This window comes from Microtus oregoni, unplaced genomic scaffold (genome assembly GCF_018167655.1).
Source record: "Microtus oregoni isolate MIOR12 unplaced genomic scaffold, Mior012 000008F_ref0000371, whole genome shotgun sequence".
NCBI lineage: Eukaryota > Metazoa > Chordata > Mammalia > Rodentia > Cricetidae > Microtus > Microtus oregoni.
Genome location: NW_024543067.1, coordinates 40894632 through 41038810, shown reverse-complemented (window position 1 = coordinate 41038810; position 144179 = coordinate 40894632). Strand labels below are relative to the sequence as shown.

Sequence of the window (144179 nt, the reverse complement as noted above, 5' to 3'; positions counted from 1 at the left end):
TGTTACCACGGAACAACAAACTGAACCAAGAACTACAGTGGACCCAGCCGTGCTCCCTGTTAGCCCTTTCTTAGAGCTGCTTGCTCATTCGCGTTTCCTACTGCTTTGTTTCTATGGCTTAGACACTGAACCCACCTAGAAGTAGCTCAACAAGGAAATTGTAGTCTGAATAACTGTGGAATCTTGTTCAGCTGTGCAGGAAGATGAATCACCTTTGCAGGGAAATGGATGATGGAACTGGAAATTTGTGTTGAGGTGAATTGAACCAGGCTCAGACAAGCAGACTGTTTCCCTACGATGAAGAGCCTAGATCCTATGTAGTGCATGTGTGTAGTGTGTGGGGGGACAGTGCAGGTCATGAAATTAGAAGAGGATCATAAGAGGGAAAAAGATCTACAGCAGGGAGGTGAGTGGTAGAGCACCTGAGACATACAGACAGAAGGGAGATGACTGCGGGCAGGGTTAGCAAGTGGGAGATGGGATAGGTAATCAAAGCAAGGAAGGAGAATCAATAAGGACAAATCAATATTATGAAAGCACGTAATAAAACCCACTACTTTGTATGGCTTTTTAAAAAAGCAAAACTAAACTTTTTTTTATAAAAAAGAAATAAAATTATTCATTTAATTTTACACGTGAATGTTTTGTATGCATGTATGTCTGTTTGTCATGTGTATTCAAGGTATCGGTGGAGGTGAGAAGGCTCTGAATGCCCCGGAACTGGTGGTATGGGTGGTTGTGAACCACCCTGTGGATGCTGGGAACAGAACCTGGGTCCTCTACAAGAGCAAGTGCTCCTGGTTGTAGAATTACCTCTTCAGAACTATGTATAGCTTGTCTTAATTAAGAAAGAAAAACCTATCTGGTTGCCTTTGACAGTCTCTTATTTATTAAGTTATGAATGACTCAGGTACATGATATGTGGCATTTATTTCTGTTTTCCTATCCAGGGAGTAATGTCACAGTAGTAAGAAATCAATAATGTCTGATAAACAAATAATGTGAAAGATAAGTAGTTACAATGCAGAATGTTTCACAGACCGCAAGCTTAATCACCTTTCAGGTTTTCCCCCTCTGTTTTCTATTCCTATAGTATGGTTGAATTATCCTCAAAATAGATAAAACTTTTCTCTATTCTGAAGTCCAGTGCTGGACTGGGGACTGCAGTCCAGGCCTTAATCATAGTATGTGGTTGAGAGTAGATCTGAATTCCTGCTCTAACCTGGCAATTTATTTAACATTGTAAAATGGCATCATTTACAAAATTGGAATGCTAAAGATAGCTTACTCAAAATGGTGTTTTGAAGAAAAATCTAGATAATATACACAAGGCAAGGAGGATGAGGTAAGCGCCCAGCAAGCTGTAAGCATTGGTTGGTGCTACTGAGCCCAAGAACTGTTCATTGCTGATGCCACTGAGTCCAGAGAACTCTTTGGTGGTGGTGGTGCTATTGAGTCCCCCGATCTGGGTGTGTGGAGAGCTCAGCGGAGCAGCTGCTGATGGCTGGGATCCCATCCTTTACCCAGGACCCTCTATTCCCAGAGGCTTTTTTATCAATGATCTTATGCCACCCGAAGGAGCATTACTACTCTGCCACTCCTCTAACAAGAAAGAGCTTATATATTTAATTTTTAAAAGCTACGCCCTAATCAAGAAATGGACACCACATAAGATTGTGTGGATAGCTGATGCTGCAGACACATTACTATAATGCTATCTCACCTGCAGCTGTTCATGCCTGCCATGGCCAGCGGAGCACTGGCAACTCTGGAGCTCTAAAGACCAGCAGCTCTAAAAATTCTGTGACTGCTATGTGACTTGTTGGCACTGACATTTTTTTATTTCAGGAAAGAGTTTAAAAATAAAATTAAGGACAAAAAAATCAACCAGTTAAAGCTATGCTGCACACATTAGGCACAGTAACACAGTAACTTTGTGGATGCTCTTTTATCACTAGGAGTAACCAGCAAAGACCTTGGCTCGTAGTAGGTTCTTAGGCTACGCTTTTGACCACTAGAGACCAGTTTCAGAGAGAGGATGATGATGGCTGCAGAGAGGTCACCATTGCAGAAAGTACTTTATACTTCATTGACGAGAACTACCATACCAAACATATGCTGGAGATTTCGGAAGGATGGAGGCGAGAGATCAGACAGTAGGTGGCTGTCGTCTCTGTGACTTCACATGCACTTTCCTTGGTCTGGATCCTAAGCAGCTTTTCATGGAAAGACACCAATCTTACTGAATTGCCCTACTCACAATGAACTCTTTTAATTTTTGTCACTTTAGAGACCTTAGTTCTAAACATTTAAGCTGGTGGGGGTTAGGGTTCAAATATGAGTATGACGGGAGAACATGACTTAGTCTATAACGCCTGCTTAACATGAACTAGAAGGGGAGGAAGAAGAGAAGGAGGAGTCCTTTGTCAACACACATGACAGAAATTCTTTTTAAAAAATCAGTTTGGTTATCCTGCAATAGCTAAACACATTTCTGACATTATGAGCGCCATGGAGTTCAGAGCTACAGAAGGGCATGAATGGTGTGCAGCATGCAGAAGAAAGAAGGATGAGCAATCCACATGTGAAACGGGCCCATCCTCTCTCCTGTGCTGGAAGAGGATGTCAGTAGCTCACTGTGAATACTCTTTTTTCAAGGCGATACTTCAATGACATTTATGCACACTTACTTTTCTACAATGTATGCCCAATGTTCATCTCTTTACTGCTTTTATAAAGGTGAAATAAAAGAGTTTTTGGTGACTGAGCACTGCATTGTACAGTCATAATTCTAGAGCCCAGGCAAAGTGTTCCTGTTGAGAAATGCTGTATCTAATTCCTACCAGATGCCTTATCTGGCAATATCATTGAAGATCTTTGCAGTGGATGGCCATAAAGGAGCTTGGAACCAGATCACATACAAAGGGAATGAGTGCACTATCATTAACTGCATACACAAAACCATCTCCTGCAGTTTACTATCATGACTATCTGTTCTTACACAGAATTCACTGATAGCATAGTTGAACACGGAACAGTCTATCCCTTGAGCGTTCCTACCATTTGCTCTTGATTTTTTTGTGGACAATCTGCATAGCCTTTTAAAATTCAGCCACTTATGAACTAGCCTTTGAGTACATTTGTTCTTTGGGAATCTGTGCAGCCCATCCTTGCTTTCTCATATGAACAACTAAGTGTTGATTCTTGCTGAGCTGTACAGATCTTGTCTACTGGACCGGGGATCTGAGGACCTAAAGAATGGGGTAGACTACAGTCTACTGCTGTAGACAATCTGACTTCAGTTTCAGGATTCTTTTATACACAAATGTAACAAAAAGCCAAGGATCTAAGGAAGGTTGTTTGAGCTCAGAAAAACATGTAAACAGACACACCAGTGAGTACATACTAAATATTAACAAAGCAGCCCCATTCCCAGAACTTTCTCAAGACAGACCAGTTTAAACACAATTGCCTGCCACATGCTGTATAGACTGTATCTGGCAAAGCATGAAAGCAAGGCAGAAGGCCATATCTAGATGCAGGGTACACTGACCAGATTGGGCTCTATAGCTATGTTCTGACATTCAACAAGAATAAACATGTCTTAGAAGTTGAATGTGAACGTTTAATACAGGAGGCACGAAATCACATCCAAGAGCAATCCAGGGAACAAAATGCACTTGGGGTAAAAGCCCCTCTGCCTTTTCTTCCTGGAGCCTCTCTGAGTTGCCCAAGGATTGTTCACCATGCATCATTCTTTTGACCGTGTTCTGACACTAAGGAACTCTGACAATAAAAGACTGAAGGAGACAGAGAAAACGAAGAGAAAGTCACTGAAAAGGCCCACCATCTAGCTGAAAGTGTAGTGTCTGGATGAGAGCTGGGTTAAGGGCTGGCTCAGTCATTACTAGAGGCTGTATGATCTGACACAGTCTGAAGACCACTGGGAACCAGCCAGCGTCATCAAGGACAAGAGGCAAATGAGCTGAAAAACTGTAGAGTCACCATTTATAGACCTGGTCTGTGCTAGGCTCATTATGTGACTTATATGACCACCCTAATAAAGCTGGCTTACAAATGAGAAAATTAAGTATCAGAGATGTTGCTGGACTTTTCTAGTGTCTCCCTAGGAAGGGGCCAAGGTTCGAAATTCTATTTTACTCCATCTGATCTACCAATGCAATCAAAACTCAAAGTGCTCTAAATGGAAGCTATTTACCTAAGGGGGCATCTAGAAAGCAAGGGACCCGTGACAGTTTATGTTTGTAGCCTGGCGGAGGGGGACATAGAGGGCAGACTACTAAGTAAAGCCCTGGTACCCCCCAAAAGAAACACGGGGCAGAAGAACCCTTGTAGGTAAAGTCTGAGGCTCCAAAACACATCTCAAGAATTGTTTCAAAGGTTGTTGTCCTAGCAGATCACTCTGATCATCTTACCCCAGTCTTCCTAGGCTGGGTGCAGGCCAGGTGCCCACAGTAGGAAGTCAAGGGCCAGGGCCCCCTGGGGTGGAGAAGGAAAGGGAAGCTAGTTAACATGATATAAACAAAGCTGAAAGGGAACAAGGGCAAGAAAATATTCCTTGACCTTACAAGCAACAAACCACTGGGAAGAGTGTGGGGGTGGAGGTGTCTGTACTCGTTTGGGGATCCTGGATCCAGGATCGGCTGATGCTCAGAAGTTCCATTTATGCCTTGGAAGGAAGTCCTGTACAAGTGGTTACATGTGTCCCCTGAGTGGATGTCAGATGTCACCCGAAGGGAGGATCCTTTCTATCTGATGCACTTTTGCCATTGTGTGAGATGCATGTGAGGCCCTGGGGCCATCGAGTGTTCTTGGGCTACTGTGCGCTTAGCATCAGTCCATGGGGAGGGTTGTTTCTCAGGAAACCTACAGGTGGATGACTAACGGGGTGTGTGTCTGGACTCCCAGTAAAGCCTTAGAATATAAGATGAAACCTCCTTGTCTGTGCTCACAGACCACCTGAACAGCAATGCCTTGGTGTTTGGAAACCAGAGCGTTCTAAGGCTATGGCTTCACAATGGGATGAAAATGACACAGCATGGAGAATGACATCAGTGAGACACAGCCCAGTCATGTGTATGATAGTTAAAGCAGTCAGAGAGCCAGAGAAAGTCAGCTCATTCTCAAGGGATGTCTTAATGCAAAGGGGAAACTGAGGCTGGAGTTAGCTACTGTTCAACTATGGGAACCAACAACACTATCACAGTAGGACCCTATTCTCCATTTTACCTTCATGCTGGGTTGGGACTTTACCCTGAATAGAAAAATGTCTCTAAACCTTTCTTCATCTGTCTGCAAAGAACAGTCTAGGAATTCTTGCCAGCTCTATGATGCCTAAGCTACTCAATGGTTAATTGGCCTCGCTCATGCAAGAGGGGTCTGTAACTGCAGGATAGTTCTTATGATTTTATCATATATATTTAATAAGACATGAAAAATGATGTATCTCAAGCCAAGAATCTTTCGTCAATTTGAAAAACAATGAAGACATTAAAAATCTGTATTATCACAGTCCTGCTATGTGCCAGAAGATTGGGTCAGCTGGAGCACAAGGTACTTGTGATAACTTAAAAGGAGGGAAGGTTTGTTTTGACTTTCCGGGGTCAGGCTATGTTGACTCCATTGTGTTTGGGTCATATTGGCATACGAAATTTCCTCACTTCATAGTATCAAGAAGCAAAAATAGAGCAAGGATCAGAAGGTGCTAGTGTCCGTTTCCTCAGCTGATTATCTCAGGCATTTGTTACAATAAATAATGATTCTATAAACATTTCTTAGAAATTAGAAAAGGAATTACTTCCTGTCCATTTTATGAGCCTGTAATTACACAGATACTGGCTTCCTGTCACTATAACAAAACATTCTTGCAAAGTAACAGGGGGAAAGATTTATTTGGACTAATAGTTTCAGAGATTGCAGCCCATGGTCATTTAGCTCTGTGGCTTGGAGCCTGTGGTAGCGTATATACCACACCATGGCATGAGCTTGTGATACTGGAGGCCTATGTGCCTCACAGCATCTCAAAAGCAGAGAGACACAGAGACAGGGAGAAACAAACAGAAATAGACATGTAAAGAGTGGCAGACAGAGACAAAGGGAGACAGAAAGACAGATTTCTAAATCCCATTCAAGATCATACCAGTATGAACTAATTTCATTCCCCTTGGCACTACTTCCCAATAGGAGCCCCTCTCTCCGAATAGGGCAGGCTATGGAGCAACCCTTTAACAAACAGGCCTTTGGAGGATGTATATTTGCAAACCAAACTACAGATCTTACCAATATTTCTATGAACATAGAAGAAAAGCACAGAAGCAAAAAAAAATTAAGAATTTTTTCTCTGGGAATAAATAGTCTATTTTAGGAAAGAATTCAGAACCCGTTCAACATTAATCAGATAAAGTATTTCATCATATTAGTAATGAAGTGGAGGAAAATAATGTTCTATTTATAATATCTGAAAATTTTAATATCTAGTTATGTTTTTAAATTCTTAGGCCACTGTTAATAGAGGAAAGTTTATTAGCTGATAGAGAAGTGGCGAATAGTTGATATTTAATGTAAAAAGACTAAACACTTTATTTTTTCCAGCATAATATTTTAAGTTTTTATTTAAGAATACCACATCATGCACCCCAATCACACTCATTCCCCAGTCCTCCCTGGTCTGCCCCTCACCCTTGTGACTCTTCCTGAACACTTGGTTTCTAAAATTGCAAACATGGCAAGGTTATCTCCTCCTCTCGTTCTTACACAAAGGTCTAACCAGTCTGATGTGGCAGGAAAAAGAAAAGAGAAGCAGATCAGAAAGATGAACCAAACCCTCTTTAAAACAAATTCTGTAAGCCTATGTGTTTCTGTGTGCCGTGTTCCAGGTGTGTGCACATGTCTGCAGAGGCTGGGAGAGAACATCGGATTCCCTAGAGTTGGAGTGATGGTCCATTTGGGTCACGTGATAAGAGTCCTGGCAATCAAGCTCAAGTCCTTGGCAAAACAGCAGGTGCTATTAAAGCTGGACCATTTCTCCAGTCCCTCAATCTCTTTTCTTGGTCAACATGACTAGATAGAAAATATCACAAAATCTTAAAAAACTGTTCTAGTGCTAAAAACTTGCAATTGACTGAAATGTCAATAAACAAGATTAGTTTTATTTCCATGTACTACCAAAAAGATACTGAATATTGAAATTTTACAAGTGTGTTAAATAGTCCCACCAAATGGCCTATTAAGAATAAATGTAGTCACAGCATCTGGATGCTAAAAACTGCAAGTTCAGATAATAAAAAACTCAACTGGGCTACAGTAATCTAAGTTTGTAGTTCCTGATAAGAGGATAGGGTGAAGGTAGAGGCAGTAGGATTAGCAAAGTTCAAGGCCATTCTTTACTGTATCATGAGTTTGAGGCCAGCTGGGACTTCATAAGACCCTGTCTTGGAATGATAATAATAATTAATAATAATAATGATAATTCTCAAAGAAAGTCTAAATCAAAAGAGAAGCATATCTCATTCACAGACTAGGTAGTGGTAAGATGTCTTTACTAGTCTGTATAGTTAGTGAAATTTAGTGGAGACAGGGAAATTTCAATACCTTGAGCCAAGGTGAATCATAGGGCTAAAATATAAAGCTACGAAGCTTCAGAAGCAAACATATGAGAAAAGTTATTATATTATACTTTTATCTAAAAAGATCCTAATATTTGACCCCCATGAAGTGTCTGGTCCAGCAAGGGTGGACAGTCAAAGCACAATAGACAAAGAAAAGCAGAGAGGCACAGAAGGTAAAGTCTATGAAGGCAAAATCAGGTGAAGCAAGGAGACAGATTAAGAGAAAGGCTTTGAGACACAAATCCCCTTCTGAGGTGGTGACTTGGGGCAGAGATCAGACTTAAGCAAAAAGTGGGGCTGGGGGAGCATTGGAAAGGTCTGCGAGATTTCCGGGTCTGTGAAAATGACAGGGATAAGTGTCAGAGTACTGGGTATTTTCCAATGGGGCACATGAGCCATGTGACTGGTTGAGCTGGCAGAGCTGAAAGTGTGTGTGTGTGTGTGTGTGTGTGTGTGTGTGTAGTGCACGTGTAGCTAGTTTCTAAGTTTCCTGTGTAAATGTATTCTCCCTGGGTAGATTCACATTTTTTATAGGGTCATCCCTTGTGCTTTCTTTATTCGGGCTCACGGTGTCTGTCCTGGGCACTGCACTGGGCACAGAGCATATTCTGAATACGGCCATGCTGTATGATGATGTCAGAGTAGCCCGAGAGAGGAAATAGCTGTGGGGTCAAGAAACACATTCTAAGAGAGTCAGGATTTCCCCAAACTGCTTCATATTTGTCTTAGTTTTCTTTCTTCTGTTGTCATATACATCAAAACCAAAAGCAACTTGAGGAAGAAATGGTTTGTTTTAGCTTACACTTCCAGGCCCATCATCCAGGGCAGGAGCTCAAGGCCGGAACCAAGGCATAGACCACAGAGAAACCTACTCACTGACTTTTTCTCCACAGCATGCTTAGCTTCCTTATCTCTAGCCATCCAGGGTAGCACTGCCCATGGTGCGTTGGACCCTCCCACATTCATCTTTAAAGAAAATGACCCCACAGATGTGTGCATGGGGCAATCTGATGTAGGTAATCCCTTAATTGAGGGTCCCTCTTCCCAGATGTTTTTAGTTTCTGTGAAGCTGACAAAAGCTAACTAGCATAATATAATAGCTCTTAGGACTAACAGAGAGTTCTTCTGAGGGCAAGGTTTTCACGTGATTATGATAGCATTCGGCATACACTAGCCATGGGTTGATCCAATACATATTCTGGGCTGATGCTCCATTGTGACACTCTAGGGATGGTCAGCCAGGCCACGAGGTATCAATGCTCTAGGGGTAGCCAGGACCCCTAGAGAAACAAGTAGTTCTTAAAGAAGGGTATCGAGAAGACTGCTTTCCTACCAGGTAGGACCATGGCTTTCCGCTTGGGCAAGAATGCTGTTAGTCCACTGTGGCCTCCTGTCGCGGCAGGAAGCCAGTGGAGTCTCACCAGGAAGCCAGGGGAGTCTCACCAGGAAGCCAGTGGAGCTCACCCAGCATCTCACCACTTCCTCCCTCAGAGGATTTCCCCACTCTGCTCCAGAAGCTCAGAGACTCTTATGTAATTAAAATCGGGGTGAGGAGCTCAGCAAAGCCAAACAAGCTCTGCGAAGCATCTGCTTCTGCCTCAAGCATGCTAAAACAAAAGTCTTGCCTTGTAAAATACTTACCAGTGTCTTAGTGAATTGGTGTCCTGTGAAAGATGATTTAGCAAAATGTTCTCTGTGCACATCTTTGCTAGCTTCATGACTGTATATTGCCTAATTAGCTGTAACAGAATTTGTTTTACTTTCCCTCCTTCCACACGTCCCTCCTCCTCCTCCTCTTCCTTCTCCTCCCCTCCCTCTCCTTATCGCCCTCCTCCTTCCCGTCCCCATTCTTTCTTTTTTTTCTTTTTTTTTTTTTTGGTTTTTCGAGGCAGGGTTTCTCTGTGGTTTTGGAGCCTGTCCTAGAACTAGCTCTTGTAGACCAGGCTGGTCTCGAACTCACAGAGATCCGCCTGCCTCTGCCTCCCAAGTGCTGGGATTAAAGGCGTGTACCACCACCGCCCGGCTCCCCATCCCCATTCTTTTCTCTCTACTCCTCTTTTCCTTCTCTATACTGTACAAGAATATCTTGGATAAAATAAACCTAGAAAACAAATGAACCTTGGCAGTGATCATCTTAACTGGTCCTAGAATTTGTGGAAGAAAAAAAACCATGAAAAATGACATTTTAAAGACGTAAATAATACATACTTACTGATTATCAGTTGTGGATGTTAAATGAAAATGTAGAGCATGGATCTGAATGAAAAAGAACTTTACTTACATTGGGCACAGAGCTCCTGCGCTGCGCGCTGCTGTACACTAGGGGGAGCCATTCAATGGGATTCTGTGAAAAGCCTCCCCTGAAACACAGACAGAAACGCGGCGGTAGAAAAAGCTCAGAAATTAGACGACTTAGAATCTTAACGGGGAATGGTTACCCCAGGAAAGACGCTAGACCAAACCATCACACACATTTCCACTGTCGATTAAGCCAAACGTGAGTCCAGAAACGGGATATAATTTATCAGAAGCAATCAACACTGTAGGCAGGTGGGATGAGGCCCAAGCAACTTTGCGGTATTTGTCTCTGCTCAATTCGGATCAGACAATCAAGTTGTGAATGAAGAGGTGATAAGGAAATGAAGGCTGGCGGTGGGATAAAAGCCACCTCTCAAAGAAGCCAAAGCCACCTGTACACAGTGAGGTCCCAGGAAAAGCCAGAGTCCTGGAGCCTGTTGCTAGAGACCAGCAGCCATAGGGTACATCCATAATGCATGACTCGGGTGGGAAGAAGCTGCTTCTGGACGCCATCAGGAGGAGGGGACACGGGATGGCAGAGGTTTTATTGGATACCTTAACCTCCTCTGCTTCCCAAGGTTCAGAACCATCTGCTTAATTCTGCAGTGGGTGGATGAATTGACTCTAGAGTGATCCTGGAAGTCGCTTTCTTGCAGCCTGAAGCACAGAGAATGACTTCCAGTTTCTGGGCTTAAAACAACACCAAGGATTTATTATTTTGGGGAGAGCTGGCCATACTCAGCCGGGAGGGTTTGGCCCTTTTCTCGATGACCGTCTGGAGCTAGGATTCTCTTGGGAACCTTTTTATTTGTAAGGTCCTGAGCCCGGGCTGGGAAGACCTACACATCTGGGGCTGGTACACTCAGGGTGCTCAGCACCTCTGGGCACCACAGCGGGGCCCCTCCCTGGGGACCTTCTAGCATATAGCGACCTGGGTCCCAAAGTGCTTGTTTCAAGTGGAACCGTCAATTCTGTTATGACTAGCCGCTCTTGGTGATCTGCTTCCTGGTCACCCTGCCAGTTCTAGCATGCATTTCTGGGGACAGGGAGGAACGCTGCCTGGGTTCTAGGAGAGGAACTAAAAACCTCAGAATCAAAGGCCATGTAGGCTGCTTAGAAATTTCAATGGACCTCAGTGTCTTCCTGTGTTCAATGCAAGGAATAACTTCTGGTAGGGCTCTGTGGAGGATTGGGAATAGCTGGGCTGAGGCAGATGGGCCCACCTGGTGAACGCTGGCACACTGTCCAAACAGAAGAGGGAGGAAGACTCTCAGATGGCATTATGCTTGACTGTTTTGAAGCTAAAAACCACTGTTGTTTCAAGCACAGTGCTCTAGTGAATAACCACCCAAGTCATAAAAATATTACTTCCCCCTTTAAACTAACAATAAAGTCATTTTGAATGAGACAGGAATATTACCAGTTAGTAGTTTTGCTTTTCCCTGGCCTTACCCTTGATCAAAATGAAGCGTGGAAACTCATTGTCACATCTCAGAGGCAGCCAGGCACCGATCATCAATTGAATCTTTATACGAGAAGCTGGTTAAGAGCTGTAGTCCTTTGTCTTTGGCGTAGTTATTGAAGACAGTTGTATTTGTAAGACAGGTCAAATTTTTCCATAGTCATTTTAATGGTCATGCAATTCATTTCATTAATTCTTGATTTAGAAACACTAAAATGACAACAATAATGTGAGCCCACTTAGAAAATGCAGGGTGCTCAAGTTCTTGAGTGATTGGGATGTGGCTGGACTTGGGGAAGGGCCTAGAACCAAAGATGAGCATTTTCTGATTCACACACTATATCCTCCCCCTGAAGTAATAAGGGCGGCAGCGGGGCTGCGTCCCCAACACCCCAGCCACCTACCCGGCTAGCTTATGCCCCGAAATAATTACACGGACACTGTATTCTTTTAATCACTGCTTGGCCCATTCTCTTCTAGGCTAATTCTCACATATTAATTTAGCCCATTTCTAATCATCTGTGTGTAGCACCCCAAGGTGTGCTTACCGGGAAGATTCTAGCCTATGTCCATCCTGGGTCGGATCTTCATCCTGGGAGCAGGGCATGGCGTCTCTCTCAGGTGTCTGCTCCTGAGAGCAGAGCTGTCGCAACTCTGAGCTCACTTCCTCTTCCTCCCAGCATTTTGTTCTGTTTACTCCTCCTACCTATCCTCTAACCAATAAAATGGGCCAACGCAGTTCCTTTATTAGCCAATGACCTTCCTCCATCCTCCCCCTGCTCCTTCCCTCCCTCCCCACTCTCCTCTCCCCTCACTGTGTGCTGCCCTTCCTTAGCTGATATGCCTGCCCCACCATGCTCCTCTCCATGCTCGCCCAGACTAAATGCTCACCCAGTGCCATGCATCACCATAGGATTTGTGGTGGGGGCTGTCTTACACAATTTGTTGCTATGCTAGACTTGAGGGTAGGACCAGGTTTTATTCATGTTTATGCCCAACATCAAGTCCACTGATCAGTCCCTAAAAAGCCCTGAAGTTACAAATCAGTTTCTTTTGTTGTTGTTTTCTTTTTCATCATCCCATCTCCCAACTAACAAGGCTTTGAGACCCTCAAGCTAATTTGTAGGTTAGGTGAGGTGGTATCTCTCAAGCCCACTGTGATCATTTGAATCTAAGCAAAGGATCCGCATTGCAAACAAACGTCTCTCACAAAATGTCTTCCTTTTAGTGACACACCCGCAAATGCACTCTCTGTAAGAATGGGCTGAGAGGAAAGGATGTAGAGGAATATGGAGAATATTGAAGCTTTAGCATTTACCCACAGCTGTTATACAGATCCACTAGTATTTTGGTTTTTTTTTTTAATCTAAATAAAGCTTGCATGGGTTGAACGTAAGAAGTGTATTGCTTAGTATCTCTGGACCATAGACACACAGGGGCTCCGCTAACCTACTCATTTGAAATGAAAAAGAAAGCAATTTGGGGATGGATTTCCGAAAGAAAATTGAAGACAAGAGGAAATAAGCCGTGAGAATGGAGCAGTCGGAGTTCACCCTTTCCAGCGGGAATTGAAATCCATCTTGGCTTCCTTTTTATCAAGGCTTTGCAGTTTCTCCAAGTTGGACAGGAATGCAAGAAGTACCCGCTTTCTCCCCTCAGGGTAGCACTGAGTGATTCTGCCAAAGTCACAAACTACCTTGGCACTCAGAGAACCAAATGCCCCAGGAAGCACCCACAGGGCCTTGGAGAAACCCGATTTCTTCCTTTATGGTGGATTCTGTGATCTTTCAGAAGACATTCTCCAACAGGGAGAGCTGAAATCCTTGGCAGCAATAAATCTAGGCCTTTTGTCCTCAAGCCGTCCCCCCACAGAGATCCAGAAGCTTATCTCTGCAGGCATCCCAGCAATACCCCCATCCCCAATCCCCACTTCTGCACCACAGGCTTTGACTTTACCCCCAGCTCCTTCTTTTTCTTTTGTCTGTTTCCAGGAAGGCTCTAAGCCAGGAGACTGACTTCAGTGCTGACGTCTTGTTCTGTGCACATTCCAACTACCTTTCCAACTTGGTTATATAAATATCTCCCACTCAGGTTTATTTTCCAAGCCAGTGGGTTCCTATCCGTGGTGGTGTCACAACACACTGGGGTGTTGCATTGGGCTGTCAGCAGTGGGAAAAGTCATTTGTTACTAACAATAGTTTGTCAGTCTGCAAAGGGCTTACTTATAAATATATAAATTAAAGGGGAGTCAAGTTAATCCCCGTAAAATGCTACACTCCATTGCTCTGAACATACTGTGAAAGCCTATGATTGTAGCGATTGCCACGTTTTCGAAGCAATTTTGAGTTTTTAAGGGGAACCGTGGAACATGGTGCCCGCCTTTTATGAATGCTACATCTCAACAGCAAGTGTAGTTAGTCTCAAGGGCACAGTCACAGAGACCTGTTTGAGTCTACCCTTGACTAGTTGTGTGACCTCAAATTAGTTACTCAGGGTCTCTGTGCTCCTTCTCAACAATACTGGGGATGGCAGTACGCCCCTTGGAGATTGCTGTGAGAATTGCAAAGGACTGGCTTTCAAGTGTTACCACTTGGAACAACAGTGAGACTTTCTTCTATTTGTCCTGCCATCTGATTAGTTTGTCCTAGGGTGTGAAGAACAAATACATGTTTACTGTGTTGAGTCACACTGCACGTGAACAGGTGGACTTCCAAAGCCTGCGGTACTTCTGTTTGGGGGATGCTGAAAACCCCCACATCTCCTGACTGCCTCCTGAAATGATCCGTGCTCCTGACTGTGAGAAAAATGGCATTTGACACAGAGCTTTCATCGAAAGCACCTAAAGATTCTCTCCACTGTTGTGTTTTGCTTCATTTCTCCCTCCTCACCCATCACTTCCAGCTCTTGTTGTTTCTGGCCTCTTGTGGGTGGGGGTGGAGAGTGAAGTGAGCTCAGGTGGACAGAGCTACAGCCCAGCTCGGGTGGACAGAGGACATTTTAATAAGCGTTAGAAGCACATGGCTCTGTGTACTGATGGCCTGCCCCGTGTGCTGGGGATACTCGAGAAGAGGCTCAGATGGAAAGGAGACAGTTGCCAAGACAGCCCCCCCCAAAATGTGTGAAAGAGAAGAGGGACCCAAAGGAGAACTAGTGCTGAGCTACGTGAAAGCCTCCTCCATGGCTCAACTCCATCTGAGAGGCAGCTCTTTGTTCTCACCCCAAAGCTGTAGGTATCAGTCTGCCCTTTTGGCAGAGTCACTTGAGGAACATCTCAAGGTCCTGGAGTGAGGCCTAGGTGTCCACTGTCTTAATGCATCTCAAGTAACTTTCACGGTCCAGAGCTTTTAGGATAGAATATGGGCACTGTCTTAGTTGTTTTGCCATTGCTGTGATAAAAATTTTGATCAAAGCAAATTAAGGAAGAATGGGCTTACTTTGGCTTATAGTTCTAGTGGGATACAATCTATCATGGTTGGGAAGAAATATAACAGCGAGGGTAGGCATGGTGGCGGGAAGCTGGCTGGTCACATGTAACCAAACTCTGGAAGCACAGGGTATATAGGAGGTGGGGCTGGATATAAAGTATCAAAGCCCACCCCCCAGTAACACACTTCCTCCAGCAAAGCTACTTCCCAAGGAATGCAGCCATCTGAGGATCAAGTGTTCAAATTGAGCCCATGGGGTATTTGACATTCAAACCACAAATGTCCATGGAGACGCATGGGTACCCTAGTTACCCGCTTCCCTGCCTGTTTCAAGAAGGGTCGGGCAACCTCCAGTATTCTTCCACCTCTGGAATATTATTGTTCACACATTCCTAAATATGAAAAAGAAATCAGTTTCATGAATAGTGTTTGTTCTAGTTTTCCCTGTTTTGTTTCCTTGGCGATATTGTCAAGATCTAATTTCAGGATCTATCTTGATGACTAGAGAACTCGTCTAGGAATATTCACTGGCCACTACTTTAAAACAGGGCTTCAAGAGAGATGATGAAAGAAACTACATGAAAACTTCTCTCTATTGCTTTCCCCATGGTTTCTAGAAAGACTGTGTGCATGGTTTTTGTCGCTGTTGTTGTTGTTGCTTTGTATTTTTCACAAGCATACGAACTGCTAAAAATTAGTTGAAGAATAATATTTGTACTCCAGAAATGAAAACAGAAGGGAAAAATACTTATTTGGAAGTTTGGCCTCCAACACTCGTCACTGATTTCTCTGCTTTAAATGAGACAGCTGCAAGCTGTGATCAGAAGCCACAGCATGTAGCACCCTGCATGGAGATTCTACCTCGAACTCCTAGGGACGGGGACTAATATGTGCATCATTATTTTAAGCACACTTCCTAAAGCTTTTCCTTGTTCTCATTAAGAAAGACAATATTAATAATAATTCATATTGTGAACTAATATAATTTATTATTACTGTTATTTTATAGCAGATGCATGGTCTTTAGCATGAAACAAATTTGAAAGACTGCTATCCAAATAGGTTATGGTGGATCTTCTGTAGTAGGAGGAACCAGGTGAGGAAGCAGCCTGGGCTCAACAGGAGGCATGGGACCCCAGAGGGTCTTCTTTGAGGCACTATACCCAGCTGTGAAAAAGATTCCAAAAAGCAGCTCCTCCACTAACTTGTTCCCTTCCTTCTCTCCATCCGTCTTGTCTCCTCGACCTGTGCCGTCCTTGTCAGGGTCCTCTGTCCTTCTTACACCTCACTATAATCTTCTTCCAGCCATCGTATACAGTCAGGGATTTTGAGAAGACACTCAGTTGGCAAACAGTCGCTGAAATAGCCTGATTCCTATGATGCTGTGATGAGGCTGACTTTTCAGATACTGCCCCACGCTTGTAGGACATTTAGCACCGCTGCCATTGCTTCCCTGCCAATCTCCTGCAGCTGGAGTGGGCTTCATAGGAGTGTGTGGCTCTGCTCTGATTGTCTGAGCATTGTGGAGTATTTGTTTAACCATGTGAAGATGTGTTGCATTTGTTTAATTACGTAAAGATGTGTTGCTATTTTATCTTGCCTGCCTAAGGCATTTGATGGATCTAATAAAAAGAGTAATGGCCAATAGTGAGGGAAGAGGTATAGGCAGAACTTCCAGGCAGGGAGAGTAAGGAGGAGGGGGAATTTAGGCTGGAGGGAGAATGAAAAAGAGACACCAGGGAGACAGCAGGGGCCAGTCAGACAGACATAGGGAAAGCAGGAAAGTAACCACATACAGAATGAAAAAAATGGCTAAAAGCCCCCAGGCAAATGCAGATGAATAGAAAAAGGTTAAATTAAGTTATAAGAGCTAGTGGCACAAGCCTAAGCTAAGGCTCAGTATTCATAATTAATAATAAGTCTCTTTGTCTTTATTTGGGAGCTGGTTGGTGGTCCAAAGAAAACTCCAACTACACCCGGGCTGCTCCCAAGGGCTGGTCTCTGCCATACTGGATACTCAAGTCAATCTTCCTTGTAGATCTAACTCCCAAGAAGGAAACAACACTGCAGATTAAACTTCAAAGCTAATATTTAAAGGACTGTGTGTGCCCTGTAAGTAACTTCTTAGAGTCCTAGTTGTGTTGATTTCATCATGGGAGCGAGGGGAGGCAGCAAACGCATGTCTGTGTGAGTTTTGTGGCTACAATAACCTGTTGAGGGAGCCACAGAGCAGTCTGTGTCCGCTCACCCACAAAACTACCTTAGATCAGGCTGTGCATAAACTCTGTTGCACCAAGCAAGGCACAGCACTGGCATATCACCAGGCAGGACCACTGTGCCATCTGATCAAGGGACTCCAGAGGCTCAACTGATTTTCTCTGACGTTCACACTTTAAGCAAGTGTTAACTGAGTGATGTTCGGAGTGAGAAGGGGCACTGGCCTGTATGTGCCATCCAGTCACTGTGTTCATCGCTAGTCATGGCACCCTCACCCCCGCTCAGTCCTCATGCCTGGGTGAGAGCCATAGCGTGCGCTGTTATAGGAACAAGGATGGAATCTGGGGCCATGTGCTCAGTGGAAGCTGCTTATTTTGTTGACTGTACTGTAAGAACAAACTGCTTTTCTCTGTGCCATGGCTCATTTTAACTCACAGCAGTGGTAACAGGGTCTCTAGACTGCTCGGAGCTATGTAAATATTCCTTCCCAAGGCTGCTGGCAGCCTGCTATGGTTTCCACTGCTCCACAAGCGAAGTCAAGTCTGGTGGCACACAATGCCACTGAACTTTGCACTTGGCTCTTCTAAAGTAATATTGATTCCTCAGTGCACAATGGTCACAGGCCAGAGGCAGAAATCAGTGGGCAGAACTGATGTTAGTGAGTTCTCTTCTGAAAAGATAGTTCTCTTCCCTCACCTGCTGTCTGCTACAAAACCTAGGCAGTGGCAACACGGAACGTCTTAGCAGGCAACGCCAAGTGTGCCCTCACTTAGCAGTGTGTGCTTTGGGTCACCGGGAGGTAGAAGTGAACCATCTCCTGATGTCCCTTTATGTTTAGTTAACGGATAGAAAAACAAGATTCCCAGCACAAGCTAAGGTGAACTCTATCTATTTACTAAGCCAAATAATTAAATCTCTAAACACCTTAGTTTTAAAATATATCTGCAAGATCTTAAAAATAATGAGCAATTTGAAATGAATAGTGAATGAACCTTCATCAGTCTGTGACCTACTTATCCGAAATCTATGTCAAAGTTCTGCCAAGCCAGACCTGATTTGCTCATACTACAAATATGTACTGTGCACTACTGATAAGCTTTTTATTACAGCAAATGTTGAGGCAATCAACATGTGAAAAAGCTCATTTTGACTTATGGTTTGAGTGGTTGCAGTCCATGACTGGCTAGCTGTGTTGCTCTTGGCCTATGGTAAGGGAGTACATTACGATGAAAAGACACAATTGAGCAAAACTGTGCACTTCCTGCCCAAGAAGTAACTTACTTGCTAGGAATCAGGCTGCAGAAGTTTGGTGGGCAGTCAGAGAAGATTCAGAGACAGATTCAGGTGCTGTTGAAGGCTTTGATGGATTACAGAAGGAAGGAAATGACAGATGCCAATGAGCAGAATGCCCAGATTGTGTACTGATCAAGTGTGAGGAGTAACAAGAAGGAAGAATGATTTCCTGACTGAGGTAAGGAGAGTAGAGAAAGCACAGGGTAAGATTTGGGCATTTGAGGTACCAGGAATAAGTACTGAGTGGACCTGGGTGTCTATGGGTCTGAGTGTCAGGGAGAGGAATTGGGGATACAGGTTTGCATATGTGTACAAAGAATGAAATAGTTCATCTTCATTGTCAACTTAAATAGACTTAAAATCACCTAGGAGACCGAGATACACCTCTTTGTGTATGGTGAGGGTGTTTGCAGAAAGATTAACTGAGGGTGGGAGGACACATACCCTTGGTGTGTTTTAGTATGATCCACTGGACTGGAGGCCTAATTGGTTCCTCTTTCTCCAAGTACCTAGCTACCATGATGCAAACAGCTGTCCTCTGCAGCACACTTCACTGCCAACATATGTATCTATTACAAAGTCAGAATATTGCCTGGGGAAAATGGAGTAAAAATAGAAGGGGCAGCTTTAGATTCTGGGGAATAACAATACTTGTAAACAAGAGGTACTTTCAAAGGAGAACAGGAAAAAAAAGCAGACATAGGGATCACAAACCTGAGAGGGTGGTTCGGAAAAACCACAGGAAGTGAGTGATCAGATGCCATGGAGGAGAGAACCATGGGAAGGGAGTGACCAGATTCCAGGGCAGAAGAAGACTTGTGTTCCTGTGAAGCAGATAATGTGCAGGCTGTTATGGCCTTGGCAGAAGAAGGGTTGTAGAAGATCATGTGCAAATGCCAAGGTTCTGTGAGCCTGGGAGGAAAATAAGGACACGGAAACAGCAGGTATAAGGAGGTCTGCTGAGAGCATCTATGGATGAAGGAAGAAGAGGATGGCAGCCTTGAGATACTGGCTCTAAGGAAGGTTCTGTTTATGATAAGAGACATCTGGTCTTGCTTGAAACTGTTGAAAACACTCAGGAGAATCATGAGTGAACCAAGCATCACAGAGTGAAACACCAAGAGAGTTGGATGCTGCGGGCCACCAACTAGAAGAGAAGTTGGGTATGTAGAAGAGGGCCTCCTCTTTTTATCAAAGGAAAGGAAACCAAGGGTGACTCCGAGGAAAGATAAGACAGCTACTTCTACACGTGTCCAGTGGCTCTATGGAGGAGCCATCTTCTAGGAATGCGGGTTGGTGGCGTGTGTAGGTATCAGACATTAGTGGACATTTTCTACACGTGCAGTGGAGGATGGGGTCAGAAGAAAGAGAAAGACAGTTATTAGGGTCTGGTTGGTAAGAGAACTAAGAATCCACAGGTTTCCTACTGTCTGAGTGTGGTATTTCCTTAGCATTCCTTAGCAGCATGCCTGCAGATCTCAGAGCTGTACAGTGAAACTTTGCCATGCGGGAGAGATGGAACCAAGCAAGGAAGGAAGGTAAGATTCTGCCCATATTACAGTGGTAGACCTGCCATTGACTCAAAATAATAGACAATGGGAAACAATAGATGGGATAACTTGGATTGAATGACACAAAAGTCAAGGCAGATGAGGGTGGTTAAAAGGTTCATGATGACAGTGTAAAACTGGGCGTATGAGATGGATTAGGGATGCAGGTCCCTGGAGAAGCAAACGGAAGGAACTGTTTCTCAGGAAGTGTGAGGATGGGGTAGAGTGTGCGGCAATGAATGATCGTGGATAGCAGAAGGGCAAGGGCTATAGATGAGGGTTCACAGAGGTGCAATGTGTGAGTCCGCCATAGGATTTTGGGGGAGATCGTGGACAAGAGCTTAGTGGGTTGGGTCGGACTGGATCTTGGGGAGAATGATGCAAGGCTGAGTGAAGGACACACAGGGGCAGAGCAGTGTGGAGCTTCCAGGCCCTTCTCCCACCACAGTTCTCTACTGCTGTGATACAACAGCTGAGATGATTGAAAAGAAGAGGACTGGCCAGGGGGTGGAGGCACGCACCTTTAATCCCAACTCTTTGTAGGCAGAGGCAGGAGGATCTGTGTGAGTTCAAGATCAGCCTGGTCGACAAAGTGAGTTCCCTGACAGCCAGGGCTACACAGTGAAACCTTGTCAAAAAACAAACAAACAAAAAAAGACAAGAGAACTTTCTTTGAGCTCACAATCTCAATCTCAGCCTGTGGGCATCTGGCTCAGTTCCTTAAAGGTGAGGTGCATCAGAAGATCATGGAAGAAGCACACAGGGAAAGGACCAGCCCACCTTGCAGCTGCCAAGAAGCAAAGGAAGGATCAGGAGTCCCACTGTTCCTTTCCATAGTCATTTGGAGGAACCTTTGGCTTACTGATGAAAACGGATGCTTAAAAGAACCACACTAGCTCAGAGCTGAGAAATAGATGGTTATTTATTTAGGGGTAGACTCACAAATCAGAATTCTCTGCTGGAACGGAGATCAGAAACCAAATTCCACAGCAGGAAAAGAGACTGGACGCATGCTCTACATCGGCATAAATAGCATAAGAGGTCATGCCCCAGTGGGCAGTAACTACTGGCTATAGGACCTCCGACAGCATATTTTCCCCCCAATTATCTATTTTCTATAGCCAGCCCCAATCTCCTAAAGGGTTTCCTTCCTCCCATTAGTGTCCCTAGCAGGGACTATGCCTTTAACACGCAAGCTTTATGGGGTAATTCAGATCCAAATTAAAACATTGCATGCCTGGCCCTGAAAGCATCATGTCCATCTTACAAGGCAAAATGCATTTAGTCCTTCTCCAAGAGTCACCCAAGATGGCTCAAAATCCAACCCAAAGTCTCCTGGGATGTAAGACCAACTCTCAGCTGTGAACAACTGTAAGCCTTTAAAAATAAGTTACATGTTCCCAACATACAACATAGACTCCTGTCACAGAGAGGAGGAGTAGAATACCAATAACACAGGCCCAAACCCCAATAGGGAGACATCAGATGCTGTAGTGCCCTGTCTAGCATCCAGACCAAAGACAGTGTGTATGTTGGGTGTGCTCATGTATACAAAGAGACCAGAGAAGGAGGCCAAGTTTCCCCTCTTACACACCTTTCCTTTATTCCTTCTGATATAAATCAGCAAAGAAAAACTCTGCTTTAATAATAGTGCACAAAAGGGAAGTCAACCAGAACAGAAAACCTCATCAGCTTATATAGTTTCATAGCCCCAAGTTACAATTTTGAGCATTTAAACTTGTTTCAAAGAGACAGATCCCAAGGTTTTGTTATCTGGATTAATGGGGAGATTGACAATGCAAAGTTGTCCTTGTTATCTACAGTTAGAGGAGGGCTGCTTTTGCCAGGTAGACAATACCCAGAGTTGTCCTGTCTGCTTGGCAGAATTATGCTCTTCCAGGCAAGAGAACCTGGGAGTGCTTCTATAACTAAATTTAACTTTGTGTGGCTTTATTTCTTATGTAAGTTTAGTAGGTCTTTAATGACATCAATTTATTCATAGTTTCTTTTATATGAAGGCTTATAGTTTCCCATTGAATCTGAATTTTTTTTTTATTTTTTGGAATACTTGGGTTTTTGTTTTTGTTATTTTACATGAGTGCTGAGGAATCAAATTCCAGGCCTCACTCTTGGGCAGCAGTTTCTTCGCTCACTGGGTCATCTCCCCAGTGCCATGACTTATGTTCTTCTGTCCCTCCTGTCTGTCACAGCTGTGGCTTCACTCATTTTCATGAATTACCATCTCCAAGGCTGCCTGCAGGAACCCTGACCCCGGACACACTTCCAGGCTTCCCTAGTTTTTAAGAACTCTGAATGAAAGCCTCGTATGGAAGCCTCTGGATTCCCACAACTCATATTTAGTATGCTTGTAAAATCCATACAATGGATAATGCCCACTTGGGCCACAGCCTCCGCATGCCCAGATGGGTAAATGTGCAGAAGCCAATGCTTGGCGACCAGTGTCCTCCTCAAAGTGAAGGTTTATGCATGTAAAAATTTAAGCCTAGGTGGGTGGAACTTGCTGATCCCCAAGATGCCCTCAAACACATTTACCTTCTCTCAGGGCAGAGTGCTTGACCTCTTTCCAATGGTGTTAATATCTTCAGTAACCAGAAGTTAATGCAGTCATTTTGTTCAAATTGTGAATTTGTCAAACCTGTTTTGCTTATGATTTATAGTGTAAATCTAGCTAAACAAGATCAGCAATATCCATGCCAGAGTCTGTATGCTGTGGTGTCTTTAATTTTTCTTTACCAGGTAAACTAGCCTATCAGCTTTGAACTAATCATTTTACAAAGTCTCAGGGCACAGGCAGAATATTGACAAGCTCATTGCTAGAGTGTCACGAACTCAGTTAGTTCCATTCTCAACACTCGCTCTCCTTCTGAAGCTCTAGCAGTGCAAGCTTCCTCATCAGCATCTTTACTGGGGTTCTGGTCTTCTGGGCTCCCATCAGAATCACATGTTAATATTTACAGTATTTCAGGCTTTATCTACCTTGCTTTATAAACCTTTCCAAGTTTCCTCCACAAGACTGTTTCAAAGACTTATGAACTTTATGCTCAATTCAGGCTATATTAATGCCCCATTTCTGGACTTCATTTGTTTGTGTTGGTCAGCTTTCTGTTGTTACATAACTATCCGAGACAAAGAAAGTAAGAAAGCTTTATGTTGGTTTTCACTTTCAGAGGTGTCAGTTCATGAACACTTGGTTGGACTGTTCTGTGCCTGAGAAAAGGATGAACATCAAAAAAAAAAAAATCACATGATGGCTTTACATAGGAAGGAGGAAAAGACAAGATCTCCTGAGTAAACTAAAAGTGTGGGGATCACAAGAGAAGAAGGGGAAGAAGCGAGGAGAGCAGAGAAAATTGTATAGCTCAAAAAAAACAATAAAAAAATGATTAAAAGTCACATGATGGCACAAAGTTGTTCACTTCATGACACTCAGGAAGCAGAGATGGAAGGGGATATATGCTAATGTCCCCTCATCAAGCCCCTTCTTCCTAATATTTCTATCATATCCTGAGAGTACCATAAGTTGGGAAATCAAGCCTTTTACCTGTGACCCTTGAAGAGACAAGGATGTAACCCAATACAGACCTGTGCTCTGGTGACAGGAGACTGACTATGTATCATGAGAGAATTAGTCCTAATCTTCCTGTGGGCAAGTGAAAGGAAGGCTTGGGATTCTGGTAAGGAGTTCGCAGAAGCATGATAGATGTTAGCAAGCTCTGGTCCGAAGAGGTTAGAGGTAGACCCTTGTCTTCCATTAGTCCCAAGATTCCATTAGTGTAGACGGAAGTTTCTGTCCCACAGCCAATCAGTCTCAAACAAACACACAGAGGCGTTTATTAATTATAGACTGTTTGGCCTGTTTTTCAGGCTTATTACTACTACTTACAACATAACTTAAACCGTAATTCTTCTCTATGTGTAGCCATGTGATTTGGTACCTTTTCTCAGCAAGGCATTCACATCTTCTTCTGCTTCTGGATGATGACTGTGCCTCTGCCTTTCCTCTTCCCAGAATTCTCCTAGTCCAGTTGCCTCACCTATACTTCCCACCTGGCTACTAGCCAATCAGCATTTTATTAAACCAATACGAGTGACAAATCTTTACAGTGTACAAGAGCACCATCCTATAGCACATTAGTATGGGTGAGTCTCAGTGCGCTGGCTGTTGTCTGATCCTGGCAGATCTGGGAGCACTGAAAGTCACACCATGGGCTGTGCATTCTGAGCATTTCACGGTCCATTCATAACATAACTCACTCAGTCCCTGCCTTCATTCTAAATAGGATTTCAGATGGTCATATTAAAACATGCTATCTGCCAAATACAGATGAAGGGCTTCAGAAATATGCTTATCCCTGCTTATTTTGAGTTTTTCACATTCGCTTCCCTCTGGAAACTCCCTCATCGTGCCAGCCATCATGTCTTCTTCTGCATTTAGTCCTTGTGTTCTAAAAAAAACCACGCTTTGTTGTATGAGCATATTTTGTTCCATCTTATTTTGCCTCACCAATTAAACCGTAGGCTCTTCCGGGATAAAGATTTGGCATATGAATTTTTAATGTCTGTAATATGTGCTAAGACATTTGGGGCCTAGTAAGCCCTCAGTAATTGGAATTCCACTTTAGTTTAACAGACATGCTCCTCTGCAAAAAAGTGATTGACTACACACTATAGCTAAGCCTAATAATCAACTCTCTAGGGAACTCTCATGGGCACATGAATAGTTTAAATCACAAGGTCAGACACAAGAAAGACACAAGATAAAAATATGAAAAGCAATAAACTAGCAATTTATGTGTGTTTCTTTCTCACTTTAAGAGACTATACTAAAACAATACAATGGCAGGTTCGCTGAAAGCCAGGCGCTACACAGAAGACAGGCCTTCATGCCCATTTAGGTTTCAGTGAAGAGCCAGGGCTATTCTGGTTACTGTCTCTGTGGACTAAGCCAGTAACCCACCAGAATATGGAACTTCAGGGCACTTCTTTAAAATAGGGATCAAATGATGTGGCTCAAGAGGACAAAGAAGAAATACCAGATGGTCCACATTTGTCTGGTACCCGTGAGTAGGAGAGCAAAGGGGAGCATTTTGAAGATCCAAATAAGAGCTCTTAAGCAATAACACAGAGGCCAGTTCCCAGCTCAGCCTTGCTTTGGTTCCACTTGCTTTCCTCACTACCCAGTTGAGGTTTCCCTGATACCTACACTTAAATATCACTAAGATTTACTTCTCTGCTGTACTTGTCTTGCTTTAGGGTTTTATACTTTTAAAGTTCATTCTATATTTACTTCCATTTTCTAGCCTCTACCACGACTCCTAAAGTTACACACAAAGTGTTTTCAATACAGAGCTTTGATTTCAATGGGAAAGGTAGAGTTTCATAGCAAGAAAGGGATTGAGCTTTTGCTCAGTGATCAGACTTGGATCCTTTCTTGAGCAGTAGTTCTTTCTGGTTCCTGGCTGTTTGTCTCAGGCTAGTATTTCCACACTCTCACAGAAAAAAATTTGTTTCTGACACATCATTAAAGCACAGAAAGAAAACATAGTAAAGAACCACAACACCAATGCTTAATTTAATTTATTATAGCCTTGTATTGATCTGTGAGAACATGTGCATATCTTATTAATAAAATGCAGCTTTCAGTTTGTCATGTTTTTTTGGGGGGGGGGCTATAGTCTTTAAATATCCACCAGTTTGCGGCAGGTGTTGGTTTAAAGATCCTGAGATGAATAAACTGGATTCTGGCTCTTCTGGATTTTGTAGAGGTTAAATCGAGTCTGGAATATCTCCTAAGACTCCGTGTTAGCTCTATCACTGTCCCTGTGTGAAATGTCCTGCCTCTGGGGGACCGGGCAACAGGAATGGCCGGCTATTTTGTCTCGGTTTAATGATACATGAAATGGACATTATCTTGTAAAGCACCTGTGAGAAGCAGGGACCGATCAGTGAGGGGTCCACAGCTCGGACCTGAGAAGCCTGTCGCTGAAAGAAACTGAGATCAAGGGCAGCCCTTGAACTCTTGCCTCAGAGTATCTTGGACTGTCAGCTCAAGTCTCAGGCAGGATCGCACATACTCCTTTTTCTTATCATTTCCCAGGGCTTTGAACAGTTAGAGCAATTGCTCTGCCCAAGTCTCATTGAACCTTCATAGAGCAACAGTCTCGGTGGATATAATTGGGATATAATTGCTAGAACTTTAGTTTTTCTCTTTTTCTCCTCCCCACCCCTGTGTCTCTTTCTCAAACTTCCCAGGTAGCTATTTTTATTTTCCTTATGGCAGGTTGGGGAAACTGAGATTCAAAAGGGGAAGGGGTGGATAGGTGAGTCATGCCAGGCATGGGAATAAGAACTTCGACCTGGTTCTAGAATGATCGCTTTCCTTTTTTATTTGGACAGAGTATTGCTATATAGTACAAGCTGGCTTCACACTTGAGATTCCACTGCTTCACCTCACCCCAAAGTGTTAAGATTGCAAGTATGTATCACAATGCCTGTTAAAATCATCAGTTTAAACAGAACCCAAACCAAACCAAGTAAAAACCCCCGATTGCTCAAGAGCTGCCCTTGTTCAGGGTTGCTCATCACAGAAGAGGAACTAAGACCAAACTGCTCCAGTCATAAATGGTCCTCTCTCAAGTCAATAAAGCAAATGTTCAGCCAAGTTCTGAGCGTGGGTTCTTGATGCAGTTTTAGAGGAGTGGGAAAAGATTTGGTTTCTTCCAGAAACTCAAACTATGTGGAGGTGTAAGCACTAGGGGCATCTTGTTATGAATGATTGTTCGATTGTGCTATTTCTTACACTCATTCATTTATTCAACAAGAACATCATCTGCTATAATGGTATCAGCTAAAGGGAAGTTGGTTTTGTTTTGCTTTTTCTTCCATCAAGTTCACTTACAGGGCCCAGAATTCGTAGGAAGCAAACACACAGAAGTTTTTTTTTTTTTTGTACATGTTATATTTAATTTTTTCCCTATGAGCTATTTTGATCATTTTCCTCCACCCAGAACTTACTACCTACCCGCCCAATTTTCTTCCCACAAAAGTACAAAAAGTGAAAATTAGGACAAACAAAAGACCAGTATGACAAAAAAAAAAATCTGAAACAATTAAAGAAAAAAAAAACTCCACAAAAACATAACCCTAGAGCTTGTTTTCTGTAGGCTAACTTCTCCTGAGCATGGGGCCTGCCCCGGAGTGTGGCCGATATTCCCGGTGACACTCCACTGGACAGACAGATTGAGAGGCAGTCCTTACCTGATGGAGGAAGGTCATTGGTTAAAAAAATAAAGAAACTGCTTGGCTGGCCCTCATAGGTTAGAACACAGGTGAGTGGAGAAAACAGAACAGAATGCTGGGAGGAAGAGGAAGTGAGCTCAGACTTGACAGCTCTCCTCTCGGGAGCAGACGCCTCAGAAGAGATGCCATGCTCCCCGCTCCCGGGAAGATGCACGCGATGAAGCTCCAACCCAGGATGGACGTAGGCTAGAATCTTCCTGGTAAGACCGGTGCTACACAGATGATAAGAAATGGGCTAGTCCAGGTGCGAGAGTTAGCCTAGAAGAGGCTAGATAGAAATGGGCCAAGCAGTGCTTAAATGAATACAGTGTCTGTGTAATTATTTCGGGGCATAAACTAGCCAGGCGGCTGGGGTGCTAGGGACGCAGCCCCGCCGCTCCTAATTACTACACTTACCCCTCCACATCTGAGAGACAAGCAATCAAATACCGTAGCTCTGTGTGTTTTCTAATTAACAAACACGCTAGCGATGACTTCATTGTTATTGTCTTTGGCAGACACTGGGTAAAGTTTCTTTTATTCTGGTGGGTGACAAATTCAGCTCCAACCCCAGAAATAACACTAGACTGACCGGATATCTTATTTCACAATATAAGCCTTCTGTAGGGCACAGTCAATCACTTTCTTACAGAAGTGTCTTAAACAGTTGCTCCTTGTCTCAATACATAATTTAACATCCAAACTCAGGAAACTTTCAAGGTGTAATATAGCGCTAAGTCCTTTCACAAAATCCATTCTTCTTGACTGAGTTAATGAATTCTGATATTAATAAAGTCGTGAGCAAGAGAAGCCACAGTTTCCTGAAAACCCTGTAACCACAATGGAGAAAGGCAGAACCATGTGCCTTGATTTCCAAAATCCACACTTCTTGGAACAAGTTCACTTGGATAGGAGTCAAACACTGAGTCTCTCTCTATTGCAATCCTCCAAGGCGTTGTGCAAATAGAGTCTCTCTCACTCTCTCTTTCTCTCTCCTCCCTTCCTCCTTCTTTCCTTTAAACTTTCTCTGGGCTTCTTCATTTACTCCTACATTCTGCTAGGAGAAAATTTGTTTTCAAGTCTCCCATCTCAGCAGTTTCCATACTTTCTGGTAAGAAAGATAGGATGCAGCAGGTAAAAGTAACATGTCGATAACATTTGCTGACAGTCTCTTTTCTCTTATGCCTTTAGTTCCGTTTCCTATCAGTTTACACTCCCGCTCCATCCCGTGGGACAGGCACTATTTGAATACTCAGTCCGGCCCCAGCTTCTCATCTGTGAGCCAGAAAGCTGATTCTTAGAAGGGCGAGGCCACACTTTACCCCGTTAGTTTCATGCCCAAACCTAACGCACAGAACTACGGAGCGCACGCACTGAGCCTTTCCGTGGCCACCCGGCTCCCACCCCGCGCGACCCGGCGCCACAGGGCCTCAGGGCCCCACTGCCGGTCCCCGAGGGCGCACGGCAGCTTCCGGGAGGTCGTCCACGCTGATCGTTTCACTCCCCCTCCCAGTCGCCGGTCCCGCCCCGCTCGCAGCTCGCGCGTGCGCGCTTGCTGGCCGGAACGCGCCGGGGCGCGCGCGCTGGAGAGGCGGGGCCGCGCCACTCGCAGATTGTCCCCGCCCCCGCCCCGCGGCGTTCCGTTGTCGCCGTGGCAACCCGAGAGCGGCAACGGCGGAGGCGCGCGAGTCCGGCGCCGCCTCCCGGCCGCCCAGCAGTAGGCAGCGGCCGCCCGGCCCGCGCTGTCCCCGCCTCCCGGCCCGCCCTCGCCGGCCGGAGTGAGCGACCGCCAGTCCGCGGATCCCGGCTGCCGTCCGGGCGCGCGCAGCTAGCGGGCGCGACTATGCTAAGATGGTCCTGCAGGCGCGGAACAAGCACCGGGACGCGACTCCCAGGCCGCCCCGGCCGGCCCGCTCGTCACCGCCGCCACTGAGCGGGACATCCGAGGTGGGCGCCGGGGAGCCGGGGCTGGAGCGCGCGCCGCCGTCTCCGGGGCGCAGAGGCGCGGCGGGCAGGAAGGGGCCCCGCGCGGAGACCGCTGCGCCCGCCCCGGACGGCCTCGCGGGCCGCCTGGCGGTCGGGCTGCGCTGGGCGCTGGGCCTGCGGCGCGGGCGCGGCCGGACCTGGAGCACGCTGCTGCTAGGTGAGCCAGTTAGCAGCCCTCTTCGACTTTTCCCGGGACGCTCCTGCCTCCTCTGCTCCTCCCCGCTCCTTCCGGGGGCCCAGCTCTGCGCACCCTTCGCCCCGCCGTCCGCCCGGGCTTTTAAAAACACGGCCCAGAGATCATCAGCAGCTCGGGTGGCGGCGGGCGGGCCGGTCCGCGCGGAGGAGACCGGGCTAATGCCTGCAGCGACAGTCCACTCTTTGCCGCTGGCTTGGCCGCTATCTCGGAGGATGGCTTGCTTAGGGATGGGAGCGATTCCTGGAGCTCGAAATACTCAGGTTCCTGTCTTAGAAAGTTGCCAAACTTATAATTAAATTTTAGCGTGCTTTTTCGCTTCTTGGCCGCAAACACTGCGGGTGGCACTTCGTGGTTTTGTCACTTTCCAGGTTGTGTTGTGTTTTGGATGCCCAAGCTTTAACCTTCCCTGCTGGCATCTCTCATCCTTCTTCCACGCACCAAATGGATGGGTTGTAACTGTGTGCCGGAAAGAAAGTTGAAGCAAGCATTCACGCGTGGGTCGCCTTCTGGGTTTGCTTTCTGATTGACTTTGTCCGATAAGGCAAGTTTATAGAAGTTTGGATTAGCAGGCCTAATTTTTCCAAGTCCCTCAGTAAGATCCTGTAATTTTTTTTTTTTTTTTTTGCCACAATGGCTTTTGGTTATTGAATCATTTAGTTACTAGTGATATTTTGTTACTATTTTTCACTTTTCCTTAATGACCTTTCCATGTTCGGGGTGCTTCAAGCCTGGAATTTGGGGTTAGACGGGCCATACAGCAAAATTAGCCTTCCTGTGGGGATAGCCTCTTATCCCAGCCATTGAGTCACTGTAAGCCAGGCCCGATTATGTGTTTGTGGGGTCAAGAAGGCTCGCATTGTTACAACGATATTTTCTCTTTTTATAGTTGGGCCAAGATTAGGCAAATTCATTATTTTCGTCATGCCTCCCTTTGGTGGCTAGCTTGAGAACCTGGCCAGTGTACAGGTTAAATTCACCTTGGGGAGGCAGCCTGGTACAGTGGATGAGGCCGAAGGCACGCAGAGCTGGTGCACAGTGCTTGAGTTTGGTTTCAGGCTCACTTTGAGGGCCTTCTCTGTTATGTGGAGTTATCTTTTGCTCTACTCAGGGATGGCCCAAGGAGCCAAACTAAAAATTCCATGGCTAATGCATGTTTGTGTCTAAAGCATTTAGCAGCATCAGTTCCTATTGTGGAAGCAAATGCGTAACCCTGATTTCGGATCCCGTGACAGAGTAAATCTCCAGCTTTTGTGAATGGCTAGTATAAACAGCAATCGTAGTAAAGTAATGGATGGATTGTTTTCATTTCAGGGAGAGACAATAATAGATTTTAAATGATACTTTTTTTATGTTTTACAGTGAATTTCCTTTGGGTTTTCTTACACTGGATGGCTTGTATTTGGATTTAGTAATGCTCTTGCAGAAATACAGTTTTGTTTAATACAGTGTTTCTCTTGATTTGCTCTTTTGGCATTGTAAATGGAAGTACAGTGAGTGTGTCAGGATTAGGTTTTCCCTGGACTGAGGTCACCAGGTGTGTAGAATTGGGAGGAACACCATAGTCGCTGTCCTCTTGTGTGAACATCTGCTGTCAGGCCACACAGCATCTGGAGGAGGGTTTTATGCATGATCAGACCTGGTGTGCCTGGCTCAGCTCTGGCTCTGCACCCTCAAGACTGACAGCAGCAGGGATTCTTCCTGGCACCATGCTCCCAGAGCATCAGAAAGGCACTTGTCCTGCAGAGGGTTCCAGCAATTTCCATGTCTTTGAAAGCTGCTTCATTTCCTCTTTTACCCTCCCAGAGGAGGTGAAAGTTGTATTTCAATGTGGAACTTGAAAGTGGCTCCTGGGTCTTCCATGTTGAGAGACATTTATTTCATAGTCACTTGTTGCTTGGCTTGATTGTAGCTGCTCGGCTCTATCAACTACGTGTTAGCTATGACAAGGTAGCTTTGTGTAAGAATAAATGTCCTAACTTGGACGTCCATGATAGCGGCACATGTTAGAACTGTTCAAGTGTTTCTTCACGTGTGCTGGGCACTGGTAAACCACGTACCAGGTGTCCCTTTCCACTGCTGAGGGTGCAGGACAATGACGAACCGTTAGTGTGAACATATGCTTTCTTATAGATGGACATAATTATTTAATTCAGTGGTGACAAAGAGGTCTTGAAATGTTTATTTTTAGAAGTTCTGAGCTACACAGGCAGTGGTGGAGGGAGAACCTTGAAAATGTTTATCAAACTTTCCTGACCACAGTAAATAATATAGGTCGCCTCTAACCAGCTCCCACCTCAGAGAGCGCATCCTGCTACATAGCACTATGTGTCTGCATAGATTTCCGTGTTCAGGCAGGAAGCATTAATAATTGAGCTATTTTCAGAGTTACGAACAGGTTTGAGAAACCTACAAAAGCTGTCAGGCCATTGAGGTCCACTGAGCAGTGGGAATGGACTCACAGGGGAGATGCGAGGCTTGTGGAAACATGGCTTTGTCAGGAGGTGTGGGCAGCTGTGCTGAGGGAACAAGGTCACCCAGGAGGAGCTGCACAATCTTCCCACACTCTGGTCTTCTGCTTATAGTGTCTCTCACTGTCAGGTCTACCAAAGTGACCTGTCGAACCACCTCCTGGGACTGGGGTCAAGGCAGAGAAAGGCAGGCAGTGAACACAAACTGGCAAAGTCCAGTTAACACTGCCCTTCGGTAAAGCTTGTTTTTTGTTTCTCCTTTCTTCCGTTCTGGTTAATTTTAACTGTCAATTTGACACTACTTTAGAATTACCTGGGAAGAGAGTTTGGGGAACTATCTAGATCTGGTTGGTTGGCCAGGAAAGGATTATCTTGGCTGTTGACTGATGTAAGAAGACCCAGCCAGTTGTTGGCTATACCATTCCATTCCCTAGGTGGGGATCTTGAACAGTCCAAGAGCAGAGAAAGCTGTGAGAACAGGCAAGCAAAGATGAATCCACGCGTTTATTTTTCTCTCTCTGCTCTCAACTGAGTATGATGCTTTATACATTCTTGAACTGACTTCCCTGCAGTAATCGGCTAAAGCCTGGCGTGGTCCTCTCCCACCCCTATGTTGCTATTTGTCAGGATAGTTGTAACAGTAAGAGAAATGAAGCAAGGACTTCCTTACTCTCTCCTGCGGTTCTCTCCAGGCCTGCCGCAAACTTGGTGGGTTTCTGAGCCACATATTTAGCTTTTTGACGTTTGACTTGGTCTTGTGTAAGATGAGAGATTTCAATTAGAACATCAGTTCTTAACCTAAGCTATACACTGGCGATATCTGAAAACTTAAAGCATCCCATAATCCATACATTAGACTCCTTAATTGTGTGTCTAGTGCTGGGCATATGGCAGAAGGAAGCACACTGGAGGAGGTGGGTTTGAAATGCTTGTTTATTTTTAGTGCTGGGGACTGCCTCCTAAGTCCTGTACCAACCACTGAGCTTCTAGACGCAGATTGGCACCACTGGGACATGGAATTCCTTTATGACTGCAGTGTGCTGGGACTGTAAATCTGTACCCCTCCTTTATTTCATTGTTTTCATTTATTCACTCATGTGTGTATGTGCTTGTGCGAGAACACACATGAGCACACACACACACACCTGTGTGCACGTGCTTGTGTGTGTACATGTGCTACGGTGCTTGTGTGTCAGAGAAAAACCTCAGGAATCAGTTCTTTCCTACTATGTGGGTGCCTGGGCCAGACCTCAGGTTTTAGGCTTTGTAGTAGGAATCTTTACCCAATGAGCCTGCATCCCTGCTCTACCCACTTCCTTGAAATGGGCACATGAACTATCCGATTGCTGTAGTTTCTCTTAATCGATTGTTTCCTCAAAACTGGAGCTGTTAGTTGCCACTTGCCTGATACAGCTACTTCCTTCTTACACCCACCTATGTCCTGACCTTTATCAAAAGAAGGAAGAAAGTTCTGTAGTTGGAGAGGGCTTTGTTTCAGGGGTGACCATGAGAAATATTCCTATTGAACGTGCATGTGCAGAAAACATGCTAGTGGTGCAGGACAGTGTAAGATGCATCTGTAGAATCATTAAAAAGGTAACTGTGGTGCTTTGAGTAAGAATGCCCCCCATAGGCTCATATATGTGTGTGTGGTGTGTGTGTGTTTGTCACTGGGGAGTAGTACTACCTGCGAGAGATTAAGAGATACGGCGTCATTGGAGAAACTGTGTCACTGTGAGGTGGGTTTCAGAGACTCTGGCCTGGCCCATGTCTTTTTCTTTTTCTTTTCTTTTTTTTTTTAATTTTATTTATTTATTAAGGATTTCTGCCTCCTCCCAGCCACCGCCTCCCATTTCCCTCCCCCTCCCCCGATCAAGTTCCCCTCCCTCATCAGCTCGATGAGCAATCAGGGTTCCCTGACCTGTGGGAAGTCCAAGGACCGCCCACCTCCATCCAAGTTTAGTAAGGTGAGCATCCAAACTGCCTAGGCTCCCCCAAAGCCAGGACATGCAGTAGGATCAAAAACCCATTGCCATTGTTCTTGAGTTCTCAGTAGTCCTCATTGTCCGCTGTGTTCAGCGAGTCCGGTTTTATCCCATGCTTTTTCAGACCCAGGCCAGCTGGCCTTGGTGAGTTCCCCATAGAACATCCCCGTATCCTCCTGAATATTAACCTTCATCAGGCGATGAAAGGAGACAGAGACAGAGACCCACATTGGAGCACTGGACAGAAATCTCAAGGTCCAAATCAGGTCCAGGAGAGGGAGCACGAGCAAGGAACTCAGGACCGCGAGTGGTACACCCATGTCTTTTTCTTCTTGCTGCCTTTGGATCCAGATGTGAACTCTTGGCTCCTCTCCAGCACCATGTCTGCCTGTGTCCCGGCATGCTTCTGGTCATGCTGACAAGGGACTAAACCTCTGAAACTGTACGCAAGCCCCAGTTAAATGCCTTCCTTTGTAAGGCTTGCCGTGGTCTTGGTGTCTCTTCCCAGCAGCGCAACAGCGACTAAGACAGAAAGTCATGTCCGACCTAGTTCCTGTGGCAGGTGCAACCCGTTTGAGCTTCATGATGTTTTAGGTGGGATCATTCTGTGTTTTGGGGGACTGTTGTGTCTCACAGGGGTGTTAACAGAGTTCCAGGTTCTACCTACCAGAACCTAGTAGCACTTCCCTAGTGGTAGCAATCAGATGCTTCCTAAATACTGGCAAGTGTAACTGGGAGGCAAGCACCACATTGGAACCACTACCACCAAGAGCCATGACTACGAGAGCCTGTGACTAGCTGGGGACAGGGAGGAGGCCTGTGAAGGCAGAGTTGAGTCCTGGTACTGGGAACTGGGATGGGTCAGCAGGGTGTGATGCGGTGGAAACAGCCTGGCATTTCAGTGCTGACCCGCGATGGAAGCTGTTTCTACACTCCTCCAGTGTTTCTCATTATTTCCTGATCTTTAAGATGGGGCCGGTGAATGCTTTGGTCAGAGTAAAAGAGTAGGTGAGGTAATACATGTACAGTAGTACGTCTGGTTCAAATTGGAGTAGAACCCCAATTGGAAAGCCTATTGTGCCAGGTGCATCCTGGGAAAAAGACGGACAGGAAACCTGTGCTGCCTGCTCCTGTGGAATTTGCATTGTGGATGTAAGAAGAATAAGTGACTAGTTAGTTACAGTTTGTAGTAAGTGCCCTGGAGGAAAGGAAAGGGCTTCTGTGTGGGGAAAAATGAAGCAAAATGAACAAAGCCCAGGATGTCCTCATTAGGGATGTCCCTAAGCCAAGACAGACTTTGGGAAGGGGCCTTGTAGTTGACTTTAGCCAGAGGACAGAGAAGTGGTGGCGTCTGCCTGAGAACTAAGCCTGTGTGAGCTGAGCCCGTGTGAGCTGAGCCCGTGTGAGCTGAGCCCGTGTGAGCTGAGCCCGTGTGAGCTGAGCCCGTGTGAGCCCTGTGGAAGATGAGCAGGATGGCTTCTTGATGCAGCCAGGGGCATGCAGGAAGGAAGGAGCAGGTCTCACTTACCCTGTAATGGAGGAGCGGTGCCTGTGGACCAGATCTGGAATGGGAGCGAGTTTATTCCTGTTGCCGTCCGAAGCCCCTGAGGAGTGTTGAGCAAGATGGGCATGTTTACATTTTAATTCCGAGAAATCTGTGCTTGGAAAATCTAGGGGACCCGACCCCGAGGCGGGACTCTTCCAGGGTCTGTGAGTGTGGCATGAACAGTGGGCATGGCTGTGAAGATGGTAAGGAGGAGTGGATTTCAGTTGGAATTTGGAGGTAAAACTGGTCGAACTTGGGGTGACTGGTCTTGGTGTGAGGGGTGGGGGGAGTTCTTCCTGGAAGAGACAGAGGAGACCCTACAGGTGAGGACCAAGGCAGGCCTGATGGAGACAACGAGGATTGTGTCTGGACACGCCACTGTGAGGGGTGTGGGATACCCAGTGTGAAATGTCAGGTTTGTGGGAGGACAGAAAAGTTGTCTGTGGAAGAGAAAACAGTAAGTGTTCAGCACCAGGGTAAGTGACTTCACACTCCACAGACAGCATCTTACCCGGGTGCGTAGGGGTCGTCCCTGCCCGGCTCTGGGCCTGTGCTGCAGGTGAACTCATATAACAGTGACTTGGGCCCGACCATGGCATGGTGATTGTCGTATTTACTAGACGTGGGATCTGAGGCACATAGGTGCTTAGTAACTAAACTTATGCCTTGTCACCCCCAGAATTCTTCAGGGCAGGATTTGAACCCAAGTCCCTGGTCTTCTGAGTTCATGTTCTTAATTGCTACATAGTGTTTCATTTAGTGAGCATGTAGCAAGAGGACAAGTGAGGGCTTCCATCCGGTTCTGAGAACCTCAGGGGTCTGTGTTTAGCGCTGCTTCTTTGTTTCTTCAGAAGTAAGGAAAAAGGGATCTTAGGTGGATACCAAAGTGAAGGATGGAAAGCAAGCAGTTAGTGGGTGGACAGGAGAGATGCCGAAGTGTGAAGCCCTGGGAGCATTGGCTCCTCCTGTGCTGACTGATCTCAGGAAGAGCCTGGACTCAGCCGAGCAGGCAGCTATAAGGCAGTGCTGTGTTGATTATCGGAATCCCATCAGAGTCAGAGAAAAAGTTGCAAGTTTGGGGGTTTGAAACAGTTTTTCCTCCTTTCTAAAATAGATTTCTGTTTGATCCTTAAGAATATTTATAGTTACCTAAATATGCTTTCTTATTAAAAAAAAAGTGCTCTAAATAGGAAAGTTTCCAAAAATAAGCGCTTGTGAGCACCGAAACTGCATACAGTCAACTTAGTTCAGTTTTGGTAAGTATATAAAGCTCTGTTCTTTATGTGATTTTTCTTGCCAATAGTAGGACATTTATACTAAAAATAGATGAAATTCTAATTACATACACACACACACACACTTTAGCTCTTACTAAAATATGGTTACTTAAAGCCTTATCCTGATAGATTATATTAATATCTCTTCTTGAGTGTAAAGGTTTATTAATGTCTCTTGTAAATTTAATTAATGGCATTTGTATTTCGTAGACTGCAAAGCTTATTATTTACATACTTGCTTCAAATTTATGTTGGGGTCTCATTTTTTGTCATTAGCTGTAATTTACCATTAGAATATTTCTAGAAATTAATTTGTTAGTTTTCTTTAGTCCTCCATTCCATTGCTTACTAGTAATCAAAACTGGTAAAAATGCCATCCATTTCTAGATCCACACCTTTAATCCCATGAAGAGGTCATTCCTCTGTGGGTGATTTTTTATAATCCAATCAAAGTTGTTTAATGAGTGTATTTTAAAATGCATCAGGCTACAACAGCTGTGGAACATGCTTTAAATATACTTTTTATTTTCTTGGCATTATCATGATTGAATGAGAAAGAAATAAAAGGAGGCCATGACTGTTTCTAAGGGGTTGAAGTTTTTATAGTAGCTATAAGGGGGAATACAGGCAGAGGCAGAGACATCTGGGAGAGTTCAGAGTGGACATGACCACCATACTGCCTGGGCCTTGTGAGAAGATGGAGAAAGAGAGAGAGAGAGAGACAGAGACAGAGAGAGAGAGAGAGAGAGAGAGAGAGAGAGAAGAAGAAGAAGAAGAAGAAGAAGAAGAAGGAGGAGGAAGAGGAGGAGGAAGAGAAGGAGGGAGGGAGGAACCAGGAACAGTGGCCAAGAAGGCAAGAGGCCAAAAGGTAAATAAAATAGGGGCTCATAACAAAAATGTCTGGGTTATGTAAGAAAGAGCAGTCTCTGGGCTGGAGAGTTCGTGGTAGGAGGTAGACCATACCAGCCAGGATTTTATAATAACTCAAATCTGCCCGGTTATGTGGCTGTTCCCCCTCACTGTCACTCCTCATAGCAGTCATGGCTCGGTTTTTTTCTCATTATGTGTGGGCGTATTTATTTAAGAACAGTGATGATAAAGCTGATGTACAAGAGTGTATGCCCTGTGCATCGATTGGCTTTAGGGCTGGTGTTCAAAGAGTATTTAATAGAGAAAAGAAGATAAGTGACCAAGGACACTAATATTGGGAGAGTTTGTATTTTCCGTTAGCTACACAGGCCAATTTGAAGGACTTCCTCGGTTACAACCTCTTCTGTGTGTAGTTGCTCCCTTTTCTTAGTAGCTTTGTCATTTCCTTATTACTCAGGGCACTCAGTCTGTTGCTTCACATAGAGAATATTTGTGCCCTCATTGCGACTCCCATCAACTGGAAGAAGCTTGACTACACTGCCTATGGTATTATGTGTTAGGACCCGGTATTCATGGGGAAGCTCTGCTGGGAGAGAAAGATATGTAGTGATGACCATTATAAATTCACTCCTGAGGAAATGCTTCTTCCTTACAACTGTTAGTGCAGTATCAAAATTCAGATATGTTTTTCACTTTTACTTTTGAAAAGTATAACAAAATATACTTTTGTTAGCATGCTTACACAGCCGTCCTCATGCGTCTGCTGACTTACTAGCTAAACTCTATTTTTAGAAGACCTTGGTCATTCCTCCCCGTCTTTGACGTCTGCGGAAATGTCCTGAGTATGTAGAACTTAAATGTTATTGTTGGGAATTTTACCTATGGGGACAAGGTTCTTGAGTTTGAACTTGAAGCTAATTACTTGTCAGTCATGTTGGTCAAATTGTAGGGCTCACATCTGAAGGCTTAGACAGCAATCAGAGGCAGATCGGTGGGAAGAGGACCTCATCTGTCCTGAGTCTGTTAATTCTCTAGACGGAACAGAAGTTTCTGTTTCTGCTCATCCCGAGAATCATTATGGTTCTATATCCTCAGATCTATGCATGTGTCCCCCATCTTCATTTGACTTTATAATTTTTTAAAGATTTATTTATTTATTAAGTATACAGTGTTCTGCCTGTATGCATTCCTGCAGGCCAGAAGAGGGCACCAGATCTCATTACAGATGGCTGTGAGCCACCATGTGGTTGCTGGGAATTGAACTCAGGACCTTTGGAAGAGCAGGCAGTGCTCTTAACCACTGAGCCATCTCTCCAGCCCTATAATTTTTGAAAACTGAATAAATTCTTAATTTAAAAAACGATTCTTGGTTGTTTGGCAGTAAGATAGTTAATAAGTTTGCAATTGGAAGGGGTTTCTTTATCTTAACATTAGAATGGTTTATCAGGAAACAAGCTTGTTGAAAATTACTAAAGATTTATAATCTTTCTGCCCCCTCCTCCCTGTGAGCCCTGATGCTTCCATGAAGGAACTGTGCTGTAGATGTATGTATTAGTTGGCGCTGGGCCCCAGCCACATGGTCACTTGGTATCTGCATTTGATCAGAGGTGATTTTCTGTGGTGGTTTTCATCTGTTGCAAGGAAGCATTTCTTTGATGACGGGTGAGGACCACATTTACCTCTGGGCGTAAGAATAACTATATAGAATACAGTTAGGGATTTTGTTGATACGGTAAATGATGGTTGTAGGTTCTCCTTCAGGATCCATGACTTTGCTAGCCCTGGGAAGTCGGCTAGGTTTCTAGTACCAGAGGACTTCCTCTTGTTGTGTGGGGCTTAAGTCTAATAATTTGTTGTTTGCCACCAAGATATCTCTGCCACTATTGCATTTATGGCATCGATATTGGGCCACACATGCCATTGTTTAGTTCAGAGCATCATAGCTGAATAAGGCTGTTGGTCGCTTTCCTCTCTTGGAAGCTTGCACGGTGACTTTGATATCATGAAAGCTAGTCCTTGGGGTAGAGGGTAAGCATCTCGGATCCTCTAGGTCTGTCAGTCCCTAACGTCATATACATACAAGTCACTTTATGTGGATCAAGAAGGCTGATTTATTTATTTAGGGGTGTTAGTGTGTGTGCTTGTGTGTTTGTGCACATGCAGGCCTACACACCTGTGCTTGTCTTTGTATCTTTTCCTGTGCTGAAGAGACCTGTGTTCTACACTTTCCTTACTGGATTTATTAGATTTCACAGTTGCCCTCTGTGTGCTCAGAAGCACATTATTTGATTATATATTTATTTGATTTTTAAACAGTAAAATGCATTGTGTTTTGCCAGTGAACAGAATTTTATGGAAATTGTCAATGCAGATACTGTTTGATTTTGAAATATTTGTGTTCACATTGTGTAAGGCTAAGACTTTTAAAGGAAAACAGAATTCATTACCTTTAAAACATGTCTTGTGTAATCATGCATTGCTTACTCTAGTATTTCTACATAAATTCATATTTAAAATGTATGCAATCTGACTTTGTGTGTTTTTCTGTTTAGAATCCTAGTCATGTTGTCTGTGGGGTGGCGGTGTATGCCTTCTGAATTCTGTTGTTTCCAAATATTCACTTTAGAACACATCATTTTGTCTTTTATACCTTTGAGATTTCTAAGGCATTTTATGTGTGTTCAACGTTTTCATGTCTGAACTTGGTGTCAGGGAAGCCTGAACTCTCTTGCAGGGTTTGCTGTATGCACCCATGCTGTATGAGACTTTGGATCCCTTGGGGGAAATAAAAGCCACTGGTTCTTTAGATTGACTCCTGGATCATTTCTGCTTAATACTGATGAGCAGACGTTAGATACCGTCAATATAATTAAGAGTTTCTACGTTTTTACCTAGCTTTTGTCGATTTTTTTGTCAATGCTAAATGTATTAGAAGACTAGAATTAACCAAAGTTGATCATCAGCCTGTAACCCTGTGAACTCTAGATCTTATGAAGTGGGGTTTCTTTACATGGACTGTGAGTTTCAAAAGCAGTTTTGCTTCTCATTTTGAGACTTAATGTCTTTATTAGTAAATTGAGCTTGTGCCTTCTTTTCCTATTAAGAAAGAGTAGAACATTCCCCTCAGTCCCAAAGAGGGAACAAATAAAATGAATTCAACCTACTAAGGCTTTGAAGTTGTGGAACAGGAAGATAAAAATGAAAATAGAAAATGGGCAGAAAATCACGGTTGCAGTCCCTTCAGAGACTGTGAAGTCCCATGCTAGTGGTAACAGCTCTGGGTCATCAATAAGTGCTGGGCACTGATATAACCAAACACCATCCCCATTCTAGACTTTCTGCAAATGGGACTCAAGGCTAGACCAGTGATGTCTTAGAAAATCTCAGAGTGTTTCTTCTTAGGGAAGGAAGAGGGGAGGAATTTTAACTCTTTTCCTTTCTTAATTCTTATGTGTGGCCACCAAGTTTTAACAGTTACACTCACAGTTACCTTTTGAATTTGTATTTTCATGTTCCCAATCGCTCTTTGTCTCCACCCTCCAGGCCTCCACATCTTACCTGAATGAACTGTCACCTTGTTCTTGTCACTGGGTTTGTATCGTAGCTGTCCCACTTCTCAAAGTGTGGACTCTATGAGTCACCTGAGGGTTTGTTAGTAATGTATGGCTTTGAGTCCTGTACCTGTTGAATCAAGAGCTTTTAAGAGCTGGGCCCAAGATTGCTGTGATCTGGTGATGTGCTCCTCCAGTGCATGGCTGTGCTCCAAGGCCACTCGTAATGTGAAGGCTGCCAGGGAGTCGGTGAGCCGTCTGTGTCTTCCTCTGGCTTCATGAAGTGTTGATTGTTGGCTGGGAGGTGTGGGTGTGGTTTTGGCCTGAGATTGATCCACCTAACTGCCAGGTAGTAAATCACTGCTGGCCTCCAAGACATGTGGGACATAAGGGACCCAGAGCAGTCACAGTAAACCTGCCCCGGCCTTTCTTTGACAGCCAGCCTTGATCAGTCTGTCACGGTCGCGTGTTATTGTTTAATGTGAAGTGTCTTCCATTAACTTATTGTTGAAATACTTCCTCCCCATCAGTGGTGCTGAGGAGATTGCTGAGGAGATGCGTTTCTCTCAGGAGGTGGGTCTAGCTAGAGGAAAATGTGTCATTGAGGGATGGGCCTTGTGGTTCATAGCCCCAGCAGCCGCCGGTTGCAGTGGGCTATCTCTGCCTCTAGATGGGTCCTGTAATTAGCTGCTTGAGGAGCTCACTCACTATCGCACCTCCCCACTGTGAAGGGCATCACCCCAGACCATGAAGAAACATAAATGCTTCCTTCCTCAGGTTGCTTCTCGATACATTTAATCACAGTGGTGAGAAAAGGACTTAAATATGTATAAATTAGAAACTCCTAGACGCTTGGGCTAATAATGTAAATATGACTAGTTAATAAAACTAACTAGTTTTAGTTACTTAGCTTATTTATTTATTTATTTGTTATTCAGTTTATTTAGTTATCCTATTTTAATAAAAATGTCTAGTTTTATCTAGTTCTCCTGGAGATTCAAATGCAATATGAGGGTTTGGACCACTATGAGTCTATACTGCTGTATAGACTGCTTTTCTCAGACAGTTGCTTGTTTTCTATGTTAACCAGCTCAGCCCTCCCAACCCTCTTACGCCATAATGTATCCAGAGAGTGAGGACCACGCTGTGCAGTGGGAGAATGTACAGCTCCTTCAAAGCCAAGCTGCTCCTCAGAAGGTGGCTGTCCTGACGACTGCAGCTCTTCTACCTTTGGCCCATGGTTGGGAAGCTCTGATTGCTCCACACTCCTGATGTTGTGGGGAACAGGGCGTGTGACCCACTGCACAGGTCACAAGTGAGTCCCCAGAGATTGTGAGTGCATTGCCATTATTTGTTCCATGCCCTCAGCACTGGGATGAGAATTCTTTTGTCGTGCTGGATCCAAGTCACATCTGACTTTATTGTATCTGTCTTCTGGCTGGCTGCTGTAAGTCCACACTGTTAGGTCTCATACCCAGGACAAATGGCTAACTGAGGTACCTGTTGACACATCAAGTCAATTCTGGCCCTCAGCCCTCTGCATCACAGAGTCATCCTGGCTAGCATTCCGTCTCCCACCCCAACCTCTCCAGCCCTTGAGTGTCACCCAGTTTCTTTGATTCCTGTCTAACTTAGGCCATTTTGGCTACTTGTCCTCTTGGTGCCTGGTTCCTCACTTGGTCTCTTGGTTCTTGTCCTCTTTCCCTCATCCGCCCAGCCTTTTCTATTGGCCTGGTTCAGTGTGGACTCTTCTGGATGCTCTGGCTGTTTTCTCATGTATACAACAAAGCTTCCTCCTCAGCAGTACCTTGGAGCACTCACGTCCTCATTTCTCATTCATGCACCAAGCTATGTGCATGCTTTGACCCCGCTTTCTAGGTCCTCCTTTCATAAACTATGTTTTAAGAAGGTCACTGATGCACCTTCTTAGATTGCTATCATTCGTAGTCTTCATTAGGTCTGCTTGAGTGCTTGGTTCACTTGATCTGGAGACTTAAGTCTTAGCCTTTGGAAATTTTGCCCCAGAAGACCAGCTACTTGCTGATTGTTTTTGGAGTGCTGCTCTTGGTTTCTTGGATGTGTGTTGCCAATCCCCAGGGCTTTTAGACATCTGTTGTCTCTGAAGCATTCATAGCCCAAAAGTCCTGCTTGCCTTCATTTGTGTCCTAAGGAGTAGAAATGTTTTGTTAGCTTAGGACCCGGAAACTGGGTTTTGTTTTCAAGATACAACATCACACACACACACACACACACACACACACACACACACACACTAAGAGGAAAAGGGAGAGGTTTGACTTTGAAGGATAGATCTTGGTATTTTAGGAGGTGGTTGCTCAGTAAAATCAGAGTGAAGGGTGTGTGGTGGGAATTGACTGGGAATAGTCAAGGGTATGTGTTATAGAATATTACTTTAACTATGTAAAGTGTATTACATTTGTTTATGTTTTGGAATATTACTCTTACTAGGCCAAGATGTGTTAATTTGTTTATGCTATATTTGTTTAACCATGTAAAGATATATTTGTTTATGCTGCTTTTGTTTGACTGTAAAGATATGTTGATGTTTCACTTTGCCTGCCTAAGGCATCTGATTGGTCAAGGCCAGCATGGTCTATAAAAGCTAGTTCCAGGACAGGTTCCAAAGCCACAGAGAAACCCTGTATTGAAAACCAAAAAGAAAAAAAAAAAAACAAGCTGAATGGCACCAGGCAGGCAGTAGGTAGAGTGATAGGTGGGGCTGGCAGGCTAAGAGAATAAATAGGTAGAGAAGAGAACAACGAGAGGGATGGGAGAGGAACGAGAGGAAGAATGAGAGGGAGATGCCTGGGGCCAGCCAGTCAGCCAGTCACCAGTCAGTAAGATACGGAGTAAGGCATACAGAATGAAAGAAAGGTAAAAAGCTCTGAGGCAAAATAGATGGTGAGAAACAGGTTAGTATAAGTTAAAACAGTTAGCAAGGAAAGAACATAAGATAAGGCTGAGCATTCGTAACAAATACCAAGACTCCATGTCATGATTTGGGAGCGGTTGGTGGCCCAAAAGAAAGCTTAAAGCTTGCTAAAGTATGGGCCCATCATGGGAGCCATGTATGGAGGCCATGGAGTTTGAAGGAGCAGGAGAGGTACTTAGATCTGCTCATGCAGAAACCGGCTTCATTCCCCAGGATGCTTAATGGTGTAGCATATGGAGGCTCTTTACAAATGACTTTAGCCTCTAGAGAAGCCAAGGCTTGGGAGTGGACCCTTAAACAGTAAGAAGTAGCTGCTATTAGAAATTGTGAATAAGTAACTTGTCAAGGTTACTCAGAAACCTTGTCTAGATGGATGTAGGAAGCACCTTTGACCTTGTAATGCCAGCTTGCCATTTGAGGGTTAATGAGACCAGAATGTGTGAGCATGTTTTCATAAAACTGAACTGAACTATGTTGAAATTTGGATTTAGGACACATTTCTTCATGTGTATATTGTTGCAAGATACGCTCACCAAATGCTCACGAATGGGAAGGAGGGGACTCTTCTGTGAGGAAGGAGATCCAGGTGCCTCTGGGGAAGGACCTTCAGGGCCCAGCTTTTAATATGTGGAGTGAGGATAAATGCAGGGTTGTTGTGGAGATCAAAAGTATGGAGAGGAGAGCAGTAACTTTGGCTTTTGGCCTTTGAAACAGGCAGTCCTTATGTAGCCTGGAATACAGGAGCTCCCCAGTGGACTGCTTCCTTTCTTCTCCTAACTGCCTTGACACCTACCTTGTCTCTGGGGGACCATTAGGACCTAAAGGAACAACCCTCCCAAACTCTTTTTTTTTTAATTATACATGCCTTTTATTTCTTACATATTTTTGATTTAGGTAATTCACTATTGATGATACATGATAATTTTTTGACTTTTTCTTGTTTGAGAATTTCATGCATGAATATACTATGTTTTGATCAAGTCCACCTCTCATTTTCCCTCTTTCCATTCTTCTCTGTCCCCCCTGCCATCCAACTTTTCCTTTCATCTTCATGTGCTTTGTTTAAAACCTGCTTTCTCTGTTTTGCACTGCCTGTGTGGGTGTGCATTAGTGCAGGATGGTCTCTGGAGGATGGACAGCACTCCGGGGTGGGTGTGCATTAGTGCAGGATGGTCTCTGGAGGATGGACAGCACTCCGGGGTGGGTGTGCATTAGTGCAGGATGGTCTCTGGAGGATGGACAGCATTCCGGGGTGCGTGTGCATTAGTGCAGGATGGTCTCTGGAGGATGGGCAGCATTCCGGGGTGGGTGTGCATTAGTGCAGGATGGTCTCTGGAGGATGGACAGCACTCCGGGGTGGGTGTGCATTAGTGCAGGATGGTCTCTGGAGGATGGGCAGCATTCCGGGGTGGGTGTGCATTAGTGCAGGATGGTCTCTGGAGGATGGACAGCACTCCGGGGTGGGTGTGCATTAGTGCAGGATGGTCTCTGGAGGATGGGCAGCATTCCGGGGTGGGTGTGCATTAGTGCAGGATGGTCTCTGGAGGATGGGCAGCACTCCGGGGTGGGTGTGCATTAGTGCAGGATGGTCTCTGGAGGATGGGCAGCACTCTGGGGTGGGTGTGCATTAGTGCAGGATGGTCTCTGGAGGATGGGCAGCACTCCGGGGTGAGTGTGCATTAGTGCAGGATGGTCTCTGGAGAATGGGCAGCGTTCCAGGGTGGGTGTGCATTAGTGCAGGATGGTCTCTGGAGGATGGGCAGCATTCCGGGGGCCTTGGCCCCGAGGAAGATAGTCTCTCTCCTGCAGCAGTGACATTTTCTGGTAGCTCCACAGTTAGGAGTGCGACTCCATGGACTCCTGCCGCAGCCATGCTGGGATTTTGGCTGGCTGGATCTTGTTACTATCTTGTGTGTGCAGTTACAGCCTCTGAATCCTGTGGGCAGCAGCCTTGCCATGCCGGGAATACTGCATTACTGCAGACATCTGCTGCCTCTGGCTGTCCAGTGTCTCTTTGGCAATGATTCCTAAGATTTGGAGGAAGGGGATGTATTAGAGACACCCCATTTAGAGCTGACTGTACCATACCTAGCCTCTTCTCTGCATGTTGACCATTGTGGGTCTAGGCATTAATCATCATCTGCTGTAAAACGGAGCTTCCTTGATGAGGGTTGAGAGATGTACTAATCTATGGGTATAGAGATAACTTAAGAGGCATTTTATTACTCTGTTCAGTTAGCAGAATGATAGTAATATGTTTTCCCCTAGGGCCTATGGCCTGGCTTACTACAGGTTGTTGGCCCAGTTGTTTGTCTTGTGGATCAGGCTTTAAATCTAATCAGACAGTGATTGATTACTCCCCTAACATTTGTGCCACTCTTTCATTAGTTGTGTGTCTAGCCAGGGCAGTAATGATTGTAGCTTGCTTACAGGGTCACAGCTGGGTCAGACTGCTGAGTATGTAGTATGCATAGTACCTTCCAGCACCACTGAAGTTGCCAGGAGGAGGAAGCTTCCAGGGCAGTACCAGCTTGGTCTATCCATGCCCTGTGTATGACTTAGTATGTCTTTAGTGCTTGGGTCTTTCCATCACAATATAACCAAGAGCAGTGCAACAAACTGTAGTGTTTGAGGGAGGACCTATGGGACAGCACTGTGCAGCATCTTGAAAAGAGGTCGCTCATACCTAGCACATGCTGCTCGAACTCTGGCCCATCGGTCCTTGGACTCTTGAGCTGTGGTTGGAATGTGGACTCATCATCCGGCAAGTTGCTTGGGCAGGAGACACTTGGTTGCCAAGAGCTCCAGTAGGATAAAATGTCCCGCTGCTTGCTTCCCACACCTGTGGCTGGGCCAGCAAACTGAGGCAAACTCAGGGCAGGAGGATCCTGGCTGCCTTGCTCACAGATGTGGCAGAAAATCCTGAAGCTGGGCTTTTAGCTGCCCCCACTGAACTGTCTAACTTCCAGGGAGTAATCGGAGAAAAGATTGCATATCGGTGTGTGTCTAACAAAAGGTTCAATTCATCTTCTGTGCTACAAGGGCAGGACTTGGGTTTAGTTCAGACCCTCCTGTCACACTTAGTTCTGCACAGTCATTTCAAACTCACTTGTGCCCCAACTGTACTGGTGCTAACAAGTCTGATGTGGGAGTGTCATATATCAATCTATTGATTTCATTGGTTAAGCAATAAAGAAACTGCTTGGCCCTGATAGGTTAAAACATAGGTGGGAGGAGTAAACAGAACAGAATGCTGAGAGGAAGAGGAAGTGAGCTCAGAGACGCCAGGCTCCCCTCTCCTGGGCAGACGCGAGCGATGAAGCTCCGACCCAGAATGGACGTAGGCTAGAATCTTCCTGGTAAGCACACCTAGCGGTGCTATGCAGATGATTAGAAATGGGCTAAATTAATATGTGAGAATTAGCCTAGAAGAGGCTAGATAGAAATGGACCAAGCAGTGTTTAAATGAATACAGTTTGTGTGTTGTTATTTCGGGCATAAGCTAGCCAGGCGGCTGGGGTGCTGGAGACGCAGCCCCGCCGCTCCATATTACTACACAAGTCTTAGAGTAAATTCAGGAACTTTGTTCTAACTCCCATCTGCAGAGGAGTTGGGCTCTGTCTTGGTTAGCTGGAGTCTAGCAGCAATGAGAGACTTGGCTTTGTAATGTTTCACCTCCAGTCCCGGAGACTGAAGATACAGTATAGCATAGAATCTGGCGCATCAGGAGTTAGTGTAATATCCCAGTGTCTGATTGAGCTTTGGTGTGGGTGTGGGCAGTATGGACACTTCCCGCCAAACTGGAGGGCTTTCAGACCCAGCATGGTAGGCAGCGGGGTCCTCCACAATCGCCTTTCCTTGACCTTCTTTGAATTTCTTTTTTAGTTGCAGATTTTTTTCTTTTAAAGAAAAATTCAGTTACTGAGAGAACACAAAAAGGGTCTACTTGTTTAAGTGGAAAGAAATAAATTATCTAATAGATAACCCCCAACACACACACACACACACACACACACACACACACACACAGATCAAAGTGGGCCCCCCATACACACACAAACCAGAGTGGGCCTTCCTGTGAAAATTCAGGCACTAGGAGAGTTAAAAGGTGGTGATACTTTGTGTATTTATTTTCTTGTTACCCTGGCCCACCAGTCATGTGTTCTTTTTTCTAAGGCACTCTTACCTACTGATCCTGTTTCCCTGAGTCTTTTGGTAGCTGCTTCCATCTTTTGGTCCTGTACAGTATCTTTTAATAATAGGGCCTCACATATCTTGCTGAGTGAGTGGATGAATGGAAACTGGGGTCACAGCCTCAGCCAGTCCGGTGGTGGTGGTGTGTAGGCTGTAGTGCTTCTTGTGAAGCCTCAGTAATGGCTCCTGACTCTCAGCCTGGGTCAGCCTTCCCACAGCCCCCCCCCCCCCATTGTGCTGGATCTCATCTGAAGTGCTGATCTGTAAGGAGAAGGTGTTTGTGCTAAAATAGTAACTAATGTACCTTTCTTTCTTCTTTCAGCTTCCTTTGCAGCCCTGTTGCACTGGTAAGATCATTTTTTCTTTAGTGATGTGTATTATGTAGATGTTTATAACTTAACAAAGCTATATCCCATGTATTTAAAAGAATAATTTCTGTATCATAAGGATGAATGTATCTTATATACCACAGTACTCTGAAAGACTAGTTTAATTGATAAATCAGGATCAGAATAATAAACTTTTTTAATAAAAATATCCATTATTAAAGAGGCTATATTTGATACTCCAATTTGCTTAACATTAATATTGGGTGTATGTTGAGCGTTAGATTGATGTTTTTAATCTTCTGGATGGAACGATGTATGAATTTTGTGATCTAGGCAGTTTCTGAATGGTACCCGATGGCACATTCAGTGTGATCTATATTTTTATAGTACGTCACTTAAAATATTGTTATAGTTCATTTTAATGTTAAAATCTAATTGGAATGTGTTTTCTTATGGAGAGAAATTTTAGTAGACTTGTTAAAACCTGGTAGAAAACATATTCAAATACAATCGTTTTTCAGTTTTATTTGCAAACTGTCTACAATCTGTAGGACTTCCCTCTTTGCTTTTGGAGTAGTCTTACAGCTTTACCCTGTTGGCTCTGTTGTTTTAATGTTTGCAGGAGCCACATAACTCACCTCTTTGAAAATGACCGGCATTTTTCTCACCTCTCAACGCTGGAAAGGGAGATGGCTTTCCGCACTGAAATGGTTAGTTTTTTTGTGTGTATATTATTTCATTGTAATATTTAATTTTCAAACGTTTTAGCGTGAAAAGTTTCAGAAAGCCACGTCCAAGTAAAAGAAGTAGACGGTTCTCCTTACTCATCGTATCGTGTAGCATCAACGACAGACCACACAGTCGTCCGTCCCTCCTTACCCATCTCTGTTTGAAGGAAGCTACACTTAGCTCTTGTGCGAATACATTCAGGTTCCTCACAGGACTCTTCGCTGTTAGTGGTTTCTTAGCACCATCAAATGTAAACTGGTCTGTGAGTGAGCCAATGGGTACTCCACAGCTGATGATGGCCTGTCTGCACTTGTGTTTACTGCTGTATTGCTGAATCTGATAATCTATAAATCCCTCTTTCTGTTTTGTTTTTCTGCCATTTATCTATTGAAGAACCAGAATATATACACACACACACACACGCACACACAAACACTCACACATACACAGATGCACACATACACACACACACGTAGTAAACATGTGTATGTTCAGTAGAATTGTCCACTGTGACTCATGTTCTCACCCTGTTCCTGTCTCCTGTGTTTTCTGAAAACTAATGGAAGATGTGGCTCCCTTTTTGTGAGGATTACGTTCAGTTGGTGGTTGACACGTTTTAGTGTCCTTGCCAAGTCCTTCCTCGAGCCCAGCCATCTCCGTAGTTCGCTCTTTTTATTAGAATAGACAAACTGCCATTTTCTTGCACAGTTGACTTGTACCTCTGTAAAGAATTTTCCTACAACGTGGCTTTAGTTTCTTTGTGAGGTTTACTTCGTAGTGGAAAGACAGGAAAATGATCAATTCTTTTATTTACCATGTTTTTTTTCCATAAAAATAATTTGATTGTCAGATCTTCTAGTTAGAATCAGTAAACTGATTGGAATGTATTTTGTAACCTTTGGTGTCGGGAGCTGGCCATTCTCTTGCAGTTGGCCGTGCTGGCCCTCAGTGACCTCAGTAGTGTTTCCTTGGTGTCCAGGGATTCCTTATTTTGGGGTGCCGTACAATAATTCCTACCCAGGCCTGGTAACAGCCAGTTTTCCAGGTAGAATCCAGACATTGTGTAGACACCAGGACCCCTGTGCTGCTAGTGCTCATTTCTACTACATGGGCCACTACTTGGCCTTTTTGGTGAGCAGAATTAGCAAACATTATTTATTTATTTGTTTGTTTGTTTATTTACAAAACAGTGAGTCATCAATTTATATTAAGATTTTCAAATTGAAATTTAGGATTTGATCTGTTTTACTTGATATTAAATTTGTTTTAGTATGAGAATGTTAATTTCAAATTACTTATTTAATAGGGTACAATGTCAAACTCATGACTAGAAATGCAGTTATTAACAGAAACGTAGTGTTTTCTAGCAGACAGAGTGACCAGGAGAATTACTTGGTATTCTCTTTCAATTTGCTAAATAGTTCAAGCCTTTTCTTTCCTTTTGTTCCTTAAGTATTGAAGTTGTCTGTTTGTAATTATATGAAATGTTATATGTTTCTCAAGTGAAGCTCCCAGGCCAGGGTAGATGCAGTGGTTCCAGGCACTTCCGCAACAGTGTCCATCCGGAGGGGTGAAAGCAGTGAGCATCTGTTTTCTGAGTTTCCTGCATGAGGAAGGAGCTGCACCAGGCAGGCTTCTTCCTGGGCTGCCTGGGGTTGCTTGACTTGTTGCTGCTTCCCTCTTCAGCCTCTTTCATCCTTGTCTGTCTTCCGTGCCTTAAGGATGTGTTCAATTTAGAGTCACCTTGGTCTGCTTTGTCTTTGCTTCAACTTGATTATGTCATTATAGGTCCTATTTCCAGAGGAAATCGTAGTCCCCAGTGTGGGGGTCCACAAGAGACCTTGTTAACATACTAAGTTAGTTTAAATGGAAGTTTAGGAAGAAGTGTGTGTGTGTGAACTAATGCAAGGCACTGTGGGCATTGGGGAATCCCCTCTCTGTGTTCAGAGCCTGGCAGCTGTTCTTGCTCTGCTCAAGCTGCCAAGAAGGTGGCATTTGCACTCTGCCTGTCTGTGTCCCCTACACTTGCCTCTCAGACTCGTGCCTAAACTTCATGGACTGTAATGGGGGTTTTATTTTAATTTTATTTGTTTATATTGAGGGGTGTCTCATGTATTCTTGGCTGCCTCACACTTTGTGGCTGAGGATGTTCCTCCCGCCTTCTCTTCCCAAGCACTGGCCTCCCAGCGGTGCCTGTATCCGGAGTGGTGGGCATCGAGCGCAGAGCCTCCTGCATTGCTGGGCAGGCACCCAGCCAGTGAGCTATATATTCAGCCCCGCCTCTTATTTTTTGTCTCATGTGTTTTTTCACTCTTACTGCAACCCTTTTCAAAATAGCATGCCAGGTCAAAACGTCCCTATTACCCTCAAAATACACCCCACCCCACCCCGTCCCCAGTGTCAGCTCATCTGTGGCGTTGCTGTGGCTGTGGGTGGGGACATGGTTTGTAAAGTTATTGTTTATAGGAACGCGCATAATGTGCAGTCTTTTTAAAGAACACATGGATTTTTGAATGTAAATGTGGAGGAGTAAGATTGATGCCATTTTATGTAGTCAATAGACTTTGCATACATGGCATATGCTAAATTACATGTATACATATTTAAATTTGGAAGCTATTTTGAAGTAATTTTTCCACATAACTATTTCAATTAAGATGAAATTCTTCTAAAATACACCTTTTTTGGAACCTAAGAATTTCTAAGTAACCAAAAGCCTGTGAAATTATTGTAGCTATTACCTGCTTGAGTGCTCAGTTTTTCTAAACCAGTATATTTTAAATATTTGTAATCTAAGAAGATGAATAACTGTACCTTTGATTGTAACTGGAGCATATCCTTCTTTCAGGGGCTGTATTATTCTTACTTCAAGACTATAGTGGAAGCACCCTCATTTTTCAGTGGAGTGTGGATGATAATGAATGACAAGCTTACTGAATACCCCCTTGTTATTAATACATTAAAAAGGTTCAATCTTTATCCTGAGGTAAGTTGTTACTTTTCTCAGTTGTGATTTTTCATTTACGAAATTGCTTCTTAGAAATTAAATATGATTCTAACTCTTCAGTTCTGACTCACCATACTAAGCTTTACTTCACTTTTTAGTAGAAAATATGCACCATGGGGAAGGAGTTTATTGGGGGAATTTTGGATTTTGGGAGCTATAGTAGTGATTGCTTTATTAGAAGGTGAGGGAACTGTCTGTGTTTGGTGAATTTTTGTCCTGTGTCTCTTCCCTCTGCTTTCATTTGACTTATTTCTTAAGCATTTTCTGGACCCTGGGCTAAGAAACAACTTCGTTTGTGACTTGAAATCAAGTCTTGCGAAGCCCACTTTTTCCTTTTACCTTCTTAACATGTGGTCCCAGCAGGGCACCTGATGGCCAGGCCGTGTCTGTCTAGCTCTCTGCTCAGCAAATGTCCTTAGTGGGTCTGCAGGCCTTTTTTTTGTTTCTTTTCCTACTGAGAGAATGTCTGTCACTTCTGGGTTAGTGATTTGATTGATTATTGAGTAATCAATAACTGCCCTCCAGAGTTCAGTGTTTTCCCACAAAGTACTGCTCTTGAGTATTTTCTGTGACTATATATAAGTAGATTTTACAAAAATGGGATTGCAGGGTGTGGGCAGTATTTTAAGTGTTCCTTTTGTCTTTGGGGGATATTCATAGCCAGCCTCTCTACCACGACCCTTCCATTGCGTCAGTTTTAGTGGCTGTATGCATGATCTACTATTGTCTCCTTTAGCCCAGTTTTTAACGGACATTTTAACTTTTCAGCTTCTGCATATTCTAAACAAAGCTGCAGTGAATGTCCATGAATCTAAATCTTAATTATACACATCTTCCTTTGTTAGCTTCTACTGCTATGATAAACAAACTTAGGGAGGAAAGGGTTTATATGGTTATCTAATGGCCATAGTCCATTGAGAGAGCCAAAGTAGGAATTCAAGGCAGGAACTGAAGAGGAGACCGTGGAAGAATGCTGCTTACTGGCTTGCTCTCATGACCTGCCCAGGTGTGGCACCACCCACACGGGCTGGGCCCACACACATCAATCAGTACATCAGGAAAATGCCCTACAGACTTGCTGATGGGCTGGTCTTTTGGAGGTATTTTCTCAATTAAGAATCTTTCTTTCAAAATATGTATAGGTTTGTGTCAAATTGACAGAAACCACCAGCAAAACATTTATTCATTTTTTTTTTGTTAAAAAACACTGAATTTGTGGATATAGCCCTTCAATTCAGCCGAATATGTATTGTAATGATTTGGGGGACATATTGCCCAAAGGCCTTCCACATAGGTTATACAGATCGAGTTCCTGCCAACAGCAGTTTTGGAAATGTTGATTTGTATCCTTGCTGATTTTTTTTTTTGATAGACAAGGAAATTATAACTCCTTGATGTATTTTATTCATTCATGCATATGTATGCATTTCAGTGCTATATAGCTACTTATCTCTATTTTACAAAATAATTCCTATTCATGTCTCTTTGTCTCTGTTTCTATTGGGTTTCTTAAAGATCCTTTTTTATACATAAGATGTTATTATGACAAACTAATAAATATTTTCTTTTTAGCTATAGATACTTTTCTATGCTTCATTTTATGCCCATGAATCTTTTAACTTATGAATTTTAAACATGCATGTAAAATATTTATTCTTTATAGTTATTTTTATGTTTTTAACTTATTTGTAATTTGTGTTGATAGGTTTGTAGAATAAGAATTTTTTTCCACACTGGTCTTCTGTGTAACTTACACTGATGAGAGACCCATCATCTTTCCACTGATTTCAAGTAGCTTTTTATATACAAACTTAGTGTACATATAGATGACTATCATGTTGACTTGAGTTTTCTGTCCTGCCAGGTTCCCGCAGCCGTTAAGTCCCAAAGAAATCACACAGAGGTCTACACTAATTATAAACTAATTGACCTAGTATCTCAGTCTTCTTATTAACTCTTATAACTTACATTAGTCCGTAATTCTTGTCTGTGTTAGCCACGTGACTTGGTACCTTTTTCGGCGAGGCAGCCACATTTTGCCTCCTCTGCATTTGGGTCATGACTGTAGACTGAAACTTTCCTCTTCCCATAATTCTCATTGCCACGCCTCTACTTCCTGCCTGGCCTCTGGCCAATCAGCATTTTATTAAAAACAATACAAGTGACAGGGTACAGACCATTGTCCCACAGCACTATCATTTTTGTCTGGATTTGATGGCCAGTTTGCCTTATTTGAGGTCCTGAAAGTGAACTTTGAACTGGAGATTTCCTTACAGCAAGGTATCAGAGGGTGCCCTTGGGTTCCCACCTCAGCCAGGTTGGAGCAGAAGGAGATATAAAAAGGGGTTGAGCTGCAATTGAGTCCCATCAAAAGCTCCAGTAAACCTCCTGGGATCTCTGGACGGGGATAGCTTTATATGGTTAGGCTTCCTGTGGCAAAGGCCCCTGGACCAGGTATCACTTCTGCTGATGAGCCTGTTACGGGGGATGATCGTGTGACCTTGAGTCTATTACTTTCTTCAGCCCAGAGCAGTTCCTTAGAGTTGACAGCTGTCAGCTGCCAACCATCTGGGCAGCTGCTGGAGCTGGGAGTGCAGCTGCCTGGAAGGCAGATGAGCTGGTGTCCACCACCTTCACTCTTACATTGATCCATTTGGCTGGTGCTTCTGTCAGTGTCAGCCTGTTCCAGTCGGTAGGACATTCTCCTCTTAATCGTTCTTTCACTTTTCCAGGACAATTTTAGCTGTTGAGACTTTTGGAAGGATTGTTTTATCTTTATGAACTAATTTGAGATGTGGATTTACATCTTGAAAAATCAGACACACACACACATGTCTTTTATGTTCCTTGAGTAGAATTTTATATTTTTCTAAAAATATAAATCTTGCAAATTTCTTATTTTAGTTTTTTTCCCTGTGAGTCACCAGTTGAAGACTTGTGTAGTGAAGTCTGTGTGGGAGAGGTCGAGCCTCCTCTGTCTAGATATAGAGGGAGTCAAACAGCTGAGGCATGAAAAGGAAGTTTGACAATTATGAAAATCTCTAAAACACATTCTAGTAATGAAAATTATTTCTTATGACGTATTTATTTTCTTTAAAAAGGTGATCTTAGCCAGCTGGTACCGGATTTATACCAAAATAATGGATTTGATTGGTATTCAAACCAAGATATGCTGGACAGTTACCCGAGGAGAAGGACTCAGTCCAATTGAAAGCTGCGAGGGTGAGCTCCTTTGTCATGCTGTCCCCTTGTTTGTTGGGACATAATAGACTTTCACCTTAGTGCTGCAAATAACGGCCATGTTATGGTAACTCCTGGCTTCTTCAGATCACAGATTTGGGCAGGCTGCTGTGCTTCCATGGTGACGGGATATAATCGCACGGCTGGAAGAAGTGGACTGAACCCAAAGCTTCTTTCGTCACATTTTGGCCTTGAGCAGGGTGGTTCAGGTGTCACCTAGGATGTGTTACATGCCACATTTCCATGGACTTTGAAGTTTTTTTTTTTTTTTTTTTTTTCAAGACAGGGTTTCTTTAGAGCCTGTCCTGGAACTAGTTTTTGTAGATCAGGCTGGCTTCAAACACACAGAGATTTGCCTACCTCTGCCTCCTGGGTGCTGGGATTAAAGGAGTGAGCCACCATTGCCAGGCTAGACTTTGAGCTTTTTTTATAGCAAGGTGCTTGCCACAAAGTTGCTATGCTCTTCCCAAGGTAGCTTCCTTCCAGCTGGTCTGCTGTGGCTGCTGAGGTGGCTTTCCAGAGGCAGTGGTGTTGCTCTTGCCTTACTCTACTGCAGATCCAGCCCAAGTCCCTGCACCTCCTTAAAAGGTGTTTCAGCAGGTTTACAGCCCTGCTTTCAGACCAGTGTATCTGTAATACTGTTCTCATCACTAGTCTGCGTTCGTGTCCTGTTTTCATATGGCAACCAAGGAAACCGTTTATCTGGCAAGCGTTTCGCAGTAAGCACAGTTTAATGTGAATTGCTAGACTCATAACATAATTTGTGGCTAGAGCATATGTTTTGTTTATTTTTAAAGGATTGGGAGATCCTGCTTGCTTTTATGTTGCTGTAATTTTTATGTTAAATGGACTAATGATGGCATTATTCTTCATCTATGGCACATACTTAAGGTAAGAATATTTTAATATATATTTACAATGCATATCATAATAAAAAGTTAGCTAATAATTATTGATAGCTTTTTGCTCAATTTTAATAGTGTTTCTAAAATGTCTATTTATGGTTATAGTAGGATTTCTTAGTTATCTGATTTTACTGTTGATATGGCAGTCACATTTCAGATAGTTTTAGAGACTTAAATAGAGTGGGCATATGTGGTCAGTGCTAGGATTCATAAACATGAGATATGTAATATGCATCATTTTCATATTAGAAAGCATCACGATCAAATGATAAGAATGGCCTTTGCTTTGCTAGTGTTAAAGCAGAAGTGTCCTCCACACAGCTATTTACTATCTGCCTGTCTCACTGTCAGTGTTCCTGTACCTTAAATCATGGCAGTGTTTGAAGATTTGTGTTGCATTTTCCTTTTTATTTTCATAACATATTACAATATGTGTCTCTGTTTGTCTGAACTGTTATATTTCATTAGTGTGAGTGTATGTGTGTGGAGGTTAGAGGAAAATGTTGGGTGTCATTTCTTAGGCACTGCCAAAATTTTGAGACTAGATCTCTTGCTGTCCTGGAACTCCCCAATTGGGCTAGGTTAGCTGACTTTTAAGCCCTGGGAATCCACCTGTCTCCTCCTCTATAGGCTAAGATTACATGATAGGATTCCCCATCTTTTTTCATGGGTTCTGTGTATCAAACTCAGGCCCTCATGTTTACAAGGCAAGTACTCTATGACCAAGCCTTCTCCTCAGCCACTTGAGCTTATCTGACCTTGAAAGTGTCTTAGTTGTTTCTTCCTGCTGCTTGCTGACTGAAATGCAGAACTGTGTGCATACAAATATGATTTTACACTTGTGGTGGAAGAGACTTGGGGCCCCTTACTGTCCTATTATCTTCTTTGCATTTTCAGTTATAACTGCTTAAAGACAAATGTTTTTAGCTCAGTGTTTGACTCTATAGAAGTTATTTGACTAATGATTATCAGATAAAGAATCAACTAGATCAATTTAAAATGCATTTTTGTATAGATTTAAATTCAAACACCTTTACCTTATTTAGGAGACTAGATTTGAGTAAACTAAATGCAGACTTGGTGTTACTGCTAGCTGCACGGATAGTTCTCCTGCTTTTATTGTTGGAAGGCTTTCTCACCACTATAAGAGTAAACGTTCACACTGATTTCTTGCCATGCTTGCTGTAACTTGTATCTAGAGGTAAAGGCACAATATCTGTGAAGAGGATATGAGGTTCTGGTCCTAGTGGCACTGAGCCTGAACAACTTCCTTACTCTTTAACCCTAACGTTTCACGATAAACAAACACTTTTCTCTATGTATGGGCAACGCATGCTCACTTGTTCAGTCCACACCTGAGATACGTGCTAGGTGGCTTCTTTCTTAAGACTGTGGCCTGTGACAAAGGGAGCAGGCAGGGTGGCAGATGAGGGTGGTGGCATTACGCATATCAGTGGAAGACAGAGAGAGTAAGAAAGGAAGGAAGTCTAGAATACTGAGGTAGAAGGAGTTTGTTCTGATTGAAGGGACACCAGCCCCACCCTGAAAAATGCTAGGATTTGAATAGTTGCACCTGACAGGAAAACACATCCAGGATTAGGCAGAAATGGGGACACGTAAGATGTGGAAGCAGACGTCAAGGGGACAGTTTTACCTGAGGGTTCATGTTCTCCAGGGGCCATGGGACAGCTAAAGTTACAGCTGTGGGTGGGATGGGTGTTGAAGGCCTTAGTATGAGGCTGGCTTCAAACTTGTTCCAGAGTGAGTGGAGTAAACTTAAGTTTACTAAGCAGTGAGCCATGAGTCAAGCTGAGCTTTGATCTCAGAGGACCCGCACCGCCGCCTTCCCTAGAGGCACACAGTGAACCCTCAGCACGGTGTCATGCCTCAGAGCGTCAGCTATAAGGAGCTTTAGGTTGGCACTCCAGGTTTTTTTCATGGAGAAGAGTATTTTAGGGACTAGAAAAATGACTCAGTTGGTAAAATGCTTGCATTTCTTTATTATTATTATTATTTTTTTTTTTTTTGGTTTTTCAAGACAGGGTTTCTCTGTGGTTTTGGAACCTATCCTGGCACTAGCTCTTGTAGACCAGGTTGGTCTCGAACTCACAGAGATCCGCCTGCCTCAGCCTCCTGAATTCTGGGATTAAAGGCGTGTGCCACCACCGCCCGGCAAATGCTTGCATTTCAAGCATGGAGACCTGGGTCCTTCACCAGAACCCAGAGATATTAGTTACTTTCATGTTGCTGGTACAAATCACGATGACCAAAGTGGAAGAAAGAATTTATTTTGGCTTATGGTTCTAGAGGGATAAGAGTATCCTGGCATAGAGGCATGGTAGTAAGTGGCAGGTACAGCAGAAGGGGCAGGAAGTGGAGAGAGCAAACTGGAACTAGGGCATGAAGTGAAGGAATAAAATTTCAAAGTCCACCTCTACTTCCTCAGCTAGGCTGTATGAGTCCCCAAGCATCATCATCATCTGGGGACCAAGTTCTCAAATAACTGTGCCTATGAGGGACATTTTTATCCAAACCACCACACCTTGTTAAAAATGAAACTTGACATGGTGGTAGGTACATCCTAACCCTGGGGAGGCTGAGACAGGTAGATTCTGATGCATGCATGCACACAGACACACAGACACAGACACACACACACACACACACCACAGATGTTTTAAAGTAGATACTGGACTATCCCATCTTTAATAGTGTCACTACAACCTAAGCTTGTTACATTTGTGTCTGTGTGTGCTGGGTAATGCCCTAATGCTTTCCCTGTCTATAGTTGCAGTTCCACAAATGTCTGTGGTCTTAAGGTGGTGGTGAGGGAACAATTTAGACTCAGAGCATCCGAGTCTGTCCAAATAGTGATTGTTGTTCTTCTCCCAGGGTCAAGGCCTACAGCTTGCCTCAGTTCTGCCTGCCTTACTGCCTTTGACCTCTTCTGTACTGCCCAGGCTTGGTGCTCCTCCACAGCCTGCATTATTAGGACATGATCATTTTCCGGCTGTCTTTGTGGTTTGTATAACCACCAAGTAGAGCCCATGCTGCCTGTCATCACAGATGCCAATAAGCCAAGCTGGGAATTAACCTTTAAGTTGCCCAGATCTGAGAAGTTCGCTGAAGAGAAATATCCTAGAAACTACATTCCACCCCATCTCCTGAGAGCAGGCTTCAGAGCTTGACCACAGGGCCCTCCTTCATTCCAAAGTTCCCCTTGCCTTCTGGTCAGGTGATTTGCCGTGTCTCTGAGGTTCTTGATACTTCTCCTGCTCTTTACCTGTCCTCCACTTTCTCCTCCTATGATTTCTCTCTGTGCACTGGGTTTCCATGACCCCAAGGCTACTGAGCCTTGAGCCACCACCTGGTTAGAGGCAATTTGGAACAAATAAGCCCTTTGTGTGTGTGTGTGTGTGTGTGTGTGTGTGTGTGTGTGTGTGTGTGTATGTGTGTGTGAATTCCTTTCTGCAGTTTGAAGTTGTGTGCCTAGAAAGTGCCTCTGTGTGTCCCTCCTGTCCCATATAATTTTTATTAGTCCCAAATAATTTCATTAGTCCTGTCCAAGGGTATATCTGAAGACAGATGGGAAAACCAGCCCAGCTGCTCTGCTCACAGTCACCACTTAGCACCAACAACACGAAGGCTTCTTTGACAAGTCCCCTGTTCATGTGTGCTTCGGCTGGGTGACTGTGGGTGCAAGTTTCATGTCCCCATTCTTGACTCAGTCAGCTTGTTGGAGCTTCTTCTTAAACTTAGGCAGCATGTTCCTGTGCTGTCGGGCTGCTCCAAAGACGTTCGCAGAAGGTGGGGTGGAGAGACATGCAGAGCGACACACGTGGAATGCATGGGGCCTCCTAGCTCTCCCTTTTCATTCACAAGCCTTCTTCCTCTGCTTGGCCATTCGGAAGCTTTCTAAATTTAGTCTTTGTGTCATTGCATGGAAGCATTGTTGTGTCAGAAAGATGAGTCACTCCTGTCAACCCGACATTTAACCACTTTCCCGTTCCTGGATTTTGGGGGTTGCTAACTAAAACTCCTAAACCCTCAACTCTGCCTTTACTTTCTGTGACCAGTCCCCATCCTCTAAGCTGTCTAAAAGTTACCAAGCAGTCTGTGAAGAAGAAACCTGTCACTGTGGGGATTGCAGGGATTTCAGTGCCACGGCACCTTCAGCCTCGCCATCCCCACAGAACTGGTAGCTCTTTGCACAGTGGGCCAGAGGATGACCTTGGGATTGAGACAGGGTCTCACTGGCTTAGAGCTTGCAGTGAGGTAAGGCTGGCTGGTCTAGGGATCAGTCTGTCCTGCCTGCCCAGAAATGGCTTGTACTGATCGGCCACCATGTGCTTTTTTTTGTTTGTTTGTTTTTAAGTGTGAGGTCTGATGACTGGACTCTGTCCTCCTACTCCAAGTGCTTTTCCAAATAAACCAATTATGCTGTCTTTCTGGCTGCTGGCTATACTTCTGAGAGTTAGTGTTAATGGCTATGAAGTACTATCATAGTTACCATGTTTATAGTTTCCTAATGTTTTCTTATTTGAAGGTTAATTTAATTACTTTTCTAATATTTTGACTGGGATAAAAGTGCAGAGTTTTTAAAATATGAGTTAAGAATAAAGAGGATGATATAAAAAGTTGTCAAGGAATTTGTCAGTGTGAATTGTGTTAGGTAGAGAGAAATAAAATTTAGAGTTTTGTCTAACAGACTAGAAATGTACAGGGCAGACTAAGTGTATGTCATTTGTATGTTTGTTTGTTTATTAAAATAACATGGCAATGCAGTTATATATTTTCAGAAGCCAGATATCCATTGCTTTTCATCAGAAGAAGAAATAGAAGGGAAATAGCAAACAGTGATTGGAACTGACTCCCAGGATTTGACTTAAGGAGACAATGAGAGATATTTTCCAAATGTAGCTTATTCACAATGTAATTCTTTTCTTGGAATTCTCAGTATTTTAGTATTTCTCCTAAATTCCCCTTCAAATTACTCTTTAGGCTGCATTGTTTGTTTGTGGCTATGGTAGTTATGTTATTCAGTGGGCATCTTGGTATTAGCATGCTGTAGATTGACAGTACTAAGGATAGGGTTCCTTCCATAACTTCTTTTTGGGGAACATTCATACATGTTCAAGGCATAAACTTCTTTGATTTTTAAAATTCATAAATGTCCAAGGTATGAACTTCTTTAATTGGAAAGTTGATAAATGCCCAGGGCATGAACTTCTTTGATAGGTAAATACCAAAAGTATTTGTTGTTGGATTTCAGAGCAGATACCAAGCAGGCAGACAGCTCTTGGCAGTGTAGCAAGGCTTTGCAGTCCTTTGCAGAGCTTGAAGTTAACTCTGGACATTGTGCACCGAGAGTCAATTGGTTTGTTAGTTTTGGAGTTAGTATCTCCTCTGCAGTGGTTCACTGATGGATATTTTGGAAAAATATTCTGGAAAAATACACACATAGAAAATTCATTAAAAGTCACTTTGGAAGATGTGTACAAATTACAACATTATTTGGGCAAAAATTTGTTTTCCTTTTGGTACTAATACAACAAGAGATGGAGTGCAGTGCTGGGTTAGAAGCTTAGAAAGTGAAAGGCAGGACACAAAAGTGTTTGAGCCTGAAAACTGAAGCTGAGACCTTAAATGCTCTGTAACCCACAGGACATTCGCGTCAGCTTTCCATCACTGCCACAAACCAAAGTTTCAGCTTGCAGCAAAGAACTTTCTTTCTGTTCACAGCTCTAGAGGTTCCACCCATGGCAGAGTGGCTAGCTCATGCTTGCCACACTTAAAAGGCATGGTGGAAATGGATTGTTCTTTATCATGTAAGCCTTACTAGAAGGATTTTCCCAGTGACATCTGCTCTGCATTGGTTCCCATTCTATCCACATAGTCTGATCTTTACTGAAGACTATTTTCATTTTGAAGAAACCCATCTAATACCCTGTGTATAGGCTGTTTGTGGTGGGAAACTCACTTAGGCCTGCGGTGCCTCTAGGAGGCAGGTGAGCAGGGTCTTTCGATGAAGCTGAGGTTTAGATAACAGTAGGCAATTTTTCTAAGATTTCCTGAGTGCTCTTCGGTTGCCATGTTGGGATTTGAATGCAGACAGGACTTCAGAGTGTGTGTGTTCTTTTTGCAGAAATTAAATCATCTATAGCTTAATTTATTATTTATACATTCTCAGTAATGAAGGAAAAATAACTTTATTTCATTTTCAAGGAGAGTGGTACTTAATTTTTAAAAAGTTTTACCTAAAGTACTTCAAAGACAAATGCTACTTAGAAGGATCCCTACTTTCTGATCTCTCTCTCTCTCTCTCTCTCTCTCCCCCCCCCCCCATAGTGCGTTTTCTAAAGTGTCCCGCAGCCCCAGGACTTTGGCATTCCTATGTTAAGACTTGTACGCACCTCTGTTTCCACTTGACTGTCTTCAGTTCCGCCACCTGTCAGCATCTCATTGTGCTCTGTTTCCACACTACCACACAGGGAATTTTTATAATCATTTGAGCAGTTTTTTTTCTCATTGATTTCTTCTTCTTAGAGTCACTATATTGACTTCTTAAACTACAACAAAACTTGGAGGAAAAGGTGACATGCTGTCTGCCGGCAGTCATGACCCTCAACATGTGGGTCACGATATCGGAAAATGCACACTCCCCATGGTCTTAAAGACTGAGATCCTGCTCAATGGTAAAACTGCAGTTTTGAAGTAGCAATGGCAGTAAAATATGATTAGGGGTTCCCAAGACCATCGGAAATACGTATTTTCCAGTGGTCATTGCCTGCAGGTTAAGGACACTATGGTGTGCAGAGTTTCTGTGGCTTCACAGGTCTCTTGTGACTGTACCTGCCCGGGGTTTGCTCTCTTTATCACCCAACACATGACTCCTTAGTTTTAGATGATATGGCAGTTTGTGTTTTGCCTCCATCTGTTTTAGGGATAGTTTCTCTCCTAATGGTTTTTAAGCCAAAATTAACCCAACATTACTATTTTGGGGGTACTGGTGATAAATAGGAATATCTGTTTTAATGCCCTCTGGGGCATTTTTATGGTTTTGTTTCTCATAGTCTTTGCATGACAAATACTAACTGGCACACAGACAGTGTATCTGCTAAGAACCTGATGCTGATGGATGCTTAGCTGGCACTAGAGTCATCACACATTGAGACTCACTGACCTGACTAGAAAGATTTCAGATTTGGAGTTTCTTATTTTGGAACATTTGCATAAATGTATAATGTAGTACCTTGGAATGACATAAAAATTGGAATTCATTTTATAAGTAAGTTTATTAATTTGGTTTCCCTGGTTTTCCATCTTCTGATTAGACCTTCAGTTTTACAACTGAACTATAAGTTCATATTTTGTACTTTTATTTCAGCCCCCTTGCCCCACTCACCTCTTGTGTTTCTCTTCTGGAGCCCTTCTTCTTCTGCCTCCGTCTAGATGGACCTTCTCTAGGCTGCCCGCATGGCTGCTCCCCGGGCATCTATCTCCACCATCCTGAACATTCTGCCCTCTGTCTGTCTTCACTTGGAATTCTGTAGTGGCCTCTTTCTTGTTTTCCTTTATTTTGGAGAATCACATTCTCAGGTAGTTCCAAAACATCAAGAAAACCTAGAGATCATTTTAAAATACATATATCTTGCAGATTTGAACACTTATTTTACTCTGTTGCTGTTTGTCTTGTTATAGAATTCTGTTCTTCATTAAACATTGAAGGCTTGTTTTGCTGTCTTCTTGGCCTCACTGTTGGTGAGACTATTTCTGAGTAGGTGTGAACTCACCTACTCAGAAACAGTCTACTCACCCTGGATGAGGAACTGACAGACTATCATAAAGATACCCACAAAATGCAATGCGGTAAATCAGGGAGTGTTATTGTCATTACTTACAGGAATATGGGTGATGGGTACTTACAGGAGCAGAATGAGTCAGAGACAGCAGCATCACCAAGCACAGGTGACAGCTTACAAAGCTAGGAACTTGGAGTGCATTGTCCAGCCTGCAGGCAGCTCATCATGTTGGAGAGTAACCTTTCCAGGTAGCTCAGCTGGTCTGTGTTTCTAGGCAGCTTATCTGAACGGCCTTTTTGGGGGAGCTCAGCTTGTTTCTCAGCAGTTCTTACATTTATATATGTTTGGAGAGGCAGGGACCTGATAAATCTGATCAGTTTCAGGGACTTCCTGAAGTTCATCAGTTGTTTACTTTCTGGGTTTAAAGAATTCCCCACAGGAGGAAGCTTCCTTCCAGGATGGAGGGTTTATCTTGCAGGAAATTGCCTCACAGCAGGGATGCCTGCCATCAGTTCCTTCTGTTGCCTCTACCCTCCCTCCTATGTCCCCCTTAAATCCTTCTTTTCTATCTTTATTGTTCAGAAAGTCTTACTGTAGCAGATGACACTTCATTCTGTCTGTGGGAGCTCTGAGCTCTGCATCTCAGACAAATGCTGTTTTCAGTTTGGATGAAGACTTTATCTAATGGCATCATTTCAAAGATGACTTTCTTACTCATTGTTTGTCTATTTTTCTCAAAGTCCAATCATTTGGATATTAGAGTTTTTAAATTGAATTTTAAGGGTTGTTTTTCCTCCCTGATTTTATCTATCATGCTTTCTGTTCTTAGTAAAACTTCAACTTTTTAAAGATTCTGGGTTTGAATTTTCTTCTCTCTCTGTGTCAGTCTCTCTCTCTCTCTCTCTCTCTCTCTCTCTCTCTCTCTCTCTCTCCTTCTCTCTCTGTGTGTACTGTTTCTTATGTCTAGTTACCCCTTGAGTTATAGTTTCTATTTTTACACTGAAAGTGACCCCAGAGTGTGGTTATTCTCATAGATTAACAGTTATATTTTAGAATTGGAGAGTTTTTAGAACCTGAAAAGATGACGTTTTATAAGGGAGTCAGACTTTGAGATTAGTCTCATGAGTAATCATGACTACAGAGTCAAAGCTCTCTGTAGAGTAGATTCAGATTCCTTTTGTCTGTAGCTTTTCCCTTATTGGCACAGTAGCCTCTACATTAGAGAGATAGGGGAAAGAAGGAACTTTTGCATTTTTGACCATTTCCTCCTGAATGTTCTGTTAACTTGGCCTGTGGAAGTGATACCTACATGCTGCAGCCCACTACAGGGAACAATGATACATGAGGGCTGAGTGGCTGCACACTGGCCCCAGAACTCTCCTGTTCCTCTTGCCTTCATGTCTTGTGCTGAGCTAGCTTAGTGAGAACTGACAGTCTTTTTTCATCCATTTCTGTCCATTTCATATCTGCTGACCAGGGTCCCCTTGGCCACTCTGATCTGTCCCTGATACTTTCCTCCTCTTAGGGAATAGTTATCTTCCTTCTGTCTGCTCAACTCTCCATTGCTTCTTCGCTTTTGTAGACAGAATTAGTCATCAGAAAGATGCCTTTTCTTTGGGATTTGAGTTCTGCCAGTCATAGCACAGTGTGCGCATCTCCTGCCCTTCTGTCATCTTCCTCTGCCACTGAAGGGCAGAACAACTCTCTTGGTAGCAGAGAAACTTTTAAAATGTGATTTTATTTCTAGATGTGTTATGGAAGGCCCGAGGGCCCAAATAAACCATCCATATGTTGTTGTCCCCCCATTTGATTTGCCTGTGTCCCCCTTTGTCTCTGAAATGAATTGCAATCGCCCCACGACCCCAGGTATGGATCAAAACTCTTCTTTTATGGCCCTGTGATAGAAGAAAATACTTCTTTTATTATCTGTTTCTTATCTTTCCACTAGTACTTATCTACTTTAAGGAAAACTTAAATTTCTCATGAGAATATGTTTATACCCATCTTGTTTCCACAGTTTTATGTGATAATTTCTAATTCTTACCTTACCTTCAAGCAGGCATTTATAGCTTTTCCAGGCAGGACTTGGTAAAATGTGTCTTAAATAGGTTATGTATCATATCATCTGAAACTTGGCCAGTTACATACTTTTCTGAATGTTCTAGTAACTTGGCCTGCTGTCACATCTTTAAACCAACCCATTTGGTTTAGCAGTTGTATATGAATATTTAAAGATACTTACTGCTCTTTGGTATGCATAAGATGGTGAGTGCTGTTGTTAGAAAACACTAGGATTTTTATTTTTTTCAAATCCTTTCCTTTGTATGTCTTCACTGCCTTAGCAAATGACACCTTTTCACACTGAAGACCACACCTGACTTCTGGGACCTACCTATGGCCTTCCGCTGCCCTTGGCTCTGAAATCCAGGTGGACCTGGTGTAATATTATATGGTACAACGTGAGACCGCGAATCCCGTGGCTGGGGACAAACACACCAGCAGGCAGAACTTACATGGGAAGGAAGTTTTTTGCGAAGGGAGGGGAGTGAGGGGAGAGGGGAGAGAGAAGAGGGAAAGAGAGAGAAACAGAGAGACAGAGACAGAGATAGACAGAGACAGAGATAGAGACACACACCTGCTACCTCAGAGAAACTCCTCCACAGAAAGAAGAGCGCAGGAGTAGGCGGGGTACTGCCTGCCATGTGTGCATGGGTGGCCACTTTGCCTCTGCCAGGTCCCCAAGGGGCGGGGCTGAGTTTGCGTTTGCCTGGGTGATCACACCTGGGATCCTGTTCCTTTCATCAGCATCCCAGTTTCTCCACTTCCCCTGTGATCTCGTCACTCCAGCACCAGAGCCTCAGTTCACCCGTCACCCAGCTACTCCATCGACCTTGCCCCTCACCACATTGTTCTGCACACTGCAGTTTGTGTGGTCATTTCCCTTGACATGGTAGCCGGACCACAGATCTCAGGTCAGGAAGAAGAGGGAAGGCATCTGGAGGTGGAGCAGGGGCCAAATCTCGCTCTCATGTTTGGATTGGAAGTTGAGAGAGAAATAGAAGAGCAGTGAAGTGTTGTGTGGACAGTGGCGGCTGCAGTTGACTATGCTGCGCTGTATGGACGGTGGTGGCCTTAGGCAGTTCATAATGTTTAGAGAAAGGAGACAGGCATGGGAGAAGGAGATCTTGAGGCAAAAGAGGATGGCAGGCTGGTCTAGTGTGTGTGCTTGCTATGAGGGAAGTGTGTGGACCGTGGAGCTGGGGAGAGTCTTCAGTGAAACAAATACACAAAGACATTGCCGTTCTAGTGGCATCAGGAGAAAGCCCCTGGGAAGAGGCTGTGAGGCAGAGAGGTGGAGTACTCTGGTTAGCGGCTGTGGCAGGCACAGTGGGGAGGCCTGTATGAGTTCAGAGACTCCTGACTACAAGCTGTGACAATGAATTGCCCTCTATGTCTGGGCAAGATTAAGGACAACAGTGACATGTTCCACAGCAAGTTTCCAAAGCCTGTGACTCCCAACAGCCTTTTGATTATGTGCCATTTGTGTTTGTTTACCCTCAGGTGCCATCTGTGAGTCTGCCATGGGCAAGGCGGGTCTGGTTCTAAGGACATTTACCAGGGGAGAGGGAGGTTTGTTTAGGTGCCAGCAGACAGTTAAATTAAAGGCGTTAGCTAGTTGTTATGTAAGCACAGGGCCAAGCCGGGACATTGTTTTAACATACTTAGTTGTTGTTTCCTTCCCTTGTTTTTTCTTCTAAAGTCATTATTATTGCGCACATGTGTGTGCGTGACATAGCTGTCTGGGCCTGGGCCTTGCTGCCTGGGTGGAAGAAACCATGAGTTGTTTCTGTGCTTCCTCCTTTGTGTACGTTCAGGGGCCTGTGCCCGGATTACCTGGCTTGAGTGGCTAGAGCCTTCACCCATGGAGCCCTCTCACCGTCTTCTCTTTATTGCACCATTCAGTCCCCCAGCTGTTGGGAGCAGGTCATCACCTCTGAGCCAGGCCCGTCCTGTGGATTCTTCACTAGGCCGGCAAAGCGTCAGAGACTTAGTCCCCAAACTTGAGACTGAAAATTCTCCATTCAGCTTCCACAGTTTTCTTTCTCATTTATTAAGTATTTACATAGGAAAACTCATTTCAAGTGTTATTTACTGTAGTCTAAAAAATGTGCTTTTTCCTCTTCAAATGTTATATTTTATGTTCCATCATCTTCCTCTGTACTACTGCAGTTTCTGATTAACAAAACCCATTAAATTTTGATAATTGATTCCAATTGTTACAATTAAAGAGTAAGAACTATTATACAATTACTAAATTTCAGAGCTAGGAAGAATTTTTAAATTTTAAGCTTTAATGCCCCTCCTTAATTTTCTAAGATCATCGAGGCTCAAAGGGTAAATAAAGAGACTAGGTACATGTCAGTTGGTAAGATGCCAGCTTACCTGGAACGCTGACCTGATTCAGATCGCTGGTAGCCATGTAAAGGCCAGGCAGTCAGGTAGTGCAGAGGCACCCGTGTGATCCCCAGTGCTGGGGAGGCAGGTAGAGGATGCTCCAGCGTCACTGAGAGTCAGAAGAAAATACCCACTGTTACCGCTGACCGCCATATGCATATGTACACATGAGGACACACACTGTAAGTCTATATAGGCATATACATATGCATAGACCCCATTCATAACAAGACTAATGAAGTCTGTGAGTGCCTGTGGCAAATGTTCAGGAGCTTAGCATGGTTTATAAATTCACACAGTAGTGGCTTTCCTGCTTCCTAACAGTTGGTGATATTATACTGAAGAGTTTTTTTATTACTAAGGAAAACTGAAATATCAACTATAATGAAGAATAATTTAAACAGTTTTAAATATTCTGATTGCAATGACATTTCTATTTATCAAAATAATTTTTTTGTGGCAGTCTCTAAGATCAGTGTTAGGGACACTAATTTTGAGTTTTTTTTTTTTTTTTTTTTTTTTTTTTTTTTTTTTTTTTTTTGGTTTTTCGAGACAGGGTTTCTCTGTGGTTTTGGAGCCTGTCCTGGAACTAGCTCTTGTAGACCAGGCTGGTCTCGAACTCACAGAGATCCGCCTGCCTCTGCCTCCCGAGTGCTGGGATTAAAGGCGTGCGCCACCACTTTTTGCAAGTCACATCATTAAACCATGTTTTCGACTCAGACTATCACTTATAGACAAGCTAGCTGTACTCTGCCTCCGAGCTTTGGAAGTTACAAAGTGGGTCAGAGAGCCTGTCTCCCTGGGTAGCTAGACACAGAGACAGGTGGTGCCAGACTGGACCCTGTGCCGTTCATGTCCTTTGGAGACTGTCTAGTCACGGAGCCTCCCAGGCCAGTGGTGGCTGAGTGAGCAGGGCAGCTAAGGCCGCTCCATCCCGGGATTCGCTCAGCTTTGCACTCCTTCCTTGTGCTCTTCCAGCTTTCCAGCGACCTCTACTCTTCTTTAAGGAAAACTAAAGTCAGAAAAGTTTAGCTTGGGTTCTATTTTGCACAAGGGAAGACTTAAAAAAGGAATTTTATATTAAGGTCTTAATTTTTTTTTGTCTTATGTTTTTGACTATAATCAGAGAATGAGTTGTCTCTAGGCTCATTGCTCTAGGGACGTAAGAAATAACACATTCTTTGTTTAGTCAGAATGCTGTATATTTTTATAAAATTGAGCATTTTGGCTATCTACTTCAAATCTCTGGCATGTGTTCCTTGGCTTATGTGACCTGTCACAATTCTGAAAGTGTGAAAAAAACCACCATGGTTTGATTTCCACACATTCTCTGTATTTATAGAAGGATTAACATTAGTACCTGACTATTATATTGTTGGCTTATAAAATTTTCTTTGAAGTAATATAATTAGAATTGAATAAATGGGGAGTGACATATTCACTGGTTGATCAGGCAGAATAAGTACTGCACACACATACACATACATACACATACATATACACATAAATGTATATATATATACATGTTGTGTATTTACTTACATATGCATGTGTATTTATATGCACTTGGCTTACTGAATTTACATACTGAATTGTGATGGTGCCGAATTTACTGAATTACTGGCACTCAATTTGTGTATAACTTGTTATGGACTGTTTTATAATAAATGTATATATTTATATGTGTATATACTATGGACTGCTTTATATGTGTGTATGTGTGTATATATATCACAAGTTGTAAGTAAATTCAGTGCCATTTTCATGACAAACAACATGTTTGAAAGGGGCCTGTTAGATTGTTTTATGTACAGAGAATCACCTAAATCAGTCTCTGTGTGGCTGTAGCTGGGAACTTTCCTAAGATGTATTAAAATAATTAGAATCTTACAGGATGGAAATGGTGCCATGTGACAGAAAAGGACTGCAGAATTAAATCAGTTAACTAGACTGGAAAAGATTTGAGCATTGTATGAAATTACTGTATGAGAAAGGCTGGGTTGTATTTCTCTGAGACAGGGAGTTTTACTTGCTTGGTGTTTTAGCATGAGTGGTGATTTCAAAGAGGAGAGATTAGAGCTCTCCGGATGAAAGATCTAAATGGAAGTGCATGGTACTAGAAGAAATTTTAGGTGGCTATCTATGAAATTTTGAAATTGGAAAACCCTTCCCAGACTAGGCATGCAATAGAGAAGAAATAGGATTTTTTAAATACATGGTATTTTTAAAGTTCTAGCTGAATACCCTGTAAAGTATCAAAATAATTTGTGACATATGACAACCAAACACTGGTCAGCACAGTCTTTAAGTGGAGAAGCCTGCAGTCATAGTCATAGATGAACACACAGGGCATTTACAGGCAGTTCTGGAAGGGGACTGTGCAAATTACACTGAAGCAGTACAGTGGTCTTCCGTACAATCAAAGTTACAGCTTGTGAGAATTTCACCTGTCTGAAGGGTGGGCTTTGAGAAGAGTCTGAGCGCTGACCGGGGAGAAATGGCGCAGTGCTCACCAGCGTGGTTCACACCTCAGTCTGTCCCAGCATAAGAGAAGTACGTGTATGTGCATTCCCGGATTATAAACATGGTGCCAGCACTCCATTAAAGAATAGATGAAGAAATTGCAGTACTCTGGGACTATGCGGTATCTCACGTTGGTGTAGAAGGTGCCTTTGGTAACTAGTACTGATTATGAATAATCTCCATGGTAAGGTAGAAAAAGAACAAATGTCAGATGTGAACGATAGGCTCACACTAGGATTGTTTGCTTATAGAGAATGGTGAGTTTGGAGGAGAGATGCATGCAAAGCTGTTCTTTAACTTTCTTAAATGATTTCCTCCAGTGTTTTCTTTCTTTCTTCCCCCTCTGCCCCTAAGGGTGCACATTTCGTAGGTGACAATTGAGTTGTTGTTTTTGTTTTCCTGAGCCAGGATCTCATACTCTGGCCTTAAACTAAGTAACTAAGTCTGGCCTTGAGCTCTTGATCCTTCTGCCTGTATTAAGTGTTGGATATCACAGGTGTGCGTCTCTTCACTCAACTGATAAGTTGTTTTAAAAAATGTATTCTCTACTTTGAGCTAGTGATAGTTTGGAAGAAATGAGCTGTTTTATGAATCAGCACAGGAAAGGGTTTTTGTGGCCAAAGCCGTCTGGCGGTGGAAGGTCATCGTGGTACCGTATTGTGAGGTTTTATTTCAGGATTGACCTACATTTCTGACATCGAGTTACATTTTCTTATCCTCTTTTGCAGTGGCAGCCGATTGGGAGGCCTGGTCACAGTGCTATGCTTCTTCTTCAATCATGGAGAGGTAGGTCGTCAGAAGGTACTTTCAGAATCACGGCTGGAATGCAACTTCTTCAAACTAATGTCCTCATGTTTAATCTGTACTAGTGTTCCTTAAGAACTTGATCCTGTTATTTTGACCCAAAATTTAAATGCTGGTGTTCTCTTAAGTGACAGGAGTCTCACTAATTTGAGAAAATAGTGAGTCTGGTTTTAAAGCTGGTGGCTCTTATGGTGGCTTCTATGTTCCAAAAGTAATTCACTTTTAAGTATCCTGTTCAGACACTTTGCGAAGCCTGTACGTTTGCAAGTCTTCAAGGCAGCCAAAGGTAACAACATAAAGGACATAGTTCTAGATCCACACTGCCTGGGTTTAAATCCTGGCTCTTCCATTTAGCATCTGTCCCACCTGAGCAAGTCAGTTAATCTATCTGTGCATTCCTTTGCTTTGTAAATAGGATCATGACCTTACTCATCTCTCATAGTTATTTCATAGATCAGATGAACTCATATATGTAAAGTGCCTAGTACAGGGTTTAAAAAATAAAGGAATACTGAGAATTCAAGAACAATTGCAGTGGGTTTTTGATCCTACTGCACGTACTGGCTTTGTGGGAGCCTAGGCAGTTTGAATGCTCACCTTACGAGACCTGGATAGAGATGGGCAGTCCTTGGGCTTCCCACAGGTCAGGGAACCCTGATTGCTCTTCGAGCAGATGAGGGAGGGGGACTTGATCAGGGGAGGGGGAGGGAAATGGGAAGCGGTTGTGGGGACGAGGCAGAAATCCTTAATAAATAAATAAATTAAAAAAAAATAAAGTGCCATATGTTTTTTAGCCCAGACTAGTAGTCTTATTTATTACTATAGTTTTCAGGTAAAATTTTAATAAATTCAAATTTTCAATGAATTTCTTCCTCTGAGTTAACCATACCTGTAGATGAATTATCTAGTTATATGTCTATCTAGGCCTCTCGTGGAGATTATTATAAGCGGGAGGAAAAAGATGTGTGAGATGCTGCATCTTTTGTCTTCATGCCGCAAGTGTCTGCAGTCTTTGGACATCTACTGGTTTAAAGAGCAATGCTACACAAACTGCCATCAATGTGAACCGCTAGCCAGTCGCTCACGGATTCTCACTGATGGGTACTCACCGTTTAGAATCACAGAAATGCGGAGTAGGGTGGCCTTTGGGTGGAGCGTTTGACCTGTGGGTGCCTTGCAGCAGCAACAGTGCATTTGCAGTAGTGTGAGACCGAACCAAGAGGAAGATTTGGCTCTTTCCTGGCTGTGGACACTGAGCGTTGTAAAGGCTGGATTGTGGGCGGATTCCATGAGAATGGTGTCTGAAATGGGAAGTAACTGCTTAATACTGCAAGAAAGGAACATTGTATGTTAAGAGTAGGGTGCTGGGGCACGGAGATATTGAATATGTAGACCCAGATGCAGCAAGAAAGGCAGTGTTGTTGAGCACAGAGGACCGTTGTGCCCCTCACAGACCCTGGGCTATTGGTTCCCCTCCTTGTGTTTTTCTCACAATCTTGATGCTCAAGTAGCAAGAGCATTATTTCTTAGAATTTCAATTTTAAAAGTAGAATTTAGATTAGTCGATTTTTTTTTTAGGTTGATGGATTTTTCCTCTTGACATTTTCCAGCTGTTTAGTTTATTTAAAACATGCTCATCTTAGGAAGAGGTACATGAAATAATAAAATTAGAATATTAGAATTTTAGCTTTATGGAAATGACCAATTAATTGTTATGTTCTATTTAGCTAGTATAGGGCAGAAAAGCAACATTTTTATATGACATTAAAATTTAGACCATACACAATAGTTTTGTTAAAGTATTGGTCAGAATTCAAGTAATTTAAAAACGTACTATAAATTTACCATTTGGCTTTCAGATTATGACAGGTGTAGTCCCTGCTTTCTTCTAATCTTTTAAAACTGTCTCTAGCTGGGTGCATACCTTTCATCTCAGCACTCAAGAGGCAAGAAATTGGATCTCTGGAGCTTGAGGCCGGCCTGGTCTCTATAGAGAATTTTAGGCCAGTCAGGGCTACACAGTGAGATCTTGTCAAATAAAAGAATGATGAGTGAATGTATGCTTCTAAAGTATCTAAGTTTTGTATTACAGAAATCATCTACTCTGCTCATACTTATTAACGCATCTAGCCACTTTTGTAGAAGAACCTTGCTCAATGAAATTGCTATTGGTTATTAATCAGTACCTTTCTTTTTAGAATTGTATTTGCTTATTCAGTGAGTGTGTTGGCGGTTCATCTTGCATGGTATTCATGAAGGTCATCGGGCAACTTTCTCTTAGCCTGTGTACTCTGGGGATCAAATGTAGGTTGGCAGGTTGGCAGCAGGAGCTGCTGCCTTCTGAGCCATCCTGTTGCCCTGGCACTTCACTGTCTTTGAAGAGATCCTTAGTCACAGGAGGGAATTACTCATATATCAGAGCATAGTTGTGGCTTGTTAGTTACTTTTAGATTCTATTTTCATTAATTAGTTCTCTCAGTGGTAGATCGTATTTGGCATATTGTAAATGTTTTCCCACGGATGATATTACAAAGAAATTTTTGCCTTAACAGAATAACTGTACAAATAACTGCATAGGGCAGGGGGATATTGCTTGAGTAAGAGCATGTTTACCTTCACTTTCATTTACCAGTTTTTTAAAAATTTAAAGTTTTCCTTTGTGTGTCTGTGTCTGTGTGTGTTTGTGTGTGTGTGTTCATGTTCATACAGCATATACCATGTATGAAAGTCTGAACAAGTTGCAGAAGTTGGCCTTCTCCTTTTTCACGTGGGTCCTGGGCATTGACCTCAGGTCATGAACTCAGGACTGGGGCAAGTGCATTTACCTGATGAGCCACCTCGCTAGCTCTTCAGTTACCAGTTTTCTCTCTTGCATTTTCTTACTGTTCTGTCCCTTGCAGCTTACCCAGACCAGCAATTCCCTGCTCCCTTTGGATGTGAGGTGCAGGCCTGATGGCATCTTCCCTTATACCTTGGAATATGCTGCCTGAAAGCTCCTTCACTGTCATGACTCATGCTTGAGACTCGGTGATCATATATTATAATCCACAGTCAACTTTCCGCAGTATCCCAGTCAGTTCCTTTATGCTTTTGGTTTGGATGCAGGGTTTAAGACCACACATGGCTCCTAGTTGCCGTTTTATCTTGAATGCTTCTAGTACAGTTCTTCTTCTGTCCAGCCAAGTGGGCACTCTTTTAAGAACGCACGCCTACTGCTTCATAAAGGCTCCACGATTCCGACTTGTGGGTTTCCTCATCAGCAGGTCCCAATTAGACAGTTTTTGAAGACTGTAGCGGATATATTATTTTTATTGTAATACACTGAGTCTTATGAGACCAGTTGGCCACATAATTGGATTTCTTCAAGCAGTCCTCCCATGGTTCAGGTGGTAGAAGTCAGTTTATCTGTTGGGAAGATGCTCCTTTCTTTTTTACAACAATAAGAAGTGTATGTCTTGATGCTTTGAGATATAGAATGTCTCGTTTCCTTAAAGTGTCTGACCAAATGCCCACATCATTGGTGGTCACTGCCTGAGTCATTTACTCTGTTGGCAATTGAAAACGGCAGTTTTCTAATTCTCTTATTTCATCTGTGATTAATAACTGATGTTCTATAAAGAACTTTTTTAACCATTACTATATATTTGGATTCTTTTTATATGTAGTGTTCTATAACCTGTCATCATAACTCTTGATATTCAGATCATTACAGATTCAATAGTAACCTTGACTTTAAATGTTAAATAATTTACATATATTAATATCCCATGTGGTAACTGTCAAGCCGAACAGATTTTACGTATGTACCCAATTATGTAGCCACTCAACCTTCTTAACGCTGTGACACTCATGCTGTGGTGACCCTTAGTCATAAAATTATTTTGTTGTTACTTCATCATAATGGAGATATCTGATATGTGATCCCAAGGGGTTGCAACACACAGGTTGAGAATCACTAGTAAGATACAGATGACTTTAGCCCTCAGCAGGCATTTCCATGACCTTTTTCAATCTATACTTTTAACTTCCTCCAAGGGAAATAACTCTTGTCTCTGTCATTATTGATGGCTGTGGTACTTTTGAAACTTTACAGAAATGGATTCCTACTTTCTTTTTTGAAATAGTATTTTTTTTGAAAATTTCTTACATGTAAATGGTATATCTTAGTCATGTCTACCTGACCTCCAGCTCCCCCTAGAAACTTCCAGCACATCTCTCTTCCCACTTCATTGCTCTTTTTAATTATAATTATTACTATTACTATTGTTATTGTTATTGTTATTAATTTAGTCCATTGAGTCCAATCAGAGATGCCCATAAGTACATGTGTCTGAGGCATTGGCAACTTAGCAACTTAGCACCCTCCAGAAAAACGGCTCTCCTTCACCCAGCAACCGTCACCCAGCAGTAGCTCCTCAGCTAGGTATGGGGCTTTGGGAGCCCCTCCCACATTCATGCTGGAATCTTTAACTGGATTGTGCAGGTAGCTTTAGCTGCTATGACTTTGTGTGTGTAGTAGCCAAGTCATGTCTAGACGACTGCTTAATAGCATTTCTCCCCATCCTCCAGCTCACATCCTCTTCCGTGGTGACCCCTGGGCCTTGGGGGTAGGGACAGGTTGATTTAGACGTCCCATAAAACAACTTGGTACTTATAGTCTCTTACTCTTAGCACTTTGAACAGTTATGGGTCTGACCTAACCATTACCCACACACAATAAGAATCTTCTTCTGCTATACTTGAGACTAGCACAAATCTGTGGGTGTGAGCATAAATATTTATAAGGCAGTTTGTTAGTATGAACATTTAGCATAAGAACATCACTGCTTTCTATTGTAGACCTGTGACTTCTATAGTCTTCAGGTTTGGTTTAGTTTACAGAACCAAATTGTTAATCCTATGACAATCATGCCACTATAGCAACAGTGAACACACTGGCCTGCCAGGTTGGTATTGGTATTGTAGCATACAGGATTTAGCACTGGATAAAGCTGTTGGTGCATTTTCTTCCCCAGTACCCTGTATAGTACCTTTGAGCACTACCTGAATGGCTAGCCATCCAGAAGGGAGTTTCATGGTCAGTTCAAACTTGATTTCTTTCTTTCTGTTCTGTAAGTAGGAAGGGAAATACTAGAGGCAGAAGAGTTGATGCAGGTCTAGAGTGATGGGAATGAGGAATTGAGAGGGAAGAGAAAGGTCAACCAACATGGAGTGTGTATGAAAAAGCTGTATGGAAATCTGTGTTCGTGTATCTCAAGTAAAAAGGATAAGATGGTAGAACACATGTAACATCAAGGAATGGGAGGATATTTGGGACAGGGGACAGGGGAAAGGAGGGTTATGGGATGGGTTATCTGAAACTAAGGCTGTATGAAGAAAACCCAGTACTCTGTAAGCTATTAACATTATTTTACTGTTTTTAAAGGTGCTTGAGTAGAGGTGCCCCCATGTATAAACAGTGCTGCTCCCAGAAGACAGATGTGTACTCATAGGTGCAAATCTCATTGTTCGTCCCAGGCCACCTTCCCACTAGTTTGACCAGGGAGGCCCCACAGACACCCAAAATGATCTTGACTTTTGCCATTGCTCTTGCTCAGTTGCCAGCTAGATGGTAACATCCTAGTGCTAGAGTCATACTCTGTGCCTGACTCCTTCCTCTCAACCTGTGTCTATGGTATTTACCCATATTGTCTGTGAAAGTACCAACTCTCACTGTCAGCATTGTACAGGAATCCAGTTTCATTTCCATCCCCGTCAGTGTTTAGGGTTTAGTCTCCTAATTTCATTCCTTCTGAGTGAGTGCAGGAATAGCTTGTGCACTTTCCCAGTTGGTTCTGATACATAGTACAACCATGTCGTGTTTCTCTTTCCTGAAGTGTCTATTAAGTTTTTGCCAGTACAGGTCTGAGTTCTTTCTTTTGCTATGTGGAAGCTGCAAGAATGTTGCAGTTCTTGTGAGCATGTTCCACAGGACCATATCATAGCTACAGCATTTTGCTTTCTTCATCCAGTGTCTGCGTGTTTTGTTCTGTGAGCCCCTCCATGAATTTAGCCAGGAACTTCAGTGTCACTGTGTATCTGAGACTTTCCATTTGAACCTGGTGGCTTCATCAGCGGTACACAACTGAAGACATTGACTTGCCTTTCCCCAGGACTTTCAGTAGCCACTAGTGCAGCGGAGAGAAGGGCCCCATGAGCTCCTCCAAGATTTGTGATCAGCTGCTGACTGGCCCAGCTTTGTTTGGGCAGGGCAGGCAGCCGTAGTTGCAGTGGTTGTTCATGCACAGAGAACAACTTTTCATAGCCTTTCTCCCTGTCTTGTGACTCTTAAGTTCTTCCCATACTGTCTTCCAGGATGTTCTCTGAGCCCCAGCAGAGGTGATAAATGTCCCTTTTAGGGCAGAGCAGTCAGTTTTCACTTTATGGTAGCCCTGTGTCTACATTTACTGCTGGTAATGGCATCAAGAGCTTCTCTGGGAAAGGCTGGGGCATTTCACTTCTTCAATACATTCTTTCAGTCTTTGAACACTTTCTGGTTTAAAGGATGTCTCATGATAACCTTGTCTCAAGATACAAGACCAACCTTTTCCACAGAGTCTTGATCCTATTGGGGAAAATGGTATTTAGAGATCATGGTTTAAACTGTAAGCACTTGCATTTCCCCCAGCACCGAGTGTCTCTCTGCTAAGAACAGTCTTACCTCTAGCTGTTTGGAAATACAGCTTGTTTTAACCAATACTAACTAACTTGTAGCCATTTTATCCTCAGGTGTATCTCCAAAGGAAATAAAACTTTTATCAAAGGTTACCCACAATCCTGTGTTTACCACAGCATTAGTCACAGTGCCCAAGACAGAATCAGCAACAGTTGTACTGATGGACAAAGGAGTGAGGACAGTATGACGTCCATATGCTCCTTATGCGTCTTGAGTCTCATGCGTCTTTTCCCAGCAATTCCTCTCCCTTTGCAGTGTTTCTGTGTAGAGAAAACGCAACAGCATGTTTGCAGTGCACCATTTAAGGTTCACATGGGAATAATTTGTGTTTGTTGATTGTACCTTGCATCTTGTACCTGGAGTGGGTACATTCTCTGGCTGTTTGTTTTTCAGTGTACCCGAGTGATGTGGACGCCTCCTCTCCGGGAAAGCTTCTCATATCCATTCCTTGTACTTCAGATGTTGCTTGTGACTCACATCCTGAGGTAACTTTCATTGACTCTGCTGTTGGAGCTTTATTTTCCCCCAACTTAAACTAGAAGCTACAAGTTTTATTTTAAAAGAATGCCTTAAGTTTCCTTAGTAAGGGTGTGATCTTGTTATTGAATGAATAAAGATATTTTTAAAGTATTTTGTAAAAAATGTAACTTTGATAACTACTTAGTACCACAGACCTGCCCTCTGGTTCTCTTTGTCTTTGGGGTTCATGGAAACTGCTTAGATGAGTAAACCCACTTTCACTTATACCGCTCCATATTTCCTAGCCTTTCTCTTGTACCATGCCAGTTGCCAGGAGAAGGAAGAGGCTGACCATGCTGAGCCTCATCCTGTAGGACTCAGTCTTTTGGAACAAGAAGAATTCATAGACTCATCATTGGGAACACTAACACATGGAGTTCGTCTTGAGAGTTTGAATATCAGACAGTAGTGGTAGAAAGAAACAGCCTACATACACTAAAGGTATGCTAGGTGAATTCCCACTAGAAATCCAGAATTGAATTAGACTTAGTTAGGAGCCCAGGCAGGTTTAAGTTCCGCTGAAAACGAGTAAGAGCAGCTTTTCTTTCAGTGGACACATGCTGGGTTTAGACATGCATCACAAACATAGAATAGAGTCTGTGAAAAACAGGTCAAAGCTTGTACAAATGTGAAGCTGTCTTAGTCTGAGAACTCCACTCAGTGGTCTTCTGAATTTGGAAGACTGACAATGAAAGTTGCTCTGCTAAACCCTTTGGGCATTTGCTTCTGTAATGTACTTAGAAGTCAGGGCCTGTGCACAGCTTCCTGTGTCTCTTGTAGTCTCATGAGATAGACCTTTCACAGGTCAAATGAGTGATGGCTTTTATGTTGTGAGCTTTTAAAAATCCACATACCGCCAGCAAATGCCCTTGTGTCAGCTGCTGACAGTGTGCTGTCCTAATTGGACAAAGAGGACACAAAAGAGAGTGGCTGCCAAACCTTGCCCAGAAAAGGAGACATAGTCCTTCAAAGTCCCTCCCTGCTTCATAGAAAAGTCTGTCAGATATTCTAGGCCTGTAGGCTGAAGACAGATGCCCGAAAGGTTGCAGAGGAAATTTGATTGACTGTCCAGGCAGCTGTCTGTTTTGTCATTTCTCACATTTTTTTTGAAATCTCTTGTTTGCACTTCCTGCTTATTCAGTTAATATTATTTCCTGCTTGGGTCGCTGGGGGAGTTGAGGACTAGATAGCTGTAGTTTTCCTTGTTACCAGACTCAGAAAAGAAACTCACTAAAGGGGTGTAAAGTGTATAAGGTTGAGAGACATCAAAAGATAGTTTTGGATGATAATGCTAATTATAATAGAAAATAAATTAGGTACACAACTTTGGACCCACCAAGGTAGGATAGGTAATGGAGTATTTTCTCAGGATTTGTCAAATGTAAATGGACTAGGCATCATTGATGTATTAATTGTATATAGTCATTGTACTTATTGTATATAGTTTTCTTATATTAGTTATAACACCTTTTGATTTTAGACAAAAAAAAGGAAAGTATAGTGATATTTTGTTTATTTGTGTTTTAACAAAGCTTCTCTGAAGATCAGAGTACAGAGCTAAGTCACTAGAGGCCAGGTGGTGGTGGCTTACACCTTTAATCCTAGTACTTGGGAGTCTCATGCCTTTATCCCAGCACTAGGTAGGAGGAGACAGGAAGGGATATGGCTGGGCAGGGAGAGGAATATAAGGCCAGAGGAGACAGAAGCTCAGTGTAGGCTGGAGATGTAGTCTGAAAATGCTATCTGAGGTGCAGTCTGAAGGAGTCAGTCAGAGGAAGCAGTCTGAGGACAGGATCACCTCTGGTCTGAGCATCAGTAGAGTTAAAGGTCTTTCTATCGCTGGCCTCCCTGATTCTCTGATCCTTCAACCTTCACCCCCTAATATCTGAGTCTGGGTTTTATTATTAAGACCAATTAGAATTTGTGTTACACCCTTAAGTCCTTGACTATTATAGGTTTGGGCATTTCTTTGCATCTCCAGATGAGGTCCAGCCCTGCCTGCTTGCTTCTGGGACTGAGAGACAGGACTTCTGTGCACTCTGCAGGGAGTGCTGCACTGCAAGCCCGCCTCAGCTCACCCGCAGGAGCCATTTCCACACCCATAAGGCCATTCTTGCCTTTCCCCCACGTGTACAGGCACTAGACTGTTCAGGAGTGTCTAGTCACTTCTCTTTCTGCTTCTGTTGAGTCCGATGAGGATGAATGAGCCTCTCATTCTTTGTTCTCCCTTCCTCTCTCCCTCTCTCACTACCCACCTCCCTCTCTCTCATGAGCTGTGGATGGGTGGCAGCTGAGAGGCTGAAACAATGTAGACCGTACTTACAACCTTGTATCTGTCTGGGCAGGGGACCCAACCTGCAGGCTCTGGCAGGGCTATATTCTTCCTAGGGCCTTTCAGAATCAGTTTCCCTGATTCTGCAGCTCTTCTTTTTATATTGACTCCTTTTAAATCATGAAAGCCAGCAATGGAGAACTGGGCCCTTCCTTCCCCACATTTACTCGGCCTTCCTCTGCTTCCTTCTGCTTCCAAGAACCTTGTAATTGCCCTAGGCCCAGCGGGATAACCAGCATCCTCTCCCTGTCCTTGGGCTAGGTGACTAGAAATCCTAACTCTGCCTGCAGCCCTCTTCCCCTTTGCCACGTCCTGTGTTGTCCTCACGGGCTCAAGGATTCAGGCACATTCTGCCCACTGCTGCTCCTGTTGCTGTGGCCTGCTTTTTCTGGGATTACTGCTTTTTCTGAGGTTTTCATCAGGGTTCTTCTGTGGCATGTGCTCCCCACCACCTCTTTGAGGGCAGGAATACCTTAGAAATGAGGTTATCAAGAGGTTTTAGTTCAGCAAATTGATTTGCGGTCTAGAATTGTGTTTTTGAAATCCAGATTTACAGACACCGCGACCCCTCCCCCCCAGCGCCATAGCATCTATTTTTTTCTCGATTGTTCTTAGTAATGTTTATGTTTTCATTTCTCCTGTCCAAAGTTAGTGGTGTATTGATCACTACCAGCTGGAATTCCTTTGGTTTCTTTTGGTTCTTCTCTTGAGTGCGTCTGTACCCAGCTGCCAGGTTAGTGTTACATTCTATCCCTAAATCCATAGTTTCCCTTGTTACCTATAAAATGTAAGTCAAGCCTCATATTCAAAAGCAATAGAAAACTGCTTTATTTCACAGTGTGGTCTATCATATTCGAAGTAAGTGTTCTCTGTGGTCCAGCCCATTTCTGTGATGGGAAGCACACAGCTGAAGCTGAAGCTTCACAGATTAGAGCCCTGTTCTACGGTGCAGCCAGCATGTTCTGTCTTTTCTGCTTCATCAAAAGTACTGATTTTCCTCTAGTTACTTGATTCTGTAAGGTTGTCTGGAATTTAATAATACTTGGGTTAGTTCCTCAGGAAAGTAGTCGAGGAAGGCATCAATGGTGGTGTTCCTATATTGCCTACTTTTCCCCTCAGTGTGCTGGTCTGCACACTCTTTTTCTGTGAAGAAGATAGTAGACTTAGGGCTTGGCATCAGCTCATATGTGGGAGTAAAGGCTGTTCCCGAAAGTCTCTTAAAGTACTCACTGGCCCTAACATGACACCCCTAACGGTGGTTCCAGCACAGCCCCTTCCTTTGCCTCTCCTTCTCTTTCCCAAGGTGCATCTCCAGAAGACTGGCTTTTATGCTACTTTACCTCACTCTCTCTTACCCAGCCTCCCATCCCTGCCGTGTTTGACTTCACACTGCTTAGCTTATAGAATATGCCACTTTGTCATTTCTCCTAGACACTCCCTTACTTTTCCAACTAATGAATCTATTGACTTAACTTTTAAGAAGTCTTATTATAAATTCACTAAAATATAATGTGAAGAAAAGTAATGACTGTATTCACCTGGCCTGCCTCCCTTTATATGGCAGGGCTTGTGGTTTTGCAGTAATAATAGGTATTTACATTTTACAGAAAATTATTATAATTGAAAATCAGAAGGTATAATTTCTAACCCATTGGTTCATCTTGCATGCAGTTTATGTGAACCCCAGGTCCTGTTTGTGATTCTGATTGGCAGCAGTTTGGAGCTATGCTGGACTGTTTTGTAGTTAAACCTCCTGATATTTATCTTTTCAAGGGCTACAAAACTTTACAGAGGGAGCTTGATTGCACTCTGCATTTCCAATGTGTTCTTCATGCTTCCTTGGCAGTTTGCCCAGTTCGTGCTTCTTACTCAGGTAAGGTGGGCACATTCTAAAACTGGCATATTTGGACTTGGTGCTTCTGTTTATGTAAGCTCATCTGTATAAAATTGTAACCAAGATTTCCTTGTTGTTTTTTTGAGAATTTCATATGTGAGTACTGCATTAACACCATTCTTCTACTCTCCATCCAAGTTCTCCATGTCCACTTTCAGATTCATGCTCTTTTATTACTTTTGTATTGATGTTACGCACACGTACTCACACACACTCTCTCACACACACACTTAGAAATACACTCTGCGGTGTTTATCAGGAACACCAGATGTATATATGGACTTGGGCTGACTGCCCATCTGTCTTCATTTCTGGAGCAGACCAATTCTTCCTGTTTCATGAGTCTGAAGATATTTCTTGTTCATTATTTTAAAGAAAATTCAGAGTATGAATCTTTGTGAGATTAATTTATTAATGAATATTATTACTTACTAGTAAAACCAAGTTTATAAGAATGCTTATCTTTGTTATTCCATAATTATTAGAGGGCTAAAAAGAAAACTAGTGGACAGTCTAAAGTACTTCTCTTGAGGAAAATATGTTTCTTCTATGAATAGTTCCTTAAATATTTTACTGACATTCAAGCATGTGTATTATTTATTTGGATCAAATCCATTCTCTTCCCTTGAATTCCTCTCATTTTCTCCCTACTACCACTTTTCTCTCCCAGTTTGTGTGCTTGTATACTCACATGCCCCCACTTCATGTGCTCAACCTCGCCCCCACGCCAGCTGAATGCCTTTAGTTTTGTCTGTATGTGCATGAGTGTGCGATCATCAACCCAAGAATAGCATCTCAGGGCCCTGAATCTCTGAAGGAAACTGACTGCTTCTAGTCATCAATTGCCAATAGATCTTCCAATAAGGGTGAGACTTCAAGAACTCCTTCCCAGTCCATTGAGGGATTTTTGCTGGGGCTGCCTTAAATCATTACATGAAGAATCAGTATGTGTGGGATAATGTAAGTGGAGGCTTTTCCCACCTGATCCCTCAGCTGCCTTTCAAGCAATCACTCAGAGGCTTAATAATTACAAACGTTTTGGCCTATTAGCTCAGGCTTTTTACTAACTAGCACTTACAACTTAAATAAACCTATTTCTATTAGTCTGTATTTACCAGGAGGCTTATAGCTTGTTAACTCACATTTTGCATCCCATGTAGTTGCTGGCGTCTCCCTGACTCTGCCCTTTTCCTCCCTGTATCTCTGCTTGGATTTCCTACCTGGATCTATTCTCTCTGGCTACTAGCCAAATTAGCTTTTTTATTAACCAATGATAATAAAACATGCAGCATATACAGGGGTTATCCCACAGCATGCTAAAAGAAAGAACAGGCAATAAGTTCATGTTTTATGTGGCTCCCCTAACATTCTGCAATTTATCATCTTTCCATGTATTCCCATGTCTCTCGTCTGGGTTTATAAAGCAAGGAGCCCTCTGAGAGAGGAGGGTTTTGTAGGCTCAGGTTTTTTTTATACTTGCTGTTTATGAAAATATGCTTGCCATACTTATATAACACTATTGGAGAGATGCTTTAAATACTCAGATGTCTTGCCTTAGAAATAAAGGCATATCTGGATTTGAGTTTTAACTACTTACTACCTTCTTAGGCAAAACAAAAGAAAAGAAAGAAAGAAAGAAAGAAAGAAAATAAAAATTTTAGCTTTTCTTTGTTCCAGATTTATCATTTCTGAAACACAGGAATGAAAGTCCTCACTTTCTGAGGTTGGTTTAGCATCATATATTAGTGTGTATACATACTCAGCCAGATGTCAGTAGGTCAACTGTTTTGATTTGTTTTACATTTTGAGGGAGAATCTTGGTGGCCTTAATGATGGTCCTCTAGCTGTGGCTTCCTGGTTGCTGGGTTCACAGCCGCTCCTTCCCTGGGCCTCGCTAATTGCTCTTTTCATTATTTAAAAACCAAAAGTCAGTTGGGTTTATATACATCTTCTTTGAACTGATCTTTGGGATTTGTTTTTCTTCTTTGGTTTGATTCTATTTAAATTCATTGTATGGGCTGAGTTATCCTTGGAATCTGAGATTGTGCTCTGTAGTGATCAGTGCATGGCTCGGCTCCAGGGGGTGAGAAGGGGCCTTTCGGTTGCTTCCAGGCAGTGGGATAGCCTGCACTAAGTGGGGAGTGGAGGGATATGAGGAAAGGAACAGGTGTATCCTGCCTCTCATGGGGCTAATGCAGAACAGCACACACCTGCCCACAGTCATAACAGGGTAGTCACCCTGGAGCAGTCCACATGGGTAGCTGGGAAAAGAAACCGTGGTTTTCTTATCAGTAGGAACATTTGCTGTAAAGAGCTTGGAAATTAAAAGATCAAACAAAAGAAGCTTAATAGTTGGAACATAGGTTATATGCAGATATTTACCTGTTAGGCAGTGTTTCCATATGTATGTGAAGAGGTGCAGAATTTAATTTGAATGACTTCCCTTTGAAAAGGGTAGAGAGACACTGTCTGACATGGTATCTCTCTACATGAGCTGGAGTATCATTTAATCAGTGAATCCATCTAAATCTAATAATTTTAGAATTTGTGATAAATTTGAGAATTCTTCATAAAAGATTTTCTTCAGGTGGAAAAGAAAGTTATATGTATTATTTTTTTAAATATGAAACTTGACACATTTGATTGCAACTAGCCTGTGACCATTTATTTGAATTATTCATAATGCTAATGGAGGTGACAGGAAGACTTAATGTGTTTCTGTATAAATACACATCACCTAATTGCTTTTTACTTTACTGTGATTTCTGCAATTTTGTCCTAGTGGTCATGTTATAATTATATTTTCAAGTGTTTGATTGGCCAGAGGACATTTTAATTATATGTATTGACAGTAGAGCCAGCCTGATATTAAAATGAGTGTTGTTTTGGACTCTCCACAGAGTAGATACTTCACATAGTTGCATATTAGGAGAGCAGTATAAGTGAAAGATCAATTAATAATCATATTCAATAATAAATTGGCAGTTGGAAGGAAAACTAAGATACTCTGTATAAAGATAATTTGGTATAATAAATTAATCTTGTCTTTATTCTTATTACTACTTGTTTTATGTATGTATGTATATATATGATTTTTATTTTTAACATAATTTCTTTTGATTTCAGATTTCATCATTATTTGCAGTATATGTTGTGGGATACATTGATATAAGTAAATTACGGAAGATCATTTATATACACATGGTAATACTTTTTGTTTGTTTTCTACATAGTGTGGCCTTAATAAACTTCTGATTGATACTTGATTTGTTCATTTATGAAGCAGGTTATAACATGATTCTTTCATGAGCGTAAGTGTCTTCCAAAAACTGATAACAGTTGACCTTGTTAAATAAACTACCAAGGAAGTTTTAATTTGGATTTCACTATCTTGGTGACCCTGTGCCCAGACCTACGTCCCTGTGTGCCTGCGGAGCCGCCTCCTAGAGTGAATGAAATATCTGCTCACTGGGCACGTGAGGCACGCAGGTCCAGAACCGCAGAGCTCTCAGCATTTGTGCTCCTGACCTAGGCAAGAGGGACAATTGGAAATATGATGCTTCGTAGAAAGTGATTAGAAACTAAAGAATGAAAAACCTAAGAGAGTAGGGCATATCAGGAGTACAAAGCTGGGGGAAGGCAAGGGAAGCTGTGAAGGAGGAACAGGGCAGAGAGAGGAGGGCAGACAGGCAAATGACCTTACAGCAAACAGTGATCTAGGTTGTAAACAGCTAGAAGAAGCCTCAAAACAGGATGGTTGATGTTGGTTGTGCTTTGAAAGCGTCTTCTCTTATCTTCTCTTGGCTACTCCTTTTACACTTAAAGTTACTGTTTTCTTCCTCCAGGGATCTTAATGTCGTTTCACTGGACCATAATTGCCTTTCCTTTCCTTTTCTTTCTTTCTTTTTTTTTTTAACTTATTAGATTTAAAAAAAAATACCAATCCAAGTTCCCACTCTCTACCCTCCTTTCATTCCCTCCACACAACCTCCCATACCACTCCTATCCATTCCTCAGAGAGAGTAAGAAACATTGCTTTGTGGAAGGTCCAAGGCCCTCCCTACTGTATCTAGGCTGAGCAAACTATCCATCCAAAGAGAATAGGATCCCAAAAAGCCAGTACATGCAGTAGGGATAATTCCTGGTGCCATTGCCAGCGGCCCTTCAGTCTGCCCCAGCCATACACATTCAGAGGGACTAGTTTGGTACTATGCTTGTTCCTTCCCAGTCTGGATGGAGTTGGTGAACTTCTATTAGCTCAGGTAAACTGTTTCAGTGGGTGAACCCATCATGGTCTTGACCTCTGTGCTCATATTCTCATTCCTTCCATTCTTCAACTGAACTTTGGGAGCTCAGTCCATCCAGTGCTCTGATGTTGGGTCTCTGCCTCTGTTTCCATCAGTTGCTGGATGAAGGTTCTGTGTTGATAGTTAAGATAATCATCAGTCTGATTACAGGGCAAGGCAAGATCAGGCACCCTCTCCTCTATTGCTCAGGGTCTTAGCTGAGATCATCCTTGTGGATTCCTGGTAATTTCTCTAGTGCCACGTTTTTTGCTAGCCCCATAATGGCTCCCTCAATCAAAATATCTCCTTCCTTGCTCTCATCTCTGTCCTTCCTCCATCTCAACTATCCCATTCCCTCAAGTACTCCTCAACCCTCCCCTTCACCCCTCCTCTTCCCCTTCTACCCTCCCTTCTCCCCTCACCCCCATGCTCCCAATTTTGTCAGGCAATCTTGTCTATTTACAAATTCCAAGTGGGTCTATATATGTTTTTCTTTAGATTCACCTTATTACTTAGCTTCTTTACAATCATGAACTATAGCAAAGGACACAGTCAATAAGACAAAAAGGCAGCCTACTGAATGGGAAAAGATCTTCACCAACAACACATCAGACAAAGGACTTATCTCCAAAATATATAAAGAACTCAAGAAATTAGACATTAAAATTCTAAATCACTCAATTAAAAAAATGGGGTACTGAACTAAACAGAATTCTCAATTTAAGAATCTCATATGGCCAAAAGATACTTAAGGAAATGTTCAACATCCTTAGCTATCACGGAAATGCAAATCAAAACAAATCTGAGATACCATCTTAACACCTGTAAGATCAAAAACACTAATGATAGCTTATGCTGGAGAGGATGTAGAGTAAGGGGAACACTCATCCATTGCTGGTGGGAATGCAAACTTGTACAACCACTTTGGAAATCAGTATGGCAGTTTCTCAGAAAATTGAGAATCAACCTACCTCAGGATTCAGCAATATCAATCGTGGGCATATACCCAAAAGATGCTCAATCACACTGCAAAAGCCTTTGTTCAACTATGTCCATAGCAGCATTATTTGTAATAGCCAGAACCTGGAAACAACCTAGATGCCCCTCAACTGAAGAATGAATAAAGAAAATGTGGCACATTTAACATTAGAGTACTACTCAGTGGGAAAAAAAAAAGTGACATCTTGAATTTTGCATGCAAATGGATGGAATTAGAAAACACTATCCTGAGTGAGGTAACCCAGACCCAAAAAGATAAATATGGTATGTACTTACTCATAAGTGGATACTAGCTATAATCAAAGGACATTACCTTTCCTTTTCTCATAGTTGACACTTAGGGATGTTGATATGTTTGGTTATAGGAAGCCTATGAATAAAGGTACAATGTTAATGAGCATGAGACTACCATCCTAGCAAAGATAGAGTATTTATTCTATTCTCTTCAAGGGGTGACCACTGTCCTCTCTGAGCCATAACTGAGTTGCTTTCCTTCTGTTTCACTGTGTGGATATTTCAAGGTAGTCAATGAACTAGGAACCTAGGTTTTCAGGCTGATTTAATGACTTTTTTCTGAGACTGAAGTTTTCTCTCAGGTTTCAGGGATTTGCATGTTACCAAGTTCAGAAAGGTCTACTTCTATGTATTTTCCATTGTATAATTAAAACAGGTTATTTCTGTCTTTCCTTGTTAAAAGACATTGAAGTTCTTGCTGCCAGTACTGTCTTTCCATTAGGAAGTAATGGTGTGTAGTCTCACTCCTGTGCATGTGTATGGCATTTCTTGGGCATCTACCTAGTACTGTATTTGCCCCATGCTAAATTATGCACCCGTTCATCTTTGTAACTGCTAAATCATTTTTCACTTGATGAGAGTATTTAAAATAGCAATGTGTAATGACACTCCATTTTATTTTATTTACATATAATGTCTGCTTATGTAAAATATTGTAATGCGGTTATAGTTTACATTTTCTCTTTTTTCCCATGAATCTGTACGTCTTTGGTGTGTTTAGTCACCCTCTGTTTTGATTTCTGAACCTTTCCTCTTCAGATCTTTTTGCAGATTTTCTCTTGTGTTAGATGGGATCTCTTTGATTCTGATAGGTAGAATCCATTGTTTATATTCTGTTTGTTATGTGAATTCTAGGTTCATTCCACTATTCTTTATGAATTCTTTTTTAGCATGCGTTCATCATGCTTTGACTTCTTTTTAAAAGAAATGAATAACAATACATTTTGTGAAAAGCTTTTCTTCCACTGCCAGTTGATCCTGTGTGATTCCCTCTTCAATCTATGTTACAGTGAAGTCACATTAAAACAAGCAAACACTTTTCATTTGGCAGTGGTGGGAGGGGATGCTAGGCATAATTTCTAACTATTGTTATATTTTTACTTGTCTATAAATTCTAAAGTCTTACTTAATTTTCTTTTCTTAAATATACTTATTTTTCTTCTCACACTGAAATCTTTTACTTTGAAGTACAATTCAGAATAAAGGCCAGCATTCCATCCCATTGGCCTGTAGCCCAGTTACACAGGCAACTATGGCTGAGAATTTTGAAGAAAGTCAATAAATATTGAAAAGACAAGATTTTGTTTATTCTCTTTCTTGGAAGTATGATACATACTTTCAGTATTTTTCTAATTATCCCATCTTCCTCTGTTACCACTTTACCTATTTTTAGATTCTTAAATTTATTTTTTTTATTTATTTATTTTTTATTGAGAAAAGGAGAAAAAAAAGTTTCCACCCCCTCCCAGCCTCCCATTTCCCTCCCCCTCCTCCCACCTTCTCCCCCTCCTCCCACCCTTCTCCCCCTCCTCCCACCCTTCTCCCCCTCCCCCCACTCCTTTCCCCCTCCCTCTGCAGTCCAAAGAGCAGTCAGGGTTCCCTGCCCTGTGGTAAGTCCTAGGTCCTCCCCCCTCCGTCCATATCTAGGAAGGTGAACATCGAAACTGGCTAGGCTCCCACAAAGCCATCACATTACGTAGGATCAAAACCCCCTGCCATTGTCCTTTGCATCTCATCAGCCCTCATTGTTCGCCATGTTCAGAGAGTCCGGTTATATCCCATGCTTTTTCAGTCACAGTCCAGCTGGCCTTGGTGAGCTCCCAATAGATCAGCTCCACTGTCTCAGTGGGTGGGTGCACCCCTCGTGGTCCCGACTTCTTTGCTCATGTTCTCCCTCCATCTGCTCCTCATTGGGACCTTGGGAGCTCAGTCCAGTGCTCCAGTGTGGGTCTCTGTCTCTATCTCCATCCATCACCAGATGAAGGTACTATGATGATATGCAAGATATTTGTCAGTATTGCTCTAGGATAGGGTCATTTCAGGTTCCCCATCCTCAGCTGCCCAAGGAACGAACTGGGGACCTCAGCTTGGGCACCTGGGCACCCCTCTAGGGTCAAGCCTCTTGCCCACCCTAAAGTGGCTCCCTTAACTAAGAATTGTGGTTCCGTGCTCCCCTGTCCAACCTTCCTTTATCCAAATCCTCCTGTTTCCCCAAGTCCCCCCCTCCTTCCCTTCTACCTTTTCTCTCCCCGTCTCCCCTTACCCCCATCCCACCCCACCCCGAAGATCCCAATTTTCTCCTCGGCAATTTTGTCTGCATCCCTTAGCCAAGAGGATAACTATATGTTTTTCCTTGGGTTCACCTTCTTACTTAGCTTCTTTAGGTTCACCTATGGTAGACTCCGTGAACCTTATTTATGGCTAGAAACCAATTATGAGTGAGTACATCCCATGTTCATCTTTTTGGGTCTGGGATACCTCACTCAGGATACTGTTTTCTATTTCCATCCATTTGCATGCAAAATTCGAGAAGTCATTGTTTTTTATCGCAGCTTAGTACTCTAATGTGTATATATTCCATACTTTCTTCATCCATTCTTCCATTGAAGGGCATCTAGGTTGTTTCTACGTTCTGGCTATTACAAATAATACTGCTATGAACATAGTTGAACAAATGTTTTTGTCATATGATAGGGCATCTCTTGGGTATATTTCCAAGATTGGTATTGCTGGGTCCAGGGGTAGGTTGATCCCGAATTTCCTGAGAAACCGGAACACTGACTTCCACAGTGGTTGCACAAGTTTGCATTCCCACCAGCAATGGATGAGGGTACCCCTTCCTCCACAGCCTCTCCAGCAAAGGCTATCCTTGGTGTTTTTGACTTTAGCCATTCTGACAGGTGTAAGATGATATCTCAAAGTTGTTTTGATTTGCATTTCCCTGATTGCTAAGGAAGTTGAGCACGACCTTTAGTGTCTTTTGGCCATTTGAACTTCTTCTGTTGAGAATTCTGTGTTCAGTTCAGTGCCCCATTTTTTTTTTTATTGAGAAAAGGAGAAAAAAAAAAACAAGTTTCCACCTCCTCCCAGCCTCCCATTTCCCTCCCCCTCCTCCCACCCTACGCCCCTCCTCCCACCTTTCTCCCCCTCCCCCCACTCCTCTCCCCCTTGCTCTCCAGTCCAAAGAGCAGTCAGGGTTTTCTGCCCTGTGGTAAGACCTAGGACCTCCCACCTCCGTCCATATCTAGGAAGGTGAACATCGAAACTGGCTAGGCTCCCACAAAGCCAGCACATTAAGTAGGATCAAACCCCCGTGCCATTGTCCTTTGCATCTCATCAGCCCTCATTGTTCGCCATGTTCAGAGAGTCCAGTTTTATCCCATGCTTTTTCAGTCACAGTCCAGCTGGTCTTGGTGAGCTCTCAATAGATCAGCTCCATGTCTCAGTGGGTGGGTGCATCCCTAGTGGTCCCGACTTCTTTGCTCATGTTCTCCCTCCTTCTGCTCCTCATTGGGACCTTGGGAGCTCAATCCAGTGCTCCAGTGTAGGTCTCTGTCTCTATCTCCATCCATCACCAGATGAAGGTTCTATGATGATATGCATGGTATTCGTCAGTATTGCTCTAGGATAGGGTCATTTCAGGTTCCCTATTCTCAACTGCCCAAGGAACTAACTGGGGACCTCAGCTTGGGCACCTGGGAGCCCCTCTAGGGTCAGGTCTCTTGCCAACCCTAAAGTGGCTCCCTTAACTAAGATTTGTGGTTCCGTGCTCCCCTATCCAACCTTCCTTTATCCCAATCCTCCTGTTTTCCCAAGGCCCGACCTCCTTCCCTTCTAACTTTTCTCTCCCCATCTCCCCTTACCCCCATCCCACCACACCCCGAAGATCCCAATTTTCTCCCTGGCAATTTTGTCTACTTCCCTTAGCCAAGAGGATAACTATATGTTTTTCCTTGGGTTCCCCTTTTAACTTAGCTTCTTTAGATTCACCTATTGTAGACTCCGTGACCCTTATTTATGGCTAGAAACCAATTATGAGTGAGTACATCCCATGTTCATCTTTTTGGGTCTGGGATACCTCACGCAGGATAGTGTTTTCTATTTCCATCCATTTGCATGCAAAATTCGAGAAGTCATTGTTTTTTACCGCAGCGTCGTACTCTAATGTGTATATATTCCATACTTTCTTCATCCATTCTTCCATTGAAGGGCATCTAGGTTGTTTCTACGTTCTGGCTATTACAAATAATACTGCTATGAACATAGTTGAACAAATGCTTTTGTCATATTATAGGGCATCTCTTGGGTATATTCCCAATAGTGGTATTGCTGGGTCCAGGGGTAGGTTGATCCCGAATTTCCTGAGAAACCGGAACACTGACTTCCATAGTGGTTGCACAAGATTGCATTCCCACCAGCAATGGATGAGGGTACCCCTTCCTCCACAGCCTCTCCAGCAAAGGTTATCATTGGTGTTTTTGACTTTAGCCATTCTGACAGGTGTAAGATGATATCTCAAAGTTGTTTTGATTTGCATTTCCCTGATTGCTAAGGAAGTTGAGCATGACCTTAAGTGTCTTTTGGCCTTTTGAACTTCTTCTGTTGAGAATTCTCTGTTCAGATCAGTGCCCCATTTTTTAATTGGGTTAATTAGCATTTTAAAGTCTAGTTTCTTGAGTTCTCTATATATTTTGGAGATCAGACCTTTGTCTGTTGCGGGGTTGGTGAAGATCCTCTCCCAGTCAGTAGGTTGCCTTTGTGTCTTAGTGACAGTGTCCTTTGCTTTGCAGAAGCTTCTCAGTTTTAGTAGGTCCCATTTATTCAATGTTGCCCTTAATGTCTGTGCTTCTGGGTTTATACATAGGAAGCGATCTCCTGTGCCCATCTGTTGTAGGGTACTTTCCACTTTCTCTTCTATCAGGTTCAGTGTGTTCGGGCTGATACTGAGGTCTTTAATCCATTTGGACTTGAGTTTTGTTCACGGTGATAGATATGGGTCTATTTTCATTCTTCTACAGGTTGACATCCAGTTGTGCCAGCACCATTTGTTGAAGATGCTTTCTTTCTTCCATTGTATACTTTTAGCTCCTTTATCGAAAATGAGGTGTTTATAGGTTTGTGGGTTAAAATCCGGGTCTTCTATATGATTCCATTGGTCGACTTCTCTGTTTTTATGCCAGTACCACACTATTTTCATCACTGTAGCTCTGTAATAGAGTTTGAAGTCAGGGATGGTAATGCCTCCAGCAGATCCTTTATTGTATAGGATTGTTTTGGCTATCCTGGGTTTTTTTTCTTTTTCCATATAAAGTTGATTATTGTCCTCTCAAGATCTGTGAAGAATTTTGATGGGACCTTGATGGGGAGTGCATGGAATCTATAAATTGCCTTTGGTAGAATTGCCATTTTTACTATGTTGATCCTCCCAATCCAAGAGCAAGGGAGGTCCATCCATTTTTTGGTATCCTCTCAATTTCTTTCTTCAATGCCTTAAAGTTCTTGTCAAATAGATCTTTCACTTCCTTGGTTAGATTTACCCCAAGATATTTTATGCTGTTTGTGGCTATCGTGAATGGTGAAGCTTCTCTGATTTCCCTCTCTGCTTCCATATCCTTTGTGTATAAGAGGGCGACTGATTTTTTGGAATTGATCTTGTATCCTGCCACATTACTAAAGCTGTTTATCAGCTGTATAAGTTCTTTGGTGGAGTTTTGGGGGTCGCTTATATAGACTATCATATCATCTGCAAATAACAAAAGTTTAACTTCTTCCTTTCCAATTTGAATCCCCTTGATCCCATTATGTTGTCTTATTGCTATTGCTAGAACTTCAAGCACTATATTGAAGAGGTATGGCAAGAGTGGACAGCCTTGTCGTGTTCCTGAGTTAAGTGGGATGGCTTTGAGTTTCTCTCTGTTTAATTTGATGTTAGCTGTTGGCTTGCTGTATATAGCTTTTATTATACTTAGGCATGACCCTTGTATCCCTAACCTCTCCAAGACTTTTAACATAAATGGATGTTGAATTTTGTCAAATGCTTTTTTCAGCATCTAATGAAATGATCATATGGTTTTTTTCTTTCAGTTTATTTATATGCTGGATTACATTGATAGATTTTCGTATGTTGAACCAGCCCTGCATCTCAGGAATGAAGCCAACTTGATCATAATGGATAATTTTTCGGATATGTTCTTGGATTCGGTTTGCCAGTATTTTATTGAGGATTTTTGCATCGATATTCATGAGTGAGATTGGCCTGTAATTCTCTTTCCTGGTTGAGTCTTTGTGTGGTTTTGGTATCAGAGTAGCTGTAGCTTCATAAAAGGAATTTGGCAATGACTCTTCTGTTTCTATATTGTGAAAAACATTAAGGAGTATAGGTATTAGGTCTTCTTGGAAGTTCTAGTAGAATTCCGCATTGAAACCATCTGGTCCTGGGCTTTTTTTGGTAGGGAGGTTTTTGATAACAGCTTCTAATTCTTCGCGACTGACAGGTCTGTTTAGATTTTTCACCTGGTCCTGGTTTAATTTTTGTAAATGGTATTTATCTAAAAAAGTGTCCATTTCTTTTACATTTTCCAGTTTTGTGGCATATGGGCTCTTGTAGTAAGATCTAATGAGTCTCTGAATTTCCTCTGTGTCTGTGGTTATGTCCCCCTTTTCATTTCTGATCTTATTAATTTGCGTATTCTCTCTTGCCATTTGATTAGTTTGGATAGGGGTTTATCAATCTTGTTGATTTTCTCCAGGAACTAGCTTTTTGCTTCATTGATTCTTTGGATTGTTTTCTGTTTTTCTATTTGTTGATTTCAGCCCTCAGTTTGATTATTTCCAGTCTTCTACTCCTCCTAGGTTAGTCTGCTTCTTTTTTTTCTAGAGCTTTCAGGTGGGCTGTTAAGTCTCCAATATGTGCTTTCTCTGTTTTCTTTAAGTGGGCACTTAGTGCTATGAACTTTCCTCTTAAGACTGCTTTCATAGTGTCCCATAAGTTCGAGTATGTTGTTTCTTTATTTTCATTGAATTCAAGGAAGACTTTAATTTCTTTCTTTATTTCTTCCTTAATCCAGGTATGGTTCAGTAGTTGACTGTTCAGTTTCCATGAGTTTGTAGGCTTTCTGGGGGTAGCATTGTTGTTGAATTCTAACTTTAATCCATGGTGATCTGATAAGACACAGGTGGTTACTAATATTTTTTTGTAACTTTGTAAGTTAGCTTTGTTACCGAGTATGTGGTCAATTTTCGAGAAGGTTCCATGAGCTGCAGAGAAGAAGGTACATTCTTTCCTCTTTGGGTGGAATAATCTATAGATGTCTGTTAAGTCCATTTGCTTCATTACCTCCATTAATTCTCTAATTTCTCTGTTAGGTTTCTGTCTGATTGACCTGTCCATTGGTGAGAGAGGAGTGTTGAAGTGAAGTCTCCTACTATTAGTGTGTGCGGTTTGATGGCTGCCTTGAGTTTTAGTAATGTTTCTTTTACGTACGTGGGTGCTTTTATATTAGGGGCATAGATGTTCAGGATTGAGACTTCATCCTGATGAATTGTTCCTGTTATGAGTATTAAATGTCCCTCTCCATCTCTTCTGATTGATTTATGTTTGAAGTCAACTTTGTTTGAGATTAGTATGGCCACACCTGCTTGTTTCTTAGGTCCATTTGCTTGATAAGCCTTTTCCCAGCCCTTTACTCTGAGTAGGTGCCTGTCTTTGTGGTTGAGGTGTGTTTCTTGTAAACAGCAGAATGTTGGATCCTGTTTTCGTATCCAATCTCTTAGCCTGTGCCTTTTTATAGGTGAATTGAGCCCATTGACATTAAGTGATATTAATGACCAGTGGTTGCTAACTCCGGTCACTTTTTTAGTAGTAGGGTTTGTGTGTTTCCCTTCTTTGAGTTGCGCTGGTGAAGGGTCTCTAGATGTCTGAGTTATTGTGGTCATTGTTGGACTCCTTGGTTAGTGATTTTCCTTCTATTATTTTCTGTTAGGCTGGAATTGTGGCTACGTATTGTTTAAATTTGTTTTTATCCTGGAAAATTTTGTTTTCTCCATTTATAGTGAATGAAAGCTTGGCTGGATATAGTAGTCTGGGCTTGCATCCATGGTCTCTTAGTTTTTGCAGTACATCTATCCATGACCTTCTGGCTTTCATGGTTTCCATAGAGAAGTCAGGTGTAAGTCTGATAGGTTTACCTTTATAAGTAACTTGGCCTTTTTCCTTTGCGGCTCTTAATATTCTTTCTTTATTTTGTATATTTTGTGTTTTGATTATTATATGGCGAGGGGATGATTTTTTTTTTGATCCAGCCTATTTGGTGTTCTGTATGCTTCTTGAACCTTCATAGGCACATCTTTCTTCTGGTTGGAAAGTTTTCTTCTATAATTTTATTAAGTATATTTTCTGGACCGTTGAGCTGCACTGCTTCTCCTTCTTCTACTCCAATTATTCTTAGGTTTGGTCTTTTTATTGTGTCCCAGATTTCCTGAATGTTTTGTCATGAGAGTTTGTTTGACTTGCTGTTTTCTTTGATCAGTGCGTTTATTTTCTCTATGTTATCCTCAGAATCTGAGATTCTTTCTTCTATCTCTTGTATTCTGCTGGTTATGCTTGTTTCTATAGTCTGTCTTCGTTTACCTAGATTTTCCATGTCCAGCCGGCCCTCTGTTTGTGTTTTCTTCTTTGCCTCCATTTCAGTTTTCAAGTCATGAACTGTTTCCATTATCTGCTTGATTGTTTTTCCTTGGTTTCCTAGGGTATCATTCACTGATTTACTCAATTCCTCGAACTTTTTGTTATACTTCTCATCCATTTCTATAAGGGCGTTTTTTATATGCTGTTTAAGGGTGTTAATCACTTTCATGAAGTCAATATTTTCTACTTCTTGATTAAGGTGTTCATGTCCTTCTGTTGTGAGGTCGCTGGCTTCTGGTGGTTTCATGTTGTTTTTCAGATTGTTGGGTGAATTCTTGCATTGGCGTCTGCCCATCTCTTCCTCCCAATACTCCCCTATGGATCTTTTTTTACAGGATCAGGTCTTCTTGCCCACTGATGTACCTTCCCAGTGATGTCACTCCCCAGTGATGTTTCTCCTGGTGTCCAGATCGGATCTCCGTGCTGCTTGGTTAGCTCGCAAACCAAGGGCCCACTCTGCTTGCTATAGGGCAGGCTATGGAGACAAAGGAGCTACCGCCCTCCCCTTTGCCCTCTGCTTCGGGTTCGGTCCCAGCGCCCAAGCAGGCTGAGCTGGGAGGTGCTTTGCCGCCAAAGAAGGGAGGGAGGGAGGGAGGGAGACGGTGTTGGGGGATCTGGATGTAAGCTGGATGGGATAGGAAAAGAGAGGAGGTATCGGGCAGTATAGCCCCTGTAGCATGACCAGGAAGTGTAGGCGGGCTGAGGAACGTTTGAGTTCCTTGTTCCCGGCTCCCGCAGCACTCACTCACCACAATGATGTTTCACCTGGTGTCCAGATCGAAACTGCGTGCTGCTTGTGTAGCTAGCAAACAAAGGGCCCACCCTGCTTGCTGCAGGCAGGCTATGGAGACAAAGGAGCTACCACCCTCCCCTTTGCCCTCCCGATTCTTGTCTCTCAGATCAGTTTATGTGCAACACAGAGAAGCAGGGGGTGCATTTGAGAATGAGCATGCAAGGACCCCCTTGACACAAATGCCCACACTGACCTCACTAATCCGTGAAGTCTCAGGTGTCACTCACATCCACGGTTGTCAGTCAAGTGCAGCCCATGCCTATGGCCTAGATTCTTAAATTTATATCAAGAAAAATATATATGGAATTATTTCCCCAAAGAACTTTCCCCACATCTTACATGGTATAGGTCATGTAACAGAATGTGTCCTCTGAACAGCTGGAAGCGGGCAGCTGGGTTACAGTAGTGGTGCTCACACTGGCTGCGAGCATCACAGTCCAGTTCAGGAGCTGCCGTCATTGTGTACAGCTGAAGCTCTGCATCTGCTGCACATGGCTCTGTAGCCTCCCATCACAGTATGGAAACCAGCGCTGTGTTCTCGCTCTGCTAATGACTGTCTCATATGTCATATAACTGAAATGGTGCGGCATATGTCTTCCTAGCCTGCTTCTTTAGTTTAGCATTGTCTCCAGTTTATTCTGTGTTGTATCATGTGTTGTGATTTGTTCCTTTCTGTGGGAGACCAGCATCCCATTGTTGATAATGTGTGTGGGGTGGAGAGAGGTATCACATGGTATTGTCTGCTCTGGACACTTGTATTGCTTCTGGACTTAAACTACAGCAAAAACACTTCTAGGAACATGAGAATGTTTTCGGGTTTTCAGAGTAGAATTGATCAACTGGCAATCCAGTGGTACTAATTCCTACAGCGATGGTACCATTTTATAGTCTCTGCAATAAATAAAAAGAAAAAGACTTTTTTTTTCTGCCTCTGAAAAGTTATTGTCACCTATCTAATAGACTAGAATGTCTCATTTTAACTTTTCCTTGTCTTTGTGTAGCATGATTAATAAAAACCCAGAGACAGAATTTGGGGTTCAACCTGAAGGTCAGAAAAGCAAAACATCCAGCCACTGGCTCTTACCTCTACTTCAATCTGAAATGATGATCCTGCCTCTAGGAATCTCAGAACAAGACTATGTGTGAGAATTGTCTCCTCCCATCTTAGATTCCTATCTAGGGCTGGGATTCAAGACGTGCCCCACTACTGCCCGGTTTCTTTGCAAACTAGTGTAGCCACTGGGATTAAAGGTGTGTGTCACCACTGCCTGGTTTGAAAGGCTGACCAGTGGGGCTCTTTTGCTCTTTGACTTCAGGCAAGCTATATTTATTAAAATACAAATGAAATATCCCTGCATTTTTGTTTTAATTAAAAGATTATATGTTGTAGAGCCAAGTTCAGTTTATAGCACAATTGGGCAGAAAGTATCCTCTGCGTGACACCCTGACCGCAGGTGTCCTGCAGCAGCACGGCACTGCTCTCCCAGCTGCTAAGCCTGCATTGACATGTCCTAAGCACCCAGTCTGGCCTCCGTCAGGACTGACTCTGGTCGCTGTGTATTGTACAGGATCTGATGAATGATGACGCATACACAGAATGGTGTCACAGTTCCTCCTGCTCGAGTACCTGGTCACTGCTGTCTGTGTTGTTCTGCCTTGTGCGAATGTGTGTGTTTGCAGTTAGACAGCACATAGCCATTCACAGATCCCCTCCTCTCAGTTGCTGAAGGCAGTTAAATTACTCTTCCTGCGCCTAGATAGCTCATTTTTTAATAGCCGAGTAACATTTTGACTTTCTTGGGCTATGTGTCATGGTTTACCCTTTAGTTATGGAGGGACATAGGAACAAGCTGCTGAAGTATTTGCCTGCAGCCTTTAGTGTAGATTTACAATTTAAATTCATTTGGAAAAATATCAAGGAAAGTGATTGTTCAATCATAGGAATCAGTTTATCTCGTGCTTAGGAAATTGCCAAACTGTTTCCCATAGTGGTTGCATCATTTTGCATTCCTACCATAAGAGAGGGGGAGAGAAGAAGAGAAGAAAGATGGGTGTGAGAGAGAGAAAGGGGATCCTGCTTCTCTACTTCTTCCTCTGAACCACATATCAGCCACTCTGATCAGTACATCATGCTTGTCTCATTGCAGTGCGCTTGAACGCACTTCCACGTTATTTATCTGTGTCTGGTTTGCTGTCCTGTTTGTTCAGGTCCTTTGTCATCTGTTCTTTTTTAAAATTTGATTGTTCATTTTATTACAGAGTTTAAATCTTTATTAATTTTTTGTATTATTTTGGATAACAATCCTTTAACAGATGGTACTTTTCTCTTCCTTCTAAAGCTGGGTACTGGGAATTGAACCAAGAGCCTCATCCATGCTAGTCCAGTGCTCTGTTGCCGAGCTGCAGCCCCAGCTCAGATGTACCTTTTGCCAATACTTTTCTCTTAGTCTACAACTTGTCATGATCTTGGCATTGACTTTCTTGGAGTTGGAATTTTTAATTTTAAAGATTTATTTATTTACCTATTTGAATGTTTTAACCAGTGCTGCATAGTTTTCTCTATATAGATCTGTATATATTTTGCCTGTATGTATATCTATGTATCACATTTGTGCTTGGTGCCTGCAGCAGTCAGAAGAGGGCATTGGATCACTTAGAACTAGAGGTACAGAAGGTTGTGAGCTTCCATGTGGATGCTGGAAAGTGAGCCTGAACCTTTAGCAAGAACAGCTAGTTCTCTTAACCATGGAGCTGTCTCTCCAGCCCATATATGTGGTAAGAAGGACACTTCTTGGTTCCCAGCTGCTCAGTCCCAAAATAATCACACAGAAACTGTATTAATTAAATTACTGCTTGGCCCATTAGCTCTAGCTTCTTATTGGCTAACTCTAACATATTAATTTAACCGATTTTTAATAATCTGTATATTGCCACATGGCTGTGGCTTACCGGGTAAAATTCCATCTGGACTGTATGGCTTCTCTCTAACTCTGCCTTCCTTCTCCTAGCATTCCATTTAGTTTTCCCAGCCTAGCCCTTTTCTTTTGCCCTATCAACAGCTCAAGGCAGTTTCTTTATCTTAGTTATACATTACATTTTTAAATGAGCTACACAAACGCAATACCTTAATCAAGAGCAGAAATATACATATAATAAAATTGACCTTAAATTTGTATCAACAAACCAAGATCTGTACCAATGCAAATCTCTATAGCACATATATATGCATGTGTATATGTGTATATATATGTACATACATACATATATACAAATACTTAATATACATTCATTATTACATTTATTTTAAGTACTTATTTGTATATGTTTGTGTATGTAAACCTCTGTCCAGAGATCTTGTGCACATTTTTTGGGTTTATATATAGTTCATCTTTTCAGATGCTAGCTTAAATAGCAATGCATTATTAATCTCAAACTCTTGCTGCTGTAATGGATAACTTTTCCCACATTTCACCTTGCTGCAGTTTCTTATTAACTCTGGTTTTGTTGGTTGGTTGAGATATTCTCTACAAATTGCCATGTCATCTGCAAAGATATCTGATTTCTTCCTTCTGCCTTAGCATCCTTCCTCATTGTAGGATGTGGACTTTTTAGAAGCAACAGTAGGAGGAAAGCTTGGCAGGAAAGCTTGTTACCCTACATTAACACTGATGTACACACATGGACTTTTGTAGATCTTTTTTTTTTTTATTGAGAAAAGGAAAAAAAAAACAAGTTTCCGCCTCCTCCCAACCTCCCATTTCCCTCCCCCTCCTCCCACCCTTCTCTCCCTCCTCTCACCCTTCTCCCCCTCCCCCTACTCTTCTCCCCCTCCCTCTCCAGTCCAGAGAGCAGTCAGGGTTCCTTGCCCTGTGGTAAGTCCAAGGTCCTCCCCCCTCTGTCCATATCTAGGAAGGTGAACATCCAAAATGGCTAGGCTCCCACAAAGCCAGCACATTAAGTAGGATCAAAACCCCGTGTCATTGTCCTTGGCTTCTCATCAGCCCTCATTGTTCGCCATGTTCAGAGAGTCCAGTTTTATCCCATGCTTTTTCAGTCACAGTCCAGCTGGCCTTGGTGAGCTCCCAATAGATCAGCCCCACTGTCTCAGTGGGTGGGTGCACCCCTCGTGGTCCCGACTTCTTTGCTCATGTTCTGCCTCCTTCTGCTCCTCATTGGGACCTTGGGAGCTCAGTCTAGTGCTCCAGTGTGGGTCTCTGTCTTTTGTAGATCTTTGCCAAGTTTATGGATTGTCTTTGCCATCCCCAGTTTGTTGCAGTTTTTTTCCCTTAAACTATGAATGCATGTTGAACTTGGTCAGGTAATTTTTCTTTCCCTGCTTTATTCTTCAGGCTGTGGATGTTGTATACTAATTGGTTTTCAAATGCTGAATGCTACTGCCTGGGTACATTCATCGGGTTGTAGTGTGTGCGTCTTCTTACCCATTGTCCAATTTGGTTTGCTGTTATTTTGTTGAATTAGAGTTTTTTGTTTGTTTTTCATCTGTTTATGGGAAATACTTGAAGTAGTTTGATTATGGTGTCATCATCTGAGTTAGAATGGGAGTAATCTTGTGCCCTAGAAGGGATTTAAAAGTTTGCTCAGCTCCCATCTTCCAGAAAAGAATGTAGAATGCTAGCGTAACTTCTTCCTATAAACGGGATGCTCTGGCATATTTCAGAGCAGCACTGTTTTCGCCTCCTGCTGGAGCATCGAAAGGTTTTCCTTTGTGGTTTTTTCCCTGAGAGGAAAAAAAGAAATGACTGAATTGTAAGCTCCCTTCCCATTGGCCACTGCAGCTGCCATCCCTCCGTCACAGTGCAAGTCCCCCTTCTGGGGCTGCTTTCGCAGGGGTTTGTGTTCCGCTGCCTTGAGTGGCACCTGTCTTTCTCTTCCACCTGAGGCAGTTTTCCCTGTGATCTCACTTCTCTGCATGATACAATTCTACTTGTTGCTAAGACCCAGTGACAACTTCTAAGCTCTCTCTGTGGGACGGCACTAGATAACGGTCCATGTTCATGGAGTGTCTAGCTTCTTAAGCATTGTTCCTTGAATGGGTTGTCTCATCTCCATTATCTGATGTTGGAATTCTTGTCAAAAAGCATCGGTCCCCTCATTGGAGGGGTTGTGTCTGAGTTCAATTGGAGTTCAATGTCATTGGTCGGTGTCTGCCCTACAGCATTTTTAGGACTTTGGCTTCATATCAAGTTTTAAAATCCAAGTCTGAGTCTGTACCCTGTTCTTTTTCACTGTTGTTTTATCTCCCCTGTGCCCCTTTAGATTCTGAATGAATATTTATTTCTGCAAAAGATGCTGGGTTTTTATAGTTACTGCACTGACTGTGTAGATGTCTGGGTGCTGATAGCATGGGAACAGCATTCAGACAATAAATATGAGCTGCCTTTCCATCGTTTATGTCTTTATTTCTTTCAATATCATTTTATAGATTTCTTTGTGTAAGTGTTGTGCCTCTGCGATTAAGCTAACCACTAAGTATTTTTGTTCATTTTTGATGCTATTGGCAAAGGACTTATTTTCTAGATTTCTCTCTGAGATTGTTTCTTGTTAGCATGTGGATACTAAGTTGTTTTTGTGTGTATGTGTTTGTGTGTGAACTTTACATGCGGTTACTTTTTTGAACTTTTAACAATTGTTCTCCCACCTTTAGGCTTTTTTTCCTACAGAGATGTGTCTGTGAACAGACTGTTTACTCTTTCATCTCCATTTTGCCTTGGATGTCTTCTTTCCCATCTAAATGACACAAGTTTACACTGTCCCATGCCACTGTCCCTTGAGGGAGAGATTTCGGTCTCTCAGTGTTGAGAAAAGAGCCTGCTGTGGCTTCATATGTGGTCTCTGTTATGAAGAGGTAGATCCAGCCTTTCACCAGTTTGTTCAGTGTATTGTAACTGGATGATGCTGAAAATTGCCAAATACTTTTCTGTATTGATTGAAACGATTGTACCTTTTATTCTCAAGTTGTAGTGTATTTTGAAATGAAATCCACACACAAATGGAAATATATCAAAGAAATGTGAGCTTTTTATTTTTTTAAAAGCTTTCTAAATTATAAAGGTAAGTCTTGATGACCTAAAGAAGATATGACTAACATAAAAATTTAACTAGTAATCATAATACAAAAATATGACAAAGAAAAAATGTACTGGGGAAATCCTTGTAGCGTGTTTGTTTCCTGTGACATCTAACAAGAGCCTGAAGAAAAAAAACACTAATCCAACAGTAAAAGCACATAGTAAAAATAAGCAGTTCCCACTCATAATGCACACATAACTGATGGGAGGCAGTGTCTCGTGCCATTCAGTAGTGAAGGGGAAGCAATGATGGAGCACTGGCCCAGGTAAGCTGGGCAGCCCTCAAGAAGCAGCGTGCAGGGTGAGTCAGAGTGTGGGTCAGCAGAAACGTTCATCCAGTATGTGGGCATTAAACTGGTGCATCTGCTTGTCAGTATTTTGTCTGTTGTTTTTGAAAAGACTGTTTCTTGATCCATCAGTTTTCTTTGAATCTATAGCAATGGATTGACCAGTACATAAGATGTACCTAGAAGGCATCTATAGCAATGGGTTGACCAGTACATAAAATGTACCTAGAAGGCATCTATAGCAATGGATTGACCAGTACATAAGATGTACCTAGAAGGCATCTATAGCAATGGGTTGACCGGTGCATAAGGGGCACCCAGAAGGGCCTTGTCATTTGGGTCGGGGAATAAAAAAAGTGGGGTAGAACTAGAAGGCACTTAGGTGCTGGCCAGTACTCAGAACAGTTAGTTAGCTGTAGAGTGGCATTTTTTTTTTCAGTTTTTAGCATGAATTAGATAGATTTGGGTTGATATGGGAAGCTTCTCGAAGCATGTTTAAGAGTCAAAGCAAGAAAGGATAGCTTGCGGGTGGGTGACTGTTCGTGGCTTGTGAATGAGATGTAAACTAGAATTTGAAATGCTGGTGTCTGGGAGGGTGCGCAGGAAATGGCTGGCGATGGCACGCACCTTGTCTTGGAGTGTGGGGCTTGGGATGTAGAGTGAGCTGGGCTTGCCTGGTTGCCCTTTTTGAGTGCTTTAAATTTCCTCAATCACGGGAGTGTACAATTAGAAAATGAACATCCACATTCTTCCTTTGAGTCCGTGTGCACTAACTGTATTTCCTTTGATTTTTATAGATTTCTCTTGTGCTTTGTTTCGTGTTGATGTTTGGGAACTCGATGTTGCTCACATCTTACTATGCATCCTCTTTGGTGATAATTTGGGTAAGTATTCCTTTAACTGTTTATTAAAAAGCTTTATTTTTGAGAAGTTTATGAATGTATACAGTGAAATATGACCATAGATATTCCCCATATCTCCTCAGCACATCCTCTCCGCTGCAGGCTTTGGTTTTTTTATTGATAGCTCACTATGTTCAGTTAAGCTGTCTGGCCCTGTCTGTTTTTGAAACAGTTTCAACTTCTCTATCACTGGTTTGGAATGTGTGAGTAACTTCTGCAGGGTCATATAAAGTGTTTATCAGCTTTATCTTTACCCGATGGAGCAATGAAGTTCTCACTGCAGAAATTAAGACTCAGTGGCATCACCATTGGAAAGCTCAGAGCCTCAGGTCCTGCTGTCCCTAGGTTGCTTTTTCCTCCCCTCAGCTCCCCTTGCACCTGCTTTGTTCTTGAGTTCATTGCAGGAGATTTCTGTGATTCCTGATTTCTTTTCATCTTTCCAGTTTCAGTCTAAATCTAAAAGTTGTCTTAAATTCAGACTTTGGTGCACCTTTAGGAAATGACTCTGATTCGCAGGCTTTATTATTACAGTGCTGTGCAAACCCGGTTTCCACTTCTGCCTGTGGCACACGCACTCCAGCTGGGTCTGTGTCTTGATAACACACACATTGCACTTCCCCGTTGGAGTGCTTTCTGCCTTTTGAATAGTCATCCTTTGATTCAGTTGATTTCCAGAGCCCATTAGTATATTTGGAGAGTCTTACAGCTCTGCCTCACAAGTAGCTACTTTAAAATACCCATTTCCAAGACACACACATGCTTTCTCCAGCCTGAGGCACTACCTGTAGCTGATGTGTTATTTATTACTCTGTAGCTGAAGTATATTTAGCCACAGCCGTGGGCTTGAGGTGATGCTATTTGCAGCCCTAAACTTGGAGTTGCTACTGCTGTGCCCTGGGATTAAGATCAACAAATTCTCTAAGTCATTTCTGCCAAGTTTGAAGTCTGTTTTTCTCACTGGAGCTTATAGAGTTTAGGATTCATGCACCTGGACAGACTTGATTTAACACAGAGCTGTTCTGTTAGGACAGTAAAATCTCATGTGTACTTCATCACGTAAGTCAGGAATTTTAAGCTTAAAGGGAATCTTATGCTTTTATGAGCTATTTAAATTTCTGAATTTGTTGTATACCTCTTGGTTCATCATAGGTAAACCTGATATGGAAAATAGAGAAGTAGGTCTTTTATATACTGATTTTCTTTTCAATTTTACATTCTCAATAACAGTACAATTTTTAGTGTTTTTTTTTTTGAGGTATGCTTTGAAATCACTAACTGCATATGTGGACATGGGGTGGCAATTGTGAAAAATCCACAAAACAAAGCAAGGGAGATGAATGTCGGAGAGAAATGTGTAGGAAGAAAGAGTGGGGACAGAGAGGCAGGGCTGTAGATTAATTAGGATGGAGTTCATACATGCGTGAAAATGTCAAAGAACAGATTTAATTAATAAATCAATCATGTGCTGAATTTCATATTTTTCAAAGTCTCAGTTATTCAGAACAATTGTTACTTGAGTGTCTGAGTATTCATTTGTGTTCCTATTCAGGGGTTGCTGGCATTGAAACCACAGTTGCTAAAAATGAATGTATCTGAACCTAGTTTATGGGTAAGAATAAACCTACGTGTTTTCTTCTCTAAAATACAGCATTGGTTTTGTGCTTTACTTTTTAAGAAATTATGCACACAAGGGGCCTGTTTGCTTTGTAATAAGCGTATGAGGGCTCTGTCTGAAGTTTTATTTATTACCCCATGTTTCTTCTGAGGACAGCCATGTGTGACAACCCCACTGTAGGAGTCAAGCTGGAGTTCTTGTTTACATCTCTGATAAGACAGAAATACATTTTGCTAGGAAGGTCCTATGTTTTCAGTTTTATTTTTAGCTATAATAACCCTTGGTTTTTGAACAATGTGCTTTTAGAAGACATTCCCTTGGGGCTAGTATTGCTAACATAGGATAAAGCATGTGCTCCGTTCACTGCTCCAGGCTACAGAAGGTGGAAGAAAGTTTGTTTTATTTATTTTTCTTTTGTAGGTTATCCAAGGGTGTTGTTGGTTATGTGGAACTGTTACACTCAAGTATTTGACTTCCAGAATCTTCGGCATTGCAGATGATGTAAGTCTATTGTTGCTTAAAATGGAAAGACTTGAAAACTATCCAATAGGCAGGGAGTAAATTAGTGGAATTATTAGAGTACAATTTCTTAAGCTGTATTCTAAAGTGAAGTAAATATTATTTTCTCTTTTTAATACAAGAAAAACAATCACAAAAATATGATTATGTATATAGTGTGAATCTCCAGAATTAACACAGCCCCTTTTTAGTATATTTCTATGTCACAAAGATGTAGAAAATGTCAAACAAGAACTCTGAACACTAAGGCCTAACATTTAAGGCATGTACAGCCATTTTCTGACTTCTTTATGGTCTCTTTTTAAAACCAAAGAGACAGTGTCTTCACCGTCATAGATAGAGATCTGCCCTCCCCACCTTCGCTGTGCTCAGTTCTTGTGGGATGTTTGTTCAGATGCTATTATTCACAGTTAGAGCCAGGTTAGACTTAAGAAATTTTGTTTTGTTTGGCTAGGATAGAGAATAAAATGATAATGTTTATGATTTATTATCTTCAGGCTTCTTCTTATGAATAGTTGCTTTATTTGTTTCTCTATATGTGTGTGTGCATGTGTGTTCATGGTACCTGCGTGGGTGCCTATACATGAACAGACTTGACATGAGCTATCATCTCTCTCCACTGTCTTGAGGCAAGATCTCCCATGAACCTGAAGCTAGGCGGTGGCCAGCAAACCCCAGTGATCCTCCTGTCTCACCCTTGGCAATGCTGGGCGTATAGGCAGACTAATCTTATGCTTTGGCTCCCTCAAGCCATCCCCTGGCCTCACTTGCTTACTTTATTTTGATGTTGTGATCAGCACATTCTAAGTTTGGTACTTCCAGCAATTATAATAATACAAAAGATAATGAAGGCTATGGCAAGTAAGAGTGTAAGTTCAGGATTCTACAGGAGCACATAGGAGGAGAATCAGGAATTGACCAGAAGTCATCTGTGCAGATGAGAGGGGAAGAGTGAGGGAGTTGGATGCAGAACGTAGGAAGAAGGGGGAGACAATAGCTCCGGTACAGGTGTGTGGACTCTGCTTTCTTTCTGTTGGGAGACAAACTAATAAGCCAGTGATTCAGACTGAAGGCACGGTTGACATTTTTGCGTAGCCCAACATTCTAGTGAAATGAAATGTCAGTGCAGATCTCCACACAAGAGATGACATAAGCATGCGAAGGCCTCTAGGACTGAAGCAGAGAGCGATACCAGTGGCAACTGCATTCTAAGTGTGCTGCTGCTAAAGAAGCAGGGGCCTATTCCCCAGCCCTGGAAAGGGCTGTGTCTTTCCTTCTTCGCTCACTATCCTTTGGGAGGAGCCTGTGTCTGTCCCTTCACCTGCCAGTTCTCTCTAGTCTGAGGAGCTAGCAGCTGTTAGGGTTCAAGTATTTGCACTTTGCACATTTTATATAGGTCTCATTTCGTCATGAATGAGGTGAATCCTGGAGCTTTCAAAACAAAACAAAGACAAGCAAGCAACAAAACCCATTTACCCTTCGAAGGAAAGTCTTCTTAGCAGAGCTTTACAGTTTGTCAGGTTGGAATAGCCATGCCTCGCCTGTGATCTTACAGTTTTCCTAAATTAAAGGGGCTTACTGAGTGTAGCATGGGGTCAGTGCTTAAGAAGCGTTGGTTAGTGTTGCCATGGTTATTATTGTTGTAATTGATTGTGTACACACACGCACACAATCTTCTTCCTCTGTGGACTCACTGGTGGGTACTTAGGTTGCTAGGTTGGTGGATTGTGCTGCAGTATACTGAGTTGTGAATAAATAACTCTTCATTAGTTAATTTTTAGTGGTGGGTCTAGAGATTACAATACATATCTTTATTTAAAACAATCTTGAGGTTAAATCTATAGGGTTCAGAGTCTGATTGCTCTCCCTTTGTGCCATTATTGTCATACATTGGATATCTGTGTTAGTGCCAAGAGCATGAGTTTTGATCATTGATTTATGTGCTTTTATATCTTAAATGAAGAGAAAAAGAACAAAGGGGGTTTATATTGCCTTTGTATTTTGCAGCATTTTCCATCCTTTTTACTTCCCTTTCTTGTGCTTGAGGAGGCTTGTGTACTCTGAACCTATAGGACTCCATTTTCTAATTTTTCATAAGCCAGGTCTCTTAACAGTAGGTTCTGTCCACCTTCGTTTCTATTCCAGTGTTTAGGTTATTTGTTGTGGTTTCTCATTTTGCTGGTTGCAGAGTTGTTTGTGGACTGTAGTTTCTTTAAAACTTCTGGCCTTTATTATTTCTAAGAAGGCAATCAATATATAAAATCACGTCTTTCCTGCCTTACATGCCCCTTTGCTTGCTCCCTGAAAGTCTACACTGCCTTCTGTCTATCAGCTGTGGGTTTGTAGAATACTTGGGCTCTCTTGGATCATGTGTATGCTTTCCGGTCCTCCAGGAGTGTGAAAATGTCTTTATCCCTTAGATGGTTGTCTCATCTCTAGGTTCTCACTGTAGCAATTACAGCTAGTCTGCCCATCTTCAGTTCCTGTCACTGGGATTGAAGCTGTAGTTTTTCACAGGAAGGCTTTCATCTCTCATTTTCCTGCTGGTGCTGATGATAGCACAGGTGTTTGTAATAGGCTCAAAATCAAGTTTTTGACATTGGGCCCACCACCCCCATTGGTGGTGGTCAATGGGCCCTGCCATTGACCCAGCAAGCTGGAAAATCCATGATGGTAGACGGGACAGCCTAGGCAGGAGTGCCACATACTCCCATTTCTTCACAGTTCATTTTTATCACAAAATACAGCGTGGTAATTGTTAGACTAGAAGACTGTGATGTGGTTTTTTGTGACACTTTTGTTGAGTTGTAGTTGTCCTGGGGAATTTCTGACCCTCTCTTCCATGTCTCCAAGTTCCCACATTCCCTGACCCAGTGTTGGACTCTGAAGCCAATCTCATTTGCTCATTGTGTTACTCTGTAGGCTGACTTTCTCTGTGTCCTCGTACCTGTTCCCAAATAATCACTCCGAGACTTATTATTAATTATAAATGCTTGGCCATTAGCTTAGGCTTCTTTTTAGCTAGCTCTTAGAACATCTCATTTCTCTTCATGTGTGTGCTGCCCCGAGGCTCATTACCTCACGTCCACACCTCCCATCCTGCTTGTTCTGTGTCTCCTTCTGTCTCCTGAGACTCTGCCCTTCTTCCTCCCAGCATCCTCCGTCTGGCTGTCCTACCTATACCTCCTGACTAGCTACCAGCCAGTCAACTCTTTTATTAATCCAATCAGAAGGTGCCTTGGCAAAGACACATCTTCATAGTGTCCAAAATATTATTCCATAATCTTGTTCTTTCTTAATAGTGCTGAGTTTAGTTGGCTAGTATTTTAAGGATATTTACCTTTAATCATGAAAGGTGTTAATCATAGTTTTTCTTACTTAACGATTTTGTCTTCAGAACAATGGTAACTTCCTGAATTTTTTAAGATGAGTTCAATCTCCTACTTTCAGAGAGCATTTGAATAGAACTGACATTTCCCCCTTAAATGTAGGCAAAGAGCAACACTGAAGCCTACAGCACTGAGGATTTTCAGTGTGAGGAGGGTTGCAGTCCTAACTCGACTTCCTTAGGAGCTTAGCCATCTGGCTGGAGCTTTAATGGGTGTGCTCAGGGCTGCTTTGCACATTCTTTGTTTGCGACCGAGTGGCGCATGCTTTCAGAATTGCACATGTAAGTTTTATATATGTACATATATCGGGAATGGTCTTTTATTGTTAAACAGTTAAGTTTTCAACTTTTCTAACTTGACAGGTAACATTGTATGTGTATACCATGTACAGCGTCATGTGGGGAAGCTTTCGTGCATGGTGGACTGCTAGAAAGCAGCCTTTTTTCACATAACTTTGCAGTTACTGTTTTGTTATTGTTATTTTGTGGCTAGAGCTCGTCACATCCATTCTCTGCATTTGCTGTGGAATGCAAAAGGGTCGCTGGTGGCAATCATCTGATGTGCAGTAGATCTGCTGGTTATTCCTACCTAACCGTAACTGTGTGTCCTCCGACCACCTCCCCTCACATCATCCTCTCCCACCCCCTTTGTAACCGCTCTTCTTTTGAGATTAATTTTATAGAGTCCATTTGTAAGATCAAGCACATAGGAAAATGTGTGATCCTTTTGCTTTTACCACTCTTATTTTCTGGTAAATTTGTCTTAATGATTCCTGAAAGTAGTGCTTTTTGTATACCTTATAAATTTGCTTTTTGTGACTTTCTGCTTGATCTAAAGGTTATTGAATTTTGGCCTATTTAGTTTCCAGTCAGAAGGACTGCCGAAGCCATTCCCAGATATTTTCTAGTTTTACTGCTTTTATGATTAAAAAATTTATATGCAGTTTCAACATGCTAATATGACATGCTACATATAAATACTTAATTTTTTTACTGTGCTTAAGGAAAATGTGTATGTTCTTCCTGTAAAGTTTATAGTCTTTATTTATGGACTAATTATATTATGCTAATTTATGTTGAATCTTCTCTTGCCCCTCTACTGCTGTCAGATTCATAGGCACACGCGTGGCTCTCTGTGGTAGTCCACACGCGTGGCTCTCTGTGGTAGTCCACACGCGTGGCTCTCTGTGGTAGTCCACACGCGTGGCTCTCTGTAGTAGTCCACATGCAGGATGTGTCGTCGGCTTTGCTCTTCGCTCACCAGCATATAGTATTGTCTTTTCACAGGTTTCCCTGAATCGCTGTGTTGTTTTTGTCTTGAATTTTATATTTCATTAGTATGTTTCAGGGAAGCGGCAGGGGTGGGAGGATTCTTTCTTTCCACTGTGGTCTGGGACCACACTCTGTTCATCAGTTTTCATGGCAAGTTCCTTTTCCTGAATCTCCCCGGCCCTTGAACTTAGTTCTGTGAGATTCCATGGCTGCTACCCTAGGATTTTGTTTCAAACTTATGTTGTTTATTTTTTTTTTATGCTTTGGTGTGGTTTATCTTTTGTAAACAACATAATATTGTATTTGTTCCCTTAAGTCAGTTTGGGCATCTGCCCTCTAATTAGATAATTTAAGCTCTTTGTGTAAATGGCAGTTGCCTTTTGGTAGGAAATTTTTCTTCATTTTATTTGGGATTTGTTTCCTTGGGCCGTTTCAGGGGCCACATAACCACCCTTCCAGCTTCCTAAGTGTATCCGCCTGCCTCTTCTCTCCACAGCTTTTGCGTCATCACAGTCCCCATCCTTCCTGCTCCACTCTCACAAGCCCCTGTGATCCGAGACCATAGGCAAAATCGCCTCTTCTCCTCGACTTTGCTGTTTTAGATAATAGTTAACTTGAAAGTTTGGTGAACATCGTATGCCCTCAAGCCTTCCTTTCTCGTTTATAGAGTGGGATGGCACACAAGCCCTTCCTGACTGTCTGTCAGAAGGTGACTTTTATGCCAGTTCCTCTGTGCCTGCTGCCTTTAAACTGTCTGCTAAGTCCCTTCCCACATTCGGACTCAGCCTCCCCTCTGTCCTCCAGACCTGGCTTCCTATGTGGTTGTCAGAAATCTTAAGAGTTCTTAGGCTCATTCCTCCTGGGGGAGAGCAAGGTGGGGCTGGGGAACTGTTTTTTTCCAGGTTTAGCACCACGAGTAGAAAAACTCAAGGGTAAAGCCTTGGGCATTGAGTGGGCGGGTAGTAGACATTGGTAGGAAGCTTTGGGAGCTGTCACTTGCTGGCAGAACAGGGGACGCAGCTGTGAGTTTGGAGGAACAGAACAGAACTTTCTTTAACATAAAAGCCCAGATTTGGAACAATGGACTTTTTCATACAGTGAAAACTATTTTTAGATACTCTTAAGATTAAAACGCAATGCATAATTGTGATGTTTGGTTTAGTATAATGATTCCTGACTTGATTTCTTTCTAGGCTCATATTGGGAACTTACTAACGTCAAAATTCTTTAGTTACAAGGATTTTGATACCTTACTATATACTTGTGCAGCAGAGTTTGACTTCATGGAAAGGGAGGTAAGCTCTGATTTCCAGTGTTGTTCCCTGGACTTCAACCCTTTTCTTTTTCACAAAGCGTGCCCTGCTGTTTCAGGTCCACACTTCGTTTAGAGAAAGAAGTCCAGCAACCTAATGCAAGCCTTCCCATTTTATATTTATTTATGACCTTTTCCGTGTTGATAATTTGCAAGTATGCATTCACAATGGCCACAGTGCTTGGATGAGTGAGCACAGGCATTTCCAATAGCCTCTTTTCAGAGACAGCATTCCACCGCTCAGTCAGGCTCTCAGGCTCGTACGCTTCCACTTACTGTATGGATATTCGAATGATCTCATTGCATTTAAATATCATTAAGCACAAGTTTTTCATAGCTGACATTTCTCTGTTGAAAATTTGATTCAGATATTTGATGTTTATGGGAAAGCCTGAGAGTGGGGTAGTGATTTGTGGGACAGCATCTTGCAGTGGGAATGAATGGTCTTGAACGAACACATCTTACTCGTTGTGTTAAGTCTACTAGCTTCTAGTAGTATACAGCAAACAGATACTGTGAAGATAAAATGAGATTTCACATACTAAAGTACTTTGATCTCTTAAGTGAAATATTATTTCAATACTTCTTGAGGTAGTTTATTTCAACAAGCATGTGTATATTAGCCTCAGAATCCCCATCCATGTTGAATTCCTTTATTGCTGTTTACACATGATACACTTTCCTCTAAGGCTATATCTGTAGGAATGCACTAAACTGACCATTACTTAATTGACATATTCATTGCTCCAGTTCTCCCACTATGGTAATTCTGTGTCCCAAGTGCCAGGCCAGCAGCCTTCAGTGTAGACTTATCTGTTCTTAGTCAGGTGTACCTTGATGACTTCAACTGCATCTTGGTCTTCATTTATCCTATTTATGCTGTTGATTCATAATAGCTGATAAAAACTAAACAAATGATAGTGAAAAAATCAAAGGAAAAATGTCTTTAGATATCGGTTTAGAGGAAATCTAGACCCTTCGTGAAAGTGGTAAGGAAAATAGAGGTGAAGATAAGCAGAAAAGTGATATGTTGTAGAAGGCCCAGAGACTACAGAGATCGTCATGCCTGCTTCTGTAACCCCCGAGTGGTCGTTGTCCATCTAGTGAGATATATTGTGTACTGAGGCATGGCATGACTCCATTCAGCTTAAACAGAAAGTCTGGCTCCTGTATATATTCCTGTCTCCATGTGTATCTGGATTTAGGGACAGTGCTGCCAGGCAGCTGAGTGTCTGTCACTTGAGGGAGTGTAACACAATTCCAGACTGACCTGGAAAGATGCTTGAAATGTGTAACAGAGTAAAGAAGACCTTACCTGTGATCGACTCACAAAAGTGAAAGAGCAGCATCCTGACCGGGCCTCGAGTGGGACATAATTGAGAAGCTCACAGGACTGTGTTACTAAATACATTTCTATGAATTTATCGTGTACATTTGTGTGTTAGAAAAAGAAATGCAGTGGCTAAGAATATACATAAAATGTATACGGAGCTTCTTCCCTGTAAATAATCACTGTGCTTAGGATGAATAGTGAGTCTTCAGTTAGACAAAGTGTGTGAAGAGAAGAATCTATAGTTGTCTTTCATGCGAGTTTTGCAAACTGTATTTTTAGTGTTTTCAACTCAGCATTGGTGAAATGTGTTTCTATGGAAACGTGCTTTAGTTTCAGTGATGGGAGTCAGTAGATAGGTTGGCCTCTTTGGTTGATGAATATTTGTATTTCTCTACCTATGCTTCTAGAAATTCAGCCATTTCATTTGAAAAGAAGTTTTGTTTGATTAAAACATTTCCTTCTCACAAATACCCTTCAATTTTAGACTCCACTGAGATACACAAAGACACTGCTGCTTCCTGTTGTTCTCATCGTGTTTGCTGCAATCGTCAAAAAGGTGCGCGTGCCGCAGGATACTTCTCAGAATTAAACGTGTTCTTGTTTTTGTATAGTAGTTAGAAATATTTGGCTACACAATAATAGGATAGTTTTATACTGAGTTTTCGAAACATTCTGTATTTTCTTACTGATGGCCTTTGATGAGTGCTTACAGATCTTAAAGATATTCTGCTCCCTGCTAGCCTAAAATAGACCCAGGAAAGAACAGTTTAGTTCCTGATCATGTATTTTAGAAGTCATGTCTATTATTGACTGGATTTTAATGTTGAGTAATATTTCTAAAATATTTAATATTTAACTTTTTATATGATATATGAGCAGTTTTCTGTTACTTTTGAATGAGATTTATTATTAATAAAAAAAGAGGAATTGGGGAAGTGCAGTGTATTGATGAAGTGGATAACATGTTCAGGCTCCAAGTTTCCTTTGATAATGAAATTCTAAGCCCTTGTGTAAACTAGGCCTGAGAAATACCAGTCTTCTATGAAGAAAAGCCGGCGTGCAACTGTTTCTTAAGTAGCTTGTGAAGGCTGTAACTACATGAGACCTAAGAGATGAGCTTAGCGTGCAATCGAAGAAGAGATGCCAAAGCCTCGCAATTTATTGATCTCTAGTGATTTGTGATAACACAGTGTATTTATCTGTGGGATATTCTGTTCTGTGATTACTGTTCACGTTGTATTTGTACTGTGCTTCGTACTCCCCCATAGCATATTTGGATATGTCACTCAGCCAGTGCCCCATGGAGTAAACAGACACTGCCTTGGAAGATGAAGGACGTTAGTAGCTCCCTTCGTGCCCATTGTCTCACTAGACTCAATCTTAGCCCTCTCCTACAGACACCTGCTGGCCCTCAGCTTTGGACTCCACTTGTTTCGGCTTCTGTCACTTTACTCAGTTTCGTTGTATGCCAGGTTCTGCACCCCATCTGTACTTGGGATGACCTGTGATTCATACATAATTATCCTCAAAAATGACCAGATTCTGACCATCAAGAACCTGTCCAAAGACTGCAGTGACCAGGCATGATAGCTTACACCTTTAATCATTGCACCTGGGAGGCAGAGGCAGGTGGATGGATATCTGTGGGTTCTAGACTATTCTGGTCTGTGTACTGAGTTCTAGGCCAGCTAGAGCTACACAATAAGATGAGACTCTGCCCAATAAAACAGAACAAAAAACTGCAGCTTTGATGGCAAGATGTGATGAAATATAGTAGGTCAGATGAATGAAGCCGCACTGTTTAATTTGAAGAGCAAAGATTCAAGTAGAAGCTGGGAAATTATTTTCAAATATTTAAAAGCCCACCATTTGGAAATTATGACTATGTTCCTTTTGGTACCTTGGAAATATGGTCATTGATAGGATTTTTGGCCGGAAATGCTAAGACCAATCAGGAGAGTAGAAGAGCCTGGGCAGCAGCCCAGTGGTTCCTCCAAGGGTTTAACTAGGGTGTGTGCAAGCTGCTGTGTCTGAGCCACTTCTACAGTTCTGTGTCTGTGTCCACCACCTCCATGATAGGGAAGGAGCGGGAGTGTCAGGACCAGCAGTGCTTCTTAATGTTTGTCCCCTCAGGAAGGTCATTTCATCCTTTTGAGCCTTTTGCCCACATCCTAAATGGGGCATTGTAATTTTCCTAACAGGATGCTTTAAGTATCACCATCAAGGACTGTGGTAGTACAGATAATGTTGAAATTATTATTTTCTGAGTTGTCTCTTATCTCTGTACTTCTTATATTTCTGTTAAGAGTCTTGATATCTGTTTTCTTTATAACAGCTCTTCTAAAGTCTTTAAAATCCATTTTCAGATTATTAGTGATATTTGGGGTGTCATGGCTAAACAACAGACACATCTAAGGTAAATATGCACTTAACTTTCTTACTTCCACTGTTGACTGTTTATTGCAGTATTTACTTGTGTGCTTACATGTTTTACACTTCATACGTGGTGTTTTCCATTAGCACCATTCCACCTTCCTCTCTGTGTGCACCTGTCAGAGTTCACCCAGAGAAGTCTGACTGATGGAGGTGGGTGTTGTATCTTATCTGTTGCTTTCATTGGTTAAGTAATAAAGAAAACTGTTTGGTCCTCTGATAGGGTAGAATTTAGATAGGCGGAGTAAACAGAACAGAATGCTGGGAGAAAGAAGCTGAATCAGGCAGTCGCCATGGTTCTCCCACTCCAGACAGATGCAGGTTAAGATCTTCCCTGGTAAGCCACCTCAGATAATAATAAAAGCTAGACAGATTATTAGAAATGGGTTAGTCCAGGTGCGAGAGTTAGCCGAGAAGAGGCTGGAACTAATGGGCCAAGCAGTGTTTAAAAGAATACAGTTTCTGTGTAATTATTTCAGGTATAGCTAGCCGGGTGGCAGACGCAGCCCCACTCCTCGTATTACAACATCTGACCATGATACCCACATCCTCTTTCCTAGGGGGACATGACTTTGCCAGTTCAGCAGAGAAAATTGATTATTCTGTATGGAGACCAATAGATTCTCATATTTGAGAAATAAACAGGGAAATATAAAACTAGATCTATTCCTCGTTTTTTTTTAACTTAACTTCCCTATTAAGCAATTTTGAAACATAGGCAACCAAATGTACCTAGAAATTTACAAAGAGAGGTACTTGTAATTGAAGAAGTCACAGGTCTTTTCAGCAGGATGCAGCACTTACATGCCGGGAAGGTTGACATCATCAGCCAGAAGTACTTGTTTGATAGAAGTTGTTAGAAGTATTATGAAAGGAAAAGGACAGTTACAGGAAATATTCATATGTGACTCAGGACTGATGACAGCCAAGTGTTGAAATAAGGAGCGGCGGACTGCGTCCCCCGCACCCGGCCACCCCCACGGCTAGCTTTACCCGAAATAATTACACGGAAACTGTATTCTTTTAAACATCACTTGGCCCATTATATCTAGCCTTTTCTTGGCTAACTCTCGCACCTGGACTAGCCCATTTCTAATAATCTATGTAGCCCAAGAGCTGGCTTACCAGGAATGATCTTAACCTGTGTCTGCCTGGAGTGGAAGAATCATGGCGACTCTCTGACTCAGCTTCTTTTTCCCAGCCTTCTGTTCTGTTTACTCCACCCACCTAAGGGTGGGCCTATCAAATGGGCCTAGCAGTTTCTTTATTGCTTACCCAATGAAATCAACAGACTGATATATGACACTCCCACATCAGCCAAGGACATATAAAGAACCTAGAAGAATTAATAGGAACGTGTTCAGACACACTAGAAAGTGAATTGAAGACTCAGAAAAGGGAACCAAAGGAAGAGTGAGTTTACCTTTTCCCTCTCCACCACACTTATGCCCCTGGAAAGTTTCTTGTGCCCTTTAATGATGGTAAGTTGTCCCTGACTCTGGGCTTTGCAGGAGTTGAACCCTTTGCCCATAATTGGTTTCTTACATTCCTTGTAGCCTGCTCTTTCCTGCTCTTTCCATAGCCAATGGGAAAGAGTGATGGTTGAAAGGGTGAGTATTTACAACTGACACCTAGAGGCTCAGAAAGGCCTACAGTCTTGGTGATTGAGACATTTTGAACAAAATGAAAGTCTTTCTATTTACCAGATTAGTAATGATTATTAATATTCAGTGCTTGCACAACTGGGAGAAATGGGCTATAGTTGGCTGAGGCAGGAAGCCATACAGTGGGCCTGCTCTTCAAGTCAGCAGTTCCCTGAGTACAGGTACTTGCTGTGGAAGTGTTCACATGAATGGAGACAGTGGGTACGGTGTTACATGTAATGTGGAAAGTTAGCATGGTCAAAATATGTATTAGTACAAAATGAAATTACAGTCCAGGTATAAAGTGAAGTGCTTTACCATCTTTATGAAAATAGTTCAAGCCCATGCTTTTTCAGACCCAGGCCAGCTGGCCTTGGTGAGTTCCAGAGCCTAGGCAGTTTGGATGCTCACCTTACTAGGCCTGGATGGAGGTGGGGGTTCCTTGGACTTCCCACAGGGCAGGGAACCCTGATTGCTCTTTGGGCTGAGGAGGGAGGGGGACTTGACTAGGGGAGGGGGAGGGAATTGGGTAGCGGGGAAGAGACAGAAATCTTTAATAAATAAGTAAATTTATTAAAAAAATAAAAAAATAGATAGAAAATAGTTCAATCGTATATCGTTTTTTTTCAAAAGCCAAACAATATACATATATGACAGCTATACTGTTAAGCTGTGTGTGCATTCATTTTCTTTTATAACTTGAGTATCCTCCCCTTTCTACCATTCCCTTAGCTCCAGAGCTCTGCTAACACACGGCAAAGTCTTTTGTGTCATTTAGAAATAGTTGTCTATAACTATGCCTTCTTTGTTCCTGCATGGATAGGCAGGAAAGGGGAAATGTTTCTAGTATAGAATGTCAAAATTTCAATTCATCTGAGGTAATTTTTTTAGAAGCGTTTGGAGAAGCCTCCAAGTTAGAACCATAGTGTACAACTCTGGAAAAGGAAAGTAGAACTTTTCATAGGAAACTAGAAGTGCTCCTGAAGAACAGCTTTGCTACAGAGGGTTCAGAAAACCCAAGCTTCGTGGTTTCAGTTCAGCAGGGCTGAAGCTCCCTGTGGAAAAAGGAATGGTATGTTGACATCTCATTTACATGAGAACAAAAGTTGGGCCATTAGAAAATAGAGCAGGGAAGAGAAAAAGGCACGTTTTAATTTGGATGTGAACACCATTAAGTGTTCTATTCAATCCCTGAAGATAGAGAAGAGTAGCCATGGCCCATGGAGAGACTGCCTCAGCCTGGAGGTCATCCTGGGTGCAGACTTGGCTGACGGGAGTACTGGGCTTGGCTTCCATGCCATCTGTGGGCAACTGTAGCCTGTTAATACTGTGAGGGGTGCTCAGGAAATGGAGAGTGGGTTTTTGCTTGGAATGAATGAAGAAGGCACATTCCACCTCTTCACACTTGACCAGTGCATTTGTTGAAATCTTTGCATCCACATCTTTTGAGACTAGATTTCCAAATTAGATTGTGTTCTGCCTAGGTTGGCGAGGATGATCACTGGTATAGATGTTCATCTGTGTTCAAGCCTTGGGAACAGCTCGGAATTCTCTATCAGAAAATTTCCAGTCCTGTCTTTTCCTATCAGACCCCTCCATCCCTCAGCATCTTGTCTTAGAAGCTATAAGCTTTGATTCTGCTCATAGGTCCATATACAAACAGTATGCAGATCTTGTAATTATCATATTTAGAATTCTATCCAGACTTATGGTTATCTCTTCCCATACTTAGCTCTGTATCACCATTGCCTCTCTGACTCTGCCTCTAACCCCTCACCTCACACCAACTACTCCTCTCTTAGTCTTTGCCTTCTCTCTTCTTCAAGCACACTGTCTTCATGGCTGGCCCAGCAGAACCTCCCTACACTGGACTGCCCACTGGGCCCCCCGGTCTCTCCCATCTCTGAACCCACTCAGATATCATTCAGGGGTGGTGAGCCTGAGGATCAGGTGCCTCTCGGGGCACTCATGTGTCTACATCTTCTCTGCAGTTCTGGTCACTGTGAGACAGAGTCTTATCCCACCCCATGTTTTCCCTTTGACTTATATGTAAACTGAGAGGATAAGGATTGTTTTGTTTTGTCAACCCTCTATCTCCTGAGTGTTCAGTACTCAAGGCTTGAAAAGGTGGATGGATAGATCCATAGATCTGTACCCTGGTCTCTTGCAGGTCTGTCTCATTTTAATGTGGAAGGGCAAGTGAAGTGATATGCAAAATACAAGTGTGAATTCTGTCTCCTCTGAGAAGGGCAGTGCGATAGGCATGACCATGGGGTGGGCGCTGGTACGATACAAGCTTTCCTGGTGGCTTGAGGGGTCAGTTAGCCTGTGACCAGGTCACTGCACTCAGGAGAGAACAAGGAGGAGGTAGCTGTGCAGGGAGAGAAGTGGGGCCCTGGAGGAGTTATGTTGCAGATGGTGAATTGAGAGTCAGCATTGCAGAGGAACCTCATCCATTTTAGACTTTGAAGCAAAGGAGTAGGTGGCTGACTGGCCCTTTTTATAACTGCTCTTCTTGCTACTGTGAGAATTGATGATGGGCAGGGAAAGATGAGGGCGGGACTTGTCAGTCTCTAAGCACATATCCAGGGAAAAAAAAGGAGAATGTTCAAACAAAGCCAAGGGCGGATTTGTTGTCTGCCTGAGAAGACTGTGCACGTGACTGCCGTGGCCCTGCCATCTCTGGTGCAGCACTAGCACAAAGAACTCAGGGTTCACCAGGGGACAAAGCAGGTGCATGGGCTAAGTCTGAGGAGAATTCGTCACTTAACGCCTCACGTGAGCTGGGGTGTACACCATATGATTATTGCCATAGTAAATGTGTACCTAGTCAGACACACGTTGTCATTTTTCAAATAAACTGTCTTACATGGTTGTATACTAGTATTGGGATAAAACTTTTAGTTATTTTCATTTACTTATATGTATGTGGGAGGAATATTATAGAAGTTGTTAAAAGCTCATATGTGGAGATAAAAGTACAAATAAAGGGAGCGAGTGCCTCAGTAATGAGTTGGTTGTTTTTCCATTTCAGAAAACACCAATTTGATCACGGAGAGGTAAATATTTAACATATATATATATATATATATATGGACTTTGTTTTGCAGAGCTAGTATCTAAGTTTATTGGCATTTGTCATTAATTTATCTACTTTTTTGTGGGAATGTTACAGGCTGATTGGGTACCTCTTTTGCTGAAATGTTAAAGACTTTGGTCTGTGAGTAAGCCTTACAGTAATAGCAGTTTCTGGAGCGCAGTGAGGTACAAGTACAAGGTGTTTTTGCTTGGTGGAATGCCACATTTTTTTCCGCCCACCTTGTCCTGAAGCTTCAGAGGTGTGGCTGGCTTCTGTTCCTACCTTCCTGAGTTGAGCAGTTTCCACACAGCCCAGCACAGAGCACTGTGGTTGGGTGGCAGTGACCTTTATTCCCCTGACCACTTCCGTGCCTTGGTCTGATGGCAGGAACAAGGTAGATCCAGAAATCTGGCTGTGTTAACTGCAGGTGGGACTATGAGTACAATTACACAGATGCCTGACTCAGTAGCTCTCTCAATTCAGGTTGTTAAAATGGTGCCACCTGCAAGCACATTTTAACAGGGTCTTATACCCATAGATTGAGGCAGGTCTCAGTTCTCACCAGAGTGCAGAGACTAAACATCAGGAGAATGCTCAGCCCCTCATGTGGTGTCTGTATGGCCCCTCCCCCTACCAAGCCCAGCTCCCAAGATGGGGGATGGGGAGTATAAGATTCAGGGGTCAAGGAGGACTGGACCTGCTTCTGGAGATGACCGGACTGTCACACTCATGACCTTACAACAGTGTGGTCAGCTGCACAAGACAGTCTTCAGTCTGCATTCTAGCATGGACTGGTGGGGCTTATGAGCCTTTACCCCTAACTGAGGAGCTATTGACAGCTGGTGGCTTTTAAGGGAAGGAGGATCAGTTTTCTTTAAAGATGTGGTAGGTCCACAGTGCTCCAGTGGATGGTCTGCAACCATGAGAGGGAGGGAGGGGGGATGTGTGTATGTACGGGAAGCATAAATGGACTCTGAGTTTTTTGTTGTTGTTGTTTGTTTATTCTAAAGAAAAACACAAAGTTAAGGTGTGGAGAGTTTGGGGACATAGATGAGAGGACCCTAGTGGAAGTGTTGAGAATGATTGTGTTCAAAACACCTTCTTTGAACTTCTCAAAGAATTAATAAAAATACCACATAGGAAGAATCATTTAAGAAATCATTTCTATATGTCCAGATTAAGAGTATGTTCCTAATTTGGCAAATGGTAGAAATGAGCCCTTGTCTTCCCTCCCTTCAGTTGGTTTACCATGCTCTGCAGCTGTTGGCATACACAGCCCTCGGGGTTCTGATCATGAGACTGAAGCTCTTCCTGACACCACACATGTGTGTCATGGCGTCCTTGATCTGCTCCAGACAGGTAACGTGTGGTGATGGTGAGTTCTAGCCCAGCCTTAGCTACTCAGTGGCCCTAAGATAGTGCTGACCGAAGGGTTTCTGTAGCTCCTGACCACTGGAGCTCTGGTTCTGTTGCAGCTTCCTAACCTAAGGGCCCGAGCTGCTCATGTCGGTTCTTCTGCCTTGAGACACTGTCTTCAGCAAACAAGTGCAATCAGCGCAGCCTGGCTCCATCCGTTCTCACTACAGGCACCGGTAGAAAATACAGCTCAACCATAGAAAGTTTTAAATCTTTATATCACATAATTTCTAAAAGTGGATTTCAAGTTATCTTTCAGATTATATTGTCTTATTCAGAATCAAGTTTTGGAATATTTTTTGTTGTGTGTGCATTTGTATAGACGTGCCCGATTTTGCTCTGAAGTGTAATCATCCTTGACTATTCCACGTGTAATTCACTATTTGTCATATAATTGTGGGTAGAGATGTTCGCTCCTCTGTGCTGCTGCTACCTGACAGTCAATCAGCAAAGAGGCTGTGCAGAAGCATCACCTATGTTACCTGCAACGAGCATTTACTAAGCACCAGCTCAGAAAAATCAAACTGTGTGTCTGCTCCCCAGAAGCTTGAGATCCAGTGCCCGGTTAGTCAGGAGATGCCCGGGAAGAGAGCAGTGGACAGCACTGTTGCTTTATTGTGTGTTGCTTTTCTGGGTTCCAGGCTCCCATCTCCCTCATTTTCCTCCCTTTAGACTGGGTTGGGACAGGAAAGAAAGTCCTCCATCTTGACTCCCATCGCATTAATGGGACAGGTAACAGTCTCTCCACCATGTTCCGAACTTAGAACTCTGCACTGGCTTAAGCTTGCTCCTGCTGTGGTGCTGGAGACCAAGCCCAGGCTCCTGAGCTGTGTCCCTAGCCTGTCCCGGACTCACTTAGAAATGGGTGCTCATTTTTCTTTGACTGGGCCTTGTAAAGGAAGCAGGTGACCTGGCTCTTCTGCAGTGCTTCTGATGCTGTGTCCCTCTTGGGTAGAATTGTTTGGATGCTGAAGGACTGCTCTCTGGACCAGCCAGATGACGCAGTGGGTAAAGGTGTTGATGCCAGCACAGTGACCCGAGCTCAGTCCCTGGAATTCACCTAAGGTGGAAGGAGAGAATTGACTCCACTGAGGTTGTTTTCTAACCTCTGTCTCCTCCCACAGCCATGATCATAAAATTACATTTTCAACAGTCCATACGTGGGACCACAGCAGAGGTTGAGTTCTTCCTCAGGATGGTTTTCTCACTGGAACATACTGCTTTGCACTGCCAGTGACCAGTGTTTCACTTTGATTTCAGCTCTTTGGGTGGCTCTTTGGCAAAGTTCACCCTGGTACTGTTGTGTTCGCTGTGCTAGCAGCGATGTCGATTCAAGGCTCAGCAAACCTGCAAACCCAGTGGAACATTGTAGGGGAGTTCAGCAATTTACCTCAAGAAGAGCTCATAGAATGGATCAGATACAGCACAAAGCCAGGTAAAAAGAGCAACAACACCTGTTGCTTTTTTATCTCGCTAGGATTCTTTTTACTCCATAATTTTATGTCACCACAAAATCCTACCCGGGGTTTAAAGGAGCTGTCACTACTGGCTACATGACTTGCAGGGATGCTATATAACCTTAGTAATTTATTTTGCCATTTCCAGAAATTTAAATCTATAAAAGTTTTCCAAAGTTGTAGGTGCTATATTTAGCATAATTTTGTTATGTTTCCTTCCTTAATAGAATTTCAATATTAGCCTTCCCATTTCCTCTTACTGGTGACCCGCTGTTTAATCCATGTGACCCTATGGAAACTTACTGTCCCAGTTTGAAGTGGTTGACTCTTAAAGTGTCTTTCAAACTTTCCAGTCAGTTGGATATTGTTCTCCAGTGGACTAAAGAAGGAAAGGGAAAGAAAGGGAAGGTGATGAGCGCTCTTCGGTGCTGATAACCTGCTCCCCAAGCCTGGCTGCAGATCTGTACTCTGTCGGCCTCCTGGCTTCATTCTGCTGCTGGCATTGAATCTTGTGAATCTCCCTGGGCCCCAGCCAGCTGTGTGACGTGTGAAATAGCTGGGCTGTCTTGATTGAAACCCCTACTGGTGCTGCCCAGTGTAATGCCAGACCATGCCATTGCTTCCAGATGCAGTGTTTGCAGGCGCCATGCCCACCATGGCAAGTGTGAAACTCTCTGCTCTCCGGCCCGTGGTGAACCACCCACACTATGAAGATGCAGGTCTGAGGTTAGTGCACAGGTGCATGGGGAAAGGGCTTCATCCAGATAGTGAGTGAGGAACCCACCAGAGTTTCACAGCAGACAGGGTCAAAAGGACCACGAGAGGTGCACCCACACACTAAGACAATGGGGATGATCTATTGGGATCTCACCAAGGCCAGCTGGCCTAGGTCTGAAAAAGCATGGGATAAATCCGGACTAGCTGAACATAGCGGACAATGAGGACTACTGAGAATTCAAGAACAATTGCAGTGGGTTTTTGATCCTACTGCACGTACTGGCTTTGTGGGAGCCTAGGCAGTTTGGATGCTCACCTTACGAGACCTGGATAGAGGTGGGCAGTCCTTGGGCTTCCCACAGGTCAGGGAACCCTGATTGCTCTTCGAGCAGATGAGGGAGGGGGACTTGATCGGGGGAGGGGGAGGGAAATGGGAAGCGGTTGTGGGGACGAGGCAGAAATCCTTAATGAATAAATAAATTTAAATAAAAAAAAGGGGGCATTTCAGAGTCGTTCATTGGGAGGGAAGAAGATGCTGAAATAAGACAGCTGGGCTAAAGCCTTTGGGGCTTCAGTAAAGCTGTTGTCTTTGTGCTGTTTCCTATTCAGCAGAAGGAAAAGCAATCTGAGCAGTTGTCCAAGATAGCCAGGCCTCCTCATGCTGTCCTCAGCTTTGTCTGACACTGGTGTAAGGCTTCTAGTGATGCTGACTCCTTACAGGCTTTTCTCGCGACATCTGAGGAGTCGGAGGAGAGTCATTCGGTGGGGTTTCTGCTCTGCTGTCATGAAGCTATTTGCTGTGATGAGTTTAGATATTTTCTGATGGGATAAGGCTTGTTTTTCCCATAAATGATGCCTTGTATTCTCCTAAGAGGTGAAGATTTAATATCAATATACTTTCTAGAGGAGATAAAGTATTCATTTTCCAAATGATCAGATTAATGCTATTAGTATATTGTTTTGCATAATGATGAAATATACATTTTATAAATAAAATGCGTTTCATTAAAAAATCAATTTCAATGAGCTAATTTCCAAAGCAACTTCATAGAGTGAGTTTTTCTTAAATGTAGAAGTCAAGTGGGATTTGTGGGCTGAGCTGTTGCCCCTTTCCAGCAGTGCTGGCGTGTTTGCTCTCAGCCCTGTCTGCTGACAATTAGAAACAGGTGAACCACGAGGAGACTGAGTTTGGAAATGTGGCTTGCATTAGAGGCTATGTCGGCTTCCAGTTGTAATCTCACCCTGGCTTCTCCAAGGTGCTCTCACCTCCTTCCTGCTCTGGGGTGTGCTTGTTCCCATCCCTTGCTTGCTTCCCGATAATGTTGATTGGATCCTTTTAATCTTGAAAAAAAAAATTTTGCCTACTTATTTTTTTTCTTGAAGAGCCAGAACAAAAATTGTTTATTCGATGTATAGCCGAAAAGCAGCTGAAGATGTGAAGAAGGAATTGATGAAATTAAAAGTGAATTACTACATTCTAGAAGAGTCATGGTGTATAAGAAGATCCAAGTGAGTATTTCAAACAATTAATAGCTTATAATCAAAAGACTAAAAAGTTAGTGTAGGCTCATAGCAAGAGTTCTATTAGTAGTGCATGGTATAATATATATAAAATAAAACATTTCAAAAGTATGAGTCAATATCATATACATAATTATTTAAATTAGACCTTTTACTCATTTTAGAAATATACTTTTAAATAGTGATATGCATGTGTATATTGCCTTAAACTAAAAATACCCATTTTTAAATAGGCAATTGTAGATGAGTTTTTATAAACTTACGTTTTCAAAGAAAACTACCTTTAATTCTAATTAGAATAAACTTAAAGTACTTATATTGAAGAGGACGTATACAGGTTCTCACTGATGCTGTTTTTCTTTTGATAACAGGTGTGACTCTGTTGTCCAACCCTGGCCCTGAACTGTCCATAACTGATGTTTCTAATTTAGCCTTCTGGGGATCCAGGGTTAATGGACATCCACCACTGTGTCCCGCATTACAAATGCCATTGAAAGATGGTACTGGTCACTAGGGAGACTTGCAGAATAAAAGTAGTAGGTGATACAGAGGCAGATGGGGCTATAAGCCAGATCTTTGCCCCTTCACTTTTCTCTAGGATGCTGATCTCTGGAAAACCCAGAGTAGGTTTTGAACTCTTAGTTGTCATGTTCTCCTCCACCCCAAGTGTGGTAACAGTTCAGCTTTGATGTGTGCATGAGCATTTTGGTTTGGAAACCACAATCTTAGCCTTATTGTTCTAGGTCAGTGGTTCTCAACCTTCCTACTGCTGCTACCCTTACCTACCATAAAATTATTTCGTTGCTACTTCATAAGTATAATTTTGCTACTGTTAAGAAATGTAATATAAATATGTGTTTTCAGATGGTCTTAGGCGACCATGTGAAATAGTCATTCAATAGCCCTCATAGGGTCGTGAGACCCATAGGTTGAGAGCCACTGTTCTAGGTCTTCAGCTCTGTAGCATCTGTTTTTTTTTTTAGTATTTTATTTATTTTTTAAAAGAGAAAAAACTATCTCTTTTCATTTTACATACCAATCCCAGTTCCCATTCCCTACCCTCTTCCCATTCCCCCCTTCCCTCCCCCATCTACTCCTCATAGAGGAGGAAAGGCATATTGCTTTGGGGAAGGTCCAAGGCCCTCCCTACTATATCTAGGCTGAGCAAGGTATCCATCCAAGGAGAATAGGATCCCAAAAAGCCAGTACAAGCAGTCCAGATAAATCCTGGTGCCACTGCCAGTGGCCCCGCAGTCTGCCCCAGCCATACAGATGTCAACCACATTCAAAGGGACTAGTTTGGACTTATACTGTTTCCTTCCCAGTCTGGATGGAGTTGGTGAACTCCTATTAGCTCAGGTAAACTGTTTCAGTGGGTGAACCCATCATGGTCTTGACCTCTTTGCTCATATTCTCTCTCTTCCCGCTCTTCATCTGGACTTTGGGAGCTCAGTCCAGTGCTCCCATGGAGGTTTCTGCCTCTGTTTATACCAGTTGCTGGATGAAGGTTCTATATGGTGATAGTTAAGATATTCATCAGTCTGACTACAGGGCAAGGCCAGTTCAGGCACCCTCTCCTCTATTGCTTAGGGTCTTAGCTGGGGTCATCCTTGTGGATTCCTGGGAATTTCTCTAGTGCCAGGTTTCTTGCTAGCCCCATAATGGCTCCCTCAATCAAAATATCTCTTTTCTTGCTCTCATCTCTGTCCTTTCTCCATCTCAACTATCCTGTTCTCTCAGGTTTTCCTCTCCCTTCCCTTCTCCCCTTATCTTCCCCTTCTGCCCTCCTTACTTCTCCCACCCTTATGCTCCCAATTTTCTCAGGTGATCTTGTCTATTTCCCTTTTTCAGGTATGTTTTTCTTAGGGTTCACCTTGTTACTTAGCTTCTCTAGGATCATGAACTATAGACTCAATAGCCTTTGCTTTACAGCTAGTACCTACTTATGAATGAGTATATACCATGTTCATCTTTCTGGGTCTGGGTTACCTCACTCAGGATTTTTTTTTTTTTAGTTCCATCCATCTGCACGCAGATTTCAAGATGTCATTTTTATTCACCGCTGAGTAGTACTCTAATGTATAAATGTACTATTTTCTTTATCCATTCTTCGGATGAGGGGCAGCTAGGTTGTTTCCAGGTTCTGGCTATTACAAATAATGCTTGTAGCATTTATTATTAATGGATCTATTCAAAAAGATGCAATGGGACCTCTATGTGAGTGCTATCACTGGTAGGTTCTTTGACAGTTAGTCTGATGGTAGCAAAGTAAAAAAATTATTATGTATTGGACACAGTGAACATTTCAATTACAGAAGTATGGTGTTGGTTTACGGCAGCAAAGTGTGCAACCCATGAGACAGTCCTTCTGTAATGCACAGGTCAGAACTAGCAGCTGTGAAGAGGTGCAAATGGCTGTTTGTGTAGCAAGATCTAGAAAATAGCCAAATTGTACTGTTGTGGATCCCATAATGTCCCCAGTTTCCTGAAAGCAACCCAGAACTGCCCTGTCTATAGTGTATGTGAGTGGGAACATGGATCAAAGCTCCAGCAGGATAGTTAGATGCTCATGTTGTAAACAGTGCTCTGAGAAGTGATATTCAAGGCTAATGTATGCACCTGGCAAGTGGTGAGTGTTTGGCCAGAAAGTCACAGAGGATAGGAATGAATGGAGCTTAGACTTCCTCGAAATGCTTTCTTCCCATTAGAAAAAAGGAGGAAGGGAAGGGAGGGAGGGAAGAAAAGAAGGAGGGAGGAAAAGACTTTGACAAACAAAATAGCCATGGTCAACTTTCTATAATTTTATTTTTTCTCTTTTTCTTTCTTTTGTATTGTTTATACTGGGGAATGAATGCAGGGCCACATATAAGCTATTCAAGCAGCACTTTTTCCATTTTTTTGTTTTGAGATATCATCTCAGTAAGTTGCTCAGGCTAGCCTTGAACTTGAGATGTTCCTGCTTCATCCCGGAGGTAGGATTATAGGCTTGTGCCACCAGCACTAGCTTTTTTCTTTTAAGATCTTCTAAAGCAAGTAAAAATAGAAGAACTTCATGAGAATACAGCAACTGTGTCCATAATCTGATCTTGATTTAAAATGTTGAAATTATTTGGATGACTTATGTAGAAAAATATAACTTGATAATCTTATTTATCCCAGGTTTTGTTTTTGTTTTTGTGACAGGGTCTGTCTGGGTAGCCCTGGCTATACTGGAGCTCAGTATTAGACCTATACTGACCTAGAACACATAGAGATCTGCTTGTCTCTGCCTCCCAAGTAATAGGAATAAAGGTGTGCGCCACCATGCCCAGCTACTTCTGTTGTTCTTTATAAACTTTGTTATTGACTGGGCATGGTAGCACACAGGTAGTCCTAGTATTCCTGTAACCCGAAGGCTTGGACTCTGAGGTCGGAGGGTTGCATGTATAAGGCCACACAACGAGACCCTGCCTGATTTTGAGGGGGGCAAGAAGTACATTGTATTTGAAATTTCATTTTTCATTCCTCTAAGATGTAAGCTTACCACTGCAGGTCTCAGGAAGTCCATGCATCCAGAATGAGTTCAAACTGGCCTATAGGAGAATTTTAGTAGTCTTAAAAAGCCGGCGTTCCTCGGGGACTTGTGAAACTGGTTCCCATCTGCCAAAAGGAGTCATTTCCCTCAGGTCTGTCAGAAGAGCCTCATGGCTGTGTTGTCATGCACGCGGTTGGATGGCAAGGCCCATGCTGGCCTGCAGGTCCCCACTGTCTTCTCACAGCTCCCCTCTCACCTGCTGTAAATGTCAGAGTCCACACGAGCACCCTGGCCCTCCTCCCTTAGCTTCTATTCTCTACGCTCCGTGGAACTGTTGCTGTTCTAGTCTTTCTCATGCTGTTCTAGTCTTTCTCATGCTGTTCTTGCCCCTCTCACAGATATCCCTGGCCAAGTCCAGTGCTTTTCTCTCTCCGGATAGTTTTTCTCTTTCACCTACAGTTAAAGCCATGGAGTGGGTGATTAGCAGTTTCTTTGATGTGCCCATCTCATACAGTAACAGTAAGGCTTTCCTCTAAATTGATTTATTTCAGAGTATACTGACTACACCTTCCCTGTGAACTAAGCAAATTTTATCATCTTTAAAACTATTATTTTTATGTGCTGTACCTGGTGTTGTAGATCCTTAACTGCCCTCAATCTGCACATTCTGCATGGCAAACCAGAACCATGGGCATCTTCCCCCTTTACACACATGGGAGCCAACTGCAAACCAGTGTACGACATCTTCCCCCTTACACACGTGGGAATCAACTGAGGAAAGTAACTATGACAACACACTCTGGACAAGTAGCAGAGGCAGTGCTTCCAGGGCTGTGAGCTGTCTTAGCTAGTCCCTGAGCACATGTATTCTGTAGGTCTGTCCTTATGCACCCTGTTGCTGTGTTTCCCTTGTCCTAAAGGGACAGCTTACAAAAATAAAGGTAACTGTTCCAAGATTTTCAAAAATATAATGTAATATAATGTAAGAAGGAGAGCTGAACTGAGATGAGGCGCGTAGGCAGTGTTCTGTGCTGTCTGCGGTTGGATAACGTGTGCTGCTTGTAACATGTGCATTTACTCCTCTAGGCCTGGGTGCAGCATGCCTGAAATCTGGGATGTGGAGGATCCAGCCAATGCTGGGAAGACACCCCTGTGTAACATCCTGGGGAAGGATTCCAAGCCTCACTTCAACACAGTGTTCCAGAACAGCGTTTACAAAGTTCTAGAAGTTATTAAAGAATGACTGTGACACGCGCCGGCTACAGAGACCGCATCAGTAATGGCTTTACTGCTTTGCCACTAAGTCGTGTATCGTTTTAACTCAGATTACAAAACCTTTACAAGTCTTTTAAAGTAACTGTTTTCAAATGGAAAACATTTTATTTGGTCAATTTGTCATTCTGATTGTAAAAATGACTTACACCAGATCAATTAGTTACTGTTTCAGTGCACCTGTTAAAATTTGCTATGCAAATGAGTATATGCTTGTACTTCATTTAAATATTTGTGTTACAGTGAACAAAGCCATCTGTGTAGAAATGCATCATGGGTCATGACAAAGATGATCTGAAAGTGCAGTTCCTTCTGAACTGGGAGGCCTGCTTTTCCGTGCAGGGCTGTCACAGCCTCGCTTCTTACTTACCTCCTGGTCTTACCTTTGGACACTTGGGTGATTCTCTACCCCAGTCTTGTCAACCCATCTCAGCTCTTAGTCCAGGTGTCAGTGGCCTGTGGATCACCTGTTCCTCTCACTTCTGGGTGCTCTTTTTGTTCTGTATGGCGCTTGAGAATCAAGTGTTTCCTGCCCATTGTTGCCCAGATTCCTGGGTATGATGGGAGGAACGACTCCTTTAATTCCCAGCCATGTGGCATCTGCCTCTTCCCACATGGGCTTTTGCTTTCAGATAAATGCTATCTTGTCTTTAGTTGATTAGCAAGTGCTTATTCTTGGTTAAAAAATTAGGAAATGTGTATTTTTCTCATTTTTAGTATTAATCAAATATTATATTTTAATATCTTTAATTCACTTAAAATTTTTTCATGATTAATTGCAGTTGTAAGAAAAGCTATTTTGGACAACCCCAAATATGATGCATCTAGAGTCTAATATATATAGAGACATAGCTATGGTAGACTATAGTATATGGTAGTTTTTCTTTTGCTATTAAGATAAAACAAAACATAACTAACTTTTCTGTCAAAATGTAAATGAATAATGATAAATGAAGAGTTTTTCTATTTTGCTTTCAAAATTGCCTGTCTTTGATAAGACAAAGCCTTAAGCCTTATAATTTTGCCTAAAATAAAAGATTAAGTTTGAGGAATGCGTATGTTCAGTCTTCCCATTTTTCTTCCTTTTTTTTTTGAAAAATTTCCAAACATGCTTTGAATTTTTACACAGATTTTGTTTCTTAGAAGTTAATTTGTGTGAAATGAGATTCTTCAAAACCATGGATCTTCACTGTTGTAAGAAATGGTTTTCAGGTTTTAAATTCTAAGCAAATTGTGACCATGGCTGACTACACATTTAATTACAGTCTTCTCTTTATTAACCACAGGCTGATTAACCTCAGTGTGGATTGTCCTTGAGACCTGAGTCCTCAGGGATGGTTTCCGGTGCCCATCCTGGCAGCCGCAGAAGAGCTGTTCTTTTCCTGCCTTCTTACCAGAGGCCAAGAACAAGTTTGTCTGGGGGAAGCACTAGCTTGCTCCTGTTGTCACCTGAAAAGACAGCACGTGAGACTGAGGAGCGTGGCCTCAGTGTCCCCAGAGCCAACCTCGCCTCCTAGGATGTCCCGTCCTGGAGCTGCCCAGGGACTGTCGTTCCTAATGTTGCACACTGTGACTCCGCTTCCTCATGTGGCGCTCAGTTTTTTATTTCATAAGCTTCTACCAACTCAGAACATAGGGAGGCAGCTGGAGATAGGTGGGTTAGGAGTGTTTCAGTGATGGTGCAGGATTACGAGGAAGTGGAAAGAGGGCTCCTGAGGTTGGAGAGAGAGTAGGCGTGGGTGTGAGGGCGGCATGCACACCCTGCTTGTCTGCACTCCCTCTGCACCCTGACGTGACTGCTGTGTGTATACAGCAGTTAGGATTTTTTTAAAATCACCTTTTTAAAGTTCTTTTCTATCCTTACCCTCTAACAAGTCCCTTCATCATAAGTTCATGTGTAATGATTGGAAATTCTGTACAGAGAAACAAAACATTAAAATACTATTAGAACCAGCTCACACGCTGGGAAACATTAAAAGCAGTCTAAATTAGTTTTCTGCAGAAGCCTTTTGTAACAGTATTTCTTAATGTGACTCCACCAGCAAGCTCTGCTTGTATTTTAGGCAAGTCAGCTTGGAACAGAGGCCTTGGGGGTCCACTGCGTATTTAGCCTCCAGCACATCCAGTAGCAGCCGGTGCTCTGCGACTTAAGCACTTTTACGGCAACATGGAACAGTAATAGATTCTGTGTAGCTGACAATGCAGCATTAAAGCTCAGTATTTTGCATATTTTTAGCATTTACAAATATTTTTGCTTTAATGTGAGGAAAGTAAGGAAAGACAGGAGGCAAATGAAATAGTTATTATTGTGACATTTTTTAAAAAGCTGGGTAATACTTCCATAAAAAGATAAGCCTCTGAAATGCCTGACAGAAAATGTGTGCTGTTAGAGTAGGCCAATAGCATTAAGGAGAAAATAAAAGGATGTGTCTGAAATGAAGTGATGACTGCATAAGAGTATTGTATTTTTATGAATTTTATGCCCCTTGTTTACATGTATTATATATGTTAAATAAAAAATACATGAAAAATGTGCAAAATGTTCTTTGCCTGCTATTTTCCTTTGCACCCTGACTGTGACCACGCACATTTTCATTTCAGATGGCCATGAACAGCTCTACATCATCTCGTAGACCTCATTGAAAGGGGAGGGATAGTCACTAAGGGGGCATTGCTGATGCTGGGTGCTAGAATCATCCAAAATTTTATATTGTATATGGTCAAAACCACATGTGTTCCATTGTTTCTTTCAGCAAGGGACATATGTGTTGGTATAATTACAGAGTCGTTTATAGCTTTTCCTATACATTATACCACAGATAATTTGGTATAAAAGTTCCTCAAATTGTAATCCATATATTTGTGCATTATTCTTTATCCTACTTGGAGGGAAGGCAGCTTAGTTGTGTTTACCCATGTAGAAATGACTTCCTAACACAGTTTACTTGGATTCTGACATCTTGTGGAGAATGATGTTCTCATATGATAATTTTCAAGCTGGAAGTGGCCCTTCCACAGAAGTTTTTCACTTGGTTAATCTGAGATGGGGACGCCAGGATTTGCATTTTTATTAGCATATAGTAGTTATATATGATGGGTTTCAGGATGACATTTTCATACATGAATATATTTGGGGCACTTTCACCCCTCCATTGCCTTCCATTGTCCCCTCCCATGCTCACTGATCCCCTTCCTATTCCCAAAGTGTCCTTTTCTACTTTTGTGTCTTTTATGTGTGTGTGACCCAACATATTTATATAGGGTTGTTTAAAGGTTCATAAGAGCAGGGGCAGTTTAACAGAGGCTAAAGATGGAAGAAACAGTTCCTCTTGTCAGCTTATTAACTGCCTGAAGATCTTCAGGGATGAATGTGGCCTCATGAGCCCTACCCTGGCAAATGTTCACTACCTATAAGTAATCAGGGAGAGGTGGGCCCTCTTGACTCTATGACATATGATGGCCCCAGTCTTACGTGGGTTTTATCAGTGATCATTTGCCAAGAGTTGAAGAGTGCAATGGTCTTGCTAGGTCCAGAAGACTCTTCCACATTGTACCTGCCCTCTGTCCCTTACATTCTTTGTTCCCCTTCCTATTTCACATGTTACTGCACCTGGAAGTAGGGGGACATAGATGTCATGTTCATGGCTTAGCATTCAGTGGTCGTTTATTCTTAGCACCTACCAGTTCTGAACGTCTGTAGGAACTGCAAACCAGCACAAAAGGAAACTTTGCTGACCACTGCATGACTCCATGGGAATGATCTTATTCAGAAGGAGAATGACAGCTACATGGTGATCTTTTAGCAAGAGCTTCCCCCACAAAAGCCTAAGTCCTTCCCAGCCATGGCTTTTGACTAGGTTTGCAGTACCAGGCATGTGAAGTAGGCCTCAAGTCTCCTCAGAAAGCAGTTATCCTCAACAGCCCTGGCACTATTGCACCACTGCCTATCTTGGCCGGAAGGTCAGCACTGTAGTATCCAGGGTCCATGGATGTGCACAGGAGCATGGGCAGTTCCCTGCCACCAGCTTGCTCAGTGCCTTCCAGCATCATACAATCTTGCCTGCAGGAGAAGGCTTCTAGCTCAATTGCAACTTGACTTCTGCCTGCCTTTCAACCAAAGTATGTATTGTGTGTAGTAATGGGGTTTTAACATCTAGCTACGATATACAGCCAGCATCAGGAGCAGTTGACCTATATTGGGTACATCGGTAGTCGTCCTGGCCAACAACCTATGGGGAGGAAGCTCACCCTTGCTCAGGGATTTTCATTTCTGACATTTTCACACATGTATACTATGTATTTTTGTCATATTTACCCTGCATTTTGTCATATTTATGCTGCTCCCCCTTCTTCCTCTCCCATTCAGTTGCCCGGTTCTTTATCAAGTGTTTGTCTTTGGGACTCAGAGTTTATTGCGTTGCATTCAGGAGCATGTATAACTTAACCCCTGGCTAGATCACTGAAGAAAATTGTCTCCTTCCTGCCAGCAACCATTAACTATTTATAATCTCAAGGGAAGATGGCTTTGTGATTCCCTCTCCTCTCGTGGTAGTGTTGATGGGTAATATTTCTTTCACACCACTGATTAGAATTTAGGAATGAAATGTTCCAAACGCTGCATCCCTTCCTCCAGCTCTTGAATTCTTCCTGGACCCTCTGTGACGGTCTACAGCACAATTTGCGTCATTCAACACTTTGACCAGTCATGAGTCTCCAGAGCAACCATCACCTATTACAAATCTATGCCTTCCTGACCAACATTACAAACACTGATCATTTTAGTTGCTATGATCGCAATACCTGACAAAGGCAATTTAAAGGAGAAATGTGTTCAGGTTTATAGGCCCATGTTATAGTCCATTATAGCAGGAAAGTCACAGCAGTGGGATCCTGAACTAGTTGGTCACATTGCATCCACTCTTGAGAAGCAGAGAGGAACCAGTGCATGCTTAGCTTCCTGTCTCCACTTTGTATGGCCCATGATGACTCCCTGCTGAAGGAACAGTCCAGCCCACAATTCAAATGGGTTTTCTCACATCAGTTAACATAAAATCAAGCTAATCCCACAGGTACGCCCAGATGCTCATCTCCCCCGTGATTCTAGGTTGCATCAAATTAACAGTTAAGACTAACCATCACAATGGGCATAATCCAAAATATTTAGGCGATCTAATAACCTTATGGCTTCTGGGAACAGCTTTATTCACTCGCACAAGGTACCACTGCTCAAACATTTTTCATTTTTTTATTAGCTTATGAAGTTGCAGGTTTCTTATGACTTTTTATCCATAGTCCGCTTGACCTCTTATTTGCATTTCCCACCAGATAGGTTATGCTGATTTTGTGCACGGCCCCATGCTTGAGAATGTCTTTGCTCGTGGATGGGAATAGACTAGCTGGATGGCTGACGCATAGAGGCACTCCTATTCCTGTTCTCTTACACCAGAGCTAACTTTCTTTGTCCATTTGACACTTAGGGACTTTGATTTAATTGGCACAAATAAGATAAATTTGTAACAGCACTGATAGGAGTTATGCATCATGTAAGTATTTTGAAGCTGTAAATGAGACATTCCTTTTACTTCAGAGGTGGAAAATGAATGAAAATCTCTTGAAATGGAACTGGCCTTTGTAACATTCCTTTGTCTAAGTGAAAAACATAAAATTCAGTGATGTGTGAGGATTTGAAAGTTTTTGTTTTTTCACTTTAGTACTTTTCTTTTTTGCCTTGGAAATCTTCGATCTTCTCCCACTATTTGAAGTCCACTGTGAATCAACCACTAGGTCATCAACCACCTGCTCCTCCTACCTTCTATATTCCTGTGCCCAACTAGATGTTCCTCATGTAAATCTGTAAACTAATTCTCAGTGCAAAAAGCATGGAGCTGCCTTTGAGCTTCATTGTGTTTACAAATACACAGTGCTGACTCAGAATAAGTGTGTTTTCACCAGCCAGGGTGGAGGAGGTACTGGAAGGTCCTAGAAACTTAACTTTTATATTTCCTCCCATGAATTCCAGATAAGGCAGCTAAGAGTTCCCTCCCTCCCTTTCTTCCTATCTCCATCCCTCCCTCCCTGCCTCCCTCTTTCCTTTCCTCCCTCCCTTCTTTCCTCTTTTCTTTCCTTCTTTCCCTCTGTCTATTGTAAAGAACTTTAGAAAGTGATACTGTTTCCCCAAGTTCCCCCATCCTCCCTTTCTCACTTTTCTCTCTCCCCATCTCCCCTTACCCCCATCCCACCCAACCCCCAAGATCCCAATTTTTTCCCCGGCAATTTTGTCTACTTCACATAGCCAGGAGGATAACTATATGTTTTTCTTTGGGTTCACCTTCTTATTTAGCTTCTTTAGGATCACCAGTTATAGACTCCATAACCTTTATTTATGGCTAGAAACCAGTTATGAGTGAGTACATCCCATGTTCATCTTTTTGGGTCTGGCCTACCTCACTCAGGATAGTGTTTTTTATTTCCATCCATTTGCATGCAAAATTCGAGAAGTCATTGTTTTTTACCGCAGCATAGTACTCTAATGTGTATATATTCCACACTTTCTTCATTCTTCCATTGAAAGACATCTAGGTTGTTTCCAGGTTCTGGCTATTACAAATAATACTGCTATGAACATAGTTGAACAAATGCTTTTGTCATATGATAGGGCATCTCTTGGGTATATTCCCAAGAGTGGTATTGCTGGGTCCAGGGGTAGGTTGATCCCGAATTTCCTGAGAAACCGGAACACTGATTTCCAAAGTGATTGCCCAAATTTGCATTCCCACCAGCAATGGATGAGGGTACCGCTTCCTCCACAGCCTCTCCAGCAAAGGCTATCATTGGTGTTTTTGATTTTAGCCATTCTGACAGGTGTAAGATGATATCTCAAAGTTGTTTTGATTTGCATTTCCCTGATCCCTAAGGAGGTTGAACATGACCTTAAGTGTCTTTTGGCCATTTGAACTTCTGTTGAGAATTCTCTGTTCAGTTCAGTGCCCCATTTTTTAATTGGGTTAATTAGCATTTTAAAGTCTAGTTTCTTGAGTTGTTTATATATTTTGGAGATCAGACCTTTGTCTGTTGCGGGGTTGGTGAAGATCTTCTCCCAGTCAGTAGGTTGCCTTTTTGTCTTAGTGACAGTGTCCTTTGCTTTACAGAAGCTTCTCAGTTTTAGTAGGTCCCATTTATTCAATGTTGCCCTTAATGTCTGTGCTGCTGGGGTTATACCTAGGAAGCGATCTCCTGTGCCCATGTGTTGTAGGGTACTTCCCACTTTCTCTTCTATCAGGTTCAGTGTGTTCAGACTGATATTGAGGTCTTTGATTCATTTGGACTTGAGTTTTGTGCATGGTGATAGATATGGGTCTATTTTCATTCTTCTACAGGTTGACATCCAGTTGTGCCAGCACCATTTGTTTTTTTTTTAATTTATTTATTTATTAAGGATTTCTGCCTCGTCCCCGCAACCGCTTCCCATTTCCCTCCCCCTCCCCGATCAAGTCCCCCTCCCTCATCTGCTCGAAAAGCAATCAGGGTTCCCTGACCTGTGGGAAGTCCAAGGACTGCCCACCTCTATCCAGGTCTCGTAAGGTGAGCATCCAAACTGCCTAGGCTCCCACAAAGCCAGTACGTGCAGTAGGATCAAAAACCCACTGCGATTGTTCTTGAATTCTCAGTATTCCTCATTGTCCGCTATGTTCAGCTAGTCCGGATTTATCCCATGCTTTTTCAGACCTAGGCCAGCTGGCCTTGGTGAGTTCCCAATAGAACATCCCCATTGTCTTAGTGTGTGGGTGCACCCCTCGTGGTCCTGAGTTCCTTGCTCGTGCTCCGTCTCCTTCTGCTCCTGATTTGGACCTTGAGATTTCTGTCCGGGCCAGCACCATTTGTTGAAGATGCTTTCTTTCTTCCATTGTATACTTTTAGCTCCTTTATCGAAAATGAGGTGTTCATAGGTTTGTGTGTTAAAATCCAGGTCTTCTATATGATTCCATTGGTCGACTTCTCTGTTTTTCTGCCAGTACCACACTGTTTTCATTACTGTAGCTCTGTAATAGAGTTTGAAGTCAGGGATGGTAATGCCTCCAGAAGATCAGGATGATTGGGATAAAGAAAGGTTGGATAAGGGAGCAGGGAAGCACAAATCTTAGTTAAGGTTGCCACCTTAGGGTTGGCAAGAGACTTGAACCTAGAGTGGCTCCCAGGAGACCAAGGCGATGTCCCCAGTTAGTTCCTTGGGCAGCTGAGGATAGGGAACCTGAAATGACCCTATCCTATAGCATTACTGACGAATATCTTGCATATCACCATAGAACCTTCATCTGGTGATGGATGGAGATAGAGACAGAGACCCACACTGGAGCACTGGACTGAGCTCCCAAGATCCCAATGAGGAGCAGAAAGAGGGAGAACATGAGCAAGAAAGTCAGGACCACGAGAGGTGCACCCACCCACGGAGACAGTGGGGCTGATCTATTGGGAGCTCACCAAGGCCAGCTGGACTGTGACTGAAAAAGCATGGGATAAAACCGGACTCTCTGAACATGGCGAACAATGAGGGCTGATGAGAAGCCAAGGACAGTGGCACAGGGTTTTGATCCTACTTAATGTGCTGGCTTTGTGGGAGCCTAGCCAGTTTGGATGTTCACCTTCCTACACCTGGATGGAGGGGGGAGGACCTTGGACTTTCCACAGGGCAGGGAACCCTGACTGCTCTTTGGACTGGAGAGGGAGAGGAGTGGGGGGAGGGGGAGAAGGGTGGGAGGAGGGGGAGGGAAATGGGAGGCTGGGAGGAGGCAGAAACTTTTTCTCAATAAAAAAATTTAAAAAAAATTAAAAAAAGAAAGTGATACTGACACTGACTTGACTTTCAAAGCATTTTTTTAATGCTCAATTATCCCTAACTGCAAACTAATTACACACAATGTTGTTAAATGACTTTCAGATAAATGACAATGGTGCCTGGTATTCTGTTATGGAAGGCATGCTGTTTTAAATACAATATATCAATGTTTTATCAATGTTTTAGGCACCCAGGAGTGGTTTTCTTTTGTGGTATGCAAATTTAATACTTGGGGGAAAATGTTTAATTTAACAAATTAACCACATTTAGTTGTTATGCTGATTTTTCACCAACTTTAATCCTTGTGAAGTCATTTTTAAGAAGAAATGAGCCTTCTGAGAAGATGACTGGGAACACCTTTTAGGTAGTGCTTTACTGATGTCCAGTGTGTCCTGGCCCCTGATGGTCTCCAGTTTTCCACTCCTGGTGTCTGCTTCTTGATAGCCTCCCTCTGGTCCAGGAAAACCATCTTTCTGGGCTCAGTTTGAATGCAGTTCACATTGCTGATGATTTGGGCTTTTCCTAGTAGATACTCCTGTAGCAAATTCTCAAATTTTGAAATGCTGTAATATCCCAGAAAGTTACAGACCGAGATTTGGAATTTTAAAGCCCTCAGGAGACCTAATGTCTGTGTTAACATTTTTTTTTTTGAAACAGCCTTATTATGTATCTCTGGCTTCCTTGGAAGTTGCTATGTAGGCCAAGCTGTTTGCCTCTGCCTTCTGGGTACTGAAATTAGAAGCTTGGAATATATGTTAGTTAAGATTCTCTAGAGTAACAAAAATTAAAGAATTAATCTCTTTATATAGAAATGGTATTTATTTAGCAGCCCTCCTTTATACAGATGGAAAAAAATGGCTGAGAAAGAAATCAGGGGAGCACACCTTTCGCAATAGCCACAAATAACTTACAATATCTTGGAGAAACTCAAGCAAACAAGTGGAAGACCTGTATGACAAGAACTTTAAATCTTTGAAGAAAAAAATTGAAGAAGACACCAGAAAATGGAAAGGTATCCTATGCTCTTGGGTAGGTAGAATTATCATAGTAAAAATGGCAATCTTACCAAAAGTAATCTGCAGGTTCAGTGCAATGCCCATCAAAACCTCAGCAAAATTCTTCACAGACCTTGAAAGAACAATACTCAACTTCATATGGAAAAAAAAAATCTAGGAGAGCCAAACAATCCTGTAAAATAAAGGAACTCCTGGAGGCATCACAATCCCTGACTTCAAACTACTACAGAGCTACAGTACTGAAAACAGCCTGGTATTGTCATAAAAATAGACAGGAGGACCAATGGAACCAAATCAAAGACCCAGATATCAATCTACACACCTACAAACACCTGATTTGTGATAAAGAAGCAAAAAATATAAAATGGAAAAAAGAGCATATTCAACATATGTTGCTGGCATAACTAGATATCAATATGTAGAAGAATGAAACTAGATCCATATCTATTGCCATTCACAAAACTGAAGTCCAAATACATCAAAGACCTCAATGTAAAACCAACCACACTGAATTTCATAGAAGAAAAAGTGGGAAGTACACTGGAATTCATTGGCACAGGAGACCACTTCTTAAATATAACCCCAGTAATACAGACACTGAAAGAAACAATTAAAAATGGGATCTCATGAAACTGAGAAGCTTCTGTAAAGCAAAAGACATGGTCAACAAGACAAAACGGCAGCCTACAGAACGGGAAAATATCTTCAACTCCACAGTGGACAGAGGACTGATCACCAAAATATACAAAGAACTCAAGAATTTGGTCATCAAAATAACAAATAGTCCAATAAAAATGGAGTTCAGACCTAACCAGATGATTCTAAAATGACTGAAAGACACTTAAGGAAATGTTAAACATCCTTAACCATCAGAGAAATGCAAATCAAATCAACTCTGTGTAAGATTCCCTCTTACACATGTAAGAATGGTCAAGATCAAAAACACTGATGACAACAAATGCTAGAGAGGATGTGGGGTAAAGGGAACACTCCTGCATTGCTGGTGGGAGTGCAAACTAGGACAGTTGCTTTGGAAATTAGTATGATGATTTCTCAGAAAATTAGGAAACAATCTATTTCAAGACCCATCAATACCACTTTTGGGTATATAACCAAAGAATGCTCAATCATGCTACAAAAACATGTGCTCAGCTATGTTCATAGCAGCATTATTTGTCCTGAGGTAAAGAACAAACTTAGGAAGACATCTGACATCGTCCCCTGACCTCTGCGATTATCTACAAACACGTTTTGACATACATGAACAGGTGTATGCATGCACAAAATGATTATCAATTTTTCCAGTATTTCCACTCATCATGGAACACAATTGTACTGGCTTATTACAGAAAGAAGCCATGTACAATTACAACTTATTTTACATTACAAGACCTGATGAAGGAGTAACGGTTTAAATTTCAGTCATTTGTAAGCCCTGACTAGTGTGTCAGGTAGAAATCCAAAGGAGAAAATACTTTAAAAGTTACTTTGACCATTCAATATGTAGGAAAAGTCAACTTCCTTCTCTCTGCATATTTTTTAGAATATGCTTTCCTTTATTAGTGTTTACTTCAAAATGCATCTCTGTCACTTCCTGTGAAGCCTTTTCTGACTGCTGGTCATTTTACCAAGTGAGCTGACCACTCCCCAAGCTCTCATCACCCATGAGCTATGTACGTTTACCAACATGGCTTTCCCTATGCCACACTGAATCCTCACAGAAGAAACATGTGCCTATTCCATTGTGAGTTCACATGCCTCCTAGCAACAACCCTGGCAAGTCACGAAGCTTGATGATATTGTAAATGAAGAAGTAAATGGAGATTTAGGTAGGGTAGCTATAGAGTATAATGAGATCTACAACATCTATAGATGAGTTATATCACCAGTTAAAATGTTTTTCATCAATTACTAGACAGTAATATTTCTGCAGTATAACTTAAATTGGATAACTCCGGAAAGCAAGATGGCCAAGGCAAGTGTGTCTGCCACAGGTCCATGAACCTGGACGCTTGTCTGCCTCAGAAAGTGCAGTGTCTAGCCAAGGGTAC

The 144179-nt window shown here is 42.6% G+C and overlaps 1 protein-coding gene across 2 annotated transcripts; it reads left to right on the top strand.

Annotated features, from left to right (window-relative positions):
• The first annotated feature begins 28885 nt into the window (after positions 1-28885).
• On the top strand, positions 28886-134810 carry Dpy19l1 (dpy-19 like C-mannosyltransferase 1). 2 transcript variants are annotated; one of them, XM_041657456.1, is made up of 23 exons: positions 28886-29315; positions 48521-48545; positions 49150-49237; positions 52105-52242; positions 55365-55485; positions 56301-56394; positions 71917-71974; positions 79101-79192; positions 83332-83431; positions 86579-86656; positions 105684-105770; positions 107338-107397; positions 107824-107904; positions 113776-113877; positions 115712-115783; positions 117594-117643; positions 122338-122362; positions 123622-123741; positions 125059-125233; positions 125882-125981; positions 127356-127481; positions 132094-132283; positions 133566-134810. In XM_041657456.1, the coding sequence occupies exons 1-22, from the start codon at positions 29024-29026 to the stop codon at positions 132248-132250; spliced, it is 2241 nt and encodes a 746-aa protein (XP_041513390.1). In that variant the 5' UTR covers positions 28886-29023; the 3' UTR covers positions 132251-132283; positions 133566-134810. The 2 variants fall into 2 exon arrangements, with proteins under 2 accessions (XP_041513390.1, XP_041513389.1); XM_041657455.1 differs by lacking the exon at positions 133566-134810 and having other exon boundaries at positions 132094-133331.
• Positions 134811-144179: the final 9369 nt, after the last annotated feature.

Coding starts and splice junctions, on each gene's coding strand:
- Dpy19l1 (XM_041657456.1), top strand. CDS start 29,024: ATGGTCCTGCAGGCGCGGAACAAGCACCGGGACGCGACTCCCAGGCCG. Junction 52,243..55,364: donor GGTTCAATCTTTATCCTGAG/GTAAGTTGTTAC, acceptor TTCTTTAAAAAG/GTGATCTTAGCCAGCTGGTA. Junction 125,982..127,355: donor TATGAAGATGCAGGTCTGAG/GTTAGTGCACAG, acceptor TTTTTCTTGAAG/AGCCAGAACAAAAATTGTTT.